Here is a 128710-nt window from a genome sequence, read left to right as displayed (position 1 = left end):
GAAATGGTAAAAAACACATACTGGGCCTTATTAAGATTTGATCGCAAAACATTTTTTCATAAATGCACAAATATAACATTTGCACAGAGAGTTACTGTAGATCTGGGTGAGGTGTGTTCATACTGAAATCTAAATTGCAGTGTAACAAGAAATCAGTCAGTGTTTACCCTGCAAACAAACAAAGTAACCTAAATTTAACTCTAACTTTGCATTACATTTACCCACCTACAGCGTAAAAAACGTTATGCTTTGAGTTCAAGTCTGAATTAGGCCCATAAACAGCACTGTACACATCAGAAGTTTGCATGTTCACTTCCTTCACAAAGATGTTATGTAGCTCAAGAAAGGTCATCGGAGAGCTATGACCTACAACTACAAGAGTGGTCTGCATTAGCATCAGAGTTTTATCTGACTGCAAGCTACTCCTGAACCATTGTGTTTGAGTGCAGAATTTTGGTGTGGGAAACAGACCCTGGAAGACAGAGTGCTGCCAACAAAACTTTGTCCAACATCACCAGGGACCACATTGCTGCCGTATGGGCCATAGTTGCAGATGCCAGGATGACTGTGGTACAATTAAAGGAGACAGGGCTGTCATTGGGATCCATCTACTGGGAACGCCACAAAAATCTTGGCCTGAGCAAGTTTTCTGCATGCTGGGTGTCCAGTCAGCTGACTTGATAGCAGAGTTCGGGTGACCTGGTGCGTGGCCAGGTTTGATGGCGGTTGTTTGAACTCTGTCTGGGAGATCATCAGTGGCGATGAACCCTGGACCTATAGTTTTATCCTAAGATCAAATAGGCAGCCCAGTTGACCGCACTTGAAGGTGTGTTACTACAGCAGTCTCAACAGAAGCACAACATAACCTAGAAGATGGTGACTGCACTACTTCCTTATGACAATGCACCTACACACAAGTCCAGTTAAAGGGTGAATTTTCCTGCCCATGAATGCATCCAGGATCTTGGCCATTTGCTGTACAGTTCAGATCTCTAACTTTTTTTCCCCACAAATCAAGCGCAAGGTGTATGGGACTTATTTTGAGTCCCCAGGTCACCCTTCTGCTCCATGGGAGAATTATGTCCTTGAGCTCACCTTTAGACACCAGCATTATTATTTTACAGGTGCACTACGCCAGTCAAACTGCACAGCTGCCACTGTAATATAGAATTTCATCCATCATGTAGAAGACGTTTTTACTTCAGACTGGTCCAGTTCCTTCACCAAGTTTTTTTTAGGTCAACTTTGCATAGAGTCCCCTGACAAATACTTTGGAAAAATGTAATGTTCTCTTCGTAAATGTACTGTATTACTTTTTGTACATCCAGAAACGTATTGTATTTAACACAATACTAAAACTATTTATATTTGTGTGCCAACTTCCATATTTTATGAACTGCATATAACCACAAGATGGGTCATTTCAACCTTTACCACATTCCATACATGCAAAGCAAGAGGTTTCTAACTCTATATGAAAACCCTTACAAGATTATTTTTAAGTGGAAACTGCCATCTACTGGCATAAGAGGTCACATTATTTACTTTCAATTGTTTACAAAGCAGAATAGCCAGCCCTACAGGAGTCACCGGAAGTTGCAGATCGTAATGAATATCGAGAGCATGCAAAACAATAGGTCAGGGACTGAATGAAAAAGTAGGCTGAAAAGCAACAAAAAGATTTGGTTTGCTGGAATATGGAACACACTAATATAGGATTCATATTTGCTTAATGGTACACAAAAATATTTTGATGAAAAAAACAGACTAAAAGACATGAGTAGTAGCCATTCATTCATGGTGTATCCTGATTAAGGGGCAGTCTTAAGGGGTTTAGCTGTTAATCTCAAAGAATCATGCATTTGAAGCAGCATTTGTTTTAACCTGCTTACTGATTTCTGTGTCTATATTCCCTCCAGCCTTGCACAGCTGACATAATCAAAACAGAACACATCAGGAACTCCCTTTAAAAGACCAAGTGGGGGGTGCCATTTTCCTGTCAAATTGAGGAAGGGTCAGAGAAGTCTAGGGTACTTAAGGTCTGTTTATGCCATTTGTCTGTATTTATTTTATTAACAGTTATTTATGTAGCGTACACATATTCCACAGCGCTTTACTGTATGTCCAAAGACAAAATATCTAACCAAGGCTAGTGTCTATGACAGTTCGTAACCGGAACATTGGGCCAGATGTATCAAGCTTCAAAAAGTGATAAAATGGAGAGTGATGAAAAGCCAGCCAATCAGCTCCTACCTGCCATGTTACAGGCTGGGTTTGAAATATGACAGGAAGGAGCTGATTGGCAGGTTGTTAATCACTCTCCAATTTATCACTTTTTGATGCTTGATACATCTGGCCCATTAACACTTACTCTAAAATGGTTACCAGTCTGAAGCCATCTTCACAAAAACCATGGTGAAGTAGTACACAGGGCTCGTGTAAGGCTTCTCAGCACCCTAGACAAAACATCAACCTACTGCCCCCCCCCCCCCTTTCCTTCTATACTGCCAATACCCACTTTTCAACCCTTTAAGGCATACTTAAGGTGCGCACGTTCCCTGGAGGCCCCCAGGAGAGGGCAGCAAAATAGGAAAGTATGCCACAAGGGAAAGTATGGAGGCTAGGCCTTAGAAGTTCCACAGCCATCACCTGAGTTAATTACAACAAGGATCCTCATATACATCCTTGATTTTATGATAGGCATAATTGGTGGGGAGCCCCCCCAGATCCCAAGGCAGCTACCTAATGGTAGAGTCGGCCCTGGAAGTACAGTGCACGCTTCCACTACACAGCTTCTCTATCTGGCTCAATGCATAATAATTAGGGGATTCTGAAAACAATGGGCCACTGTTTTCCTTTTAACCTGTGGTAATATATTCTGTGTAGTAGTTTACCTTTATGGTTTATGGGATGTAACGCTCCAACATTATAACGTAAATGTGAAAGGACACCCTCAACTGACTAATCTTTTATGCATTTTTTTTTTTTCATAAAGATGGAATACCAAAAAGACTTTGCACAGGGCGCCCGCAGTTTAGAGTGACTATATAGGTCACTCTGAACTGCGTGCACGGGAGAAATCATTCGAAATTCATTCGGCGACCATCAAATGATTTCTCCCTGCCTGCGAATGGATGATTATGTAAATCACCCATTCGCAGCTGTGCGGAGGGGGGGCACAGTGTGCGAGGAGGGGGGGTGGGCAGCACTGCGGGCTGAATCTGATGGACTTGCAAGGCTGTGAATTACGCAGACTTGCGAGTCAATCAGAATAAGGACTTATGTCCTAAACCCACTTGTCCTGAATGCTTGGTTTATCATTTTCAGTGAATGTTTTTAGTTCTTTGTCACCAAAGCCTACAAACAGTCACTGCCTCTGGCCGCCTCTCATATTGGTTGATGAAAGGACAATCTGGACTAACCTGAAAAATATCTTTCTTTATATGGACATTGTCTAAACAGTTGTCTTGAAGATACATCCATAAACCTGCCATGTCTGTCTTGAGGCAATCTTACCGATTTTCCTCCAAACATTCTTTGAATTATGGAATCTAATATGCTTCCAAATAAGAATGAACCCTCAGAAGGCAAAATGGTAAGCCTATTTTCAGAATGGGAATCAGCTGCCCACAGAGCTCTTTTTACTAAAACACCACAGGTAACAGATTTGGCAGAAATATCCCAAACCTCTAATGATGCTTTGCAGATATAATCTATTGCTGTCTGAATAGATGAAAAGGTTCTTACATATATGATCCCTAGGCACTCTCTCTTGCAGATCATCTTGCAGAGATGAGCACCATTATCTTAGAGCTCTAGCAACTAAAGGAACAGCCACTCTAGATTTTATTGATACTGTATTCAAAACATGTAACCTTTTAAAAGCACTTTCCATTTTTACGTCTATAGGATCTTTAAGATGGCTCAGTCTCTTAACGGTATAGTGGTCTTAGGGCAGTATTCAATGTGAATACTGGCGACGTGCAGCGAATCCTGTTTAGGATTCGCTGCACATTCGCCACTGCTCGCTGCGTTCCGGAGCCTCGCCGGCTCCGGTATTCAACGAGTCAGGGGCTCGTTGCCCCTGGCCGGCGAATTTGAGCTCCTGCGGTGGACGCCGCAGGAAGCCTGAGGACGGCGGCAGGCAGGGAGATGGAAGTCTTCCTGCCTGCCCCAGAACGTTTGTGGGGGGGAGGTGGGCTCCCCGGGTGCCAGGCAGCACAGGCTGCCCCCCGGGGGTGCCAGCAGGGGACCGGGTATATTCACTACACCCGATCATGCATATGTAATGATCGGGTGAAGTGAATATATGAATATCTAATGAGCGGCTCGGCTCCGGCCCCCTGCTGGCTGGTCTGTGTAAAAATATATATATATATTATTTTTTTTTTAATTAAATATATATTCATGTGCTTACAGCACATGAATAAAAATAGCATGCCCCTCAGAATAAAATTCCAGATTTTTTGACACCAATTGTAAAAAAACAAAACACTTTATTTTAAAAGTTCACCTTCCACTTTACCATAAAAAGATAGCGATTGCTACTCGGTGAATCATGGCGAAAAAAAACTTGAAATGTAATCGCCATCTGGTCATTGAATAGGGTGATTCACCGTTTTAGTCAGAAATTCGCCTTACAGCACAAAATCGCCATAAAAACATGGCGAATCAGCCTCATTGAATACCGCACTTAGTAGTGATGTAAGCCACAGCTGCATCAATTTTAGAAATATTACACCCTTTGAGAATTTCCTCAGCATCAATAGAATACATGCGTTCAACTCTTTTAAAGCTGCCAAGTTGCTTATCCAAATTTCGTCGTGTCTTATGCAGGATGTCTTTAACTAATTTATGGACTGGAAACCATCTACCTCTTCAGGACCTATCTTTGAACAATTTATTGTGTTACAGTTTATAAGCCTTCTCTAGAATTCAGAGATTTATATAATTTTTTAGAACAAGCTCCACTAAGTTATATATTGTCAACTTCCACCACACTCTCCACTGGATAAGACCATAACAGTTTCCTTTAAAAAAATAATAAAAAAAAGCAAGGAGACATAGGTCTCAGACCAGTTTAAGCTGGTCTGAGACCTAGATCTTATATCACTGAAAAAATTCTTCCTTAGAAACAAAAAAAAAAAGTTTTCTTTATCCAACACAATAAATCTGGAATAATTGGGTATAGGTATTTGGGTAGGGGCAGAATCCTTGACACAATCCCCACATAATTTCTCTTCCGGACTCCCCAAAAATGATTTATCACATTAAGGGCAAAGCTTGTATTTCTTTTGCACGTCTTCTTCTTAACAGCAGAAGACATAATAGAAAAGAAAAAAGGGGAACGAACATCCCTTACTACAAAAAAATACTCAGTCCTCTATGGAGGACCTACCTCATCAGCGACTGCACTGGCTTCTGGGATGAGGCATTCTCCTTCTACATAGCGTGGTGTACATCCCCATCAGCCACATTTTAAATCCTGAGCAGGCCGTATAAACCGGATCCGGAAGTGCTGGTGAAACACACAACACGTCCAAAAACTACCCATGAAAGACTGTGGGGGAGCAAAGTTACATACGTGCAGTGGGCAGATTGTAAACACTACCTGTCTATAAATAGGAGAAAGTGACTAAGGGGGTTACTCCGGTTAATTCTCAAAAGCAAATTCACTCTCTAATGGACAAAACCATGCTGCACTGCAGGTGGGGCTGATGTAACATGGGCAGAGATAATTATATTTGTAATTCAAAATGATATCTACTGTATATTGCAGTGTAAAAATAAAGCAGCCAGTATTTACCCTGCACAGAAATATAACTCACCCAAATCTATGGTTTTGTCCATTAGAGAGTGAATTTGCCTTTGTGAGTGAACCAGAATAACCGCCTAAATCCATTGCAAAGGATTTTCCTTTGTGAGTGAACCAGAATAACCGCCTAAATCCATTGCAAAGGGCTTCCATGAAGTAGGAAGAAGAAATATACATTAAACATCATTTTATATAAACACCATAATTACTGATATAGTCAGAATTCTTATATGGATATGTAATATATTGTTTCTATAACTAAGTTATAAATGCCCTATGTGTGAGCCTTTTGTCACACAACAGCTATCAATACTATAATCCAATTTATTCCAAACACACTGGAGCAGGTCCTAGTCAACACTCACAACTGCTGCTTTGATGCATTGCTTCAGATCATTTACACTTACAGGAAGTGGCGGAGCAGAAAAAAGAATCACAGCTTGTACATTGAAGTTTTTGTGACTCCCGCTGTTTGAGGTCAGCATTGCGTGAGCCACCATTGCATCACGTAAGCAAATTTGCTGTAAGTGTAAACGATCTGCAGCAATGAAACACAGCAACTGTTGGAAGGATCACACATAGAACATTTGTAACTTACGCATATAAACTTACATGTACATCAATATTACTTTGGTTTTGTTTTCTTTTATACTGTTGGAGCCCTGTATTATGGTAAAAATCAGGGGTCTTCAACCCGTGGCCCGCCGACTTGTTTTTCCTGGCCCCCCAGTGAATAGCATTATTAAAATGATTGGCGTGCTGAATGAAAAAAAAAAATCCTTCCGCGCTGTCCTCTTAGCAGTGGGATGCGGCGGAGGATGCTGCTGGGTGAGGTTGAGGCTGGAGCGGGCGGGACTGTGCGCGGACATGTGCATTGTCTACTACCTGACGCCGCACACATGTCCCGCCCGCGCCCTTTCATACAGCCGGGAGACTGGAGTGACAACCGCCGCCAGCCGCGCATTGCACCTGTCCCTGCCTGCTCCTTAGCTGTTAAGACAGCAAAGACAGACGCCGCCAGCAGCAGCAGCAGCCCTTTGCAAGTGACACTAAGGCAGGTGCCTCAGGAGAGGGTGAGCTGGTTGTATTTAGAAATGGTTTGTGAGTTGAGCTGGCTGGCTGCATTTAGAAATGTTTTGGTGGGGGTGTTTGGTGAGCTGGCTGCATTTAGAAATGTTTTGGTGGGGGGTGAGGTGAGCTGGCTGGCTGCATTTTGAAATGGTTTGCTGAACATGGGGCGGGAAGTGAGGTGAGCTGGTTGCATTTTGAAATGGTTTGCTGAACATGGGGTTGCGGATGAGGTGAACTTGCTGCATTTTGAAATGTTTTGCTGATCATGGGGTGAGGCGAGCAATGCCAAGTTTCGCACTGACTTGAAGAAAACAAAAGTAAGCAAACAATTATTTTATGACTGAAACCTTATTGTTTGAAGTCTTTATTATGGGTTTGTTAGTATGGAAAAGGTCTTGTAATCTTACATTCACATTTTTAAATAGTTTTAATAGTTAAAACACCTCAGTATAACTTAGTGGCCCTCGGGCTTCGTTTAATTTTTTTATGTGGCCCACTCTGTCTTAAAGGTTGAAGACCCCTGGTATAAATGGTTAAAGCAAGTAATTGTTTCTAGATGTAGTCATTATTTACTAGTAGTAATTCTAATAAAACACATTAAAAAAACAGGTTTATGTGACAACTATATAATAAATAAGGAGAGCTATGTTTAACATGGGAATATGAAGCAAACATGGATTGTTTTTATCTTATAGTGAAATATTGCCATACCTCAGTGATAAGTAACTATGTACACTTTGGCCCTTATTGATCCGCTAAGCTACGAAATTCGCAGCTTTTGGGTCACCTAAACGCCACCCGCACGAAGGTCCACCCGTATGCAGATTTCACCAGACCGACCATCAAATGATTTCACTAGCACAGGCAGATCTAAGACATTTTCTGGTGTCTTATGTCTGCGGTGCCCATGTAAGGAAAAAATGACGTGACATCAGCTGCCCGCCCCCGACACCTGCGTCACCATGAATTTCCATGGGAACGCCTAGCATTTTCATAGGAACGCCCATGAAACAATTGGTGCTATCCTTGGCCGCAGCCCCACGCTGCTACATGTGAAAGGGCCAGTGAATAATCAATTTGCCGCGTCCGCTCAAAGTGACTGCACGCATAAAAGTATATGTGCATGCGCAGTAGCTAAACATCGCTCCCCTGTGCGAATGTGCCAGGGAGCGATCAGACCAGAATCAGGGCCTTAGTGTGCCACCCTTTATCCTTCAAAAGGAGGTGCATATTACTCTTTATATCAGTATCAAGTTAATCAATGAGAGAGACATCAGCACATATTTTAAACAAGTGTTGTAACAATTATTAAACAAAGTGGAAATAAACTGGGGGCTTGTGGGGGTCAATACGCAGCCACAGAACTACATGTTGGCCATTACTTCCATAAGTGGTCAGTTGTAAGGTCTATGGCCAAAGCAATGCAATATAATACTACAGTAAGTGGCCTGTTCAAAAATTTTGCTTGCAAATAAAATATGATTAATTTTATAGCAAGGTTGGTAGTTTGCAGTAGGATGAAAGAAGAACTGGTTCATTTGTAGCAATTTCAAGTAGCCGAGCAAAACCGATCATCTTAAGGGGCCTACACACAGGGAGATGCTGAAGCGTTCACCTGAGAACTTAACATTTCGGTTAAGTATGAAGGGAGAAAAAGGGTTTGTGGTATAAAAACCGCGACAGCTCAAAGTGAAAGAGAAGCCGTCATTTTGAAGTGCTTTTAACTCATTAGAAATAAAACTCCAGACAACATATTATATTTATTGCTTATATATTTTTCAGAGAACAATATTAGGTCATTACATATCGTAAATTGTAACAAATGCAAGAATAAACATCTTAAGTAAACTTTTTTAATTAAAAAAGCAAGATATACATCTGAAAATATAACAAGGCTACATGATACTTATGTCCACAAAAGTAATTATCTCTTTATACATTTCTGGCCCCAATCCTAAAAACAAATCATGTCACAAGTAAGCTTTTTTCCCATGATCAGACCAAAAATGAGTTAAATAGAGGGATCATATTCCAGACATAGCAATCCGCCTGGCCAAATCAGTGCAGCAAGTGTCACATTTTACAGAAGCTGATCTCACACAAAAGTGTTCACAGCTCTACAGGGTAGCAAGCACTGAGCAGATATGGGAGTCAGGTGGGCAAAAGGTGTGAGATGCGTTGCCACTACAGGCATTGAAACGCTGCAGCAACGGCAGTTTGAACACTTTGCCTGGAAGTGAATACCACCAAAGTCTCCATAGAAAATAAACAATGATGAACATGTTAAATTCTTTATATGGTGAAGAGGAGATTAAAATGGAGGTATACATTATATACTTTGACTAAATATTTGCTAAAAAATAAATAAAAATGCAGATTTTTTTCCTTTCAGTCACAATTTCTAAGCACAGATCTCGGAAGACACACAAAAGAGGTATTGGGGGTTATTCTGGTTGATTCGCTTGGATGCAAATTCGCTCCCTTGCGAGTCAACCAGAACCCGCCCTGCGAATGGTGGTACGCTCCCACCCCTTTGCAGCGTGTGCTCACACGCAGGGCCTGCAAGGTGATGTTTAACATAAACATCCATTCGCAGTCCGGGGGGAAAACACCCACATCATTTGATGGTCGCCAACCATCGAATGATGTGGAACGTGCAGGCATTTCTAAGTGCATATACACACAATCAATCATATACAAGTGCACAATCATATTTCCAAAATATAAGAGTTATTTTTGCATGGGTTTTCCGGTCAGCCAGGAGTACAGGGATGCCTTGCAACATCCAACCACCATAGAGTTTGAATCAAGAATGAATATGTTGGTGACTTACTAACCTACTGTGTTCAAAGTCCTCATATACCTTGGCCAGTTAGCATTTAGAATAGTCCACCACATATTGTAATATGATATAGACAATGGAGCCTCATGGTTGACCATTTGTAACCATTGTGCTGACATTTCAATGTCAGGAAATGCAGATACAATATTTTAGCACAATGGTGTGGTGGTAAACAACCAAGTTCTAAGGCCATATGGATCAATAATCCCTCCGATAAGCTACATTTTTATCTGTTAATCAGGTCTATCTGCAATTAACTCATTCCAGGGAATACCACAGATTTTAAGATGACTAGACACTGACATATACTGGGGATTGTCACACAAGAAAGCTTTTGTCAGTAAAGAAACGTTAATTGCAGGATAATTCTATCGTTTTATCCACAGCAGGAGTGTGGCAGTGTCCCTCTCTGTACAACTGGACATGCAGTATGCAACAGAGTTTATACTTTGTATATTATCCATTCCCATCACTAAATACATAACATAAGCATGTATATATGTAAATGACTACTTTAAATACTCCCAATTTCTCACACAGATACATCAGGGAAAAAAGGCAAATCAGTTAGCCGACTTACTAAAACCCAGCAACAATGCCACAGTATGCCGTAAACAGTCATTCAAGCGGACAGCAGGTTTATATACAAATAATCATTGCTGTAAACAGTTGTTTTAGCATACCTGATGCACATGGTTTAATGAGGCATACCTGTCAGTTCTTTGCAGAAACAAACTTTATAGTTCATAATCAAAAATGTAGCCATTGGCTAGATATATTCTGCGGAAAAAAAGTGCTGCAAATGCTAGGGTGAGAACAATTATCAGCAGTATGGATCCGGTGCTGCTTCCATTGACTGCTTGCTGCTGTACCTGGATGAGACTTGGAGAGGGGAGGTGATTACTTTGCGCTACACGTCGCTGCCTTGGGCTCCTTGAGACATTCGGGGCAGGCTGTGCAGCTTCTTCACCATGGGTGCCTTCCTCATCTCGAGACTCAGCCTGAGGAAGAGATTCATTTAGAATTGCAATGGCCAAGTTTACACTTCAGAGGAACTGCAATACACAGCCTTCAGTCAAACTGACAGGTTACAAATGATAAAAAAAAAAAATGCTTAAAAAATGATTAGTTTGTATTAGTAACAACAGTATCAGTGTGGATTTAATTGTAATACTTAGTGATTAACAGATTGATTATTAAATATGTATATTTATTATATATTTATATACAAACATATATATTTATTTATATTAGTGTTCATTCTAGCACCCGCTATCTTTGAAAACCCATGCAGTTCCTGTTCCCTGCCTGGGGTGTCACTGTCTGCTGCGGTGTTTCTAGCACTGGTCTGATTTGCATATCAGTGCTGATTTACAGACCACACTGTGCTAGAAGCACTACAGCAGACAGGGACACCCCAGGCAGGAAAGAGGAACTGCATGGGTTTTCAAAGATAGCGGGTGCTAGAATGAACACTATATATATTATATACAAAGGAGGAGACAGTCCACGGATTACCAGTCAAATAAACATGGACAGTATCCACATGCTCATTATTTTACTGTTTCATAAAATGTATTTCTTTATCAGAGAAGAATATATAAGCATTATTTTGGATAGCACCGGGGGTATATTGCATTATATATATTTATACACACACACACACAAAAGCCCTCTCTCCTCATGTGCTTTTCTAAGAAAATATCTCTGCCACTGTTTGCTGCTGCAACTGTCATTTATTTACCATGTACTTTTTTTTCTTTTTCATCTATGTATTTGTCAGGCGCCGCGGAACCCTTGTGGCACCATAAAAATAAATACATATACCAAAACAAACTAACATGTTTGTTATCAATGTTTGTTTGTTTCAGAATTGTTAAAAAAATTATTTATTTGTACTTGTATGCTAAAGGGTCATGTTAAATTCTTTTCACCTATAGATGCAGCTAAATATTCAAACTAGAGCTGCCCACACCTTTGTATACATTGTAGGATGATGGAAGAACTGTGCTTAAGCTTTGCACTGCCGTACACAGCAACACATATCTATTTAAATAGAAGAGTAAAGAATGAACCAGTCATCATCTACGTCACTTCGTACATGGGAACTGTGCTTGTTCTTTGTGTAGATTTATGTGTAAAATACTAAGAATTGAAGATAAAAGGGTTTAAAATAAAAGGTCAGACCATTAATCACTGCACTGATTTTTGCGTGAAGTTGTCGTTGGACGGTATTCCCCCATTTACCAAGCCTGTAAAATGCAAAGCCTGCTGCAACAGATGGTCTGACGTTATTAGACGTGTTTTTGTCTATACCAATCCCCAGGCCCACCACCGCTGAAATAAACAAATAAATAAATAAAAGTGCAGCTTATCTAGGATTTCAGCACAATTTATCACTGAATTTAGATTGCATTTATAAAAAGTCTAGTGGCAGCTGCCTTGGCTCAAGACCAAACTCCATGCACTCCCATAATGGATGGGTTATATAAGAACCACAGCCTAAGAGAATTAGGCAAATGCCAAATTAATACTTTCAATTATAGAAGCGGTATTATATAAACAGGAAGCTCTTATTACCGTTCATATGTAAGGAAAGTTAAACTGACAGCATGCATTTAACTATCTCCGTGCTGCCAAAATGTGTAATATTGCCAAGGTCAAAGAAAAGATTACATTTTCAGCTTGTATGAGCACCTTTAAGTGTAAAGTACAGTTTATCTTTGTGTTCGTAATTGTGTTTCTGGTATACCATACTATATTTATTGTTGTCTGTATGCGATGGTTTTGAGGTTTTATTTTATGTAATGCAAAAAAGTTTTCAATAAAAATACTTGATTAAAAAAAAAAAAAAGACAGTTCACCTCATGTCTCTACGTATGTTATAGTGAGCAGAATCGTCAACAGTGTATTTTAAACACTGTAAAATAAAATGATATACACTGCTTCTCACCTCTAGAAGGGAGAGGGGTGCAAGTGTCGTGCATGCCAGTGGCCTCTAAATGGTGTCCAACGAGCAATGTGAGCAAGTGTTGCTCCATTCAGACTAGTGTCTAATGTTTATGTATTTATTCAATATGCTTTACCTATGCCTTTTCTTGTTTGTACTGACTTAGCTGCTGGAAACAGTTCCCTAAATAATTAAAAACTTTTATTTAAAAAATACGTTTTAGCAAAAAATCTGATTTGGTAATCTACAGATAATAAGGTTACTAGACAAAAAATACTTGAACCAGTATGGTCATTCTTTAGAAGTGTCTCATGCTATACACTATAACAAAAACAAAAAATGTCTGCACATTCAAGAGATTTTATCCTAAAATAGGGGGGAATTCAATTAGCCATGGTAAATTAGCACAGCTGATAGCCCAGGGCTAGATTCTATAAGCTCCAAGCTCCGGCAGTATTGTGGATGTCTTTTGACCTTCCATTACACAGTCATTTACTGCGATTAATTGAATTCCCCCATAATGTCCAATGTTACAGATGTCCTGCAAGAACCACTGTCACTACCCAGAAAACTAACACCCCATACACACTAGACTATACTAATGATATAAGAAATAGTCATTATTTTCCTCTGAACTCCCTGGCAAACGATATAGAGTGTACACACTGAACGATATTGGTAAATAATGGTGTCCTCCCCAGGACCAAGCTGAACATGCAGGTCATTAGCTACATAACCAACATTGACCCAACGACGGAGAAGGTCATCAACGATGTGTAGGAGCATGCCTGCACACTAAGCCAGTGGTTCTCAAACCAGCATTACCAGCAGATGAGCGGTTTTGAGGATGGCAATAGGAGACAATTTCTAGTTACACACAATTTTATATTAGACTTGGCCAGAAGGATTTATAATTAGATTTCTCCCTAACCATTTACAGGTTTTCAACATCTTTAGCATCAACAGAATGAGGATCATCATTTGGTGCTTCAGTTTTTGCTTATAAGATGTGAAAGAATTTCGCAATAATTCATGCAAGTGAGGCTCAGAAAAAAAAAAAAATAGATTTTTTTTTTATTAATTTAATGCTTTTTTTGCACCATATCTACACAATTTCACAAAGAGGAACTATTTACTGCACAATTACACTAACGTTCTAAAACTGTGGGTCCTGACCCCAAAGTGGGTCCCAACCTTCTCAGCATGGTGTCACGACTCCCATGTTGCTGACCATCAGGCTGATGACTTTTCTAATCTCTCAGCCAGTGGTCCCAAATCTGTTAAATTGTCTGTTTTATTTTAGATTTCTCATAATTTTGTGCCCCCACAATGCTGCCATGTATGTGCTGTCTGCTGACTACACATGTGATGTGATGTGATGTGATGACCTTCTGCAGTAACTTGCTGGGGTCCTGTAATTATCTCTATTGTCTGATGGGGTCCGAGAGCAAAATAGTTTGTGAACCCCTGCACTAACGAAAAGGATGTCCATAGTAGCAATAATAAATCATACCACTAACTCTGTATAAACCATTGCATATTTCCAGTGTACCCCAATAATAGTAATGTATGTACCCCAATATTAGTACTTTAGTACATAAAGCATTGTAGCTCATACACCAAACTATGGTGCTTTGTTCTAATTCTGCATTTTGAATTCATAGTATTTTCATATATTTAAAATGGACAATGGGATTTGATTGGCAACCGTCATCACAATACAGTGTACACAATAAATGTTTTAACAATGTCCATTTAAATGGACATGGGTCATCAAGAGCTAAAGAATTTGCTAAAATATCCATTTGGATAAATAGTCTACAAGAAGTTAAGAGTGTGAAACCTTAGAAGTTGTGTCCGATGACGGATCTGCTCCAGGTGGCTTCTGTGTCTGACTGGAGAGATTTCCTTCTCCTCGAGAACCTCCTGGTTGGTTTACCTGTGCATGATGGTGAAAATGATTTTGACACATTTAGGACAAAGGCCTTTTGTAGTTTTTTTTTTTAAAACACAATTAAAAAAGCAATATGAAAAAAAAAATTAACAGCAAAATGTTTTTTCATGCACATATGATGTAATCCATATCATATTTATATGTGTGTGTGTGTGTGTGTGTGTGTGTGTGTGTTCCACCATTGGAATGCCTGGAAACATTTACACCAAACTTGACACATATATGACTTAATAAATAAATAATAAACAAAATACTGTGGGTGTAAGACACCCTTAGCACCCCCCTGGGGGTCCTGGGGCCACAAATGGGGTCCGTGGGATCCGCCCACTAAACAAAGTGGGTCAGGGAAGCAACATATGACAAAGTTGAGTAACCCACATGGGGGGGGGGGGGGGGGCATGCAGTTTGTTTCATTTTATAGTTATTTTGCTATTTTTATTACAGAGAGAAGCGCCTGTTCTAACTGATCTATGCAGGCTTCAGCTAAACACGATTGGAAAAAGGAGTAATTCGATTCATATTTTCTGCTGAATTCACAGCAGGATTCAGCAGTGCAAATGTTAGTAAAGGAGCACACCACCATAGAAATGGCCATATACGGCCAAGTTCTATGGATGGAGATTTCATTTGTTTTACCAGAATTCGGCTGAGCTTGCCGTATACAAATACAACAAATCAGCCAAATTCAGCTGATAATAAATTTGCAGATGCTAATATTTCAGCCGTATTTTAGATCGAATGGGTGTATTCTTACCCGTTCGATCTTAGTAAATTCCCCTCTATGTGTAGGACAAATGTATACACTATCTTACCAACTATTAGGATCTTCAGGGTCCTTAAGCTGTTAGAATACTAACAGGGGTATTCAATTCCGACTGTTGGAATTCATTGTTCCCACTGTCGAGTGTCGGAAAGTCCGTGGATGGGCAAAAACAGCAGCAGATTGCCGAAAACCGTCAATGTATTAGACAACCCACGGTTATTTCTGATAAAACAGATTGAAACATAGAAACATAGAATTTGATGGCAGATAAGAACCATTTGGACCATCTAGGCTGCCCCTTTTTTAAACATGTTACCTCAAACCATATTTGATCCTTATTTTTTTGTAAGGATATCAATATGCCTATCCCAAGCATGTTTAAAATGTACTACTGTATTTGCCTCTTTCACCAATGATGGAAGGACTTTAAAAACTACACCATTGAAGGTGAGTACCGATATTTCCCTTGTCGGGAAATATCGGCACAGTTTGAACACCCCCCTAAGTGACAATTCACTTCAAACCAATACAGTATATTGTCAACCCTCGAATTTGCAATGACTAACATGTATTGAGGGTCACACCATCTTGGTGCATAGCTATATCAGTAGATTTGTTTTGTTTGGTTGGTTTGTTTTATTTACCCGGTGAATAAATGTTAATCTTGTTTACCATTAAAAGTTACATTTTACATTTTTTTTATCAAATGTGACAGTTGGTGATGCACCATGCACCTGCCAGGTAAGCTGGAAAACATGTCCTGTGTTTGATTAAGTTTGGTTATCTTGGATATATGGTACTCTTTACTTAGAAGGGCGCCCACGATTTTGATCGTGGGCATCGTTAGTAAAAAATCTCAGGCATCTCGGGCATTGAATGCACTAAAAAATCGGGTGCGATCAACCGACGAGATGCCCGAGATTTCCCATAGGGAACAATGTTAAATGTCTCAATTGACCCAATTTTCCTGTTCAATGCCTCAATTGACCCGATTTTTCCATAGGAAACAATGTTAAAAGGGCCACAGAGGCCAAATAGGCACCCTGAAGTGTATAATGGCCACCCGAATTGTTAACGCCACCCCACGATCAACGTCAACACGATGCGTGGCGAGCGCAGCGAGCCCGCGAGGGGCGGCGGTACGCGTCCTACGACCTTTTCATACCCCCACTATCCACGTCGGCGTGGAGTTGAGAATAGAAAGTGTGGCGAGCGCAGCGAGCCACCGAGCCCGAAGCGTGGCGAGCGCAGCGAGCCCCGCGAGGGTACGAGGATAGCTGTGAAGCCCGCGAGGGGACGCGGATACCTGTGAAGGTATCCGCGTCCCCTCGCTGCGCTCGCCACACTTTCTATTCTCAACTCCACGCCGACGTGGATAGTGGGGGTATGAAAAGGTCGTAGGACGCGCACCGCCGCCCCTCGCGGGCTCGCTGCGCTCGCCACGCTTCGGGTTGACGTTGATCGTGGGGTGGCGTTAACAATTCGGGTGGCCATTATTCACTTCAGGGTGCCTATTTGGCCTCTGTGGCCCATTTAACATTGTTTCCTATGGAAAAATTGGGTCAATTGAGGCATTGAACAGGAAAATCGGGTCAATTGAGACATTTAACATTGTTCCCTATGGGAAATCTCGGGCATCTCGTCTGTCGCATCGCACCTGATTTTTTAGTGCATTCAATGCCCGAGATGGCCGAGATGGGCGCCCTTCTAAGTAAAGAGTACCGGATATATTTATTAGAACTTATTCACTATTTAGTAGATTTTCCTGGAACATGTGACCTGCTGAGTAAGCTGTAAACTGTGACCGGTATTTGCAGCCACCCACTAAGAAGGGTTTTTTCAACTTCTATGGGATGAAAAAGTGATGAGATGTTCCACGCAGTAAACCTTTCTCAGTTAAAACCGGGCATACCAGCTAGTAGGTTATTAATGGTTTTAGTATAGCCAACCAGAGGCACGGAGGGTTTGTAGCAGATATCAGTGACCGGTGTAAGGGAGCATGCTCATGAGCCTTACTCATTTCCTTGTAGAGACACTGACATCTGCATCAGCTCAGAAATAGCAGGGAATTGGGAGGAGATGGTTTCACCAATTTAGTACCACAGAAGTGACTACAATAATAAACAAAGGTCCAGTAGCAGTGGAAGAGGTTGTGCCAGACAAATAACCTAATGTAAAGTTTATTTGCATGCGTATCTTTCAGACACAGTAGAACGATAAACCAGGTGACATGAATATTTTGACTTATGTACCGTAAAGCTGATTTGTCTAGCAAGCTCTCGGGCTTCTCGGTCATCGCAGCTGGATTCTGAATTCAGTGGTAGGAGAGCAGATTTCATGTTGATCCCACATGCTTCACAGAAGTAGTCCTGAGACCTGAGAATAAGACACTACAATAAAGAACAGGACCAAGGAATTTTCCGTGAGTCTTATTTCCACAAGACAAATATTATAAAACACGAACCAGCATGGGTTTGTAAAAGATCGCTCATGCCAAACCAATCTACTATGTTTCTATGAGGAGGTTAGCAAAAACCTTGACAACTGGAACGCTGTGGATGTGATTTTTCCATGACTTTGCTTAAGCATTTGATACGGTACCACAAAAGAAGCTAATAAATAAAATGGAAGCCATGGGTTTAGGTGAGAATATTTGCAGATGGGTAGGGAACTGGCTGTGTAATAGGTGTCTGTGAACGGGGCAATATCAGACACGACACAGGTACTAAGTGGAGTGCCACAGGGTTCAGTCTTGGGGCCCATTTTGTTTAACATTTTTATTAACGATATTGGGATGGGGTTACTCAGCAATGTTTTCATCTTTGCGGACGATACAAAGCTAAGCAAAGTTATCAAGTCATCGGAGGATGTTACCACACTTCAAAAGGATCTAGAAAACCTAGAGGAATGGGCTGACAGGTGGAAAATGGAGGTCAACGGAAATAAATGTAAGGTCACATAACCAGTGTGCAAGTTATACCCTTAGTGATGAGGTACTAGGTAATTCAGAACTCGAAAAGGATCTTGGAGTCCTAATAGACCCCAATTTGGGGTGTAGCGCCCATTGTAACGTAGCAGCAAAAAAGGCAAACAAAATTCTAGCATGCATCAAAAGGGGTATGGAAACTAGGGACCCAAAAGTGATTGTGCCCCTGTACAAGGCATTGGTTAGAACGCACCTCGAATATGGAGTACAGTTCTGGGCACCACACTACAAGAAGGATATCGCTTATTTAGAAAAAATACAAAGAAGAGCAACAAAGTTTGTTAGGGGATTGGAGAATTTAACATATGAGGAAAGACTAAGGCCAGTATTCAATGAGAAAAATTTGCCTTGTTTTATGGTGAGTTTGTGCTGTTTTCGCGTTGGAAGGAGCATTTTGCTCTCCAAAAGTGAACCCACCCTATTCAATGTGATATTTTCGCCGTCTTTAAGTGATTTTCGCCGTGTCTCTCCGTGTAGCAATTCTCCATCTTTTCATGGAGAACTGGAATATGAACTTTTAAACTAAAAGGTTTTGTTTTTTAATTTTGGTGTAAAAAAATCAGGATTTTTTTTCTGTGAAGGGGCATGTTATTTTTATTCATGTGCTTATAGCACATGAATATATATTTAATTAAAAAATATATATATTTTTTTTTTTACACAGAGCAGCCAGCAGGGGGCCGGAGCTCTCGAGCCGCTCATTAGATATTCATATATTCACTGCATCCGATCATTACATACGCACGATCGGGTGCAGTGAATACTAGGTCCCCCGCTGGCTATAGGGGGGGGGCAGCTTGTGCTGCCTGGGTCCCGGGGAGCCCACCTCCCCTTCACATATGTTCTGGGGCAGCCAGGGAGACTTTAATCTCCCTGGCTGCCACCGTCCCCCGGCTCCCTGCCAGCTCCCTGCCGCGGACGCTCGTCCGCTGCAGGGGTTAAGACTCGCCGCGAGTGGCGGCGAGTCTTAACCACATTGAATAGTGGGAGCAGGAGTGGCAGCGAGCCCTCCGGAACAGGGCGAGTGCATGGCGAGAGAAAAAATCTCTCGCCATGCACAGAGATTTTTTCACATTGAATACTGCCCTAAGTAAATTGGGACTATTTAGATTAGAAAATAGACGTCTAAGGGGGGACATGCTCAACATGTATAAATATATTAGGGGCCAACACAAGGAACTGTCTAAGTCCCTTTTTTCTTCTAGAATGGAAAATAGGACCAGGGGGCATGAGTATAGACAAGAAGAAAAAAAGATTTTCTTTAGCGAGCAGGAAAAATGTCTTTACGGTTAGAGCTGTCAAACTCTGGAACTCTCTTCCGGGCGAGGTTGTATCAGCGACCACAATAAATACGTTCAAAATAAGGTTGGACAATCACTTATTGGCTAAAAATATCCAGGGTTATATCCAAGTAACAAAAATCAGTCTTTAAAATAAAATAACATAATATACAGCATAACCAGGCTGAACCAGACGGACGCAAGTCTTTTTTCAGCCTTACCTACTATGTAACTATGTAACCATTGGGGGGGGTATTCAATCCAGGATCACGGCTGTCGGTCTGTCCCTACAGCCGTGAACCTGGCCCGTTTTCCTTAACTGCATATCGGCAGGCGGGATTCAATGTCCCATCTGCCAATCAGCAAAAGGGGATGTGGCCGCAAGATACAGCAGTGATCTTGGCAGAACGGGCCAGACAGCTTTTAAAGTCGGGCCCTTTCTGACAAGATGCCTCTTCAATGCTGTAGGGAAAGACAGCATTGAATAGGCGCCTGCCACTATTTCCACAGTCGAAAATAGCAGCGGGGATTGAATATCGCCCTATATGTTCTATGATGTAGCAAAAACGTTATAATTACAATAATTAATCTCAGCCCATCTGCACAATTGTTAAATCAGTACTTTGAGTAATGCAAAAGTCATTTTTCCCCAGGGAAACTATTATGCAAAAAACATACACTGGCTTACTTTTTGGCAAGTGCTTTCCTTTCTTCAGGTGTATAATCCAGAGAACCAATAGCGCCTTCCCCTTTGGTAGGCATGAATCCAATTATAGCCAACAAAGCAGTTCGTACTAAAAATATCAAGAGAATTGTGTTAAAATCACCCAAATAGGTATACAACAAACAATATATATTTAAAAAAAAAAAAAAAATCTAGTCCCCTAAATCATACAAGAAATTGAAATACAGTATAAAAATCTTGTCTGGCAAGTCTTTTCTCTAAACACATAACAGTACTACCCCATCCACACTAGCCAACCTGATATAATTACTGTAATAATATCGGCCGAGGGCGACCGATATTATGCATATACACTGATCAATATCAGCCGTTGATATCACACAGTGACATTACAGGGCCCGCTGAACATGAGTGTCCTTTGGCTATATAGCCAAATAAACCTGCAAGTTCAGTAGACCTCAATTATCGTTAACGATGCACGGGAGCATGCATCATTAACAATATTACGTATTCTCACTAGAGCAGGCATGTCCAACCTCCGGCCCTCCAGCTGTTGTGAAACAACCCATCCAAGCATGCCTGGCCACAGTTTTGCTATTAGGGATTGCTAAAACTATGGCAAAGCATGCTGGGATGTGTAGTTTCACAACAGCTGGAAGGTTGAACATGCCTGCACTAGAGTATATAATGAACGATATCACTCAGAAAGCCCTTTCTGAGCGATATCTTTCACTATATCGTCTAGGGTGTATGGGGCTTACCATTTCCACTGGATAACTTCTAACATTAGAAAATCATACATACCAATGATAGCAGCACATTCATTAGGCTTTGGGCTAACTCAAACGGTTGTAGATATGAGTCTCCTCAGGCAACTTTTTGGCACCTTCTGCAGCTTTTCTGGATCCAGGTTTGGGATTGGGTATATGTACTACAGTACCAGCTCTGTAAACTTATATGCTTTTTGGGTTCTCTCTTAAGGAATCTTTTAATGTAATAACAGAAGTATGTTTTTAAGTTGATATAGAAGGGATATATATCACTGACCCTCCTGTCTTCCATAGCTGGATCTTTGATCAACGGTACTGTAAACCATGAAAGTTATATGTCTATGTGGAGCTTTTCCCAAATTGTAAAATATACGGTCACCGTGGTGCACATCTCGCTATGGTGCAAAAGGCACTTCCACAGCATTGCTTGCAACTGGCTGATTCAGGTAGGGTGTTGTCACTGTTTATTATTAATGTACACAGGTTGCATTTCTAAACTGCTAAAGAGTTGCACATCTGTATATGCTGCTAGATCACCACATCTTGGGTATATTCGTTTGTATATTTTCATGCAATTATCTTGCCTTTTATATTTAGTGTCTGTCTGATTATGTTTTTTGCTTCTTTCTCATAAAAAAAATAAATATATATAAATCATACATTTTTCATACAGAGTATACTTTAGAACGCACATTAAAAAAAAAAATAGTGGGTATAAGAAGTATTTATCCACATTTTATTTTTGTACATCATGGAATTCAAATAAATTTATGAAGATTGCTTGATCACAATACACACCATTTCTGAGGAATTCTTGTATTATTACAACTAATTGTACCCTGAACTCATAAACACACACACACACACACACACACACACATTTGTGACAACTTCTGACAGTACTGAGAACCCTACAGTGGGTCTATTGCCTATGTCTTTTAGACAAACTCTACATCCAAACTTTATCCATAGATATCAGCATTTACATTCTTACTTTCTTTGGACACAAAGGAACAGGAATACTTTTAATAAATGAGAAGGGGCAGACTGATGAAAATGGAAAGGTAAGGAGAAGGAGAAGAAACAGAAGGAGCAAAAAGGAGAGTGATGGGAAAAAATATAGATTCAGGCAATGGAGGATGAGACAATACAATAAAAAAAAAGGGGGGGGGGGGATGGGGCAAAATGAAAATCAAAATGCTGGCCATTATAGCTAGTGAATTGGTAAGAGCTGGGTACAAAATACTAGCATGAGCATAATTACTGGTCTGCATGTTCATAACATTTAAGACCCATACGCACTAGGTTATGTTGTTCGCGGCCCGATATAGTTAACAATATCGGCCATGAGCAGCTGATACGGTGTGATGTCACCATAACCTGCTGAAAATGCAGGTCAATGGCTATATAGCCAAATTGACCTGCATGTTTAGAAGACGGAAGGGGTCTTTAACTATGCGAGGGAGCGCAAATCGTTAACGATACTGAGTGAACTCACTAGAAGATATAGTAAGAGCTATTGCTCAGAAAGCCATTTCAGAGCAATATATTTTACTATATCCTCTAGTGTGTATGGGGCCTTACTGACTGCAAATAACACAGGCAAAACTAAAAGTAAACATAAGGGATGTTACTCACTGCTCCAAGATGGTTGCCATGTTTCAGGATGATGACCAGATATACTTAAGCAAATTTTCTTTCCAATTTCAAACCTACCATTAGCCTGTTGAAATGAATTGACTTAGATAAATATTCTGGTAACCAAAAAGTCATCCAAACAATTAAGATAAGACAGTGCATTTACCGTTAATAAAATGATACTTGGAGGTTTCATGGGATACTCTGGTGGAAGGACAATTCTGCCATGGTAAACACCACCATCGAAATCAGATTCTGGAGGGCCCCTAACTGTAAAGTGCCATTCAAAAAGATTATCCTGTAAAACAAAATAATTCATAAAAAGTAATTAATATTAAATAAAGTGCTAAAAGCAACTACTTCTGTATGATTTGTAACCATGTATTAACCAGTGGAGGAAGAGCATGACAGCTCTGAATTATGCATTAGGATTTGAGTCTTGTAATAAGATACACTTGGAAAATGTCAGGTCTCAGCCTATACTTCAACAAGGGGCCACAAAAAAAATTGCAAACATGTTCCTTCTCACTCAAGGACAGCATATGCCATAACTAAAGCTAGATATATACTATACACATAAATCGGTTAATCACCGTGTTTTATTGTGTAGTATATAGGTATAATATGTAAAAGTGAGCTACAAACGCTCTTATTCAATTATGGAATCAGTCAGACTTGCCAGAAGATATCGACTTGATAATCTAAGCATATTTCCTATGGTTTATCTTGATTATCACATCCTCCTTGTATGTGGTTACACTTCATTACCAGTTATTTATATAATCACACACATATTCCGCAGTGCTTTTATATAGAATAGTTAGTCAGTCACATCTGTGGTCAGCACTTTGGTACGCGACACCCAGGTGCGGCTCCCACACTAGTGCTGACAGCACGGCAGGGAAGTGTAATTTACCATATCAGTTCAGTTACAATATTGCACATACTGTACTATACCTCTAGAGGCTGAGCATGGTAATGATCTGTTGCATCCTTCAGTTCTGCAGCTTCCTTCATCAGTCGTTTTACCGCTGAGGGGAAAAAAAAAAAAGATCAAAATATATTTATTGTAAAGAATAAAATAAGCTGTTAACACATTCGGCCCAACATTTGATATCCATTCTAAAAACAATGACATGACTGAGTTCATTCTATGGGGGTGATTTAATGGGTTTTTTTGGCAGTGCTAATTAAATAGCCTGTCACAGCTTTGTGTGCCAATCGGCTATTCCCATCAAAAGACTGGTTAATGCACTCAAATTCATGTTTAAGATTCTGAACCATGGAGTTTTCACACATTTCAGCTAACAATAAAAGTGTTGGGAATAAGTTGGAACAGACTTTCTGTATTATGAAGTACTCAGGTTACTGCTAGGCTTTATTGAAAGTGAACACTAACCGGTCAATTCAATAATTTCACCCGTGCATGCGAGGGGGGTCAAGATGCTGTTGCAATGGAGTAGAACCGTGGGCAATGGCAGTCAAACTCACCCGTCCCACAGCCTGATCTCACTCAGGACTTTTGTACACAGCCCAATGGGGATTCGGAAATCTGCAAGTCTAAAACTACCACAACTGCAGTATATAGCCAAACTTACTCAAAAGAGTAATAAATGAGAAAATTTAGAGTAATTGAACCGAGCCCTACTGTATATACACTAAACATTAAATGATTTAATCATAACTGATTATGTAAACACTCAATTTATGTAGACTGCCAAGGAATTTGGGAGGAATGACAAAGTCAACAATGGAAACCTGTAACCTGCCAAGGGCATTAAAGAACAAAATAGAGCACTCTTACAGATAAGCTGTAAAAATATTTAAAATACAATAAAATCTGCTCACTTTTCATGCGTTACCCTTGTACAAATACAATATAATATACTGGCAGTTAAAGCATTACTAATATAAAATCCGTAAGAAATTTAAAAAAGCAACAGTACAGAAAAATTACAGTTAGTGATAAAGAAAGTGAACACAGAAAGTGTTCAATCTTGATCTAAAAGCACTACTGGGGACTGGAGCTAAACATGTGCAAGAAAATTACTGCTTAGCATTCAAATGAAGGGTCTAATTCAGATCTGATCGCAGGACAAATTTTTTCTCAAAATGGGCAAAACCGGGTGTACTGCAGGGGGGCAGATGTAACATGTGCAGCGAGAGTTAGATTTTGTTTCTGTGCAGGGTAAATACTGGCTGCTTTATTTTTACACTGCAATTTAGACTTCAGTTTTAACACACCACACCCAAATCTAACTCTCTCTGCACATGTTACATTTGTCCCACCTGTTTGACCATTTTTGGGAACAAATTTTCCCTGCGATCAGGCCTGAATTAGGCACTTAGTGCCTGAGATAGAATACAAACTTTGTTTCATGTTTTCTTCTGTGTTTATACATGGGTCCTATCCTCAATATACCTCATTGAAATATAAAAATATTTTGAAATACGGAATCATTCATTATCCAAAAATGATTCTGGTCCCAATCATTTTGCATAAGAGATAGGCAACCGATATCATATTATTAAACAGAGAATTTAGTCTTTGCTTAATTTTTGCATAATTTATTACATATGGAAAAAGGGATGTTGAAAGAATTTACATCATACAAAACCAATAAGGAATCTCTCATACGGATATCCTTTACTCTGTCCACATAAATGCGCAAAGCGCAAACATCCACATTTTTTAATTTGTCCCTCTTCCCAGTCCCCTCCAGGGGGGGTCGAACACTGGTAGAACAAGCTCTTGGTTCAAGTGAAAAGCAGAAACCACCTTAGGTAAAAAACGGTTCATAGCACAGCCATATCAAAAATGAAAAATCAAAAACGGAGGCTTACAAAGATAATGCTCCTAACTCAGAAACACGCCTAGCCGAAGAAATGGCCAACAAAATAGTTAATTTCCATGTAATACATTTTAGGTCAACCAACCTTAACTGTTCAAAAGGAGATTTTTGAAGTACTGCCAGCACCAAGGACAAATCACACGGTGCTACAGGTTGTTTGTAAGGAGGTTTCAATCTCGTTACCCCCTGCAGAAAAGTCTGCACCTCTGGAATTAAGGCCACTCTTTTTTGGAAGAAAATAGATGAGGCCGAAACCTGAACCTTCAAAGATTAAAAAACCATCTTGCAAAAAAAAAAAAAAAAATCAAGCAACCTTGACATCTTAAATCTAGAAGTGTAAGTTCTTTGACGCTCACACCACCGAATGTATGTTTTCCAAACTCTATAATAGTTTCCTGAAGAAACCGGTTTCCTCGCCTTAATCATGGTATTTATCACAGCGTCTGACAACCCCTTCTTCTTCTTCTTCTTCAAGATGGCGGTTTCAATAGCCAGGCCGTCAAAATTAGTTGTAGGTCCTGGTGAAAAAACAGGCCCTGCCTTAACAGATCTGGCTGCAGAGGCAGACGCCACAAACTCTGAATGCTGGAGTACCAAGTTCTCCTTGGCCAAACCGGTGCTATCATTATGACACAAATCCCCTGAGATTTGACCTTCTTCAGTAGCCGGGCAATAATAGGGAAAGGAGGAAAGACGTAAGCTAACTTTACTGTCCAAGGCACCGTCATTACATCCACTGCCCACGCTAGTGGATCCCTGATCTTGGAAAAGAACCTAGGTACTTGATGATTGAATCTGGACGCCATCAAATTCACTTCCGGAAGGCCCCAAAAGCGGCATAACCTCCTGGAACACCTGCGGACGTAATGCCCATTCCCCTACCAGAAGCTCTTCCCTGCTCAGAGCTTCCACATTTTTGACTCCTGGAATGAACCCTGCAGACAGGGAAGGAACAATGATTTCTGCCCATAGAAGGATCTGAGACACTCCCAGCATTGCCATCTTGCTGCGTGTGCCCCCTTGATGGTTCAAATATGCCACCACCGTAGCATTGTCCGACTGAATTCGGATAGGCAAACCCTTTATCCTTTTCTCCGCCTGAGACAATGTCTTCCAGACCGCCCGTAGTTCCAAGACATTTATTGGGATAACTGACTCTTCCCTGGACCATAGGCCTTGAAGTCTCAAATCGATCACTACAGCCCCTGAGACTGGCATCGGTGGTAACCACCAGTCATTCCCAAGTCTGAAGGGACCAGCCCCACTGGAGAGAGTCCACATCCGTCTACCACCGCAAAGATGACCTTGTCTCTGGTGTCAAAACCACTTTCTCTGTCTTCATGGTTTTGGGATTCCCCGACCAATATGTTCCATTGAAAGGCTCGAGAATGGAATCTGGCATATTGAAGCATCTCGAATGTCGCCACCATCTTGCCTAGTAACTTCAGGCATTGCCAAACGGATGGTTCTGGTAACTCCAACACTGTCCAAACCAGTTGACAAATGTCCCTGGTCTTTGACTCCGGAAGGAACACTCGATGTAAGTGTGTCCAATATGACTCCCAGGAACTGAAGTCTCTGGGTGGAGCACAGGTGAGACTTTTGAAAATGTAGTACCCAGCCGTGATCCTGCAAAATTCGAATAGCCTCCTAAGTCACCTATTGCAAAACACAGAAAAGACTGCGCAAATAGGCACGTGTAAATATGCGTCTTGAATATCCAAAGACGCTAGGAACTCCCCTTGGTCCAGGCTCACAAGAACCGACCTCAAGGATTCCATTCTGAAATGATCCACCCATAGGTGGAGAGTTAATGACTTCAGATTTAGAATTGATCTGAATAACCAGTCTGGCTTGGTCACTAAGAAAAGAATGGAGTAGAACCCCTTCTTTCTTTCCTCCCGCGGTACCGGGACCACCACGCCTTTCTCTTGAAGAGACTGCGCCTCCCCCAAAGGGGCTGCTCTGAGGGATTCAGTATTGAATCCCGGCGGTCGGGATCCCGGCGTTCAGAATCCCGACGCCGGAATCCCGACAGCCGAAATGCCGACAAGGGGGGGACGTGGATCGCCCCCCCTTGCGGGCTCGCTGCGCTCGCCACGCAGCGGGCCCGGTGCCTCGCTACGCTCGGCACACTAATTTATTCTCCCTCCAGGGGTGTCGTGGACACCCCAGGAGGAAGAATGTGTCAGCATTTCGGGATTCTGAACGCCGGGATCCCGACCGCCGGGATTTTAACTGCATCCCGCTCTGAGGCGTGTCTCTCTGGGCAATGGTGTAGGCAAAAACCTTCTTCGTGGAACCCCCTTCAGGTTTATCCTGTAACCGTGAGACACCACATCCAGGACCCAAGGATCCCAGCCCAATAATGTCAAAGTGTCCCTTTGCAGGAAGCGACCCCCCACTCTGAGGACAGATAGAGGAGTCTCCTGGTTGTCATGCTGAGGGCATCTCCTCACTCTTGGCGCCCTGTTTCTTATTGAAGGCACCAAAGCAGGATATTGGGGTCTTTACTTTTCCAACCTGAAACTTTCCTCTGTTTGACTGACCCTTAAAGGACGCACCTCCTCTAGAGGAGGGACGAAAGGATGAACGAAAGGCAGAGAACCTAGAATTTTGTTTAGTGGCTGGTGTAGGTAGGAAAGTACTTTTCCCACCTGTAGCCTGTTTAATGTTGGCTTCAAATTCTGATCCAAATAGTAAATCACCTTTAAAAGCCAAAGCCTCTAAAGACTTCTTGGACTCATTGTCCGCATCCCAAGCTTTGAGCCACAAAACTCTCCTTGCAGTAACAGAGACTGCCGACACTTTGGATGCCATTTTGAGAGCCTCTTCTCCAGCCTCCAAATTATATTCCGCTGCCGCTTTCAACTTTTTCAGCAAGAATTAAGGGCCTTATTCTAGTTCAGTCTTTCTAACAAAATCCTTCTTAGATGGACAAAACCATGTGTACTCCGGGGGGGGGGGGCAGATGAAAAATGTGCAGAGAGAATTAGATTGTGGTGAGTTATTTTGTTTCTGTGCAGGGTCAATACTGTCTGCTTTATTTTTACACTGCAATATAGATCTCACTTTGAAGTAAAACCCCACCCAAATCTAATTATCTCTGCACAAGTATCATCTACCCCACCTGCAGTACACATGGTTTTGTCCATCTAAAGCTGGGTACACATCTATACAATCCCTGTTTTCTTGCGACCGTTCGACCGACCGCAGAGTCGTTGGACCGTCCACAAACAACAGCCTATACGCGCATACACACCTGTACAATTTTACTTGCGACGTCCGATGTACTCCCGTCCAAACAGTCGCAAGAAAAAGACTGTACCACTGTACACAGTCTCTCGATTGTCATTGTCATTGCATGAGGGTGCACCCCTGTTGCACAGGTACAGACATACGGCAAATAGCCGGGGTGTGCATCTAGATGTAGTCAGCCGGCAGGGTGACTAGAGACAGACATACAGAAAATAGCCGGGTTGCGCGTCTAGATGTAGTCAGCTGGCAGGGTGACTAGAGACAGACATACGGCAAATAGCCTAGATGTAGTCAGCCGGCTGTTTGCCGTATGTCTGTCTCTAGTCACCCTGTCGTCTGACTACATTTTTTTACATTGCACTACAAGTATCTGTGCAGCAGGGGTGTTAACCATCATGCAATGACAATGACAATCGAGAGTGACTACATGCTGTGCTGTAGGAGAGATCATGCAGCTATGGAACGTATAGTCGCAAGAACGTCCAGCAAATCGATCGAACGTGCGTACACACTGCACTTTTGTTCCGATATGGATCCGGCCAGTCGGATGAAAATTAAACAGCAATGACCCTTCGACCGACCGAGTATGGACGGACAAGACCATTTTTGGCCGTTTATCGCTCGTACGGGACTGCATACACACCTATACAATTGAACAGCCGTCCGACCCAGAACAGAAGAACGGCCCGACGATTGTATGTATGTGTACTCAGCTTTAGAAGGAATTGGTCAGAAAGAATGAACCAAAATAACCTCATAAGGCCTCACAATCTGGCTGTAGCAATGCACACATGGAATTTGCCCACACCATCATAACTTTGGACATCGATGCAGAAGCAATAATCGGTCTACGGGTAAACCCCACGCCTTTGAGACCACCTTCTAACTTCTTTTCAACCGGATCTGTGAAGGCAGTTCCTCCTTGCACAGGCAGCACGGTAGCCTTTGATAATCAAGCAACCTGTGCATCTACCAAAGGAACCTTTTCCTAAAGATTGACATGCTCTTCTGGCATAGGATATAGGTTTAAAAACCTTTTGGGCATCTGGAGTCTTTTAATGGGCGTTTTCCAAGCCCCCTCAGTTCTTCCAAACCTTCATCTGAAGGAAAAAGTAACAGCCTCTCTGCGCTGTCTTTTAAAAAAAACCTTTGCTGGGGTCTTACTGTCATCAGACACATTTAAAGCCTGTTTAACAGCTAGGATCAAATCTTCGACACCAGGGACAGAATTATCCAATTCCTCCCCCTGCTCCCAGGACATTTCTGCACGCACTCTCCCTTCTTCTCTGAATCTTCTAAAACAGGAGGAGAAGAAAAGGAATGTCTAGATGTAACTTCCTTAGCAAACGTATCCATAAATGCATTAAACCTGCCAATACCCTGAGCTGTGTCCCGCACCACCTGCAGAAAAGCTGGTTCCCCGTGTGTTAAGGGAAAAGAGCCAGACGATAGCTGAGAGGATGACCCCGGTCTAGGAGACTTCACCAGCTCATCCCTCTGCCTATTCAACACATGTAGTAATGCAGTAACCGACCGGCCCAGGGCTGCAGCCCACGCTGGTTCTGGCTGTTTCACCCTCTGAGCTTTCACTCCCTTGGGTACAGCTGCACATACAGGGCAAATATCCCCTTGTGTCATCTGTTCAGGGGTTAACTGCAACTCACAAACTCTGCATGTACTCAATGTGGTCAGGGCTCCCTGCCCCATAGCAGCAGAATGCCTTTCTGTCATGTTTAGACAACACAGTGCAAAATGTCAGGCGATAGTACACAGTCAATATATGCCAGCACTTATCTGTCTGCAGCTTTATGACCCTTCTCTGGTCAGCGGGGATGGCGATGCCCAGGAGAAATCAATGACTCCGCAGGATTCCCTTTAGCTCCGCAGCCAGTGTGTCCAAAGGTGCCAAAAACAGAGTAAAGGAAAAGACCAACACGTCCCTGCCAGGGCCGGATTTGTGCCTAGGCACGTGAGGCACCGGCCTCAGGGCGGCACCAATTAAGGGCGGCAGGCAGGCTGACATTCTGTTAAATAGCAGCATGGCACAGCAGCGAGTAACGAGCGCCGCCGCCGCAGACATGAATTATCATGTGTAGGCGGCAGCGCCGCTTGTCACCCGCCACTGCCCACCCGCTGTGCCATGCACATTACATCACCGCTTAGTGGCTGGGTCCGACGGTCCCCCTGCGCGTCCGGAAATGTCCCAGACTCACTGCTGCCGGCGCCCGCCCATTGGCTACTCTACACACACACAGTCTATTGGCTGCTGTGTATCCAGCAGCTGAGCTGAGCGGCGTGCAGATCCTCCCTGCGCTCAGTCAGTCACAGTGTGAGAGAGACTGACAGAGACACACTGTGCTGTAAAACACTGTACTAATAAGTGCCTCCCTCCCTCCGGATCCTCCGTACAGTGAGCAGTCCAGACAGAGTGCTTAAAAAAATATTGGGGCTACAGTTAAATTTTAATGAAATATATAAATAACATTGTATATACATATATGATTACATTAAAATAGGAGGGGGGGACGACAAAAATGTTGTGCCTAGGGGCGGCCTGACCCCTAAATTCGCCCCTGGTCCCTGCTACAGTGGGGTCTGTGGCTCACTGGTGCCAACTACCTCCTGTAGCCACTCCTATTATGCAGATTCTCCTTTTCCTAGTGCTGCCCTCAGGCTCCTGTAACAAGCTGCTTTCTCCGCAGAGATTCAGCTTGCAAACCCTGTAGAAAATGGCGTCCGCCATTGCGGGGCACCCATCCCCCATGATCCCCCCCTGTGGGGAGCCAGTTCAGGGACTCCCCAGGGCCCAGGCAGTCTCTTTGTATAGAGGCTGAGAAGCGCTGCACAGAGAGGCGAGACAGCATCTCTCTGTGCACAGGGCACTGACAGGATGGGATTCTGTCAGCCCCTGCTGCGATGACAGTGTAAGGATTCTCCTAGAATCTTCACACTGTTGCCTACCTAACTAAATGTGAAAAATTAATTTAAAAAAATAAACATCTAGCTACCTCTCTTCTGGCTGTTATCGCAGCCCGCTTCAGCAAAGCACCCACTCCGGTGGGCACCTAACACGAAATAGGGATTCTGGGATGCAGAAGGAAGGAACATGCCTCTCAAAGCTTTAAGCATAGGTGCCTGGCTCCTTTGGACCCTCCTACATCCCAATGTGAAGCTGTGTCACCAGGATAATTGAAAGAGAAAAAAGTGTCAGGGCTATTCAACAGGTTGAGGGCTGAAATCTGGCAGTCATCTGATATTCCTCCTGACAGCTGTCTGGAGGTGGTATATAACTGGGATATCTCCTGGCACAGAGCGTCCATCCAGGGACAGTGTAGAAGAGTACTTTGGCGGTGAAAGTAAGCATCAGAGGAAGATCTATAATAGCATATGATCAATGGACAGTGGATCAAGGCACCTTGTCGAAGCATGGCGTGCCATACAAGCTACATTTATACTTATTTGGGTCCATGTGATGAAATCTACAAATTTACACCATAAAAACATGAAAAACTCTTGTCAACATTTTCAGGTGTTGATCATTTCCAGAATAACCTTTTTCTATATGTTGACCTTGTGCATGTAGACCTAGACATTGTCAATCCTCTATACCAGTCCTCGAGAACTACCAACAGTTCACGTTCTCCGGCTCACATCGCAGGTACACAGGTGCACTCATTACTAACACATTTTAAAAGATCCACAAGTGGAGCTAATTACTTCACTTGTGATACTGTGAGGAGACATCGAAAACGTTAACTGTTGGTAGCTCTCAAGGGCCCTTATTCTGGTCGGTGCGGTAATATCCGCGTGCGTTCGTGCCGCCGATGTTTTGTGTCTGCGCATATGCAGAGGCGTCTCTGCGCATGTGCGAGCGGGGCGTACGGCCAAATCCCGCATGAAAGGTGAACACTCCGAACAGGGGGTGGAGAGGGGCGTGAAGGGCTATTTGGGCTCATTACCATATGCATACGCCCCGCGTTTCATGGGCGTTCCCATGCAAACGCTAGGCGTACGTATGGTAATGCGGCCGTGACGCACGTGTAGGGGGCGGACATATGACATCGCCGGATGTCAGCTGCCCGCCCAGATCCCTGCTTTTGCACGGAAAAATGTCCGTGTGGTCTGAGGTTGCGGGAGCTGGTGGAGCACTCGGTCCTGCATTCGATGGTCTGCGACCATCGAATGATGGGGGAGGTTCCCTGAGATGGAGGAGGCGTATTCCGTGAAAAATACACGTGCGGTCCGTTCGGCCAGCTTCTTACCGCGTACGGACGGAGTTGGCGATCCGTATAGAAGGCGGGGTTTCGCACGCACGGTCCTGGCCGCATAATCGGATCCGGCCGCACCGATCAGAATAAGGGCCAAGGTCTGGAGTTGACTACCCCTGCTCTATACCATAACCCTGAAGGGACATGACTAATGGGGCTCGGAAGCAGGTAAATAACAGGACATGACTGAGGGGGCTTAGATAAATTAAAGTTGGCAACAACTTAGAAGTTGATGGGGAAAAGCATTGTAGATCACAAGACTGAATTAATGCTGAGAACAACTGACCTGTATAGTTGTTATGCTTAAAATAGGTACAATGCCATATAAAGCCAATGCTATGAGGCACTTTTTTTTATAAAATTGAATAAACTTTATAGTTGACTTGAATAGTAGTTGAATACCTCTGGCCCATATATTATAAAATAAGTGATTCTCAAAATGTGGGTTCTAACCACCTCAGTATGGGGTTGCAGCTCCATGTTGCTGACCATCATGCTGATGACGGATCTCAGAGCCAGCGATCAAAGGAGTTTGAAAGATCAGTTGAATTGTCTGTTACTTTAGACTCCTCGCATCACTGGCTTATGCTGCTTTCACACCGCAAAACCTGCTTAGACCAGGTATTTAAAACGTTACTTAAAAACGGGTCCATGCAGGTTAATGTCCCTTTCACAACACACATACAGTATTACCCAGTATTATACCGGGTCTGAAATGGGTAGGGCACTGCTTTTTACCCATTTAAGAAATACTGGTATTTCTTAAATGGGTAAAGCACCCTGGAGCTTTCACACTGCAGCTCTAAACATTTTAAAAAGGCAAAAAAAAAAAAAGGCAATATACCGTTTAAGAAATGCAGTGTGAAAGGGGTATTATACTCCTTTCAGACCGAAAATGCCGGGTCATACCAGGGATCAGGACATGGGTCCCTCCTGGGAATGACCTGGCATTTGCAGTCTAAAAGCTCCCACAGCGACCCAGCTCATTGCCAAGTCCCTGATGTGACATAGGGGCGTGGCAGAGCAACATGGGGGGTGGGGGAAGAAGCAGTTCTTGGAGCTGACGAGGTCTCCAAGCACTGCCTCCTCCATAGTGTGAATGGGACCCAGGTTGCTTGACCCTGGCCACCCGTTCACACCGCAACTCGATCCAGGTCAGAGCCATGTTCAACCCTGGTCATGATACCAGGGTGCTCGATTCAGGAAATGGTTTTATGGAGCTTTCAGACCACAGATCAACCCGGCATAACATGCCAATAACCTTGGTTGATTTAACGTCTTAAAAGGGTATTAGAGATCTGAGGGGTCATTAAGCGGGTGCCGGACGGGTTCCTGAGAGTCGGGATCCCGACAGGCATTCACCCGACATCGGGATCCCGACTGTCGAAAAACTGACAGCCGGGTTCCCGACAGCCACCCGCTATTTTCCCTCGTGGGGGTCCATGACCCCCCTAGAAGGAGAATAGAATAGGTGGCGAGCGCAGCGAGACACCGTGCCTGCAGCGTAGCGAGCCCGCAAGGGGCTTAGTTGTGCTCACCATCATGTCTGGGTCCGGCCAGTTGGGATAATGACTGTCGAGATCCCGACTGTCGGACCCCTATACCACACCCCCATTAAGCAGGCTTCCTGCCATCCTCTGCCTCCCCTGTCACCCACTGAGTCGCTGCCATTCCCAAAGCCTTCACAGCAAGTACAAGCTTAAACATTCACTTGAACAATTTTAAAAACACATCCAGGGACTCCGAAAGGGACATAACTATGCAATTGTGTAAGAAATAAGGTGATTGAATTAGCAGTCACTTTATTTCTGTTTGTGCCTTTGCAAAACTACTGTGCATGTGTGGTGTGCTAATTTGCTGGGGTCCTGTAATAATTTTTACTGGGTGCCAGAGAAATATAACTTGAAAACCCCTGTTCTAAAGATATAGATATAGAGATATATATATATATATATATATATATATATATATATATATATATATATATATATATATATAGAGATATAGATATATATATATATATATATATATATATATATATATATATATACACACACACATATATATACACATACACACACACACACACACTTCATCTGTTATATTATGGAAAAAATAAGCATTTAAACCAAAATGATCAGTCTGGTTATTACATAAAAAGGCCACGCATACGGTAACTTATACAAAACACTTGAATACTAATAATTAGCCTTTGGTAGTAGAGACGTGGCAATAATCATTGTTATCAAGCATTAATAATCTACTATAGTACCCTGCTGTTATTTTTCTCACAGAACAGGTGACAGGCCAGAAGCACATTATAACTACGGACGTGGTCTGCCATAGGTTTCCCAACAGAAAAGTATCATTTTAAAAATGTTTAAAAAACACTAACATTTTACAAAAGCAAATGTAGTGAGGAGCGGAAGAGACCCTGTGTTGTGGTTACAGGAGAAACATCTGACAGCCACAATACTCCATCAGCCAATCAGGGAAAGACACATAAAAGGTGATGGGCACATGCAAACTTGTATATGAACTTGGCACACACGTCCAGCCCAAAAAAAAGACACCCAGAGAGAGAATGGCACTCACCCCATAGGTCTCACAGCTTACACTAGGCAGCCTCTAATCCCTCTGACTGCTCCAAATATACTATTTATTTTCAACCGCAAATGATAGAAAACAAAAAAGCTACAAAGGAAATGGTGTGCCCTGAGAAAGGGACAGATGATGATGTAACATGTACAACTGATCACAGTTCTCACTAAAGAACCACAATTCCCAGCAGACCCTGCTTGGAGACCCTCTATGGTACAACACCCTGCTAATCACCACATCTTCCGGACTTACAGGTGAGGCGACCCTAAGCAGGGACAATGCTGTCACACAGCCTGACCTACTGTACACACTCACACAGTCCCTTCACTAAAGAATGACAGGAGTAAGGGAGCTGGGCTGGCCGGGCGCATAGTGCGAGGCTGCAGGCAGCGTAGTCACTGTGCAGCCAGACCAGAGCGCACCCGCCTCATCACCCGGACACCGCGCGCATCACACCCGCTCCCCAGTTACCCGGGCTCTTTAGGTTGTAGCGTCCCTCCATGTCTGCCTGACAGCGGCCTCCTGTGTCCTCCTGCGGCTGCTACCGGAGTACGCCCCCCGCGTCACGCCGCATCGCCCCGCCACGTCACGACATGAGAGAAGTGGGCGCGGATGACAGCAGGTCACGTGGCACACATTGCTAGCCGGGTGGCTGTTGGGCGTCTCTGGCTCTGCTGCCCCTGCCTGCTGCTGTGTGGTGGCACCGTGTGGTGCACTGCATAGGGTCTCACTGGTGACAGTAGTGAGCAGCGCCATATTATTCGATGACAATGGCATTGTCAATGGGGAACAGTCAATCTTTGCCTGGGATTTAAGAGTCAAATTTAATTAATTTTGTGCTCCTGATCAGTGGTGTAGCTAGGTGCCACGGCGCCCGGAGCAAGGGCATGTTTCGCGCCCCCCCAATTTGTAGTAGGTGAGGCTCCTGCTCTGTGAAAAGTGGGCACGGCCCAACATTATACCACACACCGTAATGCCCATTGCACATATTAGCAAACTTTGTAATACCAATTACACATAAAGCCACAGCCATAATGCCAATTACACATAAGGCCACACATGATGCCAATTGCATACTATAGAACACACCGTAATGCCCATCACATACTAACACACTGCAATGCCCATCGCATACTAACACACTGCAATGCCCATCGCATACTAACACACTGCAATGCCCATCGCATACTAACACACCGCAATGCCCATCGCATACTAACACACCGCAATGCCCATCGCACACTATTTAACAAACCGTAATGCCCATTACACATTTAACACATAAGTGCCACTTACCTACATGCTCAATGCCAGGGGCTTCATGCTCGATGCCAAGGGGGACTGAAATTTGCTCGCAGGGAGGGAAGGTGTGAGTAAATGATAGTGCAGAGCAGGGAGGGAGGGAAGGTGGGAGTGATAGTGCAGAGCAGGGAGGGTGGGAGTGATAGTGCACAGCAGGGTGGGTGGGTGAGATAGTGCACAGCAGATTGGTTGGACGAGATAGTGCACAGCAGGGTGGGTGGGTGAGGATAGTGCACAGCATTGGGTGGGTGGTTGAGGATAGTGCACAGCATTGGGTGAGGATAGTGCACAGCAGGGTAAGTGGGTGGGGATAGTGCACAGCAGGGTGGGTGGGTGAGGATAGTGCACAGCAGGGTGGGTGTTAGAGGATAGTGCACAGCAGGGTGGGTGGTGGTAGAGGATAGTGCAGAGATTAATGCACCCCACCCACAGCCGGCAAAGCAGCAGCGGTGCTTTCCGCGCACCCCCTCCCCCCTGTCGCCGGGCTTGCCCGCTCCCGGCCCCCCGCTGTGCACGGTGCTGCTATTTAAAAGTCACTCACATCTCCCGCTGGACTGCGCTAGCCAATAGGCGCTCGCGGTCCAGCAGCCAATCAACTGGTGGCTGCTGGACCGCGAGCGCCTATTGGCTAGCGCGGTCCAGCGGGAGATGTGAGTGACTTTTAAATATACCACGTCTCCTGGGCGCAGCGGGCAGCCGCACTGAGTTGGGCACCTGAGCGGGCGAGATGGCGGTGCCGGCACGGCTCCGGCACCATGATAGCTTCCTGCGCCTGGAGCTGGTGCTCCACCGGCACCGCCCTCGCTACGCCTCTGCTCCTGATTATGAATATGCAGCGCATTGTGTTCAATGGACTCGTTTTTGAGATATGCATATGTCTCCTTTCAGCATTAGCGCTATGACGCATCCCCCATCGATGGCATTTTAGGATGGAACCATCAATGGCTATAAACCATTCTATCGCCAGCCATCGATGGTTCCCACCATTGCTTACTTGCGCATAAACGGGGCGGGCGCCGCCGCCGGGAGGTGCGCGCATGCGCGATAGAACTTTACCTAGTCGCGCTAGATAATAAGGTTTTCTTCTGCGCACACACCCAGCCAGCTCCTCCATCCAGTCCAACTGTGTGACGTCTCTGACGTCTCCCAGCCGAGCCAAGGAAAGGTGGAAGCCACGCGCGCACCACCAGTGCGCGCACGCGCACAAACAACTTCAAGTCCCCAGTGCCGCTGCGCCGCATGACATCATTCATCAATTTGCTAAGTTCAGAGTGAGTCAGAAACAGTCTAGGACTCTGTGTCGGTCTCGGAGAGGGTGGTATAGCCAGGCAGCTGGCCAGCAGGGTAAAAAAAATAAAAACTAATCGCCATCGGATGCCATCCATCGATGGAATCAAACTATTCAACCCTCGCCTATCGATGCCCAAAACATCGAACACTAGGTCCTGACCGTCAATATTTTGGGAACATCCATAGTCAATGGCCAGCCCTGATGCTGCCATCCTTTCTGCTCCTGAGGAAAATGGGAGGCTTTAACCCCAGAGAAATTCTAGAGCCACATCTACTCTGATTCCAATTATTGAGGACTAGTCTGCTTTTAATCACTTCTGGACCTACAGTGGACATTGCTATCTACTTCATTATAATTCTCACATTTCAACACAAACAGGAGTAATTCCATGGCGGCTACTAACTTACCAGTCATCTAGGTCTTCCCATTCTCTTAGATAAGATGTCATGCCCGAGGCTTGGTTGGAAGACTTGTGGTTCAACACTGAGGAAAAGAAAAAGACTAGCACAGACTCTTGCTTAATAACCAACATACTCTATATAAGTGGACCTGCCACGTCCAAACAATATCTCTAGTTGGTGGTGCTCCTGCGAGTCATAGATAAGTACACTCACACACAAGAAGAAAAAAGATGACTCTCTTTGTCGGGGCACAACTTATAAAATCTATTAATCTTTAATGATATGCATTAAAAATAGGAACCTGCACTCACCGTCACAATTCCTGTCACTAATGTCACCGTTCATGGGAGAGAAAAAAGGGGGTTACCAGAAGAATATTTGGTACTTGTGTACTTTCACGGCTCCCATCGCATGCCATATGTAGTGGCATGCGATGGGATGCGATTTTCCTGTGTTTTTATGCATTTTTGCTAAAATCGCATGCGATCGCATGCGATCTGATGGGATGCGATGTCATTTTTCACAGAAATAATGGACATGAGTTGATATCATGTAAAATGCACCCCAAATGTAATTTTTCACACTGTACCACCCCCACTATCAACGCCAACCCGAAGCGTGGCGAGCGCCGCGAGCCCGCGAAGGGGCGCCGGTATGCGTCCTACGACCTTTTCATACCCCCACTATCCACGTCAGCGTGGAGTTGAGAATAGAAAGTGTGGCGAGCGCAGCGAGCCACTGAGCCCGAAGCGTGGCGAGGGGACGCGGATACCTTCACAGGTATCCGTGTCCCCTCGCGGGCTTCACAGGTATCCGTGTCCCCTCGCGGGGCTCGCTGCGCTCGCCACGCTTCGGGCACGGTGGCTCGCTGCGCTCGCCACGCTTTCTATTCTCAACTCCACGCCGACGTGGATAGTGGGGGTATGAAAAGGTCGTAGGACGCGTACCGCCGCCGCTCGCCACGCTTCGGGTTGGCGTTGATAGTGGGGGTGGTACAGTGTGAAAAATGACATTTGGGGTGCATTTTACATGATGTCAACTCATGTCCATAATTTCTGTGAAAAATGACATTGCATCAGATCACATGCGATGCGATGCGATTTTTCCCTGTACGATGCACATCGTGGGAGCCGTGAAAGTACACAAGTACCGAATATTTTTATAGTTTTTATAATGCACAAATAAATATTTAAAGTGAGAGGGTACAATAAGTGGTACTAAGAATTAGTACCAAATTTTGTAATTGTGTCAGCCTAAGTTGTGCCCCTACAAAGAGAGTCATCTTTTTTCTTCTTGTGTGTGAGAAGACTTGTGGTTCACAAAGTCCCAGCATGTGGGGGAGGCCTGGTGGCAGTGGCGTAACTATAGCACCGCAGCCCCCGCGATCACGCGGGGGGGGGGCACTGTGCATATGGGGGCGCCGGGGGGGGGCTGCGGTGCTATAGTTATCCCCCCGCCCCCCATCCCCCGCAGGCTTACCTGTCCGCGCGTCCCGGCTCCCCTCCTGGCTTCAATCAATGCTATGGAGACGGACCACGATAAAATGGCCGCCCCATAAAGCAGACTGTTCTCTGAAACAGTCTGCGGTATGGGGGCGGCCATTTTATCGTGGTCCGTCTGCATAGAATTAATTGAAGCCAGGAGGGGAGCCGGGACGTGCGGACGGTAAGCATGTGGCAATGGGGGGAGGGGGCACAGGCGGCCGGACAAAGCTACGCCACTGCCTGGTGGGACTTGTAGTTCACCTGTAAAAAGCAGTGTAGTGATTTCAGTGTATTGCCACCTTAAAAGAGAATTCTCTCACCTTTCTGCAGTACCGCCCATACACTGTCTCCTCCAGCGGCCATTGGGGGCACCGCATCACCAGAGAGGACCTTGGGCTAAATCTGGGGTTTGAAATACCTTGATCCCTTCACAGATTCCTCCAGCGGCACCGGATTAGGATACTGTACAAATAGAGAGAAACTGTGCTGATCCAACTTCTTTTAACATCTAGGAGCAGTGACCTATACACCAGCCCTTTTGGTAAAGTGCATCTACCTTAAATTTGTTTACCATTGAGCAAGTTACTTTTATGGTTTCAACTTTGTCCTGGTAGTGAGGTTTATCAATCAGTTTTACCTACCTACTATTGTGATGTGTATATGTATACCTTAATTGCTTTCAGTTGAAACATAAATATTTTTATTGCCTAAATTGGTATCACTCTAAAGGGGGCTTTTAGGGACCCCTATAACCATAGGTTTCTATGTTCTCAGTAGGTGACCGCAGCGGTCTCTGGTGGGGCAGGGTAGGGGAACTGGGATTAGTGCTGGAGCACTGGGGATGTAATGCACAGCTTCGTCACCTGACCTTAAGGGGCCTATGGTTGTAGGGGTCCCTAAAGGAAACCTTAAAGCGCCTTTTAGAGGGGTATTTAGAGTGATACCTAACTGGCCTATTCCTGTGATACATCCAGGACTTAGCGCCACATAAACATTATAAATATAGAGCACTTATTTGTATCTTATCTTCAGTTTCTCCTCTCTCTTCTTTTTCCTGCCGACAGCACACACCACAAATTGAGCGCTTAGTATTCTTGTAATCAACATTGCTATACCCTTGGGGTCTGGACAACCCTAATACTATAGCAGCTCTGACCAGCCATGGTGCACATGGTTCTGCCGGGGGACCTTATGTAAAAAGTGTCCCCAGCTGTGACATTACACCGTAGGCTGTTGGAGCCCGCTGCTGGCTCCAAAATACGGGGGACCCCCAGTTATTTTGTTCCCCGTATTTTTAGAACCAGGACCGGTGCAAAAGTCCAGTTAAATGAGCCCGGAGCTGGTTATGGTCTGGAGGGGGGACCCCATCCCATTTTTATTATAATTTTAACTTTGACACATTTTTTAAGAAAGAACCATGGGCCTTATTTTGGTTCATTCTTTCTGACAAAATCCTTCTTAGATGGGCAAAACCATGTGCACTGCAGGTGGGGCAGATGTAACATGTGCAGAGAGAATTAGATTTGGGTGGGGTTTTACTTCAAAGTGAGATCTATATTGCAGTGTAAAAATAAAGCAGTCACTATATACACTGCACAGAAACAAAATTACTCACCCAAATCTAATTCTCTCTGCACATGTTACATCTGCCCCCCCGCAGTGCACATGGTTTTGTCCATCTAAGAAGGATTTTGTCAGAAAGAATGAACCAAAATAAGGCCCCATGTGCAGATCTCAATGATTTGTGCATGGTCCTAGTCTATTTTATTTGCAATTCTTGGTAACGTTTTCTAAAATTCACATCTCATTAAATTTGCGAGTTGTATACTTTATGATGGGAAAACATCTGGATGCAAATTGAAGTTTGACAAAAAATAGCCAGTTCATAATGTGCGCAAATTCGTGTCAAAAAGTCAGATTTTTAGTGCAATTCGCATCCCACTAAGTTGGCGATTTGGGAAAAACAGGCGAATTCGGATGTTGCTTTACAAAAAAACACGCAAAAAAAAAACATACAAATTCGCATCCCATTAAATGTCACCCGAAAATCACACCTGTGATCAATCCATTCTCCCATTGATAAACTGCCACATCATAATACTGTATGCTGAAGTTTTGTTGTGTAGTTTAAGTTTTTGCTATGTGGGTGTTTGAGCACACAAACTTAAGGTGCATACACACTGTGAGATTCTGGCTAATAATTTTGACTATATAGTCAAAATTGTATGAAAAGTTAGTCAAAACTGCCCAGTGTCCACAGCTTTTACTTTTTTTGTGCTGGACATTTAGGAGCCTCTAATACCTGTACATCCACAAAGATACAAAATTGCACCTTCTAGCTGGATTTATGTTTATCCATTAATGAAGGTCGACATGGGGTTTTTCACTTTTTTGTCCTGAATGTCGACATGGACACCTTAACGTTGCACCGCGTTCCCTCACATGGATCTCTGCACTTGCCATGTTTTGGGCATGGTGCCTAGCTAGGCTTGCCACACTATTTTATTCTCCCTCCATGCCCTGGTGGATGGTAGTGAATGAAATACCGCCTGTCGGCAAATGTTAGCTCAGAAAACAGTGAAAAACCACATCTTGACCTTTGGACTGTTGACCTTGCCCATATCAACCACCTAATGCATGTGTCGACCTTCAGTGGTCAACCCAATGCATGTCATCCTTCCTCCTGCTGACCTAACGGCCGCATACCTCAAAAATTGCACACACAAGGATTAATTTGGTCTGTCAAGTGGCCTCTAAAGGTCAGTGGCAGTACTTCACCTCATTGAGTAGTAGCCTTATATATATATATATTTATACTGAGTCTGCAGTAGCCGCACAACACTTTCTATGATTTTTTCCGTGCAAGGTTATACTATAGCTCCACAACCAAATTCAAGAAATTGGAAGAACCAGCACCAGACTGTAGATTGATGATCCAAATATAGAAGAAAAACTTTATGCAAAAGTCTTCATAATAACAGTGGCAACAAGGCAGTTACCAGGACTATTTGAGTCCACACACTCAAAAGGGGATGAAAAGGGAATGAATGCCTGGTCTTGGACCAGGCATTCATCCCCTTTTGAGAAAGGTGCAGGTTGCACCGAAACGGGCCGTCAAGGGACGCATTGACTATGGAGCCCCATCAGTAAAGTATACTGTATTGCTGCCTGAGTGTGTAACTTAAAATCATTATTTGTATATGAATGATAGAGCCTATTTGTGGTCTGATATATACATACATTTTTGCACATTTTTGCAGATTTTAACTGATTGTTCAATCCAAGAAATATTTTCTATTACCACTATTATCATTATCTGGATATCAGGCTTAGTTTGGCCATGGTATGTACATTCCTGTTTACTTTCTGTTTATTGACTCAATTTTTATATAGTTTATGCCAATACTTTCTTTCTGTACCACTTTTTAGCCATACCCCTGATGAAGTCGTGTAGATGAAACGCATTGGGCTTTTAATAAAGAGTTGCTTTTATAATCAAGGTCTTCGTTGTCATTTTCAAGTCTTTGAAATCTCTTTGGAGTGAATACAAGTGGTTTTTGGACCACGTCGATTCGATACTACAAGTTTACGGCTAGGTGGTACTACAAGAGCGCACTCTGGACACCCACCCCTTTTTTGCATCTGTTGTACTGTCTCTCACTAACAGGAGAGTCGTTCCAGGGTTGCAGCTGGTCGAAAGACCAACCTTAGCACAATTTCCTAGACCATATTTTATATTTATATATATATATATACTGTATATATATATATATATATATATATATATATATATATATATATATATAGAACCAAGAGCTTAATATTAACTTTTGAGACCTGGGGGGGGGGGGGATTTAATAGGATGGGAGATTCAGAAAGTGAGATTTGGTAAGAAATCTCCCCCAAAAATTTAAAGCAGCAATAATTTATACTGCTATACCAAATCTCTCACTTTCTGAATCGGTCATCCTATAAAATTTCACCCTAAATATTTCTGTGCTATGCAGCAACTCATTGAAATCATGTGGGAATGGTATCCTGTAACGCGTCAGCACATCTTTTGTTGCTCTAGAAATCATGCCTATACATGGCTTGATTTACACTGTACCACCCAGGGTCATGCCACATAGTAAAGGGAAAGTATAACAACCTCTACAGGATTTGCAAAAGTATAATACCGCTCATATAATAACAGAGTTAAAGGGCATAAGTTATGCTTAATGTGCAAACGCAGGATTAAGTAACATTATATGGATTAGTATACTGTATTGTGCTGTAGCTTAAATCTTGTGTCAATACAGCAATCTGTGTACTCTCAGAGACTACGGAAAGGAGAAACTTTTAGAAGATATAGTGGGATATTGAATGTTTGCCGATATTTCTGACAGTCGAAAATATTGGCACACATCTGTTTAATGCAGCTGTTTCTGGCCACATTAAAGCCCTTGCAGATTCGACACTTGAAAAAGTCAAATATTTATTGTCAAAAACGTGCTCTGTATTGTTGAATCCATAGTTGTTTTCAACTATGGCCGATATCCGGACTGGCAGAAACATTCCGACATTACAGGATCTAGATCAATTACCAAGATGAATATCAACAAATAGTAACTGCGCAGACTACAGAGAACTGAAAATACTGATGTTGCGTAACTGCATGCCAGCCTCTGGGATACTTTCTGTATTATGGAGTGGTCACTAGGATGTTCTCTGTATTTGTTTGTTATTGGCTACATGTTATTAATTCCTTATAATGTAAATCATATGACTGTCCATTTGTCATCTACTTTTCAAGCTCTCTATGCCCTTAAAATAGTGTCCCTCCTTGGACTAAAATGTCATGCTCCAGAGCCCCAAAGTCTTATTCCAACTCCACATTTACTAATGCTTCTAAAAATAAAAACAGGTGACATTGCCCAAAGCAACCAATCAGATTCTGTCTATCATTGTCTAGGATGCAATAGTGAAATTATAGAGAATCTGATTGATTGTTATGGCCAATTTTTCTTTTTTTTAGAAGCTTCAGTAGTTACCCCTCTGTCTCTATCAATGTGTATCCTATGGAAATGTTGCATGATTGATGATTCTCTATCACAAGTTTTTGTAAAGACGGCGCTTTAATGTGATGAAACCATTTTTAAAAAAATCAAAACAATTGTTTCAAAATGACCTGACATTTTGTTGTCTGTAAGCAGCACACATTGAAGAAGTAACACAAAACCTGTCAACTACAGTAGTATAAAAAGTGTACCAACACAACTCAAAAATACCTTGTACATTTATAGTAGAAAAATCAGAAAACCCACAAAATGGTTTCTATTGGTATCCTGCTGTAATTACTGTATAGTCTCACCATGTGTAATACTGATTTAGCATTAGAGTTCTATGCATTAATAAAGGAGGTATACAATCCAACTCAACAATCACTAGTTACTGCATGCCCTATGATTAATTAATAACTGTTTCCAAGTGGTAGTCTTGTGGATACTGTATTACTTGATGTGTTATTATTGTGCTTATCTTTTCCCTTTTCTTATTATAACTGCTGTGCTGATCAATATAATATAGTCCCTGAAATTATATTTCAGTAATATATTAGTTGCATCATTAGGAATACACCATGGGAATTATTTAAACCTGATTTCTGGGCTGCTAATTTGCAGTGCACTGCATTCAGATACTTGCACTCAGGCAGAGTGAAATCCCACCCTGTGCAAGCCTGCAAATTGCAGCCCTGTGATTGGCTGCAAATCCATAAGCAAGACGCTCACAAATTAATGATTTTTCCAGTGTGTGCAGTCTATGCATTGCCCAGGACTTACTTGGCCTATGCTAGAAAAACAGGCTGATCAGGGCCAGAACCAGTGGCGTAAGTTCTTCCCAGTTGCCCGGAGGCAAAATAAATAATGGTGCCCCCTACCTCCCCCCCCCACACACACACACACACACGCACACTCACACACAGCACCTTATATAAATATATGTGTGTATGTATGTATGTTATGTATATTATGTTTAAAATAAAGTGTGTGACGTCTATGGAGGGAGAGTCAGCGACAAAAGCGATATCGATGGCTTTCAATTACCGGTACCTGATTTAAACTTTCAGGGGAGGAGAGGTGCCCCCTTGGGAACAGGAGCCCGGCGGCAGATGACTCCATTGCCTCCCAAAGTTCTGCCTCTGGCCAGAACTGACGTCACACTTCCCTTCAAACGCCTGAGAATGCCTGCGTTTTCCCCGACACTTCCAGAAAACAGCTTTTACCACCCCCAAATGCCGGCTTTATGTCAACTTGCATATGGCCAATGCTAAAAAAAAATAGCAGGATATTATCGTAGAATGGCTTTGCGTACTACACGCTGTACGCATGCGCCCTCGTTCCATTATTGCCCAGCCTGCAAATTTGCAGCCGTGAGATTCGGTCTGAATAACCTTGTTTGGTTTTATGGGTAAGTCTTACACAATATAAAGGTTTTCAATCTTCCAGAATAACATTCCATACCTAGAAATAGAGGAAACCAGTAAAGTGTTCTTTCAACTGACAAACATAAAGATTGTTCACTGTCTGCACATGATGGTACAGAGGTATGTCATGCAGGCAGTCTCTGGACAAGGTAGCAGCAAAGTCTTTATCCCTAGAGTGGAAGTCTTGGGGCACCATTGGCGATGGATCTTCTACGCTTTCGTATTTGACTTAGGTGTTTCCGAGATTTCAGAACTTTCACTCTCACCTCAAACACTTCCTGAATGGCCTTACGAAAACAATGGAAATTGTAATCTATCAAACCTGTAAACAAAAAATAGAATTTTTAAAACACTCCACATTTTTATGAAAATAACTTAAAGTCCACTATCCATCATTAAGTCAAAGGCCATAAATTTAAATAATATGGTTTAGGTAAGAAAGTACCTGAAATATGCATTTTGCATTTAACAATCACCATGCACAACTGAAAATCATTTTGATACATTTATACTGGAACTCACTGGTTAGATGAATTATATATGGCCTAATTCATACTTGATCACAGAGCAAATTTGTTCTCAAACCATGTGCACTGCAAATGTGACGTGTGCAGAGAGAGTTAGATTTGGGTGGCACGTGTTAAAACTCAGGGGTAGCTTTATGATCATTTTAACTTTAACTTTTTATATTTTAGTGGTCTTCAACTTGAAAATAATTGGGACAAGTGGAAGCAAATAGTATAGTCCATTTTATATTGTGATTCATCTTCATTTATCTTCGGAATTACAGATAACACTTTGCTTCTAGGTTTTATCTCCAGGCTTCTAACGGCTCACATGTAATGCTTTAATCTGGATTAACTCACACAATGTGCTGCTATGAAATACAGATTATGTACATTTGATATGGTCTCTTCTGTTTTCACTGTCATTTTTGTACAACTTTTTTCTTGTTTGCAATTTTCATAACAACACAGGGATGTCTAATGTTCTCACAATACAAATCTCTACCCAGGGCACCTCTTCAAATGGATAATGGATATTACATTCATGGGCTTTTAGCATAATAGTTTGTCACATAAAAAACCCATATTAACGTGCTAAATGTGGCTTCCATGTGCACATATATGGTAAACCTTGTTCAGATGATGGTGCTGAAATGTCCTGGAGCAGACATCAGGGCTATGGATCCTAGTGGTAACACTGCTGTGGTTAGAGTTTGATAGATCTACAGCAGGGGTAGTCAACTCCAGTCCTCGGGAGCTACCAACAGTTAACGTTTTTCAGGTCTACTCACAGAATCATTAGTGAAGTAATTAGCTCCACCTGTGGATCATTTATAATGTGTCAGTCAGTAATGAGTGCATCTGTTAACGGAAACTGTTGGTAGCTCTCGAGGACTGGAGTTGGCTACAGTGTTTAGACAGATAGTCAATAGGTCTACCCCAAAAGGTCAAAATGCAATAAGTCAACAAGGTCAAAAGGTTTACAGGGTCAAAATGGCAACATGCAATAAGTCAATAGGGTTAAAATGTCGACCAGGTCATAAATGTCGGCATGAAAAAAGGTTGACATGAGTTTTCCACGATTTTTGTTTTAACCTGTGTGGGGCCCAGGGTACAGTATACCTTGTACCCATCCTTAATAGAAGCTGAACCCACAAAAATTAAACATAACCGGGATGTATGAAGAGGGGAGACAGTTGCAAATATCAGAAATATAAAACAAAAAGTCCAGGACAGACTCAGAACTCATCAGAGGCTATCCAGTGTCCTATTGGGATTTTATAAACAGTAACAACATAGTAACATAGGGGCAGATGTATTAGGCCTTAACAAGAGATACAATCAAGGGTGATAAAGAGAGATAAACATCCAGCGAATCACATCCTAACTGCCATGTTACAGGCTGTGTTTCAAAAAAGGCAGTAAGGAGCTGATTGGCTGGACGTTTATCTCTCTTTATCACCCTTGCATTTATCTCTTGTTAAGGCTTAATACATCTTCCCCATTGTATTTTAGGATAAAAGAAGACTTACGTCCATCAAGTTCAACCTTTTACACAGAATCACAAGTGAAATAATTAGCTCCACCTGTGATCTTTTAAAATGTGTCAGTGGATAATGAGTACACCTGTGCACCTGCCAGGTGACCTGGAAAACGTACACTGTTGGGTGTCCTTGGGGACTGAGGTTGAGAACCACTGGTCTAGATGTTAAATCCCCTTTTGAATTTTTTACTTTCATTCCATTTTGGCTAAATTCTGTTGATCGATTCACCCCTGGATGTTTTTATCAATTTTTATCAAATTCTTCTGGAAGGGAGTTCCATACTTTTACTGCCCTGACTGTAAAAAAAAAAAAGCCTTCGCTTTGGAGGGTCCGAAATCTACTCTCCTCCAGCCTGAGTGCATGCATATGTGTCCTAGTCTCTGACCTCAAAGTAAATAGGGTGTCTGACAGTTTCTTATATTGTTTATTGATATATTTGTACATGTTAAGCATGTCTTCCTGTAAACTTCTCTTTTTCAGAATTAAAATTCTTAATTCGGCTAATATGTCCTCATAGTTTATTGACTCCAAACTTTTTATTAGCTTGGTTGTCCTGCTCTAGACTTTTTTCAGTTCTATAATGTTCTTTTTGTAGGGAGGAGCTCAGAATTGTACTCCAAATTCCCTATAAGGTCTGACATGTGCCTTGTACAGTTGCATAATAAATTTGGTGTCCCTAGCTTCCATGTCCCATTTATACAATTTAGTATCTTGGTGGACTTATTGGCTGCTACATGACACTGAGCGTTGGACCCCAGTTTGTTGTCAATTTGGACTCCCAGGTCTTTTTCCAAATCTGATTTACCCAATTCTATCCCATTTAGATTTTAATTAGCACACTGGTTATGTCTCCCAAGATGAATAACCTTACATGTATTAACATTGAACCTCATTTTCCAATTTTCTGGGATTAATTAAAACAAAAGAAAGCAGCGTTAAAAAATGTTTTGATTATACCAAATAAATCAATAAAAAATGTAATGGCAATAAAAATACATATACATTATAATAAAAACAATACATGAATAGATAAATGGACCCAATTGAGGATAGTCAATTGGGTCCAATTGTAGATATTGAAACCTACACTGATCCACGATGGTAAATTGGATGGAGTCCTTTTTAGCCATTTTACGGTATCCTGATGATGTTTTTAATGGCCTCAACCGATGGCACTAGATGGAATTAACCAGGGCGGGAGGCCTCACTACTGCGAGTGAACAGGTGTCCATATAATTGGGGCCAGGGACTTCCAGTCGATGAAGAATGACGATCAGATGAATGAGCAGGTGAAGACGATGGTTTAAGATATAGGTGAAGAAGTCCTTTATCCAATTGGGTACAGAGGGTAACAAGCACCAATGCATTTTGCAGTACTGACTGCTTTATCAAGGTGTCCCTCCATGTTGATGGGATCCATTTTTATACCCTACCTACTTCCTAACTCATTTGTATAATTTATTGATTTATTTGTATTAAATTAAGAATAATAATAAAAATAGCTTACTCTAAGACATTATACATAAAAATAGATCACTTGAGACTTCATAAATGACATTTATAAAAACCAATGCAGAGATAAATGAAGAATTAGTAATACAGCCACTACAAAGGGGTCATATTACTTCCGGGTCAGAAGTTTCCTAGTCTCATTGTGAATGGTTTTATAGAACTATATATCAGGGGTTTTGGGCTTAGATATTTATAAACCGCTATGTAAGGAAGCCAGATTAAACAAATGGTGGAGGTAGTACTTACAGATCAAGTCCGATCGGTGTAAAGCTGGATAAACATTTTGTTGTTTATCCCAGAAGTGACGCTATGCTCCCCATATTAACTGGGTTGCGTACACATTACTTCCGGTTTCGTGCCGGCGTCAGACATTATTGCCGGAAGTGACGTTACGCCTCCAAGTTCATTGTGGATGCGTCCCCGGCGTCTGACGTTATTGCCGGAAGTGACGTTACGCCTCCAAGTTCATTGTGGATGCGTCCCTTCCTGTATTTTGAACCGCACAGGTCATATATGTGTATAATTTCCGGATGTCAATTATAACCCATTCTAGCTGTAGATCAGTGCAAAATCAGACCCAGAAGTATCTTAGGTATAATCCCACAATGGTTCATTATAACTTCTACAGATATACACCATTATACTTAACTAGCATATGAATTACACATTATTATACTGTATATAAGAGAGATAGATTACCCAATTATGTTTAATGAAAATATAATATATAAAAATAACGCTTGTGTGTTTATCTTTTTTTTTATTTTTTTATTTTTATATATTTTACTAATTATGTGATTTTAACATACAAGTCAAAAAGTGGAAGGGGGTAAAGAAAGTGCACAATAGTTGAATAAAGCATACATTCTAAAGGTTAGGATATATAGTTCTAATAACCTATATCTTAAGGAAATATACATATATAGAGATGTAAAACAATAGTCTATAAAACTATATTTAACTCCATTGAGTCATTAAGACCTTTGAGATAAGAGAGTCAAACTTAAATATCCAATAGATTTGTTGATTGCAAAGTATCTTAAATCAATTTCCACCACGTTTCGTGGTGTTTATCTGCTCTAAACCCAATCATTTTAGAACAATCACGTCTTAATCGAAGCATAATAATAATAATAGAATCCCTTTATTCGTCTCACAATGGAGAAATTTCAGAAGCATTTGTCCCTTTGGAATATTCCTTTTCCAGGAGGGATGATGTGTACTTTGATAGTGTAGATATGAATTTGTGTTGACACTTTTCCGGAAATTTGAAGTATGAATACGGCCTCCTTAAATTTCTAAGCTGATATCCAAAAAATCAATCATATTGGAGTGATATGTGTGAGTGAATTTGAGATTAAAAGTGTTAGAATTAAGGTGAGTGACAAATGACAGTGCTGAAGATAGATCCCCGTCCCAAATTATAAAAAGATCATCAATGTAACGGCCATAGAGGACCAAATTTGTGCCCAAGCCACCCCCCCACACACACACACACACCTTCACCATGTAGAGGTTGGCATAGCTGTGCGCGAACCTGATCCCCATCATTTATAGATAATATGTGCCCAAGAGTGAAAAATAATTGTGATTTAGTATAAAGAAAATAGAATCCAGAATTAATTGAATATGTTCCACACTGAGGTCACCATCCTGGTGGAGTATTTTTTCCACCGCTTGTATACCCAACTCATGGGGAATATTAGAGTAGAGGCTCTGTATGTCAAGAGTCATAAAGGCGTAAGAGTCCTTCCACTCTGTTTGATTAACTAAATTTAAGAAATGTGTTGTGTCTTTAATGTGGGACCTCAGTGTGGACATTCGTGGCTGTAAATACGTGTCAACATAATGGGATAAATTAGAAGATAAGGACCCAACACCTGAAATAATAGGATGACCAGGAGGTGCTGTGAGGGACTTGTGAATTTTAGGAAGGTGATAATACAGTATACTGGAATAATTGGATGTTCAACAAAGAGGAAGCGGAATTCATCTTTTGAGATAATGGTGGCATCGAATGCATTCTCAAGTAAAGATTATTAAGTATGTTCTTTTCGTGTCTCGCGAGGTTATCTTTTATCTCCTTTCTCTTTCTGTTTTGTGTTGAACATAAATTTTTGAAATAATCAAGGGTCAATTTATAAAAGCTCTCTGTGTAGGTGCCTTTCGATTTTTTAGGGAAAAAATTCAGATTCTAATTTTATTGAGGATTTGTCAATATCAATTTTTTTTATCTGTCAGGGTATCAGAAGTATTTTCATTTAATAGCATCATCAATGATGATAAAGCTTCATCGTCTTCACTATCTAATAGTATAGGTATAGAAGAGTTCTTTTTTTGGTTTAATTTCTTGTTTGCAAAGTATTTTTGTCTACAGAGTGTTCGCACAAACCTATTTAGTTCTACAAATAAGTTGAATATGTTGGCCGGGGTTGAGGGCGAAAATTTAGTTTCCTCTACAGCTAGAGATCTGGAAGAAAGATTAAAGATAATTTTGTCCTCATTTTCATTTGTTCATCTTTGATTTCTTAGTTGAATTCCCCCCCCCCCCCCCCTTCCCTCTCTATACTTGAGAATCTTCTCCTTTTGGGTGTCCCCTCTACAGATTCTTTCTCTATTCTGAAGTTCCTCCTTTGACGCATGTCTAAAAAATCATGGTCCCTCCTCTCATCATTGGGGTTATTTCTAAAATTGGGGTCTTTGGGTCTGGCTCCCTGATCTTTTTCCGTTTTATTGCTGTGATGTGTTTCCCTTGGATCTTCTCTATAGTTTCTTTCGGTTTCTCTAGTGGATCTATAGGAATTCCTCCTATAGGGACGGACCCTATCGTATTCAGATCTAGCTCCTGAATCATAGACTCTAATATTCTGGATTTTCTCTGATTGTTTTTTATATGAGAAATCTCTATTATGGTTTTTCTGATTATTTTTAGCCCTAAACTAATATTCCCTGTATCGTAATCTTCTAAATCTCTTTGAAATTTCTTACATTTGTTAACGATAATGTTCTGTTTGAATCTAGTCACTTTTTCCATAACCAGTGAGTCCCTCTCTTTATACTCTTTTGTATTACTAAAGGGTTACAATTTGTTTTTAAGGGTCTCAATCTGTAGTTCTATGGATTTCGATTTTTTGTATTCTAAATTCGATGACTAGTTCCAGCAACATAAAAGAGCATTTATCGAGTATCATGTCCCATTTCTCTTGAAAGTTTTCATTAAAAATCGAAGGTTTAGACAACCGTAAACCTCTGGGGAGCATTTTCTTGTCTAAATACTTCTGGAGGTTTGTTCCAATTCTTGGTCTCTGATTTCAACAAATCCTCCAGAAGGTTAATATCATCTTTCAAATTATCAACATTCTTATTCATACATTCCGTGGGTTTATCCCATTTAGAAAAATAAGTTTGTCTCCGAGTGAGTCTATCACTATAGTTGAGGAAACAACTCATGGCGGCAGCCCACTCATCTAGCCCTGCGGGCACATGGAGTGTCTTATATCTGCATGAACTGTAGAAAGCATTCGATTATTAGCAACCATCAAATGATTTCCTCCCTGCACGCAAGCTGCGAATGGATGTTTATGCATGCGTTCGGAGACATTCACATGCGCATGGCGGGCGGGCGTTCGTGCGGTGTTTAAAGGACACGCAATGCTGTGATTTTAGCAGCTTTGCTTGTCAACCACAATGACCTCCTTAGTCCCTTAGACTAAGAAATAATTTTAAAAATAAATCTCAAAATTCTTAAAAAGAGAGAAACTCTGGTCTTTAAGTCATTTTGTATTAAATCATTAAAAAAGTTACCTTTTCTTTCAAAACTCTCTTCTCTGACAAAACAGACAAGAGCTAGGAATTTTGTCACTTCCTTTAGATACAAAACGGTTGTGTTGTTTAGTTTTATGATTGCCAGCGACTCTTTATCATAAGGTGTGCCTGCTCCTTTCAACCTGGTGATACAAAATAAACTTAAGTAAGCAGCATAAACAATACAGCATAAATAAAAATAGTGATATTAAAGTTGTTAAAGCACAGCTGGTGTAATAGCTAGCATTAATGCTTCACTGAGGTCTTGAGTTTGATTCCGACCACAGCCTTGTGCGCTTGCCTGTGTTTTCTCTGGGTAGACCGGTTTCCTCCCACACTCCAAAAATATGCTGGTAAGTTAATAGGCTGTCAACAAAAAGTTGTGTGTCAGCCTAGTGTGTCTGTGTGCACTATTGCTAGGAAATTTGGATTATAAGCACTGCTGGAGGAGGAACTGATGTGAATATTCTCTGTAAAAGTGCTACAGAATATGTGTGAGCTATATAAACAACAGAAACAAAACTCTAAAATATCAAAATAAAAGCTATATATTAAGTTTTAATATTTTAGTTTGAAAAAAGTAAAAGGTTACCTATATTAAGGATAAATAAAAGCAACCTTCTTCATCTTTGTGCTTTCAACTAATGATGGTGGTCAACCAAACATCCTGCAATGTTTCGCCAAGCACTTATCCACCTATGATGGTAGGTTGCACATTGGTCATTTTTCCATGCACCACTATTAGGTGTTAGAAAATAATTGTTCTAGCATACAAGGTGCCATTTTGGAACAGTAGATCATGGTCAAGCCGCTTATTACATAGGTGAATGAAAGAATGATCAATATGGGGGAGAAGCGGTATCAGCATTGTTATCTTTTATATAATTGACTAGTAAGTGCTGTTATCATGTAGCCTTACAGTAGACAATTATATGGCCCAGAATGGGGGCTGTTATCATGCAGTGTAGGACTTCTGGTATCAGAGAAGCCTTGACGAGGCCTGGAAGCTTATCATATATTTTGCAATATATATTTAACTAAGATCTCTGAATTACCTTCTATTATGTTGGTTTTTCAAATGTTATTACTAATGCCCTTTTGCTGTGCTGGGGGTTAAATCCCCCTCCCTTGCAGCATCTGAGGGGCATTACTAGTTTGATTGAGCAGCTTTCACATTGTGTTTATATAATTGACTAGCCCTGATATACTATCTTATTTGTCTAGCTGCAGTTCCACCCTAAAGTCTAGGGAGTGGGTTGTCGGGAAGGGTTGCGCTGTGGACTCTTAGTACGGTAACCCAGCTGCAAAGAGTGTAGAGGTATACTACCCGTACCTATTGTTAAAACTGGTTGGGGGGGATTACACCTTGCGGTGTCACTCTGCGCTACGGGTAAACCTATTTGGAGTGATTACAATTATCACTTATCTAAATTAATGAGGCGGTCACCGCTATTGGAATTGTAAAAGAACAATAATATTTATTTAAAAAAGTACATAGGTAAATCTTTTCTGTTACAGAAATACAATGTGCTATAATCAATGGTTAAAAAAAGCATGCAATGTCTTTCATTTTCCCTTCCAAATACTGATAAACAGATTCATTCAAAAGGTTTGTATAAAATAAACTTATGTTAATGTGTGTAAGTTCTAATACCGGTATACACACACAACAGGTAGGTATAGGGAAGGGGAGACACACTGGATGTAATTCCAAACTTCCTGAGGCGCAAACGGTCCAGATGTTGCTCAGACCATCAACACTTCAATAAGTCTCTTCATATTTGTGTATTCTCGCCACGTATATTTCCAAAGGTTTGGGAAACAAATTAGAGGAGAAACCAACAATTAGGTACAATTCGGTGTACTGGTGAGAAAATTCTAACAGTGGGATGAAGCAGGAGAATGTAGAAGAGGCGTACCCTGCTCACAATGTGAATGGCACTGTATGTGCACGTAGCGTGTACTTTATCCTCTGATCGGTTCTCTATGCTCTCCTCTTTAGCTCCAAGTGGTGTGTATAAAAAATAAATAAAAATAAACAATAATGTGTGTATTCGTTTAATTCCTTAGTATTGATTATTATAATCCCTTGTGACAGATGACGGGAAGGATCTCTTATCAGCGTACCTCACTCACCCAATATACGGGGGAGGTACACCTATAAAGGTTTCTTTGGTACTCTTTACCTAGAACGGCGCCCGTCGCGGGCATCGCGGGTACATTTATGCCTGCCCGCGACGCGACCGACGCGATGCCCGCGATTTTCCCATTGAAAACCATGTTAAACCTGAAAAATCGCGTCGGTCGCGTCGCGGCCGGCCATAAACGTACCCGCGATGCCCGCGACGCGATGCTCCCGATTTCCCATAGGAAGCAATGTTAAAAGCCGCGATGGACCCGATTTTAGTGTTAAATGCCTCAATCCACCCGATTTGGCCATAGGAATCAATGTTAAATGGGCTACAGAGCCCATTAACCCTTAAATGTCCCCCCAAATTTTTAACGCCACCCCACGATCAACGCCAACCCGAAGCGTGGCGAGGGGCGGCGGTACGCGTCCTCCGACCTTTTCATGCCCTACTATCCACGTCGGCGTGGTGTGAGAATAGAATAGTGTGGCGAGCGCAGCGAGCCACCGAGCCCGAAGCGTGGCGAGCGCAGCGAGCCCCGCGAGGGGACGCGGATACCTTCACAGGTAAGCGCGTCCCCTCGCGGGCTTCACAGGTGTCCGTGGCCACGCGGACACCTGTGAAGCCCGCGAGGGGACGCGTATAACTGTGAAGGTATCCGCGTCCCCTCGCGGGGCTCGCTGCGCTCGCCACGCTTCGGGCTCGGTGGCTCGCTGCGCTCGCCACACTATTCTATTCTCAACTCCACGCCGACGTGGATAGTAGGGCATGAAAAGGTCGTAGGACGCGTACCGCCGCCCCTCGCGGGCTCGCTGCGCTCGCCACGCTTCGGGTTGGCGTGGATCGTGGGGTGGCGTTAAAAATTTGGGGGGACATTTAAGGGTTAATTGGGGCTATTTGGGCTCTGTAGCCCATTTAACATTGATTCCTATGGGAAAATCGCGGGCATTGAGGCATTTAACGCTAAAATCGCGGTCAATCAGGCTTTTTAACATTGTTCTCTATGGGAAAATCGCGGTAATCGCGGGTACCCGATTTTGATGTACCCGCGATTTACCCGCGATGCCCGCGATTACCGCGATTTTACCCGCGATGCCCGCGATTTCAATCGTGGGCGCCGTTCTAGGTAAAGAGTACCGTTTCTTTCCCTTTCAATGAAGCCAATTTAAGCAATAAAAGGTGCAATGTCAAAATAGAAGGGCGTACCCCACTCACGGTAGAAATGATGGAGTATATGCCCGTAGCAGGTTCTTTTCCTTGTGACTTCCAAATTATTTATAAGTGGTCAGGATTTCTCCATCCAAAATGTATATATAAAAAAATGAGAGCAAACAAGCAATGTGTAGTCTCATCACAGTTGATGTGCATATATCCCAATATTATATTGGCATCTCCTATTTACCCGGAGAGATAAAAGAAGGTGTACACAGTCGTACCGGGACTCACACTTTTAAATGCTTTCTTAATGTGCATAAAGGTATCTTTACGTGGTAATAAACCGTGATGTAGGTGTCCTTCACAAAGTGCAAGAAGCTGGGAAATTTATACCCAGTGTAAGTAGTATCTATGAATAGTAGCAGTGTTGGCATACCAGACTTACGATTAGGTAAGTCTCTATACTCATATAGCGTTTTCTTTAGCCTCGTGTTGGTGGTATGGGCTGATGGATCCACATCCAGTCATATGGCCAGTATGTAAGAGGCAGAAAAAAATGGAGAAATGTCTCAAAGTTCCTCACCGGGAAGAAAATCTTCACTTCCCTTACTGCAAGTGTTCAACAAAAGCGGCAAAGATCCTTTTCTTTTAGAGGTAATTTATTCTAACAAGAAGGTTTAAAAATCCTCCAACCCCATGATGGCAGAAAGCCACAAAATCCAAAAATACAGTACACAAGACCCACAGACTCATACAAAAAACTTTAAAAACATGAAAAAAATAAAAAATAATAATAAAACATACATACATACATACATACATCCAATGTAGGGTCGAAAAGAGGTGATGGCTGCTCACACTCCACACTGGCTGTCGACGCGTTTCGGTGTAAAACACCTTTTTCAAGACATATCAACTGTGATGAGACTACACACTGCTTGTTTTTTTATATATACACTTTGGATGGAGAAATCTTGACCACTTATAAATAATTTGGAAGTCACAAAGAAAAGAACCTGCTACAGGCATATACTCCATCATTTCTACCGTGAGTGGGGTACGCCCTTCTATTTTGACATTGCACCTTTTATTGCTTAAATTGGCTTCATTAAAAGGGAAAGAAACCTTTATAGGTGTACCTCCCCCGTATATTGGGTGAGTGAGGTACGCTGATAAGAGATCCTTCCCGTCATCTGTCACAAGTGATGATAATAATTAACACTAAGGAATAAAATGGATTCACACATTATTATTTATTTTTATTTATTTTTTATACACACCACTTGGAGCTGAAGAGGAGAGCATAGAGAACCGATCAGAGGATAAAGTACACGCTACGTGCACATACAATGCCATTCACATTGTGAGTAGGGTACGCCTCTTCTACATTCTCCTGCTTCATCCCACTGGTAGAATTTTGTCACCAATACACCGAATTGTACCTAATTGTTGGTTTCTCCTCTAATTTGTTTCCCAAACCTTTGGAAATATGCGTGGTGAGAATATACATATATGAAAAGACTTATTGAAGTGTTGATGGTCTGAACAACATCTGGACCAGTTGCGCCTCAGGAAGTTTGGAATTCCCATATCTGTAATATTTGTTATTGTTTGAGTTATTGGGTGATAACTACGGGTTAGTACGAACCAGAGGCAGCAGTGCGCCAAGGAAGGGTCATATCCTATATTTCCATTCTTGTACACTGGGGGTAATGTCCTCAATGGATGGTCCAATACTCTTATGAGCGATTTTGCGGAGAGAAAGCCTCAGTCTTATGTGGGATATCCACTATGAGCTCGATACCTGATTTCCAGTAGGGTAGGTGGTAACGTGGAAGTGTCTGCCGGCAGACTCCCGTCAGTATCCAGTTAAGAGTATACTGACGGGAGTCTGCCGGCAGACACTTCCACGTTACCACCTACCCCACTGGAAATCATACATACCTGCTGTATGTGTATACCGGTAATAGAACTTACACACATTAACATAAGTTTATTTTATACAAACCTTTTGAATGAATCTGTTTATCAGTATTTGGAAGGGAAAATGAAAGATATTGTAAGCTTTTTTAACCATTGATTATAGCCCATTGTATTTCTGTAACAGAAAAGATTTACCCATGTACTTTTTAAAATAAATATTATTGTTCTGTTACAATTCCAATAGCGGTGACCGCCTCATTATTTTAGACAAGTGATAATTGTAATCACTCCAAATAGGTTTACCTGTAGCGCAGAGTGACACAGCAAGGTGTAATCCCCCCAACCACCCTAAAGTCTGCAATCAGGATCCACACTATCATATATCGATCCAATATGTCTGTGTATGATGCTGTTCATAAACATTGTCTGCATTCTAGCACCCTGCTCCTTAAAAAATCCTTGCAGCCTGGGGTGTCACTCTCTGCTGTGGTGTTTCTACAACAGACCTTTTTTGTAGCTCAATATTGAGATATAAACCAGACTATTCTTGAAGTACCACAGTAGACAGTGACACCCCAGGCAGAAAGGAGGAACTACAAGGATTTTACAAGGAGCAGGGTGCTAATGAACACATATAAACATATTTATTTATTTACCGTTTCTTATATAGTGCAGCATATTCCGTTGCGCTTTACAATTGTAGTGTCCATTGGCAGATTCAGGGGGGGGGGGGGCACCCGGGCACATGCCCCCCCCCCCCTGTCATTTCATTTTTTAGCTGAGGACCAGGGATTTTTAACGAGCCCAGCGCTGTGTCTCTAGCCCCCGGGAACCAGAGATATCGCCTGGCAAAGCTGTAACGTTTTCCCCTTAGGATAATATGGGACCCGTTAATTCTGCCCCCCCACCCAGTTCCGACAGCTGCCAGTTGCCCCGCTGGCATCACAGAAGCTTGTGGTTGATCTCATTCAATTCCAAATTGCCTTCAATATGATACCAGAGTAGTCCATATCGGTCAATCGGTTCCAGAGATATTGCGGGTAAACTGATTTTTTTTATTTTTGAAATGTAATATCATGGCTGTTCATGTTTTTTGAGGGCAGATTACTCTAGAACCAAACGTACCAGTTTCACGGGACCAAAATCATTCAAAGCCCACTCAAAAGTTATTCAATGTGATATTTGTCTCATGTAAATGGGTCAGTTGGTTCCGAAGATATAGCCAGTGAAATGAGAAAACTGGTTAAAGGGGGAAGGGGTGGTTTTCTCTCCCCCTCACACCAGAAAATGCAGGGACTAGGCTGGTGTAAAAGGGGCCAACCCGGGAATGCATTTTCTAGTGTGAAAGGGGTATTAATTCAAATAGCGCTCAGTGCTCTTAATACAGCCATACTCTGCCACTGTCAGTGGCTGTCACTTCTGCCTGGCGGCGGCTGTCCCCCATTCGCCGCGAGCATGCATTCCCCCTTGGCAATGAGCATGTAATGCCACATGGCAATGAGCATGGAACCTCTGGCAATGAGCATGGAAACCTTTGCAATGAGCATGTAGATAAGCAGCATTTATGTAGCATAATTTTTAATAAGCATTATGGTGTTTGGCATAATACGTAATGGACATAATGGCGTGTAACTTAATGTGTAATGGACATTATGGTGTAAATGTTTAATGCGAGCCTTCGGCGCACAATGTCCCTGTTTATGAAGTGTATTATGAATTTTGGCTTATTCTGTGTGGCATTATGTGAATTCTGGCTCAATCCGTGTGGCATTATGTGAATTTTGGCTAAATCCGTGTGGCATTATGTAAATTTTGACACAATCCATGTGGCATTATGTGAATTTTGGCTCAATCCGTGTGTTATTATGTGAATTTTGGCTCAATCCGTATGGCATTACATGAATTTTGGCACAATCCATGTGGCATTATGTGAATTTTGGCTCATTCCATTTGGCATCATGTGTAAGGGTCAAGTATAATGGGGTCTAGTATTTTGTTACATAATGTGTAGAAGTTGTATATGGTGTGGTACACTACACTCAAGGATGCACCCACTGTTGAGTGGCTACACCCCCTTTTCCGGAGCACGCCTGCACAACTACATCCTTCACTTTTGTCGCCATGGTAGGTCTGCGTACTTTAAATGCCAGGACCCATTTTTAATCACATTCCCACCCTCTCTCTGCAGCTCTCTTAGCATGTACACTGCCACCACTAACACCGCCCCCTCCCCTACCCAAACCCCATTTTATCCTGGATCCACCCCTGGTAGTGTCTGCAAACCACCAACTGCCAATGCACCAGGACCCCTGACACCCACATAACAGCTGGGCGGGCCTGCCCAGCTCAATGTCTGGACCAAATTATTGGGCAATATTCAGACCTGTTCGCACAGCTGCAAATTCACACAGAGGCCGGATATCTATGATCTACACATGCTTATTGGCCGCAATGCGCATGTGATCAAATCCTTTTCCGATAGTGATCAGATTGTGATTAAATCCTTTAACTTTTAATGCTCGCTAGCCGTACGCAAGGTGATTGACATGCGGTTGTCGTGTGGGGTGGGAACCGGCTATTTCACAGGAGTGCCAAGAAAAAAAATGCTGGGCTTGCTGGAAAAAAAAATGCAGGGAGTGATGGCGAAAACGCAGGCATGCCTAAGCCTGTTAGGGGAGGATTGTGACGTCAGCAGCAGCCCGGATGTGCCTGTTATTTCATTGCAGTGCCAAGTAAGTCCTGGACTACATGTAAAAGTAATTTGATGGTGAGCCTGTTACAAAGGCGTTTGGACATATTCACACAGATGCAAATGGATGTGCAATTGTACACATCCATTCATACAGCCAGCAAATTGATTCACAAGGTGGGATTTCAATGGATCAGGAGGTGGCTTCATTTGCGGCCATGTGAACAGGTCTGAATTGGGCCTATTAAGCAGAAGATTGGTAAGTGTATATAGCAACATACAGATATAACTATACAGTGTGAACCCAGTCTAAGAGCAAGATCTCTCCAAAGTACATGGTAAATCTAATCTAGCCTGTCTTCTCCGCAAAGCAGAAAAGACAGGCTAGATTATAATATTTAATATTGGGTAGATTGACTCCCCCTCTCTTAATGGTTTGCATCCGTTCAAAAGAGACTAATCCTGGGCTTCTTAGAATTCCAGGTACATTTAAAAATAATAGCTTTAAGGGACGATAAATCAGATTTACTAAGTAAAATAGGGGTCATTTGTAATACATATAGAAGTTTGGGAAACTGGCCATTTAAAAGAGATTACATCGGCCTAACATATTTCTAGGTAAATTCTGCCACACGCTAAATTCACTTTTGATTTTAGAAATAACAAGAGTAATATTATAAGCATATAAAGTATGGGGGTGGGGCGGAAGGACTATACCTAAATATGTAATAGAGGAGGAGGTCCATTTAAATGGGAAGGGAGTAAGCCAACCCATTCTCGCCATATATATGGCCAGAGCTTCGGATTTATGGTAATTCATTGAAAAGCCTGCAAAGGAGGAATATTGATTAATGATGTCAAGGAGATGAGGAATGGAATGTTTGGGATCAGACAGAAAGAGGAGAATGTCATCAGCAAAAGCAACTACACGAAGATCTCTAGGACCAGCCTTTATCCCATGTACATCGGGTGAGCAAAGAAAGTGACAAAGCTATACTGAAATTCTGTGTATTTAAAATAAGTTATATTGATACAGACATACCCATAGATGGAAGAGATGTCAATAACTACATCAATCATGTCACAGCACAGCTCATAGGTCTGCATGTCCACTGGAGTGCTGTCTGTTGCTATGTAGATTTTACTGACTACATCAAACAGGAATGCTTTTTCTATCCCAGAATTCTGCAACAAAGAATGACAGAATTAAGAGTTATGCAGCGATACAACTATTGTATGTAAATGACACAAGTGCCAACATAAAGTAATGTACAAGATTACCTTTTAATTGCATTTATCTAGTACAACAGGTCTTTTGAAATACACCCTCAGGGAATTAGAGATATGTATTTTAAAAATGTTTACTTTAAAATAAAACGTTCTGTCAAAATAAAAAATATGTTGCCATGTATACTATAAGAATAACCATCATTGTGGCTACACTTCAATTCCAATATTAAACTTTCTATGGTAAATGGAGAATTCTCCTTAACAAAGGCCTTGGTGGAGGCCTAAATGCGTTGGAGGGAGCCAGGAGGTTTGTGGCTGGAGAGGTGCACCCTGAAAAAAAAGCCAGGAAGTCGAACGGAGGTTGCCGGGACTGATGCTGACCTTGATACCCATGTGATGTTAGAGAGCTGCTTATGCACCAACAGATATCAACCTGCTTATGTATGCCTGAATTTTTTGTATACATTTCATGCTTTTAAGTTTTGCCTGATTGGTTCCTAATAAATACTACACTATAATTGGTATTTATCTTTTCTGGTAAACAACATTTGGAGGTACGGTGACAAACTGAGCCCCTAAAGAAACAACCTATTTTGATTTGAATCTATATAACCTACCGAATTGGAGACAGAGAAGAGGATATGCCCCAATAATCCCAGGGATGTATAGTCTCACTTAGGGTGATTTTAGAGCCGATGGAGGGACCACACCATCCGTATTTGATACAAATTCCTGGTGTTTACTTTTTTTGGACAGAACCATGCACAGATCTCACTGATCTGTGCTTGGTTCTGTCAAACTCGCCAGCCTGGACCTGGTCTATTTTTTGGACCTTACTGATTGAGCTATTTGGGGAGCACCAAAACATATCTTGAGTACGGCAACTGGGACGAATTTACACCACTAAAACATATTATGTAGGCTATTTTTTTATAATCTATGTAGAGTACTGTATTTTTATGTAGACTGCATAAATGACATTTACTTACAGATATAAATATGTTCAGCAAATTCTCTAATGTTGGAAGTTGTGGAATCAGTTTTTGCACAACTTTGCTGAAAGCTTCGAAGATCGAATGATCATATATACTGGTAAGATAAAAACTGAAAAAAGAAATGAGTATAAATGAAATCATAATATAAAATATATATCCATAGCACTTAAAAACAACTCTCATATTAACATTAATGCATATTGTGGGTCTATCTATATTGCACCTGATCTTGCAGACTTAATTAAAGTATTATTTTAAAAGTTATATGGATTTTTTTTTGTTTCCTATATGTACTGTACGCACATAAACAATTATTTGTCCACTTTAAGTGAATGACTATAACATAATAAAACAGTATTGGCCTAGAGCATTGCAGTTGTATTGCTGTTTTTTAAAATCATTCAATAAACCATACTCTCAGAAATATAAATGTCTGCTATTTGCTTACCCACTAAAGTATATGACCCTATACGGTATACACATTGAAATCTAAAAAGTGATTTTTATTATTATTATTATTATTATTATTATTATTATTATTATTATTATGGCACTTGCAGCACTATTATTCAAAAGGTCGCCTGCAGCATCTTATCTCACCTGAGATGGATTTTCTCCAGTCCAGCATCACCTAGGTCATCATTTGCCCTCTGATGAATATCTCTTTGAGTTTCTATTTTGTGATCATCCGACAAGCCGTCAACTTTATGAATAAAAACTTCAAAATTAATGTCAGGGTTGACTTTGTATGCACTGGTCACAGTAAGGTGCAATCTAGTGAGAGCTTCCATATAATCATCCTGGGGAACATAAAAAGAGGCAGAATTCTGTGTAAACTTTTACAATACAATTATTGAAAATCATGTATTTTAAGGACAGCATTAAATCCCCACCGCAATTCCTGACAGGGGAAATAGTGGTGTCATTTCCGACATGGGAAATAGTGGCGGATGCCTATTCAATGCTGTATTTTCCGACAGCTTTGAAGGCAGAATTCGACAAAACGGATCCGACTTTAAAACCAGTCGAATCTGTTTTGTCGGAAAGTGCCATGGATAGTCAAATTCGCGGCCAGGTCTCGACAATCCACGGCCCTTTTTTGCCGACACACCCCCTTTTCGACAGTGGACAGTTGGAACATTGAATTCTGCCTGTCAATATACTGTCGAGCTGGGCAAAAACGGCCTGGGATCCCGACTGTCTTATTTGGCTGGAAAAGATACAAATTGAGGGTATAAGCTTTATTACATGTTTTCATTTATGAATTATTTCAATTGTTCTGATGTCATGATTATTAAGATAACTAGGAAATAATGTATTAATGTGGTCAAAAGCTTTCCCTGTGGAATTGATGCTTATATATTCAGAGCTAAGGTATGTGGCAAAGGAAACAAGAGGTTTCAAAGATCTGTATTTATTTCTGTTTTATTTAATGACAATAAAAGCTTTATCATTATTATTATTATTATCAGCTAGCCTAGGCCTTGCCAACCTGTTGCTCTCTAGAAACTGTTGTGAAACTACAAGTGGCAGCATGCCTTGTAACAGATTTGCTATAAGGGAATGCTAAAACGTTGGCAAGACATGGTGCAGAGCCACAGTTTGGCTAGGCCTAGATCTGAGCACTAATGCAGGGATGCTTGGGTGTCACAGATGGCAAGAGAACTGTTGGATTACATTTGAATGCCTAATGTTTGTAGACACCCTACTTATATGTGTAAGCCAGAATCTTCAGTGATGGTCTCTAGGACAATGGGTAATGCTGGGAAGTGAGTGTAGTCCAGTGTGCAGTGGGCCTAGATCTAGTAAAGGAATAAAAGAGCACACCAGTGAACTCACATGCCACTGTGACCTAATGATTTCAATTACAAGCATATTAACAAAACCATTATGGTTGACTGGTAGTAAGTAAAAGTGAATTATATATTTACATGGGAGAAGTAATATATAAAAGCACTACATTCTATAGTCAATGGAACCAATCACATGAGATGTCTTATCGATAGATAGCAGCCCATATGGAATTTAAGAATATAATATATTTCCCCACGGAACCCATATTGCATAATCATGTTTGTTATGTATATGTGTAGAAAATGAGTAGTTTTATGGACTTATTAATTTTTCTATGGTTTAAAGGAGACCTAAATTATTTATAAAATGTATTACTAGAAGTGTTTTAGCACACAAAAAAGCAACAACACAATTGCAAACAAATTTGAGCACACCAGCACAAATGTACCCCGATACCACAGTGAAGTGGGATTTTGGGTAAAAATCAAAAATGCTAAAATATTGAGATACACATCAATTGCCTCTATATTTCACTACCTACAAAGAAGCACCATATAATGCACCATCAAGATTTTGAGAAACTCTACCGCTGCTCAGAATCTCTGTTGCAACAAAGTCACCATGGCCAGTGAAACTGCATCAAAAGACTCAGGCTAGCTGCAACACGCCTACCAAACTCTAGAAACATACTGTATCTGGAATTTGACTAACCACCATCTGTGACCTCCCATAAACACAAGTTGTCATTAGCCCTGTATCCAAATCCTCACTATGACCACCATTCCTAGGCTATGGAGAGATATAAGACACATGCCCAGTAAAAAAAAAGCTACACCTTATACAGGCAGATTACAGTACCACTGTAACTGGAAACCTGTTATTAGCAGTGCACATTGCAGTTAATATGATATACAGTATGTCAGGACCTGATAAACTGCAAGGAATTATTTACAGTTAAGTTCTTAATTTTTAGGTAAATAAAAATTATTTTTAATTGCATTTTCATAGCATAACTGTATAATCCTGTGAGATCTCTAAAGAGGAAGACATACTAATAACCAGTGGCAGCTCCTACTTCGGTGGAGGAGAGGCGCTGCCGCGATCCCGGCCCCCCTCCTCCATTGCGGCCACTGCCGGTCCCCGCAGGTCTTCACCGCAGCCGCCACTGCCACCTTCTTGTGCTGAATGCCATTCTCCCCAGTATGTGTCCTGTTCCGATTCTGAGTCCGATTGAAAAAGCTGGGAGCCCCCAGCGAAACAAGTCAGGCCGCAGCACCCCCACTTCATCCTCCATTGTGGACTGTGGAATACTAAATTGGGTTGCAACCCATCCATTGGGGACTCAGAATCGGAACAGGACACCTACTGGGGACATCTAAAGGAGAAACACAGACAGCATACCAGCTCGCGGGGACCACCTAAATACAGCTTGGATCAAGTGGATATAATCCCAGATATGTGAGTGACATTGACTGTGTATCCCTCCGCACCCCCCCCCCCCCCATTGACACTGTCCATGGAGTCAAGTCCCAAGGAGTTCCACACTTAATAGGAAAAGTGGGGTGCAATATTCATACAATTAAGTGCCCACAATCAAAGTGGAACTATCCATTACTGAGCAATATATGCACCAATCGCTTTCCCATCAATGGTACGTTAGCACCATTTTACATAAATCTGTGTACACATGTATTGTGTTTATAACAATATTTTATTTTGATTTACTTATTAAAAAAGTGTATTCAAATTGTTGTGAATCAATTTCTTCCTCAAATTAAGCGCAGTTACCACCCCCCCCCCCCCCCTTTTTTTTTTCTCTGCATATTTTTGGGGACTGACTATCCCCAGTTTATAACTGCTGCTTTATTTGGAAACAAGAGCCCCACACAGCGCCTGGTCATTTTCCTAGTGGTAATACACAACTGTATTTTTCAGTGGCTGATTCTACCTGGGGGGACTGCAGCCCTGCAGCCAATAGGTAAAAACTGCCACTACTAGTAACCAACAAATGAAATAGAATGTTAAATAAAGTCCAGAAGTTCCTCAATAGCGATCGACTTCCCCGCCCACTATACAAGACTGGTTCACCCGAATTGATATGTATATTAGGGCGGAGTGAAAAAGTTGAAATTGAGATATTCAAAATCGGGTAATGTGGAAAGGTTGTGACTTGACCTGAATAAGAAACATGCAAAAGTGTTTTGCTCTAAGTCAATATCTTCTGTTCCGGCAAGACACCTAAAGTTTCGGTTTTAAGATGAAAATAATGAAACTTATGAAGAAGCTCCGATCTTGTTAAAATTATGTCAGGGCATTTTAGCGTGGTTCATTAAAATACTTTAGCATAGTAAAAAAAGAGTACGAGCTTGTCCTAGTGCAAAATTACTGACTTTGGCAGGAGAAAAAAATCCCTTATAACTGACCCGTTTTCATGGTCACAATTGTGATTATTGTGTGTTTTCACCCGAAAGTGTTTTTTTTTTTTTTTTTGGAGGGGGGAGAGGATTCTCTGCAATTGAATTGACCAAGAAAAAAAATTGGGGGCAAAAAATCAGGGTAAATCCCTTGTATATGTCTATTCTGCTCTGAGGGTGGCCCCAGAGCAGAATCAGGAGTCCACAGCTATGTGATATCTGTGGTTGGAATTTAAGTCTTCCTGGTTGTATCCAACTGACACTTAAATGGCATTTTTGCAAATCCACTGAGGCTCCACACACACTTCCTTCCTATACTCCTCTTCACCCCTTTCCTTTTGCCCCTTCCCTTCTTCTGTACAGTATGTCTTTGTTTCTGTCGGTTTTTGCTAGTTTTTTGTTTTTTCTTATTCCACTTTTGCGATTTGTTCTAGACAGGATTGTGTAGATTTTATCGATTTGTTATGTACGATGCTTTATGATCCATTTCTATTGCATTTGTTCCATATTTTTTTTGTTTTCTGTCTGCATTGTAATATGTTGTATTTTGTATAAAAATAAAAAAATAGACCTTGAATGAAAGTAGTTTTCGGCATGATTAGTTAAGACATGCACCCAGGTAAAATGACGTATCTGATAACACAAATATGACTTCGTTTTAATCTCATCTTCCTCCATGAGTGACCAGACCAATTTTTATTACACATGTATCAGCTTTACTGGGAATATCTGATTCACTATTTTATTTTGAAGGTTTATTTTGTCACTTTTCTATGATTCCCAGCAAGGACTTGATATTTAGAAAGCAATGGCCATGAGTGGGCTGCCCATTGATGGTTGTCATAAATGATGTCATCAGCAATAACCATCAATGGCTTTAGAGGGCCATCAGGGATGTCAGCTTAGTGGGCCATTAGGGGCAGGGCTCAGCTCCGTGCCATGGGGGGAAGGTGGGGGATAAAATATTTGATCCCAATCAGCCACCAGTGGCAGAGAACAACTGGTAAATACATGGGATATCGTTAGTTAGCCATCAATATTTGCCAACTATTGATAGCCGTTAGTCAAGCCTATGTGTGAGTTGTCATTTGATCAAAGCACGGAGGTGTGGTGGGTCCACTTTAAGTACTTACTCTTGTGTCATGTAAAAAGGGATAGAATACACTACAGTACTAATGTATTGGCACTTATTCACTACTTATAAGCGGAGAGGGTCTTTTTGTAGTTGCTGAGAGAGCCCTTGCACCTAACCAGCACAAGCACTGTATAGATCAGTGATGGCTAAATTTGACACTCCAGCTGTTGTTGAACTACACATCCTAGCATGCCCTGCTACAGTTTTACTATTTGGTCATGCTAAAACTGATGTAGGGCATGCTGGGATGTGTAGTTCAACAACAGCTGGAGTGTCAAGATTAGCCATCACTGGTATAGATTATGCTCATGCACATATCTCCAGGAAAATGGTGCCAGTGTTTACACTATACTTAGCAATACTTAAACCACAGAATCAAATTATGCAAAATTCTGCTACTCTGAAAACATGGCCACCGTTCTCCACAAATGAATATCCTATTTAATTCATTTTGCCACTCTAAAGGACACTTATTAGTAGTGTTCGCTATGCCGCCCAGAGCAATGGAACCCAATCTGACCCTTTACCAGTACACATGGGCTACTAAATAAAAAAAGGATTGTAACCATTCTCCTTCCCTAACCAGCCACTGTATGTACTGCAGCTGGCATATATCTCCATGACAGTGATGCGGAGATTTAAGCTTTCAGTGCCAACTAGTGATAACCATTTTCTGTTTGATTGTTTAGGAATTGCCCATTGCATAATGTGGAAACTATGCCAACCATAGCAGTTGAGAGTCTGCTTGGTCTCATGTTTTTCGTATATTTGCTAAAATTATGGTGACATAATATTGGCCACAACCATGATAGCAGTGGGACAGTTTCAACCACTGAACTACTACTCAGAAAGTTTGCTCCAGTGGTTAGCCTATATAGTTCATCCTGTATATAGTGGTCATCATAGTGGTCATCTTTGAAAACCCATGCAGTTCCTGTTCTCTGCCTGGGCTGTCGCTGTCTGCAGTGGTGTTTCTAGCACAGGTCTGATTTGCATATCAGTGCTGATATACAGACCACACTGTGCTAGAAGAACTACAGCAGACAGCGACACCCCAGACAGGGAAGAGGAACTGCATGGGTTTTCAAAGATGAAAAGTGCTAAAATGAACACTATGTATATGTTTTGTGAGTTTTAAAAATAAATGTTGCCTTTTTGTACAGATACTTACCTCGGTGATGTTCTGTGCCCATGTTAGCAGTACTGTTGTGTTGATCAGGTGCTGGAGTTTCTTGGGTTATGCTATGGGTATTCTTCATTCAGTGGCACAGACTGGAAAAAATACATGCCCTATAACCAGTAATAAACCAGTTTACATTTGAAAAGTGGCACATGACTTGTCCATTAATCACACATATGGTTGCATGAAATGTATTAAGAGACTACAGTAGTCTTGCTAAGGTGGTGATAGCTAGGCACTGGATGGCTAATCTGGGACCTACATTGGTGGAGTGGAAGGCCCTGGTAAACACTACTGCACAAAGTGAAAAATATGTATATATGTCCCGCGGTACCATGGCTAAGTTTGATAAAATTTGGAACAGATGGTTGGAATCCCCACACTCTTCGTTTCACTCATAATATTACTGGGCCCGAATTCTGGTAACCTCATTAAGGATCAGTAATTGAAATGGGAATGTGTCTGGAACGTGTTATTACTATTTCGTGCCGATCAGTTTTTGCTGATCTATTTGTGAGGAGATGTTAATATGATGCCCCTTTTTTGTATGTGGGATATATCCCCTAATTGATATCTGCATGATACCCTCTTCTTTTTTTTCTTTTCTCTATTTTCCCTTTTCATCTTTCTTCAATTATTAGAAACTGATATTATGGTCTAGATATATTGAATGTACAGGACTCAGACATTGAGTGTTCAATATTGTCTTTATTTCTATATATGCATAACTCCATATACTCAATACACTGTATGCAGATTATATTCATGTATGGTTCTGGATATGCATAATTATCTTTGTATATGATTAATGTACTACTGTGCTCTGTACAGTTTACTTTTCTTTATTGTCCAATAAAAAAGATTCTATTTAAAAAAAAAAGAGACTACAGTAGTCCCAATATGGAGCTGAAATAAGAAATAATTCAGTGTAACAGACTACATTTCCAGAGCTTCTCCACATGCACATGTTTGTGTATATTATATAGCGTGTATATTATATAACACTAATAACCTAAGTACCAGTATATTTGGGTAAAGTACAGTATAAATTTCAAGGTTTTGCAGCCATCTATTTGGATAAAAAAAAGCCAGTGACTGGAACCCGTAGTGTTATGCGGGGTACACACCAGGACGACCCGCTCACGATGCACATCGTGAGCGGGTCAACAGTGTCTCGTCCGACCCGCTCACCATGTGCACCGTGAGCAGGTTCCAATCCGATGGCGACCTGCACCCTGGTGTATGGCCGTTTACAGATCCTACCTGCTGCAGTTAGGATCAGAATAACGACCGACCAACCCGTGGGGCCGCTCATCCAATCGGAATCGAATCAGAACAGGACAGAAAAGGGCCTAATCACCACACAATCTATATCTAATCGGTCGGAATTGAATCTAGATTGATGGGATCGGACCCTTGTCGTCCTGGTGTGTACCCAGCATTACACAGCAGTTCCCATAGACTCATTAGCAAGTCTGCAGCAATTATGAATGCATAATTAATCATAGTGTATCACTGAGTCCAATTGACTACCTTTAACTTCTCACCACAGTAGAAGGCAGTGGTTCCCAGACTGTGTGCCATGGGACCCTTGCAGGGGTGCTCTGGGTTGATGGTGCAGGATCAATTCAAATTACAGTACTTATGGTTAATGTAACAGACAAAACCAGTGCTGGTGGCTGACAATCATGACATATGTAGACAAACAGAAGCAAATCTGGACCCTCACCGCATAACTACAGGATGACATACAGTATAAACACAATGACATTTTTGTTTTCTAAATTTCTCAATAAGAAATGTATGGCCTAAGTGTGTCGCAATTCAAAAAAGTTTTGGAACCACTGGTATAAGAGAACTTGCAAAGGAAATCCTTAATTAATAATACAGAGTTGGATTCAGAGGTAAACAACATGTGATCATAATCATATTTTGATGGAACATTATGATGCAACTACGTCAAATTTATATTCCACTATGATAGGAATATAAAATAAATGCAAATAACATATATTAAAAGATAACGTGCAGACAGTTTAAGCAATCAACAACATTCAAAACTGGCTTACATGTTTTTTTGCTAAATTAAAGTTTTTTTTTAGAAACATTTATAGTACAGATGGAGTAGGTCTCATCCTTGCTGGCGGGTCGCCAGGACGTCCCCTCTGGCGACCTGCCAGAAGCCTCGCCAGCGAATATACTGAGACGCGCGTGCGTCTCACGCACATCTCAGTCTCCGTCGCCAGCGCGACGGAAACCCTGTCCGTCTCCGCCTCAGGGAGACGGACAGGGTTAGGGGGGGTTAAGGGGGGTGCGGGCAGGCGGCGGGGACCCCGGGTTACCGCCGGCAAGCCGGCGGGGACCCGGGGGAACGGATGGAAGCGCTGTCGGAAGGCGACGCGCGCGCCTCTCGTGCGCGCGCGTCCCCTTCTCGCCACCGCCATGGCGCTGGCGGGGGATGGCGGCTGGCGACGCCAGCGCCATCCCCTGCCAGGATGAGAGCTGCTCCATCTGTATATAAGGCAATCCCACTTTACATTTATAGTATATAAGGCAATCCCACTTTACATTTATAGTATATCAACACAAAAAAATCCCACTGTAATCAGCCGCAGTATCTGGGGTTTTTGGACCCAGCTTCTACCCGGGTGCGAACCAGCATTTGGTCAGATGACCCGGCGTACCTGTTTACATTGCCCTCTGTCTGTGTTTAACCCAGGTCAGGAATCACGGGTTGACCCATTTACACCGCCGCTGACCCAAGTCTGACCCGCCGCTGACCTGGGTTTTTGCGACGGTATAAAAGGGGTATTACAGAACCAAGACGTCCTAGCTATGGGGGAAGTGACCTGATTGCTCACTCTGAGTTGAAGAACTGAATCCAGTTTGGCCACATTACTTTTGCTGTGGCTTAATGTAGCCTTTATAGCTCTTACACCTGTAAGCAGCTTTTTATAACTGCATAATAAATGAATAACGGTATAACTGAGCTAAAGGATATTATGCATTGAGTTCATATAGAACAAAACCTTACCTGTGAATCAATGACAAATATTAGAGCTCCTGTTCCTCTAAATATCATTTCGTAGTCAAAAGTGGGATCAAAAAAATCAATCTGACCTGGGAAATCCCAAATCTGGAAGTTGACAAAAGAGCTATTCGAGACATCTTCCCGACATATCTTATTTGTACTCTCTAGAAAAAGTGTTTCGTTGGGGGACATTTTATGAAACACGACTTTTTGTATTGAAGATTTCCCACTCCTTCGTAATCCCATTAACAAGATTCTTGGCTTCACCTCTGTGCTGAAGGGATCAGTGAAATCTAAAACTGCAATAGAGTACAAAACATTAGTACAACTAAATTCTTCCCAACACACACAAATATTTACATAAAAATGGATAAAGCTCTCTATTACTGGAGCAATTGTAACTTTAGGTGAGTACTGACACCTTTCTTCGGAGTACTTATCCCTCTTTTCAAAGTAGAATAAGAAGAAGTAAACTAATTTTCATTTAAGAAACAAAAATCTCTACTTACATTCTAAAATACTTTTTCCTATAATTATTCCTCACTATCGCCATCCTGAGAGGTGGGAGACTGCAGCACTTGCACTGAAGCAAACATTGTTAAATACTGGGGGGGAAATCTTCATAGGAGGAGCTAGCACAGTGTAGCTCTTCTCAGATAGAGGAGCACCCCCTGTTTTCATCAGTGATACAGCTTTTTGCTTTATAATTAGACCTATGATAGGCAGAGAACATTATTATTCCATTTGAATGTATACAAAGTTTCCCCAGAATAAATGCAAAGCTAGCTAATACATTAGCAATATTTTCAGACGATCAATGAATATTTTTTATCTGTATAGCTCTAACCATGAACAGTGTTGGACTTCACTCCGACAATGTTCATGAATAAATCACTTAGTCAGGAGGAGATTTTCAACCATTTTTTTCCAGGACACAGTCAATCTTTGGGAATTTGTTTCGCAACCCGTGTTTGGAGAGGTGTTGCTGCTGCTGCTGAGGAGAGGGGCTGCCAGTGAGCCTGGAGGGCATTTCAGCATGATGGGCATAGGCAGACACTCACCTGCTGCAACAGAGCCACTGTTCCCCAATTAGACCAAGTAGGCAATACATCCAGTAAGTATGTGCCAGCAGGGCCATCTTAACAGCAGTGTGGGCCCCTGGGCAAAGCAATGCACTGGGGCCCTTACCCATTCTCCCCTCCTAGGGGTGGGGAGTGCTATCAGCAGCAGCTTTGATGTCCCACGGGTGGCAGGGGGTGCTCTATCTTCCACTGAACATTTCGGACCAGTAACTTCTGCTGATTACTCCTTTACGGCACAGGTGGTGGGAGGGAGAACACCAACGTGTGGAAGGGGGCATTGAGCTGAAGGGTCCCTTGTAAATAACTTCCAGGGAGCTAGGGGGTGTTTTATACGCAGGGGAGGGTTGGATAATGGAGTGGGCTTAATATTCGTCATTTTCCAGTGGAAGGGCAGCTTGATTGACTGCAGATATCTTCATTATCTGGAAATAGATTTCTTAGCCTTCAATAGTATAAAAACCTAGAGTCCCAACTTTCAGGAGGTGCTGGGGACTTGGGGATCAGAGATCAGGAGCCAGAGCAATCCATTGACAAAAATATAAAACTGTACACCAGACGTTTGGAGCTGGAGCAGGGACCGGCTGCTGGAAGGCTGATATCTCTGGTTCTGGGCATGACACAGACAAGCCGCCAGTGTTGACAGAAAGGGGAGAGTCCCAGCTTTTGGAGATACCATTTTTTGTATTCTGTTATTTTGAAAGTGTAAATGATGGAAATAAAATCAATCTTTTTTCGACATGTTATAAGAATGTCTAAACTGTAATTTGATGCCTTTTGGAGGTTGTTCCATCTTTCCTTGGCTTCTTTTTGCACATTGAATCGAAATTTTGCCTGGGGTGCCCAAACTTTCGATCCCCACTTGTATATTTGACAATACAAATACAAGAATAATGATAAAAGAATAATGGTGCCCACTCACGTTGAGAAGTGTGCTAGGTGCGATTTGAGAAATACAATTTGTGCTATACAATTTGGACTGTACACTGGGTGCAATTTGAACTACATGCTATTTGAACTGCACCTGATTTTTGACTACACTAAAATAGTCAATTATTGGTGCATGCAATCTAGTTAAAAAATACCTGCCTGCACATTGTGTGGGCACCATAAGAAAAATGGAGGTGTATGAGCATTTTAAAAGATTAAGTGGTTAAAATCCAGTGTTCTACGATATGGCTCTATGTATCCTCACTTATTTATTGCATCAGCAGTGAGAGATTTGGTAAGAAATCTCCAGTTTTTTAAAGTGGCAATCATTTACACTTCAAGATCAAACTGGTTTTCCAGTGTCAATGATTTCCACTTTAAAAACCGGAGATTTCTTACCAAAATTCTCACCTTCTCAATCTCTCATCCTATTAAATGTCACCCCTTGTGCGCACACTCAGTATCGTCAACGATTTTAGTCATGTAGTGGGTATGTGGCGTTAGGCAATTGCTAAAGCTAACTAATGGTGGCGCTGGTCCTGACTATAAGTATAATATATTTACATTTATTTTAAGGTACAGTTTCAACCATTCTATACAATAACTACATTCAAAAGCCTATTTTATAAAAATCCTATTAGTTTGGCTATGTGGCAAAGAGTAAATGATGTTCGGAAGAAGTAAACATGTCGTAAAAGTAATTAAGACTCATGTGCAGTTCACCTTTATGTTTTGTCATGAAATGTGAACTCGTGTCTGGTCAAGCAACAAGTAGGTCACACTACATTCCAGATACAGCGTGAGAAACTTGTAATTGCATACTCCAGAGTTCTTATTTAAATTGCACAGGTGACGACCTGCTTTCAAATTAAATATTTTCCAAACAAGGCTTCCAAGTTAGTGCTTTATTCCTGTCCTTCATCTCATACAGAGTGCACTTAGTGACCTGTAAAATACCAGCGAATCAGTAGGGCTTATGTACAGTTGGTTGCAAACACAATTTACTTCTTTCCCGCACACATTGCACTTTTTCAGCTGTACCTGTGCACTTCCTTTTACAATGAAAGGGCTAAATGTAACAGCCTTCTGTACAGGGTGGAGAAAGTAATGAGATGGCAGCCATGTGCTTGTGAAATTAAAAGCAAACTAAGTTGATTTAGCCATTATAAAAATTGACCCATTTAATAATGTTCAAATATACAATGTGATCTGGGTGGATTTATTATTACCGGCCAGGATCACTTTGTAATATGCAATCCTATCGCGGGGATGTATCCCCCTACACATGCAAGGACAGGGCCCAGAAAGGAACCCGTCCCTGTGATGCGCCCGTAGCCGGGGGTCTACGCATGCAAGGTTAACGTTTTGGGGTCATGGTCTAATCGCTGGAGGTGTAGCCACGCTCTCACTCTGTCAGGTGTGTGCTGCCCGGGAGGGACGGAAGGGGGGGTGGGTTGGACCAGGTCCCCCTGTCAGGCCGTTCCAGCAAGCCCGGGTCCGTGTAATTAGTACCCGCTCCCCCTAGTGGCATAACTAGATTTGGGGCACCAACCCCCCCCCCCCCCCGCTACTAAAATTTCTGCGCCCCCACCTCCACACACCCCCTCCCTCCCCCCACCCACCCCCTCACCGCTGCATCTTCTTCCGCCGCACTAACGATCCCGGCTGCCAGTCCCGGCGCTCCTGCTCCTCTTGTTAGAATGTCCCACACAAAATGGTCACTGCCTTAGAGCAGACCATTATTTAGGATACAAGAGGAGATCTTCGCCTCTAGCATCCTTAATAACTGTCTGCTGTGTGAAGGGGGCGGCCATTTTACAAATTATACTCTACAGGAGGAGCAGCAGGAGCACCGGGACTCAGCAGAGATGCGGCGGCGGCCCCATTAACAATAGCTTCCGCAGACCACCGCGGTGCACAAAGTTACCTAGCGCCTCCAAGCAACTGCGGGGTCTCTCAGTGGCCCTGATCTCACTATTCGCAGTGGGTGCACCCTGCATATGCACATGCCCAGAAATACGCATGCATAGTAACATAACAACATCGGTCCCCGTGCGAACGAACAGCCTTTGCGAACGGACCTGAATAAGTTCCTATGTTATGCCCCTGTCATTTAAATTCTTACATATTACAGATAATCTCTAAATCATTATTGGTGCCTTCTTTTTCATGATATTGTGTGTAGTTTGTCACAATCCTTTCCATGCACAAATAATAATAATAATAATAAATATTTAAATAATTATTTTAGAAACAATAATAATTACTTTGTGTTATTAAATTTTGTTTTGTTGATGATTCCTCTTAAAACTTTTATACAAAACATATCATTAAAATACTTATTTAATCAGAGTTTTCTAGACCATAATAACTCCCTGTGGCTGTAGTGTAAGGGGACAGGAAATCTGGTCTGACCTTCTTCCCTTGTTATACTAATCTGTGCTGCAGACACCTGCTACTGCTCCTCACCAGGCCAAATAAGGACTACTGTAGTGCACAAGACAACAGCCAGACATGTGAGGGGAGATGTGAACACAGAAGAAGCATTGTTTGTTCTCGCTATGGTAATTGACATTCTAGTCAATTTACATATATTCTTACAGAGCATACTTTTTAGAGTGAAGAACAAATAGGAAGCAAAACAAAGTAATAAACAAACATTTATTTGCAGTAAACATGTATAAATGTGACAATTCATGCATTATTATAAATGTACTAGTTACAAGCCCATTAAAATTATGGAATAACATAACTGTCAGCGCTGGCAGCTGTGTGCACCCGAACGGCAAAACATTTGTATTGCTTTGTTGGGCGCCATCTTGTGACTGTCAGCTTGCAAAACACTTGAATTCCCCCAATAGAGATGAGGAGCAGCATTCGCCTTTTATTATATAGAATATTACATTCTTAGTGAAAAAGTTTTTAGAAGTCAATTGATAACATTATTCATTGTGAAAGATTCTATTTTATTAGGAGTAATTTAGAGATATTGAAGTCACTTCTTTGTTCGAGCCATACTTTCATTCAGAGACACTGTGAAATCAACACCTTTAATTGCATTATTAAAGTGAATATGTAGTGCATCTGCACAGGTGCACCACCAGATATTGGACCCAATTCAGACCTGTATGCACGGCTGCAAATTCGCACAGCGGTCTATTATCGGTACAATATATATGGGTATGGGTAGCAGTACGCATGCCCGATGCCATCCTGCGATTAAATCCTGCTACTATTTCTTTACACACGCAGTTCGTGATTGACATGAAGTCGGCGTCTTGGGATGGAAACGCTGGGAGTGTCCGTGAAGGCACTAGGCATGCCTGATTGTTTTAGAGGAAGGTGAGTGACATCATCTTCAGGCAGATATGCCTTTTTCCATCGCACCGCCGTCTATGCATATGTCTATTGTCCGGGAGTCTCCAAAACACTGCCATCTGCTGGCAGAGAGTGAAACTACATCTCTTTCTCACACATGCACAAACACAGAAGGTAGCAATAGCTTTTGCTTCGAGCAGGCTTACTAGTAAACCAATAACTATCCACTGTACACCTACCAAGGTTTTCATAAACTGAACAGAAAAAGCCATTTTTTGAGGAATAACCTACCCATTTTCTGGTATATGGTCACTAGGTCGATATTAAAAAAGGTTTACATGCATTATGTTAACAACTGAAGATCGACAGGCCTTCGTCGATAGGGTCATTAGGTTGACACAAGCATTAGTTCGACATGGGGAAGGTCATTTTATTTTAGCCGAATGAGCTGACAGGTGGTATTTCATGCCCTACCATCCACTCGGAGAATAGAATAGTGCCCAGTGTAGCGAGGCACCGTGCACGAAGCATGGCGAGCGCGACAAGCCATGCAAGGGGACGCAGTGCACCGATACTGTGTCAATGTCGCGACATCTGGGACAAAAAAAACATGTAAAAAAACATGTCAACCTATTGACTGTTGACCTTCCCCATGTTGTCCTAATGCTTGTGTCGACCTAATGACCCGTCAAACTAAAGTCATGTTGACCTTTTGAGATTATTGACCTAAGGCCCATGGTCGACCTAATGCATGTCCACCTTCCTGTGGTCGACCTAATGATCCAATCCCCCGTTTTCTATTTGGCTGACACCATGGCAGGTGGACCCGCCCTACGCCCCCTAAGTCCAAGGCCAGGGGCAGGCAAAGGTTCAGGAGCTTCGTAATGGTATCCGCGCCGACTGACTTTTATCAACATGGATTGGCAGCCTAGAGCAGTGTCAGACATAGCGTACATCCAAGGTTCCCCACACTGCGCACATATTGCCCCAGCCTGCACACTCTACCACTACCTGGCCAGCAGCAGCAGGGCAAAGCAGTGCTGTGACTCGTGGGTGGAAAGGAGGCGGGGTCTAAAATATGCACCATCACTAGATTTTAGGTAAAATATGCAATAACCAGTGAGCATGGGCAAAATATGCAAATGCATATGCAAATATGCAAATGCATATAATCCTGTTTCTATTTATCAATTTCTGGAAGAGGGACACACACAGTTTTGTAGTTTTTTATTAGACATGTTGCATAAATGCCAGCAGTGCGTTCTTCAAGCTCTCTGTCTGAAAGCAGGTCATTTATTTGGGAAGGTTTCATGGTAGATCTACATTATAGCGGTTTTGATCCGGTTTCTAGAACTACCGCCGCACGGTAAATCGAATTCTTGTTCCTATACTTGTAATTTAAAAAAAAAAAGACAGTAAACCAATGTTTCATTGTACTCTGGCTTTACACAGTGCAGAACTGCTGATAAACAGCTGAACAAAATGTAAAACTGACACCTGGTAAATATGCAACTTGAGAACCAGCAGATGGAAATACATTTTTGCTAGCTGGAAATAATACATTTGGAGGGGGAGTCTTCAATATTGGGGAAAAGTGATTCACAAGGCTGTGCAGGTAGTTCTACTCCTTGCCTAAAGGAATAGTTACAATTATTGAAGCATAAAATTAATTGTAAAGCTCCCTTTGGATCAAGGCCAAATCCTTACTTGGCCTGAAGAGAGCGTTAAACACTTGCTCCCGTGAACTCTAGTAATTGAAGCAATCCAGCCATTCTCACATTAAGATACACACAAGAAAACTTTACCCATTAGCACACTCCTGCTATGTAAGGCCCTGCGTTTTTAAGCTTTGGATTATTGAGAATCACAACTGTTCTTGACAGCTCTACGCCCAGTACTAGTCTGCATGAGAACGCAGTACAGAAATAAAGTATGTGATACTCCAGAACCCTGCTGCATAGTAAGGATCAGGTGTTCAGTCACTTTAGTAATAATGTATTTACTGATTAAATAAATGCCTGAACACCCTGTATATCTGCACTGATCCCTCTCAACTGTTGCATATAATCTCTTATAGCCATTATATATAGACAAATGATCTTGTCATTTACTGTATTATGTTAACTGTTCATACCTTCTTCATCTTCGCTGCCAAAGTCCTCTGCCATGAAAGAATCTCCATCCCCATAATCTGAGTCTCCCGTCATGCCATCTTCCTCTTCATCATCCTCATCTTGTTGCTGCTTGCTTTTCCTGTGCAGACCCTGGCTCATCCTCCTGGGCCTCTCTACGTCTCTCCCTTCTTGTTATTAGGACTTGTCCCACTGGAGCTCTCTCTGCTTCTTATTCTGGTTACAGAGCTGCTCAGCTGCTCTCCCCCTACACAGGGATCTGACAGCAGAGAGACTGCAGCGTGACCCAGTCACCTGACACCAGCAAAGGGCTGCTGCTGCTGTAACTCAGTGAATGTCCCTATAGCAGTACTATATATGCTGTAGTATAATGCCCAGAAACAAAATACTACTGCAGGTTTATCATGTTTACAGCCAGCTCCAGGCTTGATCAGCCTGTTTCTATAGGTTCTGGGTTATGTCTTGTACACACTGGGAAAATATACATCGTAACATAGTAATTAAGGCTGAAAAAGGACGTTAGCCCATCGAGTTCAACCTATCTAACTTGTAACTACTGACTTGAGTAAGTCCTATCTATAGGATTCCCTTAGTGGCCAAAAATGCATCCAGTTTTGATTTAAATTCATTAACAGTACAGGTTGAGTATCCCGTATCCAAAATGCTCGGGACCAGTAGAATTTTGGATAAAGGATTATACAGGTTGAGTATCCCGTATCCGAGTATCCGTTATCCGAATTATTCCGAAAACCATACTTTCCAGAAAGTGGAAAAAAATTTTTTTTTAGCTAAAAACTCACTGGGGACATTTGTAACAGCACTACTGGGGACATGATATGTAACTGCCACTATATATGTACAAGAAAATTATTGCTTGGCATTCAAATTCAATATCTGAGATAGTACACAAATTTTGTTTCATGTTTTGAAACCTTGTTTTTTGAACAAATAAAATATATTTGTGTGTATTTTATGTGGTAATAAAATATATTTGTGTTTATTTTATGTGTTTATACAGCATAAATGCAGGATACTTCAAAATACATCATTGAAATATTAAAATATTCCAAAATACGGAATAATCCGTTATCCAAAATTCTCCTGGTCCCGAGCATTTTGGATACAGGATACTCAACCTGTACCGTATTTCGGAATATTTTTTTTTTTTCTCATAATGAATTCTTTACATTTATCAATGTTAAACTGCATTTTCCACCTTTCTGCCCACCTTTCCAGTTTATTTAAGTCACTTTGTAGTGTTTCCACATCCTCTCCTGAGGTTATTTCCTTACTCAATGTCATGTCGTCTGCAAATATTGCAATTTTACTCACTATGGGCCTTATTCTGGTTGGTGCGGCCGGGCCGTACGCGTACGTTCCGGGGTTTTTCATGATCTGCGCATGCGTACCATCTCCAATGCGCAGCCGCGAACACTCCACAACGCTTACGGACGGGTCTCTACGTGCGAAAAAACCTGTACGCGAGTGTACGGGCATTGGGGGCGGCATAGGGGCGTGATGAGGGGAGCGGCCGAAATAATGAGGGAAAATGGGCGTAAATATGGGCGTACACGGGGGTGTGCACCAAAAATGAGCGGTGCTACTACCGCACGATCGCCTAAAGCACCGTTCATTTCGGACACAAAACAGGCGGCCGCCAACCGCCAGCTCAGACCACCCCTACAGATACCGCATGCCAGCGTGCGCCTGGGTTTGCTAATTAACGCTGATTACTACTCAAACACATACACCTGAATGTAATAAGCAATGCTGCAGTCTATTAAGTCCAAACCATGATTTCACTACCTGCAAGCCACACACAGCACTCAAACACATTGGAAGCTTATCTTTCTATACTTCTCTACATTTAAAGGTTTGTTTAATTTAAGGTAAGAATCTTTTTAAGACCTGCTTATATATGCTAAGGTAGGTATTTGAAAAACAGTTAGACACATTCACTACGTGCTTTCATAGACTTTACACAGTAGCACACTCAATCTACACAAGTCGACATGTGTCAACGTGTTCACTCTAATACAAACATAGGTTTTGTATTTATGATACAATAACATAAACCACATCTAACACCTACAAAGGATGTTTCAGCAATGTTTTAAGCCCATGCCCACTATTTTGCACACAATCTTTGTATAGTACCCAAAATACAGAACTGTACCACTATCTGATCTGCTATGAATTGGATTTGACTACATTTTGGATGTAAGATGCCACCAATCACATTATTGCACTCACATCTCTCTAACAAAGGATTCCTACATCTGCTTATGACACTGTAAAATCATATATATTTAAAAAGTTATACATGTTTGTTCACAAGCAATTTTCTCATGTTTGGCTGATTCACACATCTTTTTTTAGGGAGGACACATATGCATTCCTACACAAATGTACCTTTTGACCCTTGTTTGTCTGCCTCACCCACTCCATGAGGAAAGCATTGTTCTGGACCTGCTTTTACCTACTACTGTAGGAGCTACCTCACCTGCACACAAACTGCTTTCTCACCTATTAAGTTGCTCTGCACATGTGCTGACACAAACTAATTAGCAGGGAAAAGTTGAATAGGAACATGGGAATGGCCATGGAGAGGGTTACACATGGGAAACTTCTACCACACTTCAACAAATGTTCAAAAATACCCTGGTCAGTAAGTACACATAAATGTAGTATTTGTTTCACACAAGAAATTACACATACAACAATTTTGTTTTAATTGGTAAAATAAATTTATTTGCTGTTCAGCATCACAGCTTATTTGACACTTTAATGTCATAAATCAAATAAACAAATAAAATAGACACAAAAATAAAAAAACAGCCAGAACAAGAGGTTGCATATCTCCAAACATGTGTTACCCTGCAAATGCAATGGTGAAAGAAATGGGGACACCAGAATACGTACTGCAACAACCAGGGTGAATACTAAGCAAGATACACACCACCAAAAATTTATCCTGCATTTGTAGAGGTCAAAATAAGAACTTTAATGCCCATGGCACGAAAATGGATCGATGGCCAACTCAGGAAGTGGATGTCCAGTGCAATTTAAACATTTGGGGTCCAACCACAGAGGAAGTGAACCAGGTCTCATTATTTGGGCCCTTTTTTCCCCCTTTTAGATGGGGCCTTGGGGACAGGGGCCTTTGGCTCAGATGGCTTGTGGCGTCTTCCCCTAGTGGACACAGGAGGGTTAGCAGAGGTGGAAGGTTGGGGAGCAGCTTGGGGTGGGCCAGCAGATGGGGGATTGTCCCTTAGGGACCTGGCGGTGGTCAGCAGCTCCGCAAGAATGTCATTCTGGCGGCTGAGGTGTTGGCCAATGCTTTGCATGCCAGCCGCCAGAGTGTCATTCATGCGGTTGAAGGCCTCACACTGCTGCCTGTTTGTGGCCTTCCAATCCGCCAGAAATTCCCCAATCTGCTGCTGACGGATCGCAGCATCCACCCCTTGCTGCTCGATCCTCTCCAGCATCACCATCACGCTCTCATCCCATGTCTCCTGTGGCTGGGGGTGTCGTCTTGGTGGAGGCTGGACCACTTGCTCCACCTGTGGCTCTGCAGAGGAAGATGCTGCCGGTTCATCCTGGGTTTCTGCTTCTTCTAGGATAATAATTGAAAACAATGTCACCATCACATACGCACAAAAAAATATCTTTCAAAATACAATGCATTACTGTGACTTACCAGCAAAAGCAGCAGCAAAGACCTCCGCCGGGAGCTCACTATCCATATTGGAGATCCCCCTGACCTCGGCCACATCAATGACGTCCAAGGCGTCCTGCTCCAGGGGGGTATACTCCAAATTATCAGGCATAGGACCTCTCCCGGTGGACATGCTGTGGTTGTACCGGTCAGTCATCTTCCTCTTCAGTGTCGTTTTGAAGTCTGTCCACCTACAAGTTTAAAAATACAAATATCACCATGAGATATGTGCACCACTGTGCTAGTGAACATCATGACTACGTTACATTTCCTAGTGTGGGTGATCTTATGTTTTTTAGCCATATGTGTCCCACACACACATTAATGTCTCCATTAGGAGGCATTTCAGTGTCTCATCTCATTCATTAGGCCACTAAATGCACATACATAGATCACTATGCAGAAATGACATCATCCATGGCCAAATTATGCACCTCCACCTGTTGTGAAACTACACATTCCACCATAGCTTGACAGTGTGGTTATTATGGAGTCATTTAACTATGGGATGGCATACTGGGATGTGTAGTTTCTCACCAGCTACATGTGCACAGTTTGGTCATTCTTGTTTCAGTAGCATCATATGGAACATGTTACAACAACTATTTCCAAAACACACTTTCTCTTGTCCCATCACATACTTCACATACTTCACATGAGCAGAACTGTGCCCATAACCTCACATCACACCAATGGTGCATGTTTCATATATCAATGTGGGTTATTAGACATGGTTGTGTTCACATGTGACATTGAAGTGTAGCACTATCTACAAACACACCTTTCTATTATTCTCAAAACATACATGTAACATATGTACACACATATGACATTATCAGGGGGACAAACACACTTGCCTTTTCTTCACCGCTTGCCAATCTCTGACCACTGGTGACACCTGGTTCACTTCCACTGTGATCTTGTCCCAAAGGTTTCTCCTTGCACTGGCACCCGGCTTCCTGGTTGGCAATTCGATCCATTTGCGTGCTCTGGGCACTAAAATTCTTAATTCTGCCTCTACAAATGCAGGGTTTCTCTTTTTGGTGGTGGTATCCTGCTCAGTCCTCACCCTAGATGTTGCAGCTCGTTTTCTGGTGGCCCCAGTTCTCTCACCATGCACCTGCTGGGTCACACCTGTTTGGAGAGATGCAACCTCTTGTTCTGGCTGGTTGCTTGGCCCTTGTGGAGCTGGTGGAGGTTGAACAGGGCCTGTTAGTGAGGGGCCCGCTTGGTCTTGCAGGCTACTTCTCTCTTGAGCCCTCCTTCTCCGCTCCTGTTCCCTCTTCTGCAAAGCTTCAAGCAGGGATTCTGCTGTAGCTCTCTGTAGAGCGTCCTCAGCTGCGGAATCGTCTGAGTTAGACATGTTTGCAGCAATTCTGGCCTGCATCTGACTGAATATTTATATGTTAATCTCCCGCCATGAACAAGGGGGCGTATATTTTTCCCCGCAATGTAGTTGCTAATTTACGCCGATATTTCCCGCCGATAATTGCCGCTTAAATTACGCAGGTCTCAACGCACCTGATCAATCACCTGTATATGCACATACACAGGTTGTGGAGCATTGTGTGCTACATCGTGAAATGTGAGCACCTGTCATTCCAATGATGAGTGTTGTCAGCTGGTATCTGTTGGAGTTCGTGTATGCTTTGTGAGTCACATTTCAAAACATCACGTTATAATGCTTTCCTTACATATGTCATGAGTCTGAAATTGTCATACACCAACATGTTGCATTGTGCCCCTTTTAGCAGCGTATTTATTAGTAGACGGTTGCGTGTATTCTTTTACGCACACTGTATATACAGTTCCTCTCTATACATTGAATGCATGCTGTTGGTTATGGTGTGTGTATATCGGAACGGTCCGCGTAAGTTTCTATTTGCATCCAGTTTGTTAATGTAAGAAGGATTAATAAAGTTAATACTAAACAAACAATTTTTTACACCAATCAGCAAGCACCAAAAGTGATATATGTACCTGCAATTAATAACTGCGCCATTGCCACTATGACTTCAACCAGGGCTAGGGCGTTTTCTACCCAGGAGCTGTTGGCCTTGGTTGAGGTCATGGACCGGCGCCTGGGGCCCAGGGGCCCATATGTGTCCAACATGGACAAGCGGCGGGCATATAATGCTGCCCGCCGGCTAATCTACGCCCGGACCGGCGTCCGCAGAAGCCTGGGCCAAGTTGAGCGGCGCTGGTCTGACCTGCGCCGGCGGCAGCCAGTGTTGCTTTCTACACTTCGCCGCCATATTGCCCGATGTAAGTTTTTATTTACTAGTATGTCTGCGTTTTTTTGCAATGTTTTCTGTACTTTTTATAAATATGTTCCTGAGTATGTGGGTGTATATGGGGTGTATATGGGGTGTATAGGGGGTGTATAGGGTGTGTATAGGGGGTGTATAGGGGGGTGTATAGGGGGTGTATAGGGGGTGAATATGGGTGTATAGGGGGTGTATATGGGGTGTATAGGGGGTGTATAGGGGGTGTATAGGGGGTGTATATGGGTGTATAGGGGGTGTATAAGGGGTGTATAGGGGGTGTATAGGGGGTGTATAGGGGGTGTATAGGGGGTGTATAGGGGGTGTATATGGGTGTATAGGGGGTGTATATGGGTGTATAGGGGTGTATATGGGTGTATAGGGGGTGTATATGGGGTGTATAGGGGGGGTTTAAGTAGTTGCTCAGTTTTTGGGTGTAGCATATCAATTAGTTTGCAGGATAAATGTCTGAAATATAACAGCAATGATAATTTGGAAGGTTATGAGCATGACTAATGTGAATTTTTCTTTCCCCCTTTTTTATGAAACCCAATCTTCGATTTCTATGCCATCAACATGAACATTTCAGCACGGGCAAGAGCACGCATAGAAGCCCGGGAGCAGGCAGCCCAGGAGCAGGCAGCCCAGGAGCAGCCAGACGAGGAGGAGGAAGAGGAGGAGGAAGAGGAGGAGGAAGAGGAGGAGACAATGGGTCAAGCTGGGGCCCACCAAATTTCGCCATCCCCTTCCACCAGCCACTCCCCAACCCCCACCCCCTCCCCAACCCCCACCCACACCCCTACCCCCACCCACACCCCTACCCCCACCCACACCCCTACCCCCACACCCTCCCCAACCCCCACCCCCACCCCCTCCCCAACCCCCACCCCCTCCCCTACCCCCACCCCTCCCCAACCCCCACCCCCTCCCCAACTCCCACCCACACCCCTACCCCCACCCCATTTCCAACCCCCCTACACCTCTCCACCACCCACCCCCAAACCTCTCCAATCCCCACTCCAACCCACTACCAGTATCCCAAGTCCTATCCCATCCCCCTTGCTCCTGACCCCCCCAACCACCGCACACCCAACCAGCGGCGAGCAGGATGGCTCAACTAGCCGTAAGTAAATAATGTGTCTAATGTTTACCTACACATTTCTACACATAAACAATCACAACAACCACATATGTGTATCCAACATCAACATTAGTTGCAACATATCACTGCAGGGCGACCATGAGGTGAGGCCTGTCCTTCTCCAGCAACAAGGGTCCCCTTGGTGGTTTTTTGGAGTGTGGCCATGCCTCACCACTTGAATAATTGACATAACAGTACATCCAATGAGATATCCGACATTAGTGGTGTTGTAGTTATGTGGGTCCAGGTGTTGGGTAACTCCACTTCCCAGCATGATGTGCAACATAAATTTATAGATTGTTTTGTTAATAGTGTGTGAGGCCATGCGGATGCATGCTTTACAAACATAGCTTTAGGCCTATAATTTGTACAGCAATGTCCTAAATTTCAAATAGTAAGGAGTGCTTAAGCCGCAACAATGTCATAACCCTTAAATAGCACAGCCTAATTGTGAGGTTAGAGGAGAGTTCCCCAAAACCAAACTACCAATTGGGATACAGCATACATTCATCCAAGAAGGAGTAATTTAATTAATGTTATTTACTATGTACAGTATGTGTGTGTTAACATATTATTTTTTAGTACTGTGTTTACAGCAGACCCATCTTCAATGTAGTTTAAAAATGTATGTGGCCTTCACACATAACTCACAACTTTTTATTATGTACAAATACAACAAACATTTGTGTATGTTATATATTTTTTTTTTTTTTTATCCCTTCACTACAGACACTGAACAGCACCAGGAGGAGGTGGACAACATCTTGCGGGAGATATTCCTGACCCTTTTTTATTTAAATCTTCTTTTTTTACATTTGGAGGCCCTCATTTAATTTATTTTTATCCCCCCCCCCTTATTATGTTTGTTCTTAATAAAAGTTTATGTTCAGTTAGAAGTTGCCTGTGTTTTTAATAATAAATATGTTAGAGGGCTTGTAAGGGTAGGTACATACAGATGTGTAATGTAAGTTATATTTGTAATTTGAGGTGAGGGGTAATGATTGATGTGTGAATGTGTGTGTTTTTGAGTAAAATAACACATAGTGAAAATGCATGAATGTTTAATGTTGTTAGATTAAAACATCACACATAACATCAGGGTAGGTATACATGTTACACATTTTGGACAAACTAATTATGGACATAATTTAGTACATATACAGAAACACCAACATAACTTGATTTAAAAGTAACAGCAATATGGGGACACATAGATAGTGATTAAAATGCCACATTAGAACATAACAAATATACATGTAATGAGGGTTAAAATGTTGTTTTATTAGGGTCTTTATTAAGGTAGACAATTGAGTTAATAGAAAACAATAATTGAATAACAATTAGAATAATTAATTAATTAATTGTCTGATTTGTAGTTGAAAGGCAAGATTTGCAGGTCCATATATGTGAAGGGTATGCCAGCGTGCACGGACGTACGCTCACTCTCACGAGCGGTGACATAAGCTGAGTTTTCTATTGAAAACAATAGGGACCCATCCGTGCAAGCTGGCGTACGCTCAGATTTCCGCAAGAAGTCGGTGGGAAGACGGACGAGAGACGTCCGTAAACGGTGGCGGACGCTCTGTTGTACGCCAGTTGTCGGAGTGTAAGGGCTGGGCCGTCCGTGTACGTTGGCGTACGCTCAATTGTACGCCACTCCCCTTTGACATTGTTTCTGGCCGTACGTATGCGGCTGACTTGTGGGTGGACTTAACCCCAACGGCCGCGTACGGAGAGCGTACGTTAATAGTGAACGTACGCACGTTTGGCCGCTACGATCAGAATAACCTCCATGTCACTTACAATATCATTAATGGCTATATTAAACAATTCATTAATGGTGAGAGAGTTGCGAATGGATTTGCAGCTAATCGCCGACCTGCGTGATTTTTGCAAGCCATTCGCAGCCTTGCACAGGGTGGGTTATGATGCTCTGGTGGTGAGGCGGCTTTCTGACCGGAGGCCTCTGCTAAATCACTCCGCTGCAATCAGGTCGGAATAACCCCCAAAGTACCAGTCAATCAACTTGTAAGTGACATTTTACAGGCTGTTTTTAGAAAATGACAGAAGCTGATTGGCTTCTCTCCAAGGTTTTCTCCAAGGTTTGATACATTTCCCACAGTATACAATAAGAAAAATAACAATATTTATGGTATACTGTATATGAACATTAATCACTCTTAAATTATTTAATCATCCCTAACCAGCAGTCCCATACCAATATTCTTGATCAATAAAGAATAACCATAATTAATTGATATGTTTCACCACTGTAGTGTATCGCAGACAGCTGCGGAGCAGCCGTCAACAGGGGAATGGAAGGCCGTAAGTGACAATGCCTGATAATCAATTTTTCTATACTTAGAGATTGCCGAGGGACCAAACGGTCCCTCTGAGATTAGTGGCAGCTGGAAAGATTATGTTCTTCCAGTCACACTGTGGGCATTTTTGACTACTTGCAGCTTTTGTGACCGTGTCAGGAAAAGCCCATCCAAGTGTTAAATAAATATGTTCTCTGGATATTTAGCAGTTATTGTGCACTCATAATGCTGTCAGGTGGATTTATGAAAAAAAAAATTAAAGAAGGTGTAAAGGAGTTCCGGTGGGCGGAGCATCGCGATGGCCGCATTTTAGTCTACTCTCCAGCTCCCTTATCCTATATCCTCCTCCATCTGCCTTTCGTTCCCCTTAAACAAGGGAAAATCAAACACCACTGGAGAGAGGACACCCAGATCTTTCCAACGAGGTGTCTATTGATGGGATAAGAGCTGCACATCCACCGGAGCCTGGCCTGCACGCTTTGAGGCCCCCCGCACAGAAGAAGTCAGAGACGCCATTGCCGTCGGTGCCGGCAGAAACACCCGTTCCCCGGGGCAAATCCTCCCCCCCCCCTTACCTCCCTGCAGCCACAGCGGAAAGTCGCCGGAATCCCTGAGGAGGCACAACCGCCGACGGAGTCCGCAGCGCTCCCACGGAGAATCGGGCCGCGCGATCACACACGCGCGGTCTCAGACGTCAGAGACCTCATCCTGCCTGCTGGTGCTGCCACACGAAGCTGCGGAAAGCAGACGGTACCCGTCCTGACCGTCCCCGCCACTGCCGCTCAGGATACAGCAACCGCCTCGCCAGCCACGCAGTAGAGAAACAGTGCCCAGGACCCCGTAAGTACCGCGGCTCCCCAAAACTGACAAGTGACACAGACCCCCTTCAGAGGTCAGGGACAGAGACGCCACAGTGCGGGGAGAGGGTGCCAGAACCGCACAGAGGGAATTGGTGGGGAGGCCTGGCCCCAAGGAACAGTGGCACTGAAAACTGCACGAGGCCGGTGACGGCTAACTGACTTACCCCCAGATAATCCAATACTCCCACCCAAACGGGGAAACACCCGCAAAACAGCGCTGTATTACAAATACTGCCCCATTGACTTCCATCCACTAACACCCCCTACCAATAAGTAGACTGGGAAAACCTCATTAAACCACGCTGAACCCACACACAGGACGGAGCAGTGCATTTAGCACACAGACTTGTTTCTGATGCAAATCGACCCTCTGTGTATGACAACTCACACGCCGTGAGCTGACCCAGCTACATACACACAGTATATCCAAGAAACAGTGACACTTGCCGATTTCAAAATATCTGAAGCTCAACGATTGAACTCTGACTGTATATGCTCTATCTGTAAGATCCACATATTCCTATATTTGTCTCCAAGCCTATACAATATAATCCAAACAAAATACCTGACGGTTATATTAAACTTCGTTCAACATAATAGTTATCTACTGCCACCCTGTGGTGATTGTTGGAAGACAATTTAAATTAACAAAACCAACCCTTTGTTAATACTCTGTACATAGACTCAAGCTATTCTACTGTACTCCCCGCAACTAAACAAAACCAATCAATATCACAATTAGAATTATAGTAATCTCTATTCAAAGTTGTGAGACCTTTGATTCATTATAAATGTAACCCTACAACCCAGTGAGTCACTAAATTACTAAAGCTATGTAAAATCCTGTAAGCTTGATCTGGGACCATATACAATTTCTGACCTAAGCTAACCATCCGTAGTATGAAAAGATTCTTAAACACATCACAAGCACTAAACATGGGAAAGAAAACAAAGCCCACTCCAACCTCCAATCCCATGGATCTAGCTCCTGAAAACCCATCTCCTTCATTCAGCCCCCCCGATAGTCCAATACTGGACAACACAAACAATTCCTCACAATCTTTAAACCCAGCACAAACCTCTCAAATAGAACAAAAATTGGACGCAATCCAAGCCTCCATCAATACAATCTTAACCCACTTGGAAACAAATACAAAAAGGCTGGTTGAGGTTGAACAACGTACCAGCGACAATGAAGACGCCATCCTTGAACTCAAACAATTTGCTGAGGAACAGGTTCAACTTAATGCCAAACTGGAATCCAAGTTAGAAGATTTGGAGAACAGATCTAGGAGGAGTAACTTGCGATTTATTGGCATTCCAGAATCAATCAAAGGAACAGACCTAACAGACCTAATAAGCACCGATATTGTTTCCATTCTAAATGTCCCCACGACATCGGGTACTGTCATGATTGAGAGAGCACACCGCATAGGACCTGACAGAGACACCCGAGACAAGAGACCCCGCCCAGTTATTGCAAAATTTCTAAATTATAGGGACAAAGAAAACATGCTGATAGCGTACCGTAAAAAACGCTCCCTCCAGATTCATGATTTTCAGGTCCTTATATTCCAAGACTTTTCCACCTCTGTTACTCAAAAACGCAGAGAATTTACCCCCATTTGTAAACACCTCATCGACAACAATATAAGATTTGCCCTGTTGTACCCGGCAAAACTTAAAGTCACTACGGATGGTAACACACAAATATTTGATGACCCTATCCAGGCCAGAAATCACTTTAAAATCACTCAATCCGCCCCAGATAACAACCCACCGCCAAATGGATGAAAACTCACATTAATATATAAATGACAAATTTGGCTGGTGACACCACCTTAGGTGGTTTGTTCATTACTATATTTCTATTCATTTTGTCTAGTTGCAAGTGACTCAATGAAAATACACTAATTGACGTTAAAAATGTTAAAAATTTTGTTGTATTTTTCTCTATGCATATCCTCCTTTTTCCCTCTCTCCCCTTCCTCTTCTCTCTCCCCACCCACTTCCAACCCTAGAACATGCGTGTCCGGACGACAACTATCTACCATCATGTACTCCACCACGTGCTCTGCTGGCTGGGACAGAGCAGGTGAGATACTTGTTTATATTTACACACACAACACTTTCCCCAGAGATGGTATAGGATGACAACAAATCACTCATCGCCCTTAAAAATACCACAAATTTCATCCAACTCCTTTAGATTCCTTTCATGGAATGTGGCTGGTCTAAACACCACTGTCAAAAGGCGTAAAGTTCTTACACACTTGAAAAGATCCAACTCAGATATAATGTTTCTACAAGAAACTCATTGGCTTAAAACCTCTAACTCAACCTTAAAAAGCCCCTGGATTGGGGAGTGTGTCCCTGCCTCATACATAAAAAAAAAACGAGGGGTAGCTATAATATTCAAGAGGAATTTAGACTATGAAATAACTCACAAAATAGTAGATCCAGAAGGTAGATACTTATTGTTAAATGTCACAATACATGGAGAACCCTTCACACTACTTAACCTATACGCACCCAACGCACCAAACTTTACATTTTACCAAACAATATCAAACTTACTAATGCAACATAATACACCTAATTTAATAATAGGAGGTGACATGAACTCACTACATGATATACACCTAGATCATTCTAAAACCCCAATGAACTCTCCTCCTAACAATAAAGAGGGCATATCCTTTTTATGCTCCCAACATGCTTTGCTAGATGCATGGAGACTTCAAAATGGCTCAAGCAGAGAATACACATATCATTCACGAGTTCATGACACCTTTACAAGATTAGACTATTTTCTACTAGAGGAATCTTTTTTCCCTCGTATCTCCCACACTTACATAGACAATATCATAATATCTGATCATGCCCCCATAATTTGTGACATAAATCGACAAAACACACACAAAACTTCGAAAATATGGCGCTTCCCAACATATTTAACACACAACGAAGACTTTCAAAAGTATCTTAAAAACCAATGGCAACTATATGCAGACGATAACATCCAACATTGGGACGACATAGCTTTATTTTGGGAAACATCCAAAGCAGTCATGCGAGGCCATATAATCTCATATGTAGCTAAACGCAATAAGGAAAAGAAAGAACAACTACACTCCTTAACAAACAAACTCCGCATATCACACCAACACTACCTAAATACCATGACAGAGGACAATAAAAAGATATACTTACAGAACAAGGGCTTATTAGAAGCCTTTTTATTACGAGAAGCAAAACTAAAAACTGATTACATGAGAAACCAATACTACCGTTGGGGTGGTAAGTCAGGAAAATTATTGGCATTTATGGCAAAGAAACAAACCAAAAAATGCTACATAACTAAATTACATGACCCCAAAAATGGATCAACCCTCACTTCCCACCCTGACATTTTAAAATTATTAGAATCATACTTCACAGAATTATACAAATCCAATGACCCCAACCCAAAAGATATAGATGACTTCTTAGAAAATATAGGCCTTCCTAGACTGACGACAGCACAAATAGAAAAACTAAATGACAAATTTACTGAACAAGAATTAATCATGGCCATAGATTCTCTCAAATTAAATAAAGCACCTGGACCCGACGGGTTAAATGCCAACTACTATAAAATTCTAAAAACAGACATCATCCCAACACTTACTTCACTATACCAAGAAATATTTAGCAATAAAATACCATACCCATCCTTCAACGAAGCAATAACAATCCTGATACCGAAACCACATAAAGACACTTCCCAAATGGACTCATACAGACCGATAGCACTATTAAACCAGGACTATAAAATACTGACAAAAGTCTTCTCAAACAGATTAAAGGGAATGATGCCAGACCTCTTGACCAAACACCAACTAGGATTCACAACAGACCGACATTCGGTTCTGGGAATCCGTTCAGCACTAGCAGTTGTGACTTCCTCGTCTAATAATGCTAATACTTCAACAGTGATGCTAAGCTTAGACGCAGAGAAAGCTTTTGATAAAATATTATGGAAATACCTCTTTGGGGTCTTGGAACATAGAGGTTTTGGTCTTCCCTTTATAAACTTAATCAAATACATATACTGTAAACCCTCCACCAAACTATTGGTAAATGGACTCTTAGGTAACTCTCTAACATTACAAAGGGGGACACGACAGGGCTGCCCACTTTCCCCTCTATTATTTAATTTAGCACTAGATCCCCTAATACGCCACCTACAACAATGGACAGAACTGCAAGGAGCAAAAATTGGATCCCAAGAACTAAAACTGCAAGCTTTTGCAGATGATTTAATGATATTTATCTCCAACCCTGAAACAAGCCTAGAACCCCTGTTTAACATATTACACCAATATGGTATACTTTCGGGGTTCCGGATAAATCTCTCAAAATCAAAGGCTCTAGCACTAGGCAAACACCCATACAAACCACACAACCCTATTGGAGATCTACAATGGGCCTCTTCTCACATACAATATTTAGGAATAAAATTAACTAAAAATATTCATAATCTTTACTATGCAAATATAACACCACTCATTTCACAGATTGAAGCGGAATTAGAAAGCTGGCAACATTTACAGTTATCATATTTAGGGAGAGCCAATCTAATTAAACTAATCACATTTCCGAAACTTCTATACCCGCTTCAAGTCCTCCCTATTGTCCTTACCCTATCTGATGAAAAAAAAATTACTAATCTTTTTAGGAACTTTATATGGGCAAAAAAAAAACCGAGAATTAGCCTAAAGGTGTTACAGAAAACAAGACAGGAGGGAGGAATCAATTTCCCCAACATCAAATTATATAACCAAGCAGCCGTATGTCGATACATAAAAGATTGGATACACCAGAGAGACCAATACGCCAATTACACAATGGAACAACAATTCCTTCCTACCCTTAATCTAACAAGCTTCCTACATCTACCTAAGCACGAATTATCCACACAGATACTAGAAAATCCCCTCCTCATGTCAACATGGTCCACATGGCACTCGGTACGCAACAAGAACAAATTACACGCCCAATATTCACTACATCTTCCCTTCATAGGCAACAATAATTTTCAACATGGCTCAACAACACAACCATTTAGATTATGGCACTCCCAAGGGATACGCTCCATTAGACAACTCACAAATAAAGAAACTAAAAAAATCCTAACATACATGCAAGCAAAAGCCATACACGACTTTTTACCACCCTGCAATTTAGCCTTTTTTCAAATTCAACACTATGCCAACAAGGTATTAAAATTCCTAGGAGAAGCCGATTGGGATAACCAATTCGACAAAGCGCTCTTGGATGGAAGCTACACCAGGAAAGCAATAACATATTTTTATCAGATACTAAGAGAACCATACTATAATGATCAATTCCAAACAGGCATCACTAAATGGCAGGGACACTTCCCCAACCTAGATGAAAAAACTATTCTTAAAACTCTCTTATACTCTACCAAAACAATTTCTGCCACATCTTATAAGGATATGTTTTTTAAAATATTTTACAGAGGCTATTTATCCCCCTATCGCTCCAGCTTAATAAACCTCGCCAACTCGTCATTATGCCCAAAATGTAACCACTCTGACGCAAATTTATACCACTGTCTGTGGGAATGCACAAAAATTCAGAGATTTTGGATGTTAATAAGACAATTTGCAGTGGATCACTTAGTAAATTATCTTTTATTGACACCAGAGTGGGCCATTCTGGGATTCCTACCAACTACCCCCAAAATAACAGTCGGCTGCAAAAAACTGCTACTGTATGTATCCTCAGTGGCGAGGAAATGCATATTACAACAATGGATATCTACTTCGCCTCCCTCAATCTCAATGTTTAAAGAAAAATTGTTTCAAATATTTAAACTTGAATGGACTGAAACAACTTTACACAAAGAATCCCAGACCAAAAGCTTCTTTGAAATATGGGAAAGTTATATAGACACACTTCAAATAGAAATCAAACAACAAATATACAAATGTTTTCACACAACCCTCTGGTATGAAACCAGAATACTTTTACAGGATCCACCAATCATCCAGTAACAACTGGAACTGATCGTCTAAGACACGCATGTTCTTCTTCCCCCCCCCCCCCCCCCTATTCCTTTCCCTCCCTCTCCAATCCCACCCTCTATAAGAATTTTTGACTTTATTTTCTATCTATTTTCAATTGTATTTAACATAACATAACATATGTTTTCTAGAAAAATGTCATTACTTTGGTATACATAAAGAATGGAAAACGCAACAATATTAATATTTAAGCATGTTTATTGAAATCAAGATAAACAGAAAGATAACTTACATGGAAAATGTTTATCCTATTACATGGCTGATATAGAAACTTTAAAATATTTGAACTGTTACTGAATGAAAATGATTTTTCTCATGCGCCTGAAACTCTGTGAAATACCGAAATTTAACAAAACAAAAATGGAAAATGTATGCAAATTCTAATGCTCCTTTACAATTGTTTGTTAACGATTTTGAACTTGAAAATAAAAACAAATTTGAAAAAAAAAAAAAAGAAGGTGTAAAAAGGTGTATCTGTACACAGATGTAGATGTTATTTACTGTTAGCCAAGAAAGACTAAAGCCCCGTACACACTGGGCAACTTTCATGTGAAAGCCGCCCAGTGTGTACAGGGCAGCAATGAGCAGTGAGCGCCGCATCATCGTTGCCGGTTGCACTGTTAGGCCAGTACCTATATAGGAACTACAGTAGCTATGGGTGTATTTTTATGGGTGCGTAGTGCCCGGAGGGTAGAGCAGATCTTACATGTTGCATCCATACTTACCGTTACACAGATGCTGCAGAAATCCCTTGGAAAATGGCACTCCCATGCATGTGCAGAGCGGGTGTGGATCGAAAGGTATACAGTGTCTTGGTAGACAGCCAATAGGGCGACATTGTCAAAGGGTGACACATGAGTTTTTCAGTTTTTTTGCCAACATGGATCCCCAATTAGTGAAACAAGGACTGTGGTTTGGCTCACTTCATTCGCCATGTTTTGGGCACTTTACCAATCCCAACTGTTCTCCCCATGGATGGTGAAGTATGAAAAAGTCCTAAAAATGTAAAAAAAAAATTGTAAAAAAAACTTAGTCAACCTTTTTTCAAGGGTCGACCATTATATTGTTGACCTGTTGTCAATGTCGACCTATTGCATGCCGACTTTCTGTCTGTATCGATCGATTGCATGTTGACCTTTTGTTTGTATCGACAAATTGCATGGCAACCTTTAGGTGTTCATCTATTGGCTGTCTATCTATATACTGTAGACCTTTCAACCATTTCCCATGGGGAACATCGTGCCAGAATATACTTTTCAGAACATTTTTTATGCTGAAAAAGCCCCCCTTGGCTAATGTAATACCCTGGAAACTGGCGTTCTTTGTATTAGTGTAGCAGGGTTGCCCGTGCATAGTTAAATGTATGGTGTACTACACCGCAGCCCCGTTGAAGGGACCCTGTCACTCACAAGGGGGACCCGTTGTTATGAAAGGCATGGGGACTGATAAAGTTGGACCGCTCGAGGCCCCAGGAGAACGTGCCTACAGCACCCCTGGGATGACCGCGAGGAGGGGGAGATAAATAGGACGGTGGCCGTTGAAAAGCCAGTTAAGCAGCGCGGCCGAGAAGACAGCAGAGTAAGACTGCGCAGCGGCGAACAGGGAGAGAGTGGAGATATACTTACCGGAGGTTTAGAGAGTCCAGGCCGGCGCAGACAGATTCCGGGGGCTTCATCTGACGGAGTCCCGGTGAAGTGTTCCGAGAGGCGGCAGCGGAGTGAGAAGTGAAGACGCGTACAGCCGCCGACGCCAGTCGGAGCTGCGTCACCAAGGGGCGGCGACGGGGGAGGAGAGAAGGAGGCCACAGACGCAGCTGTAAGACGATGCTGGCACAGCCAAAACTGCGGTCGGCGAGTGGTGAGTGTTAAGCCCGCCCCACTGACCCACCTTCCTCCATCAACCTGACCCAGCGTCACACCCCAAGAACGCCCCACACAAAATACAGAGCACAGGAGAGGGCTAAACCCGGCTCTAGCCTCAGCCAGGGGACGCCCACATACCATACTCCATACCATACCACACCTTCAATCACGCCCCAGGCAAGTTCTAGGTTGAATACAAAGAGCAGAAGAGGGCTAAACCCGGCCTCAGTCGCAGCCAGGGGACGCCCATAGAGTTCCACCCAGTGTAGCCACAGAAGAAGGGAGAGCGATTGGTTACAAGAATAAAACCTAGTATAGCGATCTGCCTGAGGTCGACTGACAGGGACAGCACAGTGAAACAGTGGCCGAGTAAAGCAGCAAATATAACTCAGATCCTCCACTGCGTGTCAGAACAGCGTTAGGAAACTTGTACCCCTAATGAACAGAATTGAAGGTGTCCGATCACCAACGAGGCATCCAACGACCCCGTACTGACAGGAAGGCTTACTTAGTCTGTTAGACCTATTATTCACCCAAGGTTCACGTCCCACAGGCTAGCGCAGGACATTGGAAGAAAGGGAAACAGCTGGTGTCCTCCGTGTAAATAGCGAGAGAACTACTAGAGGTGCAAACACCCGTTAGCATAGTCCGACTAAACGGATTAGAGGGAGGACCTCACATCTTTAGCTTCCATAAAACTTCCAGGTACACTTGGGAATGAGTTAGGATCCCCTTGCCGTGTATAGCCGACAGTCGGAAACTATTATACAGTAACTGCTAATAACACTTTGTTGCAACCCCACGGCTCAGGTGACCCATTTTATATGGAGACTGCAACTGTAATGTGACAGATACAAGGGTTCCAAGTTGTAAAGGACATTTGTTACAAAATCCCAGTAGAATTGTATTGTTACAAGTGTGCAAGCAAACTGTAATGTATTTGCGATAGGATAAGTAACCTATTTTAGAGAAACAATAGTATCTTATGCAGTAGTATGTAATTGTAATTGTAATGTGATGTTAAATTATACAGTGGATGGTGAACTGTCATGATTTAACCTGCTAAAGCACAGGGTTGTGGTTGTATTAAATTACCCTGTCACCTGTTTGTAGTTATAAATAAACATTTAATTAGAAACACAGTGGGTGATACTTACCTAAAGAAGGAAGACACAACAGCCGAAGAACGGGAACCTAGAAGAGAGAGAGAAAGGTAACCAAGTGTACAAAAAAAAGGATTGCAACATATTACACTAATACTCGAGTGAGGGTCCCACTTGAGTCAATAAGTTTTCCCAGTTTTTTTGTTGTAAAATTAGGTGCCTCGGCTTATATTCGGGTCGACTGATACTCGAGTATATACAGTACTCAGTGAGGGAGAGGGGCACAATTTACAGATGGTGAGTCCAGGTGCAAACAAATGCTTTTGTCACACTTAATTTTAATCCTGCATTAATAATATACCATAAGGAGGTGTGCGACATGACTGACAAACAATGCTGCCAACTGCCCAGTGTTCAACCCTGCCGTACAGTAACCCTGCCGACAGGGTTAGGGGTTTGGTAGCGCGTGCGTCTCCTGCACAAAGAGGGGGTGCGGACACAAGTGCATCTCATGCACAATAAAGGAGGCATTTGCCAGTGCTCGATGTTACATACTGGCATATGCCTCCATTTGAAACCCCACTATCCACACCAGCCCAAAGCGTGGCGAGCGGACGTGTTACGCGCCCTCCCGACCTTTTCATACCCCCACTATCCATGTCAGCGCGGAGTTGACTTTATAAAGTGTAGTGAGCGCAGCGAGCCACTGAGCCCGAAGCGTCGCGAGCGCAGCGAGCCCCGCACAGGGACGCAGATTACTTTACGGATTATGCGGATGTTACATGTAAAGTAATCCGCGTCCCCTCGCGGGGCTCGCTGCGCTCACCACACCATGTCGGCGTGGAGTTGATGTTATAAAGTGTGGCGAGCCGGTGGCTCACTGCGCTCGCCACACTTTATAATATCAACTACATGCCGACGTGGATAGTGGGTGTATGAAAAGGTCAGGAGGACGCGTAATGCATCCCCTCGCGGAGCTCGCGGAGCTCACCGGGCTTCGGGCTGGTGTGGATAGTGGGGGTGTTTCAGGAACACATTCACACCTGCCATATCATACATCTGAGACAGCACTGACGACATGTGTTAACTGGTAACTGGATTTTAGTTAATAATAAAGAATAAAAAAGCTAATTAATAAATTACAATAATATCAATTTATCAAGACCAAAGAAAATAATAAAACAGTCATTCTTCTGATTCTGCATCAGCCTTTGGGAGCAGAGAAAGGGCATAAAGAATACCCTCAAAAGCGTTTTCTGCGCCGACAGTCTTTCGCCAAATGAGTTCCTGTAAGTAGGAGTCGAGATTCTGGCGCGCAGTGAACCTTTGACATTTGTTACGTCATTTACAGGGGATGCAGTTACAATCCCGGCGGTCGGGATCCCGGCGTTCAGAATCCCGACGCCGGAATCCCGACCGCCGAAATACCGACACATTTTCCCTCTGTGGGTGTCCACGACACCCCTGGAGGGAGATTAAATTAGTGTGCCGAGCGTAGCGAGGCACCGGGCCCACTCTGTGGCGAGCGCAGCGAGCCCGCAAGGGGGGGCGATCCACGTCCCCCCCTTGTCGGCATTTCGGCTGTCGGGATTCCGGCGTCGGGATTCTGAACGCCGGGATCCCGACCGCCGGGATTCAATACTGAATCCATTTAAAGAATCCCCAAAGGCGTTCAATGTTTTGGGTGTGAACCCCAGTCTCCGGATCAACTAAATTAAACCGGTGGTTCACCCGTGCATGGTGGTACCCTGTCTGCTCCAGCTGCTCGGTGTTATAGGCACGCCAGCAATCGGAGTATATAGTCGTCTACGGTTCGATGTATTGATTGATGGCGGCCATCAGGGTGCTAGCGTCACATCTTTCCACAGGTGTCACGAAGCACTCACCGGTGTCTCTGGAAATGCCTCTGGAAATGCCACTGTTAAGGCAGCATCCGTCCCACATGACTTTTCCTCTGTACAAAGAGGCTCTCGTCGACTTCAATGATTTTCCGTGGACCGCCAATTCGGCGATGGGGATGTGACAATAGGTCCATGGTGCAGGCCTCCCGCATCAGGTTATTATACAGCACCATTGTTTTATTCGACAACTTAAGTTGTTGCTCACAGAATGATATACTTGTGAGCTCCTCCGCCCATAAATAAATGAAATGTATAAGAGTAAGAAAAGGTAAACGGCACCCCGGGAACCAATGTGCCACACGGAGGCTCACCTTCTTACGACACATTTTAATATAGCAGCGCCACATGCATTCCTTCATACTTAAGCGCATTGGGTGTCCATTAATACAGGCTTGTGTCAGTGGCAGCAAACGGTGCTGCTGAAAAAAAAAACACTGACTCCTCCTCTGCCTGCGGCAAGTTAAACATTGTGACAGGTTCTGCAGCCATTACGCAGTCACTTCACCTTCACCTCTGACTGAGTACGTAACGCTGACTGACTACGGTGGCCGCGGGAACACTACGCCGAATCTGACAGGGACGCTGACTCTGACAGATACGCTGACTACGGTGGCCTGGGGAACACTACGCCGAATCTGACAGATATGCTGACTACGCTGGCCGTGCCTACACTACGCTGATTCTGACAGCGCCGCTACACTAACTACGTAACGGGTGCCGTTATAATACACAAGTGCCAACGCTTGTAGGTTTAGAGACTGGAGGAGAGTCTTATTGTGCATGGGAGAGCATTCAAAAGAATGGGTGCAGTCCAAAGAAAGTCCTGCAATGGGAGCGAGTAATGAGTGTGGATGAGAGATGTAGATTTTGTGAGGGGTGAAGAGGTCAGGTAAGATATTTAGAGATAAGAGATGTACAGATAGCGCCGGGCTTGTCGTTGCTGGGGATGGCGGAGGACTCGCCACCCGCCATCCCCCGCCCCTCGCCATCTGTATGTCGGAAGGGGACGCGCGTGCACGAGGTGCACGCGCGTCCCGTTCCGACGGTGCCTTTCCCCGGGTCCCCGCCGGCTTCCCCGGGTCCCCGCCGGTCCACACCGCCACCCCGCAGCCCCCCGCAGCCCTGCCCGTCTCCCTGAAGCTGGAGACGGGCAGGACTGCACCCGCCGCGCCGCCTCGCCGCCCGGCTATTGAGACGCTCGTGCGTGGGAGACGCACGAGCGTCTCATTCAGCCAGAGCGCCAGATTGCTGGCGGATCGCCAGGGACACGGTCCTGGCGCTCCGCCAGCAATAATAAGGCCAGCTCCATCTGTATGTTGGTGTAGTTTGGTTTATGGCTTTGTGTGTAAGTAAAATAATTTTGTATTGAGTAGGGTAGAATACAGGTAACCAATAAAGTGACTGACAGAGTAGCTTTGCAGATGATGAACTTCTGGCTAGGAGGATTAGCCCCGCAGCTGCATTCAGGATGGACTGTAGTGGTGAGAGTCTGTATTGGCGAAGGCCAATAAGGAGACTATTGCAATAATCAATTCGTGAGATGATGAGTGCATGGATTAGCGTTTTAACAGTGTCTTGTGTAAGGTAAGGGTGAATTTTTAATATGGGGGAAATTTACTAATATGAATTCGTAGAAAAAAATTTGTATTTTCCTAGGAAAATACGAATTTTTTAGGTGTATTCGTATTTTTGGCATTTACAATGCCAAAAATACAAATATTCGTATTCATATTGATGGGACATTCGTATTTGTATTTACAAATACGAATGCATACACCATCTTTACAGAATACGACAGGAATCACCATTCAAAAGAATGGTGACTCCTGATTTACTAAGCAGCCGTATTGAAAATAAGGCTGCTAATTGGCGTGAAACAGCCGCGATTATACGGCAGGAAAATACACTTTATTTTCCTGTCGTACTTGGCTTTAGCCTGCACGGATCAGTCAGATCCGTGCAGGCCTTAGTGATTAAAATTAAATAAATAAATGAAAAAAAAACAGCGTGGGGTCCCCCCCCCACAGCTGAAACCAGTACCAGGCTGAAGTAGCCGGTAATAAAAAAAAATCCCAATTTTTTACAACCAGCCCCAGGCTCCAGGTCCGGGGCTGGTTCCCAAAATATGGGGGACAAAATGACTAGGGGTCCCCCGTATTTTAAGAACCAGTCCCAGGCCAAACCAGCCAGCAGGGTAATGTCACAGCCGGGGTACACTTATTATATAAGTTCCCGCGGCCAAAACATCACCCTACTGACCAGTCAGCCTGGCCAGGGGCCCTGGGGGAGTGGGTACCCCCCCCCATAAAGGGGTCCTCCACCCTCCAGGACTTACCTGACCAGGCTGAAGCCTGGTGCTGTCCCCGGTGGCCCTGGAGCGGTGGCCACCGGGCTGATTGAGTGTAAAAATATAGACTAAAAAACTATTGTTTTTAACTGTGAAACTATGAGTCCCAGCAAGCCTCCTCTGCAAGCTGGGACTTGGAGAACCACAAGTCCCAGCCTGCGGGGCATTAAAGGGCCCGCTGGCACTTGTAGTTCCACAGTAAAAAAAAATTGTGAAATAAACACACACAATAAAAATAAAACATTAATACATCCAAAGCCCATACATACTGATACTTACCTTTCTTGAGCCCATAGGTAGGTCCCTGGGTCTTGGTCCGGTGCCTTGTCCTGGTACGGATCCATGTCGGCATTCGGCTCCATGTCGATGTCCATGTCGGCGGCGTCTGTCGGCGTCCATCCGGGTCCGAAGAAATCCATGGGAAGGAAATCCAGCTCATCCAGGTCCTCCTGTGAAGATCTGTAGTCTTGATCCGACGTAGTCCTGGTCTTCTGTCACCTTCTGTGACAAGCCGGCGACTCCAGCAGCTCCCCGCTGCGGACCGTGAGAGGCACAGAGATGTTTCATCTTCCGCGCCTCTCCATAGAATGATTCTATTGGCCGCTAGGCAGCCAATCAGGAGCTGAGAAAGTCAGGTCCTGATTGGCCACCTGACTGATCCGTGCAGACTGCCTACACTAATTCGTATTAGCGGCCATTAATACGAATTACTATGACATCGGAGGGTTACAAAGCAGTCGTATATGACTGCTTTGTAAATACCCCTCCGGAACATGACTTTGCATACAGCTGAAACAACCGTATGCAGTCGTAGTAAGAATACAAATACGAATTTTTAGGTTTTCCATATTAGTACATTTTCCCCTATGTCTTTTTAGGTGCATGTGGCATGATTTCTAGAGAGATTGAATGTGGAAAACAAAGGAAAGTTCAGAGTCAAGCATAACACCTAGGCAGGGAGCTTGAGTGGTAGGAGTGATTATCATATTCTCAACAGCAATGGAGATATCAGGTGGGTAGCTACTATTTATTGGCAGAAATATAATTAATTCTGTTTTTGAAATATTAAGTTTGAGGTAGCAAGATGACACCCAGGATGAAACAGCAGAAAGGCATTCAGAGACAGATGGGGACAGGTCCGGGGAGGATAGGTAGAGTTGAGTATCATCCACATACAGATGATACTGAAATCAAAAGAGCTGATTAGTTTGCCAAGAGATGAGGCATATATTGAGAAAAGCAGAGGCCCTAAGACTGAACCCTGAGGTACTCCAACTGATAGAGGTAACAAAGAGGAGGTGGAATCAGAGAAATGAACACTGGTTAGATAGGTAGGATGAGAACCAACAAAGGTCTGTGCCATGAAGGCCTAGGGATTGTAGTGTTTGTATGAGAAGAGTGTGATCAATAGTGTCAAAAACAGCAGAGAGATCTAGAAGAATAAGTAGTGAATAGTGGCCTTTAGACTTAACAGTGACCAGATCATTCACAACTTTAGTCAGTGCTGTCTCAGTGGAGTGTTGGGAATGAAAGCCTAACTGAAGTGGGTCCAATAAGTTGTGCAAGCTAAGAAAGTGTCAGGCTAGTGTAGGCAAGTCTCTCAATTAGTTTGGAGATGCATGGAAGCTGAAAGATGGAACAGTAGTTTGAGTGAGAGCTTGGCTCAGAATTGTTAGGTAGATGCATGAAGTAATAAGTGATGAGAAGTGATAAAGTGCTTTGTACTTTATCACTGGCCAATCAGCTCCTAACTGCCCTTTTTAAAACCCAGGCTGTAACTTAATAGTCAGGAGCTGATTGGCCGGTGATAAAGTATCAGGCACTTTATCACTTCTCCTCCCTTATCAATGCTTCATACCAGTGGTGTAACTATTAATTCAACGCCCCCCTGCCGAAAATGTTGGCAGCGCCCCCCCCACAGGGTAAGCAAACACGTTTTTTAAGGTTGCTGGAGGATGCCACTGCCTCCAATAGCAACCTTAAAAATGGTCTTCTGTATGGGGGCAGTCATTTTCCGAGTGTTACTTCTCATTAGCAGCAGTAGCCAGGAGAGCCGGGACCCGGCGCAGACAGAAGCACCGGCGGCAGGGGCAGAAGGCAGTGGAGTAACTATAGTCCCGCAGCCCCCCAGGTGCCCACACCCTCTCAGTGCCTCCCCGCCACCACGGGGGCTGCGGGACTATAGTTACGCCACTGCTTCATACATCTACCCCAAAGTTTTTTTCAGAATCAGAGTATTAACTGCATGTTTGAACATTTACATCAGAAACTGATACTCTAATACATAATACTGTATATAACTGTGGCGTAACTACAATTCTTACTCCCCCCTTCAGAAAAGTTTCTGGTTCTGGTGCGCCCCCCAGGGGGCCGGGGACATACACTGTAGTGCTGCTACAGGTGCTGGGTCCAGCGGCAAGCCTGGGGATATACACAGTGCCCCCGGCGCTGGTAGTGACAGACTGGACAGTGATGGCTTGGTCTCCACCAATGGCAGGCAGGGGGCAGGTTCAGGCCTCAGGGAGAGTAAGCTGAGCAGGCTACGCAGCCGCCGCCGTCTTTCTCCCCACAGGGAATCCCCAATGTTCAGTGATTCCACTCACCTAGATTCTCCCCGCTGTGTCCATCCCTGGAAATAGCTCCTGCAGACCCCCGGCCCCCAAATTTACTATGCGCCTTCAAGCTATTGCGGGGTCTGCCGAGCTATTGTTACACCACTGTTGGTCAGTATTAATCTACTGTACTTTTTTGAGGATGACTCTTTGCGTGCCACAGTTTAAATTTGTATCACTTTTTATTTTAACAAGAAATGAGATACTCCTTGGCTACTAAGTCTGTGTGATAGGTAAAGATATATTTTAGTGTGTAATATCTATACAAATTCCATGTGATGTGTCACGGCTAAAGGGCTGGATGGAGTTGTGTGGTACATAGAAGCCGGAGACGGACCAGGAGGAGTAGGATTGAAACGTGCAGGTTTAATAACAGATTTCATAAATGATAAACTTCACTCAAATACTTCTTTAAGTGACAGTTGGGATAAATTAAATAGAGTCCAGCACAATTCTAATAATGGGCAGGTAAATCTGGAAACGTATACTTGGTGAGCCAGAGTACATAGAGGAAGATCCGGAAAGAGGTTGATTTGATGACAGAAGAAATGGATCCGGATGACTGAAAGATGATGGAATGAATGAGTTGTATGAAGGAGGGCAGCGGAATGCTGTGCAGGGTAATTCTGGGACACAAGCAGGGACAAGCACTAGGTAGGACTTGCAGCATTGGTGTCAGGAGAAAAACTTCCTTGTATAAAGATGCAGGGAGCAAGGCACCAGAGTCAGGAGAGAAAGAGCCAGGATCCGGGAATCAGCTAGGAGTTGTGAATGACTCCAAAGACTCATTGCACTGACACTGAACAGCCTAGGCAGATCCCCTATATCCCCAGGGGGCGGCTGCCATTGGCTGTCAGTGCAGGATGAGGAGGGAACCTCCACTCTGGGCCAATCCGCCTCCTGCCCTCAACCAAGATGGCGACGCCGGCCTCCCGGCGCCGCTAACTGCAAGGACGCCGCTACCCGACGCTCCCCTGCTGCCATCCCTACCCAGAGCTGCAGCCATCTGCAAACCGCAGACTGGAGCCTGCACACGCTAGCCGGCGGCGGGCGCGGACGGGTGAGTACTGTACCCGCTGCGCTCCGTCGCGGCTATGTGTGACATGATGTTTTCAAGATGTTTTAGTTTTTTCTTAATGTCTTTGGCAGGTTTTTTGGCATGGCATACATGTCAAGTCATGTACACTTGGTAGTACTTGTCTGTCAACAGCCAGGAATCCCATATCCGCAAATTAGTAAACACCAGAATTTATTATCATTTGTATTAAGAAACTCTGCCATGAATTCAGCTCAAAATGCACTTCTGAAATAGAAATCTTTTAGCTGACATGTTTGCAGAAGCATGCACGGATCTGACTGTATTTAAACAACTAGCATCGGGGCACTTGGGTTGGTTCAGGTTCCAAATTTTGCAAGCTGGACTAGTCCAAGAACACGGTGCTGGTTGTTTAAAAACAAGAGGACACCATGTCTTCCCCCCCCCCCCCCTGTATTTTTAGAACCAGTGATGGCTCAAAGAGCCGAGGGCTGGTTAAGCTTAGGAGGTGGGACCCCACACAGTTTTTTTATTTATAACACTTTGTTTTCATTTTACATGCACAAGCATTGCACGGATCTGACTGATTCATGATCAGCAGTTTATGGCTGCCGGCAAACTCAGCAGCCAAACAGGAATTACTTCTCTTTTGGAAAACCCGAATCCAGTGAACACAGGAGCTTGGTAAATGCACTCTTAAAAGTCTCATTGCGTTAGTCAGGTGTAGCAATTACTTAATGCAATGGGAATGAGTGTGGATTGCTCAAATACCTCTATCCTGAGGAGACCTCTGTGGAACAGTACAGATCTTCTGCTCCACTGCTGGTTTTGTCACTGGAACACTTGGTAAGACTCTTACTATTAAAGTTATTATTGTTCATAAGCCAAGACATGAGCTCCAGCTAAGGCTAAGAAATTAAGGACAATAGGTAACACTATTACGTTAATTCAGGGTTTCGACTTGGTATTTGTAATCCCCCGCATGGCCATCAATAAAAAAAAGTTAATTAATGTTAATTTAGACTTACTTATTTTCTAGCATTTTTACGAAACTTCTGAACTCCAAAGAATTCAGAGAAATCTATGGTAACCTACTGTACTTTGGGCATCTTACCATAAACCCCATTTTGGGCAGCTTACCATAAACCCCATTAGATTCTCTGCCAGAAAACACTGCAGACACAAGGAGGGCCTGGATTAAGAATTGCAGGGGCCCCAAGGCAACTAAATTGTGGAAACCCTACCAACAAAATTGGTAAAAAAAAGTCTGCAAAAAAAAAGTCACAGTGGTGCTTTTTTCCCAAATTGTGTGAGAGTTCCAGTAGTGAACAGGTAACTGTATCCAAGAACCTATGGAGTTTTCCAGTTGGTGATGATCCCAATGGGTTGGTTCGGACTAAAATCCGGGGTTCTGTGCCTCCTTTAATGGACAAAACCATGTGCACTAGAGGTGGGGCTGAGAGTTATGCTGGGTAAACACAAAAATGTTTTTTTTTTTCTGTCCAGTCTGTGTGATGAGAACAAAAATCTGGAAATGTATGTGAGCAAATTAAAATCAACATTTGCTCCCAAATGTTGAAAGACAGACATCAATAATTGCTTTTAAAAATTTGTTGCATCAGATTGATTTAAACAATTTGTTTGACTGACCATTGCCTTGTTTCCAGCGTTTGGGAGCAAATTTTTGATTGCCCTTTGCTCCCATATATTTCCAGTTTTTTTTCCCAACAGATAGATTGGACAGATAAATCTATAGGTGTGTACCCAGCATTAGATTTGGGTGAGTTATTTTGTTTCTGTGCAGAGTAAATACTGGCTGCTTTATTTTTACACTGCAGTTTAGAATTCAGTTTGAACACACCCCAACTAAATGCAACTCTCTCTGCACATGTTACATCTGCCCTACCTGCAGTGCACATGGTTTTGTCCATTTACCCCTTGGGTGGTATGCTCGGAAATTTTCGCTCAGCTGCACTGCCGCAGCGAGCTGTCCCGAAAATTTTCAGGCATACCACTAATATAGAATAGGCGCGCGCCAGTGGTGTCCAGGTTTGCACCACCTCTAGAGCCCCCCCGTCACAACCCCAGCCCCCCATCACCTCTGCACCGGCAATCGTACGCCGGAGCTCCCCTGACCCCTGCCACTTCCCTAGCCACCATTCATTTTACAGCAGTGACGTAGGCGGCAGGCTCGGGGATGTTCTGCCCGAGTCCTCCTGAGCCGCGGCGGACATCCCCGAGCCTGCCGCCTGAGGTCACTGCTGTGACTGGCGGCTGGGGTAGCGGCGGTAGGGGAACTCAGCCTCCGGCGTACAAACGCCGGAGCGAAGGTCAGGGGGGGCAGGGGGAGGCTCCTACGATCTGTGGTGGGTTTTGCTGGGGCAGGACAAACCTGCCACTCAAGAGCTTAAAGGAGCTTGCTTTTGCAAACCAACCTGAATTAGGCACATTGGCCCTTATTCTGATGGAGTCGGATGGCTCCATGTTCGGTCGGATGGCCGATGTTTGGTATTTGCACATGTGCAGAGGTGTATCTGCGCATGTGCGAACGCGTTGCATGTCCGAACACCGAGTGTGTTCTGTGCAGAATATGATCGGTCAGAACCGTCCGAGCAGGGGGTGGAGAGGGGCATGAAGGGCTGTTTGGGCTCATTACCATATGCGTACACCCCGCGTTTCATGGGCGTTCCCATGAAAACGCTGGGTGTACGTATGGTAATGCGGCCGTGACGCACGTGTGGGGGGCGGACAGCTGACATAGCCGGATGTTAGCTTCCCGCCCATATACCTGCTTTCATACGGAAACATGTCCGAGTGGTCTGGTGCACTCGGTGCTGCCTGACCGCTCGCTCCATCATTCGATGGTCGGTGACCATCGGAGGATGGGGAGGTTCCCACAGATGGAGGAGGTGTTCACATGAAACATCCACTCGCGGTCTGTTCGCTCTGCGTCTTACCGCGTTCGGACGGTGTGAGTGATCCGTACGGTAGGCGGGGCTAAGAACACTCGGTTCCTGTCCGAAAATACGCATCCGTCCGAGTCAACTAGAATAAGGGCCATTGTACAGTAACTAGTTATCAGCCAGTCAAAAGGCATGCATGCCCGAATGTAGCAACACTTGAATTGTTTCGTCAAGCGCCACCTAGTGGCTGCCAGCATGCAAAACTATTGAATTCCCCCCGTAGACGTAAGGAGCAGTGTTAGCCTTTTTTTTTGTTTTAAATATAGGATAATGTAATATATCAGGAACCATCTGCTGCAGTAACAAAGAGGCAGTTACAAGGGTACCATCTTTACAGCCAGACCTGTCAGAAAATTACAATGCATAACCACATGATGGCACTATATGAGGATTCATTTAATCATTACAATATTGTGTAGAAATGAATTGCACAGATTTATATAAACAAACGTATTTCAGGCTATGAGTCATGCAAACCTCCTTTATCCACAACAGAAAAATCTATTCATAATGGCTGTGTGTTATAAGCATTGCGTGACAGACACACCAATAAATATATTGTTAATTTCTAAGCAGCATTAAAACCCCCTACTACAAAACCCCAGCAAATATTGGAAACCATTGTATACTAATGGAATGTAGTCTCAGAGTAAATAAAAAATGTCATGCGAGAAAATCAGAGAATTTGTGTAATGCAAAGACTAAATGCAAAATATGTGAGGACTATTACATGACTTGTATACATGTAATTAGATCTGCTTCATCTGACAACTGTGGATTATGTAATGAAATTAAATGTGCGAGACTACAAACAATATGTAATAAAAATATTTATTTCACTATACAGTGGTTTGTATTGCTAAAGGCTCCTTGAGCAAATTTGCAGAAGTGATATTTGCAATACCTGTATTGTTATATATAACAATAGCAGTGGATTCTGGTCATTGACTAAAGGCGCCCATAAATGGTAATTTTTTGGGGTGCAATGCGTTGCGCGCTCCCGTGCACATCACATTGCACAGCGCAGAAAATCTATGCAATCTGTACTTTTTGTACTAGATTGCAACTTATCTAGTACAAAAAACACACTGCTGTACCACATCGTATGCTTTTTGTACCAGGTACAATGCAATCTAGTACAAAAAGTATGAGTTCATCGCTCCATGTATGGGCACCTTTAAACTCGGTCCTCCAGTACTTTAACGTGCCGATACATGGTACAATAATTGTATGCGTTTTGGACTAGATTGCATCGCATGCGATGTGATGTGATACGATCTAGTTCAGAAAGTATGTGCAGAACATACTTTTTGAGCTGTGCAATAGGATGTGCGTGGGAGTGTGCATCTCATCACACCCGGCAATTGTACCGTGTATGGGCACCTTTACACAATGCATATTGTCCATGTCACATTTGGGTTTTTGAAATGTGGCAGTTGGTGATACACAATGCAGCTGCCGGGTGACCTGGAAAAGTTACATATATTTTTTTAGTTACGAGACTTTACAGGCTGTTTCACACACTCTGGCTGACACCAGGCGGCAACAACCCGCACGGACAAAAGCCGTGCACAGTAGTTAATAATGGACACTCACACGGGACGGCCACGGCCCAGCCACCCGGTTGCAGCAGGATGTCACCACTGGAAGGGATGGCTGGCAGGCTGTGGCCATCATGACTATTGTAAACTCCTGGCCGTGCAGGGTTTCGCTGCCCGTCATGAGCCAGAGCCTGTGAAAGGGGCCTAAGGGAGCTTTATCAAACCTTCAGCTGGACAGAATGACAACATAGCAACTGTCACGATGTACAAATGGTGCAAGTAGCAACTATCAACAGAATCTGGACTGTGGTATTGTAAATCTTTGCATATAAAAGGTAGGCTTCCTTTCTGGCAACAAAACTAAAAGTTGCCTTTGAAATCTGCAACTTCTAAAGGTGCCCATACACAGTTCCAATTTGGCCTGTTTTCACCCGATTCTGACCTATCCGGATGACGGATCGTGTGAAAATTTGCGGTCCTGTGCACATCGGATCAGAACTGGAGATCATATGTATGATCTCTGATTGGGCAACCCTCCCTGAAGCGGGGAACAGGGATCACATGCGATACATCACATGCAGAAGGATTGCAAGTGATGTATCGTATGCAATCCTGCATCCCAGGGAGGTCCCGGGAGGCACATGGGGATCAGATGCCAATACACTGCTCCGAGAAGTCAGAGCAGTGGATGGCAACGCATTTCAGATATTTATGCGGTACTTTTTACCTCTTTACGGTCATCGCTACGCCAGTTATGTTAGCCGCTACTTAACCGCTACGTAAGGACCCTCGCGGGCTCGCTTGGCTCTCCACGCTTTGGGCTCGGTGGCTTGCTCCGCTCACCATAACTATACTCAGGGCTATTTTTCAGCAGGCTCCAGCAGGAACTGAGGCCCTTATTCTAGTTCACTCTTTCTGACAAAATATTTCTTAGATGGACAAAACCATGTGCACTGCAGGTGAGGCAGGTGTTACTTGTGCAGAGATAATTAGACTTGGGTGGGGTTTTACACCTGCCTCACCTGCAGTGCACATGGTTTTGTCCATCTAAGAAATATTTTGTCAGAAAGAGTGAACTAGAATAAGGGCCTCAGTTCCTGCTGGAGCCTGCTGAAAAATAGCCCTGACTATACTAAGGGTAATACATGGTGGCATGGACACAGGAGGGTGGCATGGACCCAGGGTGATGGTGCTACACAAGTTCCGTAGCGTAAGTGGTGGCCGCAAAGATGAGGAAGTACCATTTATTCGCTAATTGCAGCCATGCATAAGCATTGCAGACAATACACATGCACAGTCGTTTGATAATCGAGCAGATTGGCGAACCATACTATAATTTTTAGTAGTGTATATCACTACTAGTGTATTGTATATCATATAGCACAGGGGTGGCCAACCCGCGGCTCGCGAGCCGCATGCGGCTCTCCCCTTCAGAATGTGCGGCTCGCCATTCATATCACCCCAGCGCCGCTGGGGGGGTCTGTGGCGGCCGCCAGCGTACTGACATTCACCTGAGCTGACAGCTGCGCTGCAGCCAGGTCAGGAGATGCTGGGCAGCGACTCAACTGTACACAGAGCCTATTGGCTTTGTGCACAGGATAGGTGGGCGGGGGCAGGCTGGGACAGGAGGGGAAGAATCTACCCTCCCTCCGTAGGTTGGTGCGGCCGCCGCGTGACCGCGTCCCCTCCCACAGTACCAGTAATGTTGTGCGGTCCCCCCTCCATGGCAGCTACATAGTACAGTGGTGGAACTACCGTGGGTGCAGGGGGTGCAGCTGCTATGGGGCCCGGAGGCTGGGGGGCCCCGTGGACAGCAAGCAGTACCCTGCACCCACGGTAGTTTAATTATTCTATCATGGAGCCGGTAAGGAAGGAGCCGGGCGGGCCCCGGGGGGGTATCGGCGCGCCGTGCAGCTCCGTAGAGAAAGGCAATAGGAGGAAGCGTGCGGAAGGAGCCGGGCGGTATTTGCGCTCTGCACTGCTGCGGAAGGATTCGGAGCTGAGCCGGAAGAGGCACGCGAGGGTGAGAGGAGTAGGAGGGGCGGGGGGGTTTTGCGGGTGCCGCCGTCACCGTGTAGAAGCCGGACAGGGAGAGAAGTGATGCGCAGGGCACAGAGCCTGCCTGTGACTGCCCTGCATTCTGCTTCACAGACTGGCTATCCACCCGCGCTGCCAGCTCAGCGTGAAAGTGCTGGAGAAGTCCTGCTGGCTGCTGCTGCTGGTGAGATGGGCTACTACTGATTATATTGAAATAATAAGTTTAGAATGTTTTATTTACTTTTGTATGTGTTTATCTGTGTTTATGTGTTTCTTTTTTATGTGTTTATCAGGCTGTGACTATTGGCATAGCTGGTAATGGGGGGTATGGGTAAAACCCGGACCAGGACAAAAACCCCGGACTGCCGGACCATACATCAAACTCTGAATTTTGGAGCTTGTAGCGTCCGGTCCGGGGGGTGTCTTGTCCGGGGGTGTCCTGTCCGGGGGGCTGCCTGTGACACCTCTCACCAGGTAGAGGAGGGGGGTACAATAAAGCCTCCCTGCAAAAACCGGACGGTCCGGACCACACCGGGAGGCTGTTAATCTCCCCTCCCCCATGACCCTGGTGATAGCTATCATAGGGACCCCCGGACAAGACACAGGACACCCCCCGGACCGGACCCTTCAAGCTCCGGACTGCAGATTTTGATGTCCTGTCCGGCGGTCCGGAGTTTGGTCCGGGTCCGGTTTTTACATAGTCCCGGTAATGGGTATTACGTGTATGGGGCCTTGCAGTGTGTCTCACAGTGTGTAAGGGTATTACAGTGTGTTGTATAATGGCCATTGCGGTATGTCGCATATTGTGTAAGGGTCATTGCGGTGTGTGTCAGATATTGTGTAAGGGTCATTGCGTTGTGTCGCATATTGTGTAAGGGTCATTGCGGTGTGTCACATATTGTGTAAGGGTCATTGCGGTGTGTCACATATTGTGTAAGGGTCATTGCGGTGTGTCGCATATTGTGTAAGGGTCATTGCGGTGTGTGTCACATATTGTGTAAGGGTCATTGCGGTGTGTGTCACATATTGTGTAAGGGTCATTGCGGTGTGTCACATATTGTGTAAGGGTCATTGCGGTGTGTGTCACATATTGTGTAAGGGCCATTGCGGTGTGTGTCACATATTGTATAGGGGTCATTGCGGTGTGTATCACAGATTGTGTAAGGGTCATTGCGGTATGTCGCATATTGTGTAAGGGTCATTGCGGTGTGTCGCATATTGTGTAAGGGTCATTGCGGTGTGTCACATATTGTGTAAGGATCATTGCGGTGTGTCACATATTGTGTAAGGGTCATTGCGGTGTGTCGCATATTCTGAAAGGGGCATTAAAGTGTGTTGCACAATGTGTAATGGGCATTGGCAGGGGGGCCCCATCAAAAATTTTGCTATGGGGCCCACAAAGTTCTAGTTACGCCTCTGACATAGTACATACGCATACGCACAAGTCCCCCTCTGTGGCAACCGCCGATGCTTCAGATACCTGCTGAGTTGTGTGTCTGCCGGCCTGCCCCACCACCATCATCATGCTCCCTGTTGTCCGCTCCCTGATCCACCACCAACCTGCCGTCCACAGGTTAGAGGGGGGAGGGGGGGGCATGTGTAATATGGGCACAGAGGGGCATGTGTAATATGGGCAATATGTGCACAGAGGGGCATGTGTGATATGGACACAGAGGGGCATGGGAGATATGGGTACAGAGGGGCATGTGGGATATGGGCACAGAGGGGCATGTGGGAAATGGGCACAGAGGGGCATGTGGGATATGGGCACAGAGGGGCATGTGGGATATGGGTACAGAGGGGCATGTGGGAAATGGGAACAGAGGGGCATGTGGGATATGGGTACAGAGGGGCATGTGGGAAATAGGGAACAGAGGGGCATGTGGGATATGGGCACAGAGGGGCATGTGGGAAATGGGCACAGAGGGGCATGTGGGAAATGGGCACAGAGGGACATGTTTTTGTACAGGTTTAGCCAGTTTCATCTATCGGGCCAGCATGCCATATCTTCCGTGCAGGGATGCGCAATTGTCTCACATGTATACGCATCCCATTCTCGGTGAACAGTGCGTGAGACTGAAAGATATAGATGAAACTGGCGTATCGGCTTTGTCTTACCAGAACATATTTTTCGGCTCTTCGCCTCTGATAGGTTGGCGACCCCTGATATAGCACATGCTACTAGTAATGCCTTTCATTGTATTGTCCAGTAGATGTCGCTACGCTACAGACAGAAAGTACAGAAGTTCCCCGTACCTGCGAGTAATAATACAGACAGGCTGCTGTGCTATAGATAACACGAGCCAGCTCCCCATGCCAGAGCCGTGCTGGAGTAGAGCTGCGTATATACAGCAAGTAGGGTGGGGAAGTCCGCATGCCAGGATCCCATTTTCTCCTGATTGCAGTAACAGCAGCAGCAGTAGTCTGATTCTCCCTGTGGCAGGTAAGGCTCAGCTTTCTATTGTTACATTGAGGAAGGGAAGGTGCGGGGAGGCCAGCGTTGCTGCCAGCTCACCCAGCCATGCCTACTACTACTACTACTACCTGTGCTGCCTGCGAGCATATACTGCATACTCCCTGCTGTGCCACCCCAGCGACCACTCGTCTCCCCCGGAACTGGACTGCAGCACCGAGGGCACCGGGCTGCAATACTCTCGGAGCGATCATTGCTTCTGTTCCAAGTGTGCCTGGTAGAAGGCGTCCAACAGGTAGCAGTGTGGTTGTATGTCGGAAACATCAACAGTATAAAGCTGGATCCATTCCCTATTGCACCAGTAAGGCTGCTGGCTCATCTAGTGTCATGTACATGGTATGAATAGATGCCTACAGGCTACAGCCTTACCCCTCTCATTGTCACATGTCAGTGAAAGTACTATCACTGCAGGATTCATACATGTGCATTGTCTCTGTAGTATAGTGACACGAGAGTGCTAAAAAGATCATCCCTACTTAAGGAAATCAGTTTTCCTCCATTATGGTGAGATTCCAATGCAGATACAAATCCTCCTGTTGCCTGTGTGGGTGTGAAAGCCTTATGGTAAATAATTCATAGACCCAGCTCCCATACTGTGAGCACTGATAGCCTACAGAGTAAATAATGGAATAAACCATCAAGCTATATTGCAATAGGTATTGATATGATAATTTTGCTGTACTGATAAGAATGTAGTGTTATTATTTTTGTCTTTTAAGACTTCATTATAAATATTACTGATTGAATATATTTAGATAACCCTAAGTATGAGCCATTGATGGATTGTAAAAGCCTTGTTGCCATGTAGTTGCGTATTCCCTGACCAAATGCACATTGTTCATTACACGTAGCCTCCAGTGCCACATCTGATATACCTGTATATTATATGGGCAAAGGAGGATGGAGATTGCTACCAATCCTATTGTACATGAGTTGTCTGCCCTTTCATATAGCTCCAATTTCTCCTTTGTACATTGTTATTGGATATTCAACAGCTATTGTTTGAAAACACTTGATCGTAGAACATTAGTTAAAAAAAGAACTGTGTCTGTCATTGACATACAGTACGTTGTGGAACCTCCTAGTTGTGAGTGTTGGCACTATATATTGTAATGCAGCAACCTGAGGCTGAACTCACCTGTGCTTCTTCCTCTCCCCTTCATGCCTGGAGAGAATAGCTGATGAGCCGGTGGTTGGCCTTTCTGCATGTGTAGAAGTTATTTCTTAGGTAAACAAACCCAAAATAGATTTTTATATATGTACTTTATAAGGTGAACGGTATTATTTTGCTCTGGCGATGCTGCCTATGGTGACCCCGATATTTGGAATAGAGGTCTAACCGGTTGTCTGTTTTATTTATATCCTGGTCCCAAGGGACTGATTTTTGCAAATGCTTTATACCTGCTTTTTATTGTATGCACAATGCAGTATTCCATATTTGCTTTTAAAAAGAATTTCTGCAATATCTTGTTGTGTTTTTTTTTTTTTGTGTGTTCTTATGACCAAGTGCAGCTCGGGAGGAAGACAATCTAACAGATTCACTATAAGGAGAAAAGCAGTAGTATTGTTCCAGTGGTGAAGGAGGAATAAGAGGATCTTCAATACTTTGCCTCTTTAATGGAACCTTTAATATATGGGGAAAAATATTTTGGGTGAAATTTAATAGGATGAGAGATTCAGAAAGCGAGAGATTTGGTAAGAAATCTCCAGTTTTTTTAAAGCAGCAATCAAATCAAACTGGTTATGCACCTATCTGGCGCTTGTCATATGGGGATTTCTTGTTGGTCCCAAAATACTGTTGTATCACTTCACCACATAGAGACAGGGCCGGCGCCACCACTAGGCAAATCTAGGCATTTGCCTAGGGCGCCGGCCACTGGAGGGCGGCATTTTGCCCCCCGTGCCGCGGGGGTACCTGTCCTGCGGCGCTGTGTATTTAAAGCTGGTGGCGGAGGCAGCGATGGGTCCCTGCAGTCAATAAGAAATAACGAGCGCTATCCGCCGGGCTATGCAGAAGCGCTTCTGTTGTGAAAACACTGTCCGCACGCTGATTGGCTGAGATTCAGCCAATCAGCGTGCGCCGTGCGGCCAGTGTTTTCACAACAGAAGCGCTTCCACATAGCCCGGCGGATAGCGCTCATTATTTCTTATTGACTGCAGGGACCCCTCTCTGCCACCGCCGCCAGCTTTAAATACACAGCACCGCAGGACAGGTACCCCCCCCTCCCCCGGCACCGGGGCGCCCCCACCCCGACTCGCCTGGGGCGCTCCGGTGCCTTGCACCGGCCCTGCATAGAGATGGTATACCTGGACATCAATATGGCGGAATGTGACTTCCTGTCAGGGACTCTGATAGGTGAGTTTAGTTTGTTTCATTGCAGGTATTTATGGAAGCAGTGGATGCATCTGATGATTTGGATATTCAAGTATTATTTATTTGGATGTACTGGATGCATGCCTGGTGGATGTATTCATTGTGGTGGCTCAAAAAATCAGTGTTGTGATGCTCCCAATGTTACAGATATTTCTGATGATGCAATTTACAAATTACAAATAAAAAATAAGAAGGAATTTGCCTCTAAGAGTGAACTAGAATAATTCCCTAAGGGCCTTATTCTAGTTCACTCTTTCTGTCAAAATCCTTCTTAGATGGACAAAACCATGTGCACTGCAGGTTGGGCAGATGTAACATGTGCAGAGAGAATTAAATTTGGGTGGGGTTTTACTTCAAAGTGAGATCTATATTGCAATGTAAAAATAAAGCAGCCAGTATTTACCCTGCACAGAAACAAAATACCTCACCCAAATCTAATTCTCTCCGCACATTTTACATCTGCCCCCTGCAGTGCACATGGTTTTGTCCATCTAAGAAGAATTTAGTCAGAAAGAGTGAACTAGAATAAGGCTCTGTGTGCAGAACGATCCAAGCGATGCTAAATAGCTCCTGTAGGCCCCATATGTGGTTTTTTAGAAAATAAAATTACATGTTAAATGGGTACTTATGTACTAACTGGGCTGCCGATTTTGAAATCGGGTCCATCGCATCCGACCATATCGCATGCGATGCGATGGACCCGATTTTTCCATAGGATTCAATGTTAAAATGGACTGAGTCCATTTTAACATGGAATTCAATGGGAAAAGGGGTCCTTTTCATACCCCTACTATCCAAGTGGGCATGGAGTTGGATATAAACCTGTGGCGAGCGTAGCGAGCCACCGAGCCCGAAGCGTGGCGAGCGTACACAGAATACCGTCCCCTCGCGGGGCACGCTTCGCTCGCCACGCTTCGGGCTCAGTGGCTTGCTACGCTCGCCACAGGTTTATATCCAACTCCATGCCCACTTGGATAGTAGGGGTATGAAAAGGACCCCTTTTTCCCATTGAATTCCATGTTAAAATGGACTCAGTCCATTTTAACATTGAATCCTATGGAAAAATCGGGTCATCGCATCGCATCGCATGCGATATGGTCGTATGCGATGCGATGCGATATCGCATCGCATCTGATTGTATGCCTTAAGTTAAGGCATACAATAAAAAAATCGGCAGCCCAGATAATACATAAGTACCGTTAAATGGTTAAAGAGCAAAAGCTTTTTCATATGTTACAAGTTGAGTATCTCTTATCCAAGAAGAATTTTGGATAACGGATTATTCTGTATTTCAGAATATTTGTAGATTTCAATGATGTATCTTGAGTTATTTGTGATGTACAACATTTATGTTGTACAAACACATGAAATACAGACAAATATATTTTATTTGTGCATAAAACATGAAATAAAGTTTGTGTACAATATCAGACTGGAATATGAATGCTAAGCAATCAGTTTCTTGCACATATTTAGTGGCAGTTACATATCATGTCCCCAGTAGTGCCAGTTACAGATGCTATCCTCAGTAGTGCAAGAAAAAAAAAATTTCTTCACTTTTTGGAATGTATGGATTTCGGAATAATTTGGATAACTGATTAGTTGGATAAGGGCTACTCAACCTGCATATAACCATTTATACTGGTAATAATAATAGCAGTATATCCTGGGTTAAAGCTTCATTACAATGTAGCTATTAAGCTGCGTTTATTGCACTGATTCTCTTACCAAAGCCTAATTGGAGAATCTGAAGTATTTTGAGACAGGGTTCATAATTTAACTTTGAACAGCTTAAAGTGTCTAATTTAATTGCAAGCAACGTTTGTTGCCATACTATGGGGTCTATACTACCCTATGTGTTCACTACGATTAGTTCTGCTCCAATTCAGTCTTGAGAAAATCCTTTTTAAAGCGGTGTCCCTCACTTCTTGTTGTACTTCTAGACAGAATTTATTCATTATTTAAATTACCGACATGGGCTGAAGATCCTGTGACAGCCATCATTCAAATTCTAACCATGTCACAGAAAGCTTCTAAAGTATTTCCAAGTTGCACTACATAATCAGCCATACACACGACTGGTATGGTGGAGATGTGTCGATATGCTCCTATGATTAGAAGCAAGGTGGATTCACCATCAGTACTGAATGAATTTCTTTGTCTTAATGACTTCTTTTAATGAACAACTAACCCAAAACTTTCTATTTGTGGATCCTGTTCAGTATACAGTAGTTCTATATTGCTATTATTATTGAAACTGCATCTTTTTCTTTCACACATATAGAAACACAAGGTAGCAGACTAGCTTTCGAAGCTTTTGCTTTGAGCGGGCTTAGCTAGTATACTTTTAATACTAGTGTTGGCATGTTTCTAGTTATTCACCACGTTATAATTTCTATATTTTTGTAATACATTTTCTGACATAGAACCCGATACAGAGTTGATTGTTCATTGCGTATATGCGCAAACTAAAATAGCAACAGAAATCGGGAAATCGCAAATTGCAGGAAACGGACGTTTGTGGGTGGACACCTGACATTTCTGGGAGTGTCCTGGCGGTTTAAGGGAGGGTATGAGACATCAGCGTTGGCCTTGTTCATCCTGTCTCAGTCGCAGAATTGTTAAAGGGTCAGACTTACATTTGCACACTGGAAATATCATTTTATGGTGAGTCATCCACAGATGGCTATGCGACACGATACTATTGTAAAGCGCAACGGAATCTGCTGCGCTATATAAGAATCTGTAAGTAAATAAATAAATAATACTGGATTATGACATGTTTGCAGATTAACACAGGGTGGGGTTTCACTCTGTCTGAGCTGTAGCTAACTACTCGCAGTCATCTGCAAATTCCCGGGTCTTATGCCTTGTACACACCAGGACCATGGTTCTCGTGAGTGGGTCGTCACAGGAACGTAGGACCCGCTCACGAGCTGACGGCGCCGCCAACCTGCCGTGAAAATGCCCCTAATGTGATTGCGATCCGATCGCGACCCCCACCCACTCCAATGGACGTTTCTGAGATCCTACCTGCAGCAGGTAGGATCTCAGAAAAGACCTAACAACCGCGCATCGGATCGGGATCGCATTCGAAGGACAGCGAAATGGCCCAAAACACGTCCGTTTTACATACAATCGGTCGAGATTGTATATAAATTGGCTCGTTTTGGGCCATATCGTCCTAGTGTGTACCCCACATTAATCAGGCTTACAGTGCCTTGAGGAAAACCCCAAAGGGGGTAAAAACGTGTTGGCGTAAAAAGGACAACCCGCATTACTCGAATTTAGGACCTTATTCTGGTCCACACACAATGCTGCAAATTTTGCAGCATTGCGAGTGGATTAAACTCCACTTGCACAGCCACCCATCTCCCCCCCCCCCCCTCCCCCCACTTGCTCGGCGAGTTCCCCACACAGAAGAAAACATCATGGTTTACACGAGCCTGTCAACACTTTCCAGTGATAACCATTAGCATATTTTCAGCTGCAGCAGTATGCTGGTTATGTGATTGCACAATTTTCTGAAGCAGATTGGTGTAATGATCTTGATTGTATGTTGAGGTCCTTGTCGGCTAATGGGAAAGCATTCGATGCAGGGCCTATTATTCCCACCGTACACAGCATTTGGCAGGTATGTCTGCTTCTGGCAAGTGTCTTCGGTGTCGTACTCTGGGAAACAGATTTACCTCATTGCCTCTGGACATGTCCTTTGCTACATTACTTTCGAGTTCAATAAGCAACTATGGTCCTGATTCTAATTGACTGTGAAGCTCACAGCTTGCCGAATCCTTGTGCCCCGCCAAGGCGAATACACCCCCACCCCCCATCGCCGTTTCCTCTTGCAACCATGTTAGGGGATGTGTTAGGAAGACACATCCCATCGCATGTGCCTGCAGCAGGAGAAATCATTCGATGGTGACCGACCATCAAGTGATTTCTCCTGCCTTCCTAAATAAAAGTCAGTGGAGACTGACTTATATTTGCAGGCGCCGGGACGAAGAAAGGGTGGGTGGCTGATGTCATGTGATGTCAGCTGCCCGCCCCAGCAAACGTTGTCCCACCTGCATTCCAGTGGTAACGCCCGTCATTTACATGTGGACTCCCATGAAATGATTGGCGTTCCCATGGCCCCACGCCACCACCTCTCCTGTCCCTCCCTCTCCGCTGCAAAGGGCCCGGCGACATTGTAAATCACTGAGGCCGCTCCCAGACGGGGTTTGCACATGTGCAAACCTGACCATCGGGGCAGGGGCCTTGAACCTTGTATTGGCATTGAATGATGTATTCAATGGGGGGGGGGGGTGTATCCAAAGACCTGCAGTGAAATATCAGGAGCAAAAAACTTGAGTTTCGCACAAGTATTTGTGATGATTCACCGATATTGTTTTTACGAGGTATCCGATTAATCATTACGAGTTATTTATATAGCTATGCTGGGATGTCATTTTAACATGTTCTATATTACACATTTTGTCTGACACTCTGTGGTAACACACACACACACACACACACACACACACACACACAATATATAATTAGAAGTTACAGGTGTTATATTAAAGGGTTCTGTTTCATGAGTCATGACAATCCAAAACCTTCAATGTGGATAAGCTCTAAAACACCTGATTTACAAATGAGGGCTGGTAGGGATTTGTAAAGGAAATACAAGTCAGGCAAATCATACAAGCTTATAAAATGTCAGAATTTTAATTTCAACATATTTGGTTTTTGTTATTGCATAATGTGCTGGCACTAGATGTCTTTCTCACACCTGACAACAGCTTACATAATTCTTTCTTTGTGTGGTGACGTTATTTTACATTATGACTAATGTTCTGCCCCTGCAATTGTTGGGACTGTCTGCACTCTGCATGCTCTTTAGAAACTGTGTGAATAGTTGTATTCTCGGCGAGGCTGGCAGTACTCATAGGCCCTGTGCCTGAGTCTGATCCAGTGGTCATGTGATAACTAATACTGTTTCTGGTTCTTGTTTCTCTGCCTCACACAGCCTCCAACAAAGTGTGACAGGAAGGCAGATAGCTCTAAAAGGGGCATTGCTGCTTAGGTTTCATGTGCTTGCTATAATATCTATGTCTAATGTCCGTGTGTCACGGAAACACTGCCATCTGCTGGCAGCGAGTGAAACTACATCTATTTCTCTTTCACACATAGCAGACTAGCTTTTGAAGCTTTTGCTTTGAGCGGGCTTAACTAGAATACATATGTGTTTATGCACTGAGTTTCACCACTTGGATATTAAGGGCCACATGTATCAAGCTTCAAAAAAGTGATAAAGTGGAGATTGATAAACAACCAGCCAATCAGCTCCTACCTGTCATTTTTCAAACTTGGCCTGTAACATGGCAGTTAGGAGCTGATTGACTGGCTGTTTATCACTCTCCACTTTATCACTTTCTGAAGCTTGGTACATCTGGTCCTATATATCTGTACACCAGTATAAGCTTTCCAGGGTCTTGCCTGTACAGCGCTGTTTGTAACCCGTCCCAGACACAAAGAGGTTAAACCTGTGTGAAAGTTTTTTTTTAAAAAGAAAATCCAGATATGCTTTCTGAAACCTAATCCTCTGCTCGCTCTGCAAAAAAATAATGTTATTAAACAATTTTTCTTTTTTTATTGAAATCAGAGCTTAGCTGCCTGCGGGTGCATGTGCTGTTTGAACAAAGGCCCCACAGTTTTTGAGCATGCAGAGATGACAGCAGAGGGCACGGCCGGACCTAGGGAATGCCACACTGCTCCACACAGAGAGCTGCTCTGGCTCCTAGGAAACTATTTGACTAATTGAATTATTTTAAAGGAGGGAAAGTTAAGTCCTGTACTGATTCCATCAAGGCCTTTATAAACCTTCTAACATTCTACATGCTGTTCGTATTGCACAGTTTTGTCTCACTGCTGTACTAAATGTGTATTTCATATAACTACTAATCCTACTGATAAATGAACCCTTACTGCAGAAAATGTCCCTGTTTATATTCTGGAAGTAACTTACTTCAGTACTGTGTGCAAAGATGACTGATACCCCTTTCACACCGGGATGCGGTCATTTGGTCTACAGCATGATGGTAGACCGTCATTAGGTCGACAACATTAGGTCGGCATAGGAAAAGATCGACATGGTTCTAGGTCAAAAGGTCATTAGTTCGACAGATCATTAGTTCGACAGTGTCTAGGTCGACATTGTTTTTTTCACTTTTTTTTTTAGCCGCCAGGCGGTATTTCATGCCCTACCATCCACCAGGGCGTGTTAGGAGAATAAAATAGTGTGCCCGACGCATTGCGGTGTGCTTTAAACTGTGCCCATGTCGACTGTGTTGACATTCAGGTAAAAAAACAGTGAAAAACCCCAAGTCGACCTTTTGACTGTCGACCTAGACATAATGACCTTTTCCCATGTCGACCTGATGGTGTCGAACTAATGACTGTCGACCATCATGCTGTAGACCAAATTATCCCAATCCTTTCACACCGCAGCTATAACATGGTATATTATCAATTTTTTTGGTACTTGTTTCCTAGCACGGTGCCTGCGATTTTAATTGTATCCATCGGGTCCTAAAAAATTGCGTCCATCACATGCAACCAACTCGCATGTGATGCGATCGACACGATCGATGCAATTTTTACATTGTTACCAATGTAAAATGGTCCCTGAGACCCGATTTTACATTAGGCCCAATGTTAAATGCCCCCCAGACCCCAATTTTCATTGTATACCGACCCTGATGGGTCAAATGCCCCCCCATTGTTAACGCCACCCCACGATGAACGCCAACCCGAAGCGTGGCGAGCGGCAGCGGTACGCGTCCTCTTAACTTTTTCATACCCCCACTATCCACGTCGGCGTGGAGTTGATTTTATATAGTGTGGTGAGCGCAGCGAGCAACCGAGCCCGAAGCGTGGCGAGCGGATGCGCATTACTTCACAGGTATTACACGTCCCCCTCCAGTGTTCCCTCTAAGCTGTGCGCATGTGCGCGCGCACACACCTTGACGAGCGTGCGCACAGACATTACAACTGAGCGCACAAAGCAGCAGTGGTCCCTTTTTTGCAGTTGTGGACTCAATTAATGTGTGTTTCACCCATTAACTACATCGTGTGCTGTGTTTTGAATGTTTAAATGTTTAATATAATTTTGAAGTAAAGTTAACACAAATGCTGAACGTAATTTTCCAGTTATATATAAGTGACGCACAAAAATGTAAATTTCCTTCCAAAGTTGCACAGCCAAAATCTTTAGCCGCACACAGCCTTCGTAAAATTAGAGGGAACATTGGTTCCCTCGCGGGGCACACTGCGCTCGCCACGCTTCGGGCTCGGTGGCTCGCTGCTCTCGCCACACTATATAAAATCAACTCCACGCCGACGTGGATAGTGGGGGTATGAAAAGGTCGGAGGACGCGTACCGCCGCCCCTCGAGTGCTCACTACGCTCGCCACGCTTAGGGTTGGCGTTCATCATGGGGTGGCGTTAACAATGGGGTGGGCATTTCACATGTAAAATACCCATAAGGGTGGATATACAATGAAAAATCGGGCCCATTTAACATTGTTCCCTATGTAAAATCGCGTCCATTGCTTCGCGTCCATCGCTTAACTTAAGGCATGCGATGGACGCGATTTTTTAATTGTCGGGGAAAAGGCTAAAAATAGCCCTGAAATCGCGTCGGTCGCGCCCATCGCATACCTTAACTTAAGGTATGCGATCACCTACGACGGGCCCCGTGCTAAGTACCAAAATTATATTATATATTTATCCGATTTAAAATTTAGCTTATTCTTAAAAGTATATGGTGTAAATGGGTCACCCCGTGTCCCTTTATACAGGACTTCTACCCAGGTCCTGACCTGGGTTTAACATGGCTAGGACCTGGGTAGAGGGCAGTGTAAATGGGTACGCCATGTCGTCTGACCCAGCTCCCGTTTATATCAATGGGGGAAGCCCAACCTGCAGACCGCAGCATCCGCAGGTTGGATGGGGGCACACGCAGCCTCCGCTGCTGTCTGCTGTGCTCTGCAGACAGCAACGGTGGCAGGGAGGAGGTGAATGGATGCCTGTGTTCGGCATACATTCACTTTGTGGACGGGGGCTTGGGGGGGGGTGCACAGGGGCTGGGGGCAACCCAGCAGCTTACCTTGGTGCTGGGCTGCCCCCAGCGCCGCGATCGGTGGTCCCAGCGGGGGTGATCACGGTGCTTGGAGTACCGCCTTCGTCTACACTGCGGGTGGTCACTACAGTGTAAATGGTGACAATCCCAGATCCGACCTGGCTTGGATCTGTGTTCCAAATGCCGGGTCGAATCCGGGATTTTTGGTGTAAAAGGGGCATTAGGTATACATTTTGAATAAAAAAGATGCTCTGCCTGGCTGAGTCGCCCAGTTCCTGGTACGCTAAGAGGGCGTGTTTGGCAAGGATAAAGCCACAGTACATGACACATCCGTACTAACAACATTTTGATTTAATCTCAGCAGAGCGTGTCTGTCAACAAGTAAAGGTTTCATCTTAATTTCTGCTGCCTGCAGCTAAAAGGATCAGTCATCAAATAGGTAGTACTTCCGTATAAATACCATTTTAGGCTACATGTATTTATGAATGCTTTTTCTTTTTTTGTGTCAGCACATTACAGAATCGTAGCGCTCACTTCATGCACTTGGTATGATAGAAAACACATTGAAAATTAGAATAAACGAAAGGCACTTTACCATCAAAATATATTCAATGCTTAATTGTGCCTAGTACGTAAAAATGCATACATAATTTCTGCACTATGGTTGGCTCGCTGATTTAGGGACTGCGCCTGGTCTAATATGCACATGTGCAGCTCCCCTTTGCAAATGGCTTCGGCTAGCCGCACTCAAGCATCAGGG

At 43.2% G+C, this 128710-nt stretch overlaps 3 protein-coding genes across 6 annotated transcripts in view; 1 reads left to right on the top strand and 2 right to left on the bottom strand.

Moving 5' to 3' along the window:
- Positions 1–8627: 8627 nt before the first annotated feature.
- Positions 8628–36356, bottom strand: UBE2J1 (ubiquitin conjugating enzyme E2 J1). Of its 2 annotated transcripts, none has more exons than XM_083177058.1 (8): positions 36205–36356; positions 23712–23785; positions 22921–23052; positions 22755–22839; positions 20350–20455; positions 17648–17771; positions 14522–14617; positions 8628–10729 (listed from the first exon to the last, which is right to left on the bottom strand). In XM_083177058.1, exons 1-8 carry the CDS (start codon positions 36233–36235, stop codon positions 10466–10468), a joined length of 912 nt encoding a protein of 303 aa, XP_083033184.1. In that variant the 5' UTR covers positions 36236–36356; the 3' UTR covers positions 8628–10465. The 2 variants fall into 2 exon arrangements, with proteins under 2 accessions (XP_083033184.1, XP_083033185.1); XM_083177059.1 differs by lacking the exon at positions 36205–36356 and adding an exon at positions 35998–36108.
- An 8390-nt stretch (positions 36357–44746) lies between these two features.
- Positions 44747–81458, bottom strand: RRAGD (Ras related GTP binding D). Its single transcript, XM_083177057.1, has 7 exons — positions 81180–81458; positions 73722–74017; positions 64765–64964; positions 64159–64273; positions 62982–63124; positions 54044–54186; positions 44747–46999 (listed from the first exon to the last, which is right to left on the bottom strand). The coding sequence occupies exons 1-7, from the start codon at positions 81316–81318 to the stop codon at positions 46848–46850; spliced, it is 1188 nt and encodes a 395-aa protein (XP_083033183.1). The 5' UTR covers positions 81319–81458; the 3' UTR covers positions 44747–46847.
- A 35729-nt stretch (positions 81459–117187) lies between these two features.
- Positions 117188–128710, top strand: part of ANKRD6 (ankyrin repeat domain 6) — a 153226-nt gene continuing 141703 nt past the window's right edge. For 2 of the 3 annotated variants that reach the window (XM_083177055.1, XM_083177052.1), the window contains exon 1: positions 117190–117421. The gene's annotated coding sequence lies outside the window, so the exon portion shown is untranslated. Of the gene's footprint in view, positions 117422–128710 lie in introns of all 3 variants that reach the window. The other variant, XM_083177056.1, reaches the window with a different exon arrangement.

Source organism: Crinia signifera, chromosome 3 (genome assembly GCF_055691185.1).
Source record: "Crinia signifera chromosome 3, ASM5569118v1, whole genome shotgun sequence".
NCBI lineage: Eukaryota > Metazoa > Chordata > Amphibia > Anura > Myobatrachidae > Crinia > Crinia signifera.
This window is presented reverse-complemented; position numbering and strand designations above follow the sequence as displayed.

Coding starts and splice junctions, on each gene's coding strand:
- UBE2J1 (XM_083177058.1), bottom strand. CDS start 36,235: ATGGAGGGACGCTACAACCTAAAGAGCCCGG. Junction 23,786..36,204: donor CTACAACCTAAAGAGCCCGG/GTAACTGGGGAG, acceptor TTTTCCCCTCAG/CGGTAAAACGACTGATGAAG. Junction 20,456..22,754: donor ATGGCAACCATCTTGGAGCA/GTGAGTAACATC, acceptor TGATATTTTTAG/TACGAACTGCTTTGTTGGCT.
- RRAGD (XM_083177057.1), bottom strand. CDS start 81,318: ATGAGCCAGGGTCTGCACAGGAAAAGCAAGCAGCAACAAGATGAGGAT. Junction 63,125..64,158: donor TGCTGAACATATTTATATCT/GTAAGTAAATGT, acceptor TCTTTGTTGCAG/AATTCTGGGATAGAAAAAGC. Junction 54,187..62,981: donor GACATCTCTTCCATCTATGG/GTATGTCTGTAT, acceptor TTGTATCACCAG/GTTGAAAGGAGCAGGCACAC.